Consider the following 134013-nt stretch of genomic DNA (forward strand, 5'->3'; position numbering starts at 1 on the left):
ATATATATATATATATATATATATATATATATATATATATATATATATATATATATATATATATATATATATATATATATCAAATGCTATCATTATGAAATTGTAAAGGTAGCCTATTATTATTTATTTTAGCCATTTTAGACTTAGACTTTAGACTTTATTTGTCCCCATAGGGCAATTGGTTTTGCTGCAGGATAAACACAGAACAGTTCACAGACGCACAAATACAAGACAAGAACACATAAAAAATAATTAATATGACTGGCCGTTGTTAGAGTAAAATCTGATAATTTCATAATACAGCAACAATTCCATTGTTCCAATTTTATTGTCATTGTTAAATGTAGATCCTGCCATCTAGTGACAAATATTTGTCACATTTTCTCCAATAGCTTTCTATCGTTCTTCTTGTCTTTACTTTGAAATCATTCTGCACACACTGTGTGTGTGTGTGTGTGTGTGTGTGTGTGTGTGTGTGTGTGTGTGTGTGTGTGTGTGTGTGTGTGTGTGTGTGTGTGTGTGTGTGTGTGTGTGTGTGTGTGTGTGTTACACTATCATTCAGAAGCTAAGTTAATCATGATGATGTTACTTTATTTTTTTTACATTTTGTCCAACAGATTGAGAAGGATTCCTTAAGGATCATGTTTTTGAGTATACGAGTAGGCTAGTTTCTAATGAAAGTATAATTTTTAAATATATAAAATAGAACATTATTTTAAATAATAATAAAAATACATAAAGTCTTAACTTTCTGATTAATGCTGCATTATCTGAAGAATGAAATTCCTCAAAGAGATAAAGAAATGTTATAATGTAAAGTCTAACTTTGTTAATTCTGTCACAGAATTTTTTTTTTTTTTTTTTTTTTTACTGAGATGTGTCCTTTGGTGTGACATAGAAATAATTAATAACATAGGGGTATCACACCAAAAGATAACAGAAATTAATATTTTTGTAGTCTTTCCAAAAAAGTTTCATATTTAAACAATTCTAAGACTATAATCACTATGCACATGTCATGGGCTTCACATAGGCTAACGACCTTGAATGGGGTCCTTCAACTAATTAAACTTGTCAGTGGAAAATTATGCCAGTGAAAAGTTATATAAAAATAATATAAGCAGGCGATTTATTGACATTCGTATGCTTCTTTTAAAAACGTATTATTATTTATAAAAGCTGTAATTTATTCATTTATAAAACCATACAAAATATTTGAGGTTTGGCTCAAAAAAAGAGAGAAAAACTTAACTATTTACTGCATTTAAATTAGATAGATAGATAGATAGATAGATAGATAGATAGATAGATAGATAGATAGATAGATAGATAGATAGATAGATAGATAGATAGATAGATAGATAGATAGATAGATAGATAGATAGATAGATAGATAGATAGATAGATAGATAGATAGATAGATCCCTTTGCAGTATGTTAGGGGTTTTCGTTCTCGTACAGATGACTTGTTGTTGCGATGAGAGTGTTAGGTACAGTAGGGGGTGGTCCTGGTACACTACAGTTAAACACTTGTCCTGTAGGTGTAGCCTGTCTGGTTAGACGTTCTTACGGGCAACTTCTTGTGGAGTTATTGCCAGCACAGATATCTACAGGCCAGAAACCAAACCCCGGAGACGAGCGAGAAGAAGTTGCGTTAGATTCGAGGAAACTACAGCGGACATATGAGAGTGCTCGCGTGAATCCAGGCGCGAGACCTTACAGCCGCCGACATGTTCACGCGCGGATCAAAGAAGCGACGCTCCAACCGCTCGGTAAGTTGCTCTCATGTCGTGGCATCCCGCTTTTAACACATTTTAAAGGCATTTGATGTTTTACTACAGTCTGTCCTCGGGCATTTGAACGAACGCAGCGTGGTTTGACGTTTTAAAGGTCGTTTTAAACCCATCGTGTTGGTTTGATGGTCGAAAGTTACTTTTGTGTAGCCTACCTGAGGAGACTGTTTTCATTGCAAAACACAGAGAATATGCTACATATTCTAACTCACACTCCTATATTTTTGTTTTTAGTTTTATTAGCAGCAAGTTTTGCCTGACACATGTATAGTTATCAATTATTATTTCCCCCTTAACATTAATGTAGCATTTTTCGTGATCTTGTTAACTATTGCATTGAGGAGGCGTGGCTTATTTGTGTCTACGTCACCGTTACCTGTTCAGGTGACGACAACAGTTGATGTATCATTTCATAACAATAAATAAATTAGATGTTTTAGTATTCAAATTCAGGATACATTTACCCACAGTAACGTGTGTTTAGCGCATGTGTAAATAACAAATGAGGGCTAATACAAAATTATTCTTGAAATGTTATTTTTAAGTCTACAAGAATAGAACAAATTATAGCACAGATTCATTTAGATTAATAATTTGCATACATCATATTCTACAGTTTTAAGAATATTACAAAACGTATAGCCTGTTACGTTTTTTCATGTGTTTTCCTTTCTGAAGGTCGTGCTTTCCGTTGAGGAAATGTTCCTCAAATATCTGGAAAGGGAAGACAGGGAGGCATGTGGACAAAAAGTAAACATAACCTAAAAACATCAGGACACGCTTAGGCCTATATTCATTGAAGATGCTAATTGGATTAGAATATTTTGAATGGATTAGAACAGGAAACTCTTTGTTTTCTGAAGCTGCTCTCTGTAATGTGTCGATTCAGATCCGTACCAGATGGTCTTAGCGGTTAAATAAATCTTACAGTTATGTATATTAAAATGAAATGAATGGAGATCAGAAGCTGATATCATTCCTTTTTAAATTTGACCAGGAGTCACAAGCAAGCATCTTACCATACAGACCTGTGACCCCCCTTGTAAATGGCATAGTTATTATTTAGAATGTCCTACTCAGGACAGACCATGAGGAAGCAATGATGGTGGGCCTCATAAAACTAAAAAAAAGTGATTTTAAACTCTTTTGACCTCTTGTAACTGTTGCCATGGTCACAATCGAGAGGAAATTTCCCCTGAGGGTGTGGACAGGAAGACACCCGGAGGGCATCCTGTCTCACCGTGAAGAGACGGGACACCAGTTTTCGACATAAAACCTTCAGGTCATATTATATTCCCCGCATACACTGTACGCATCATAATTTCTTTTGATTTGTGCTTTTTCACATGATCTTTTCTCTGCAAATGTCTACACAGTTATTTGCACAATAACATTTGAGAGATAAATCTTAAGTCATTGTTTTGTCTTTATGAAAGTAGTTTTTTGTACTTTTGTGGCTTTCCTTGCGTACTTTATTATTTGTTACATTCCATGCTTGCATTTTTATTCACACTGCGCTCTCTGCACTTTTGTAACTTTTTGTTATTTACCGTACTTACGTCACCTTACACTTCTTTTCTTTCTCTGGTTACTTTCACAATTTCACTTTATTGCTGGAATTTCTTCCAAAATTCTCTTGCATCTCACAGCGTTTACGGTCTCGCATGAATTCACATCACTACACATCTGCATCAAATTATAAGACACTAACAAACACCCAGTTTTAGTGCAACACTTGAGTCTTTTCAGAATCCTGAGGCCTGCTTAGACCCCCAATTCTGGTTTATTAATTTTACTGACTGATGATCAAAAGATTTCTGTAATCTGTTCATGGTACTCTTAATCTTCTATTTGAAAGATTTATATTCCCCATATATATTATATATATATATATATATATATAATACACTTCTTTTTTTTAAAAACAACTCATGGAAACTTGGCTTAAGCATTTGGTCCACAATCTTAGAACATATAGATATCAGTCTAGCCAGTCTAGCTTTGAGTTCAGATAGACAGCTATATGCACACACATTTACTTTACTTGTGTTATTTTTAGCACTTTTACTACCAAAGCCCTATTCAGACGGTAATTGTTTCTCACATGGAAGTCTGTAAAAATAAATTTTCATACCACGGCAGTGCTCAAACTCGTGCATTCGGATGGTGATTTATTTACAGTGGAGTTCTGTGATCCTGCACACCTGGGAACGCGCTGCTCACTTGGTCAATAACATGATTGAATGCTGTAAATGAAATGTCAATATGCTTGATAGAATGAAGGCATATTTAATTTAATAATAGGAAAATAATATCCTAATTACTGTTTAATTATTTAAATCTGTTTAAAGATAGATAGATAGATAGATAGATAGATAGATAGATAGATAGATAGATAGATAGATAGATAGATAGATAGATAGATAGATAGATAGATAGATAGATAGATAGATAGATAGATAGTTAAAATATTTTCTTTTTTGTGGTCCGAGTTGCGGGCGGGTTAGCTGAAAAACGTCAGTCGGGTGCGGGTTGTTTATACATTGACCACTGTATAAGCATCACTGGTATCAATGTCTGGCGGCCATTTTGAAAGCTGTCTGAAAACTTACAGTCGCTGCATAAGCTTCCTTCGGATCATAATATTAGGAATGTGTGATACTTCATTTATTTTTAATGAAGTTCCAGCTCACGTGGGGAAGACCATATACGTGTGTTAACTTCATTTCACGGCAGAATCGTTTGTAAACAAGTCTCAGGTTCTGGATTTGCAGACACATTGTGCCTTCTATATTGGATCCGATAGGAATGGTGCAACAAACTTATGTGAGTAAAACTTAATTTTTATATGTAGTAATAGTAGTCCGGGGGTGTGTGCTTTCCAGACGGGCTACCAAAACGTACGCCCGTCGGCAGAAATTCTTTCTAGATCTGGTTGCGCGCGTGTGTGTTCGCGCTTATATCGACCGATTGTGCAGGCCATGTAATACAGAAATAATATCCCAATCAATCGCGGGTGGATGAGAAATAAATCATTGTATATGTTTGATAAAACCGTTTACGAGCCCTGTGATCGAGAGAATCTTTGCAGTTGCCACTTCAATAATCTCTCCCTCATGTGAACTGACATAGATATGACAGGGGAGCTGAAGCTCATTAAATATGCAAATCTTATCCAATCCTAGCCGTGGGCGTTTACTTCAAGTCTCCAGTGCCCATCAAAACCCAGCGTTCAGGAGAGAGCCTCAAAACCAGTGTAGAAAATAGCCTATTACTTATTAGTTATGATGTTTTTGAATGTAAAAACCACACAAATGTCATTAATTGACCTCAGACAACAGTAAAAAAAAAGAAAGAAAAAAAGCCAGTTCGTGACACCTTTAAATCCATTATATTTACATTTACAGTTTATTGATGTTCTGTGGTTTTACAGTGCTGTAATTTGTAAAGATTTATATTATTGTAAGGTGCGCTTAAAGGGTGCACTACTATGAAAATCACAGCTTCAGTGTGACATCCAAAAGAAAAAGAATAATTTTTTAGATATTTTCTATTATAGCCATTTATATTAAAATAAGTATGCACTTAATAAATGACCTAGATTATTTATTTAGCAAAATTGTCCATTTAAATGTATAAGGTCAATATTTATTAATTCACATTTTTTGCTGTTCCACTAAAGCTCAGTGTGCTCACTTTAAGCTCATCCACATCTGTGTAAATTCTTCATAAACAGACTTTAAAGCAGCACTGGGTAACTTTTGCTCTCGGGGTCCCCCTACAGTTGGGAAAAATAATGTCCTCAACTACTGTCGTAAGCTCTGTCAACCTACAACAGGGGATGCCATCGCGCGTGCATTTGTTGACATGACAGCCCTGATAGCCCTGAACAAGTAATGAGCGGGTCGTCTCATAACCCGCGGACCCCGTATGTCTACTTAATGGGTGCGGGCCGATTTCGTTGTGTTGAGCCGATTTCGTTGTGTTGAGCCGATTTCGTTGTGTTGTGGCTCGCTTCCGTTGTGTTGTGGCGATTTCGTTGTGTTGTGGCGATTTCGTTGTGTTGTGGCGATTTCGTTGTGTTGTGCCGATTTCGTTGTGTTGAGCCGATTTCGTTGTGTTGTGGCTCGCTTCCGTTGTGTTGTGCCGATTTCGTTGTGTTGTGCCGATTTTGTTGTGTTGTGCCGATTTCGTTGTGTTGTGGCTCGCTTCCGTTGTGTTGTGCCAATTTCGTTGTGTTGTGCCGATTTCGTTGTGTTGTGCCGATTTCGTTGTGTTGAGCCGATTTCGTTGTGTTGTGGCTCGCTTCCGTTGTGTTGAGCCGATTTCGTTGTGTTGTGCCGATTTCGTTGTGTTGTGGCTCGCTTCCGTTGTGTTGAGCCGATTTCGTTGTGTTGTGGCTCGCTTCCGTTGTGTTGAGCCGATTTCGTTGTGTTGTGCCGATTTCGTTGTGTTGTGCCGATTTCGTTGTGTTGTGCCGATTTCGTTGTGTTGTGCCTCGCTTCCGTTGTGTTGTGCCAATTTCGTTGTGTTGTGCCGATTTCGTTGTGTTGAGCCGATTTCGGCTCAACACAACGAAATAACTTTATAAAAGCGTCCCCGCGGGTTGGTGCAGCACTAACAGTTCCCCTGAACACTGCAGGAGGAGTTCACATGCAGGTGTTCTTCTGGCGGCGCGTGTGAAATGTCTTCATCCCAGGTACAGTCAGTGGTGTATGTTTCAGCATGTCATATGAATATAATTTCATGGGTTTTATTTTTTTCAAACGCCAAATAATCGCGATGCTCACGTTTACAAGCCAGCGTCATTATAGTAGTCTATTGGTTAGCGTTTTAAAGAATCTATATGATACTTCAGTTCAATGTTTGAGTGGTAGGTAATCACCATAAGCAGGACAGCATCGGTCGGGCACGCCTCCTTCAGCTCACGCCGACGAGCAAACGCTGGTCACATGTTGATCCTCGTCCTGCCTTTAATCCCATCACTTTTTCGTTTCCTCTTATTGCTTTCCTCCAACAAAACCTTTTCTTTCTTATCTGTCTGTGCTGCTTCGGACATGACTATATTATCCGATGAACAAAGTTGGGCTCGCACGTCCGAATGCAAGGAAGTGTGGGTGTTGGTGGAAGTGACGTATATGCTGTAAAGCAGTCGAATTTTGTAGTTCTTTTTGTTCTCGGGTTACTAACCCGAAACCCGAAGTTTAAAAGTACGATTAAAAACGATACAGACCCCATCAAGCTATAGCAGACGTGTCATTCAACCTATTGGAAGTCGATGTATCATCACAAGAGTCTTGAAAATATATTATAAAGGTTGAAAAGTTACCTAGTGTTGCTTTAATATTAACAGATGGTTGTTCAAGTTAATCTTTATAAAATTAATTTTTTTAAAGGGGGGGTGAAAACACTCAGTTTCAGTCAGTGTCATGTCAATCTTGAGTACCTATAGAGTATTATTGCATCCTGCATATCTCCGAAAAGTCTTTATTTATTTTATAATTATATATGAAAGATGCGCTGTTCTGAGTCTTTCCGAAAAAAGCCGAGCGGGTGGGGGCGTATCGTGTGAGCGGAGCTTAATAATGAAGTGTGCGCGCCGCTGTTATTGTGTTGAGTGCGTCGTAAAGCTGTGTCATCCCTAACAGCGGGAAAAAACTTTATTCAAAATAAAAATATGGCTTTTAATCAGATACAGCCATACATCTATGATCCGGAATCAGACCCAGAGGCTGCAGTTGAACAGGAGCAGCAGCAAAAACGACTAGAGCAGGACGTCTCTATGTGGTACAAGTTATACACTAACTATATAATATGCTAAGCGGCTTGTGTTATTTACATATTTATACTTGAATTATATCGTCGTATTTTTGTCTTTGAAGGTGTACATGTGGGAAGTGCAGTTGTGCACGTGTGTGTGTGTGTTTACCCGTGGTTTGTGTAGACAGTAAGCGGACTGGTTTTGCACGGCAGGCTAAGTTAGTGTTTACATAGAAAGACACGGAATAGTAGCGCATTTGAATGAAGAAGCGTGCTTATTTAGTTCAACATATTTCCCCACTCTTTGTGTATTGTTGTTTGGAGTGCTTTTACAATACACAAACATAAAGTTACACATATAGTGGCCAGCTAAACAAATGTACACGCACTACACATCGCATGCTCCATTGATCAATTTCTATATATAGTAATATATATAGTAACTATACGTGATCATGTTTGGGCTACTTGATGAGCATAGGCAAAAACACAGACATTTGAAGCAGTCTTACTCACCGCCTGCGGTTCTAACGTTGGGACCTTTATCGTTGGGACTGCTCCATCCTTCAGCATTAGGCGATTGGAAAATCCGGCGTGAAGCTGGGCCTTGTTTATGAAACAGTCGGCACCGAAATGCAGTGAACAGACATAAACCTTTGCGCAACTCAGTTGCTGATCCGGAAAAGCAAAATACATCCACTGTTGCCTTAACGCTGGGTTTTTTGGCAATCTGTACAGGACTGTCTTGGTCTGGCAACCAAAAACGCACTTTTTTGGTGACATTGTTAATTTCTTGAAGTCACATCACCTGTGCAGCGCAGCCTACGAGCCTGATGGGCGTAGCCTGTTGCTTTCGCTCTCTCTCTCTCACGTTCTTCCGGTAGAATTGCCCGTACGGCCCATACAAGGAAATTCCGAAATTTTAACGTCAAGTGAAAAAAAAATTTCTTAGGCGAAACTTATGACTAACCGGAAGTAGTATTTTTGACAAAGAAATACTCCCATCAAACGTCCACCTTAACTTTTGAAACTTTGTCTATGTTTAGTATGGGATTCCAAGTCTTTAACAGTGTAAAAAGATCAGTATGCATGGAACAGCATTTCACCCCCCCTTTAAATGTTTTTTTAAATAAAACAAGAGTTTTTAAAAATATAGTGGCTAGAGTGGCCTTAATGCTAAATCACTGAAGTACCTTTAACCACAGCCAGACATTTTGCATTTTATTATATATATATATATATATATATATATATATATATATATATATATATATATATATATATATATATATATATATATATATATGTTGATTTAAATGCTTTTGTCATTTAAAATAAAATATGATTGTTTGAGAGATTAATATTTTATTTTAACTCAACTTCTTGCACTCAAAGCAATACCTTGTGCACTGAATGTCTCAATGTAGATTTTGGTGAGCTTAATAGGTACGTTTACCCCTATAATATCTCAAAATAAAGGATGTAATTTTATTCCATATGGAAATGAGCGGAAATAAGTTAAAGGGATAGTTCACCCAAAAAGTTCACCTTCTTTTTATTTTATGAGCAGTGATGAAATATATTGCACTGGTAAATACTTGCCAGTATTTCAGTAATAAAGGTCTAGATCTTTAAAATGCCTCTAAATTACAGAAAAGTGCAACTGTACAGTGCTCTGCAGGGGTCAAAAAGGATAAACAGCAAATTTTGAAGTGAGTACTCGTGAACACTCAGAGATGTGGATTCAGACGGCACTTAAATCACCACACGACCTTGGTGTTTGCCAAAAAGCAGTAGATAATTCGGCTGGGGATTTTTACGTGGGTGGTGGGAGAAACACACTGACATTCTGGATTCGGTCGGCAATAAAATCACAGACTAGCCCACGAGAAACAATAACCGTCTGAATAGGGCTTTTGGTTACTTTCCTTTCATTACTTTACATACTTGCTTTAGGGACCAAATCATTTTTTTTTCAAACCCACATTTGTGACACTGGACCACAAAACCAGCCATAAAGGTCAATTTATATATAAAATTTTGAGATTTATACATCTGCTGAAAGCATAATAAAGCAATGAATATGTAAGCTTTCCATTGATGTATGGTTTGTTAGGATAGGACAATATTTTGCTGAGATACAACTATTGACAATCTGGAATCTGAGGGTGGAAAAAAGTCTAAATGTTGAGAGAAGGCCTAAGCAATGCATACTGTTAATAATACATTTTTTGATATATTTACAGTAGGAAATTTACTAAATATCTTCATGGAACATGATCTTTACTTATTTTTGGCATAAAAGAAAAATACAACATTTTTACCCATACAATGTATTGTTGGCTTTTGCCACAAATATACATGTGTGACTTATGAGTGGTTTTATGGTTCAGGGTCACATTTATGCATTGATTATTCTCTTATATACTGTGATACATTGCAGCCTTAAGTTCATAATAATACATTAATAATACAAAATAATTAATATACAAAATAATGCATACCCTTGAGCATTGCCAGCTTTGGACCTGAATGGCAGGTTTTTTCTGTTTATAACCATCTTAATTTGTGAACATGGCAATTTTGTTTTTCTCAGACCTCTTGGACTATCTACAGTTTTGTCTGTACAAAGCAACACACACAAAAACTTTGTGAGATATTTTTTCTCCTCATACCTCCCCCTTCCTTCTCTCCTATTCATTCTCTTAAACAGGCTAATGCAATTAACTATTCAGCAAAGGAAAAAAAACACTCAAGGCTCCTGTCCACTCTCTCTCTCAGCAGTGAATAGCAATGCTCTGGTCTCGGTTCAGTGAAGTGTTAGAGTTCACTGATCTTACAGGCGGTGTTTGTTTTAGCACGCGTGTTTCCATAGATCTCTCGTTCCTGGCGATGAGAGGCCGCCGTCCGGCTGTAGTTTCTCCCTCACACTCGCTCACCCGACCGGGCTTTCGTAGTTTACAAAGCTTATTAGTGTTGCTTGTCTGCATTAATTATGACTAAGAAATTCAAATTATATTCAACAAAAATAAATCATAAGGTATTCACAAACTTGTTATGTCAAATTAAGTGCATTGTCTATTTTTGTACTAACCCACATGTGTAACAGGTTTCATTTCTTGCTTATACTTTGTTCTCAACAAGCTGTACCATTGTACAGTGCTGGTGTGCTATACTATAATAGAAGTTTTTCTTGATATATAAAATACCAATTTCTGTACTTATCTGAAGAACAAAAAGCAGCTAGCATGTTAAGAGTCTGGGTTCAGCTTCAGTATGTGTAAGAAAGCAAACCAGGTGTTTTAGTTTTACGGCTGTTGTCTTGCCGTATATAGGCACGACAAAGATTTCAAACACCCACACGTCACTTGTAGGTTTTGAAGAACAAGTTCTCCGTTTTATGGCTTTATTTGTTCCCACAAACAAGCAGAAGACCTTGAGGCTACCGAGCCTGCAGTAGAGTTTTACAGTGGATAAATCTGCTTGTGCTTCATTTCAACATTTTGGTACTGCGTGTTTTGTTGGAGAAATTAGGCTACGTTCACACTCAGTCCATATCTGATTATTTGTGTGTCTGATTGGAATCTGATCTAAAATGATTGACTGTCCACACTGTGTATCGCAATTCGCAGCTGTTCAGATCCGATTTGTCTGCCCAAGCCATTCTTTCGGTTTCCAGAATCAATTCCGGTTTCCAAAATGGTCATAAGTTAGAAATAAAGGGCATTTTTCCTCCCTTGATTTCAGCCCTCTGATTTGAACGCTTTGTTACGGGTGTGTCTCCTGTTAGACTTTAGTGTAAACGCCCACTGATAAACTCAAACAGTTTGATTGACAGCTTTAGCTATTAATCACAGTTTAAATGACAGATTATTTTAATCCAACTAAAAGAGAGTGTGAACAGTGTGAAGTTGACCATTTAGTCAATGGTTTGATTTACTGACACATAGACAAAGAATATCTGACTGTACATGAATCATTATATCAGAAATCACTGGTCACAGATCAGGCATTAGAAATAACATGGTTACAAAGAAACGGTTATAAGAAATGATGACTTTTAAAATCTAAATTATGAGTTTAGATTTTTGGATGAACTATCCCTTTAACAACATCTGAGTGCAACAACATCCTAGCCTAGAAATCTAGACGCATCCTAGCAGCAGCAAATCTAATCTGCCCGCGAGTGTCGTCTAGCAACTCTCAAAACACTTCTGAGCTGTAATCGCCTAACTCTTGCCGGGCCAATCACATCGTGTATAGAGTCGGTGGGCGGGGCCATAATGACGACGGCCGAGTTGCGTTTGCATGCTTCTAGCAAACACAGAAACTGGCGAACGGCGGTCTTTCGAATCAGCTTAGACCGCGACTCTGGAAGACTTGGAGTTAAGCTTTTCTCTGAGAAAAGAACAAAGAATGGCACTGAAGTCATTCTTAAAAAGGGAAGATGTGTTCGGAGTTTAGCTGACCGGATACGGCGAATGTTTAATCTGTCAACAAGCTCTGTTTCACCTTCGTTGCTCTGGTTGGTTGTAGCGCTATCCTATCGCGTGCAGAGGGAGTTTGAAAGACAACCGTTTATCCCGCCCCTCGGATTGAGCTGTCAATGGTGAGTTTCCAGACCAAACATCTTGATGTGGGTCTGGCTTGTCAGGCTAACAGCATCCCATAAACTCAACATTATGCACCTGGCTGTTTTAGTATATAGTATGTCAGAAAATGTATGTATACCCCACACCTGCATACACTGCCCAAAGAACATATTTAAACATTTCATTTTTTAACTTAATCTTATTCTGTACATTCTCCGAAAGTACGCATTTGCACAATTTTTTGTTTGTAAAATTGTTCCACCTTGCACTGTAAAATTTTATATGGCGTCATTATTTTTGTTTTTCAATTTTTGTGATTTAGTTAAGATCCTATTTTTATGTAGCCTGACAAGCCAGACCCACATCAAGATGTTTGGTCTGGAAACTCACCATTGATAGTTCAATCCGAGGTGCAGATAAACGGTTGTCTTTCAAACTCCCTCTGCACGCGATAGGATAGCGCTACAACCAACCAGAGCAACGAAGGTGAAACAGAGCTTGTTGATAGATTAAACATTCACCGTATCCGGTCGGCTAAACTCCGAACACATCTTCCCTTTTTAAGAATGACTTCAGTGCCGTTCTTTGTTCTTTTCTCAGAGAAAAGCTTAACTCCAAGTCTTCCAGAGTCGCGGTCAAAGCTGATTCGAAAGACCGCCGTTCGCCAGTTTCTGTGTTTGCTAGAAGCACGCAAACGCAACTCCGCCGTCGTCATTATGGCCCCGCCCACTGACTCTATACACGATGTGATTGGCCCGGCAAGAGTTAGGCGAATACAGCTCAGAAGGGTATTGAGAGTTGCTAGACGACACTCGCGGGCAGATTAGATTTGCTGCCACTAGGGTGCGTCTAGATTTCTAGGCTAATTTTTATGACCAGTGTATGCAGAAATCCATGTAAATCCATACCTACTTTAAATAGGAGGTTATAAATTATAAAATAAAAGATACTGAAAATATCTGTAATTCTCTCTCCCAGACAGAGGATGAGGATCCGGACAGGGGGCAGCCGTGTATGCGCTGTGGTGAACAGTGTCCTGGCTTCCGCATGCACGGATGGAGGTAAGATACTAGATACTAGGGCTGTGTATTGCCAAGACTCTGGCGATACAATACGTATCACGATACATGGGTTACAATACGGTATATTGCAATATATTGCGATATTGTAAGAGAGGCAATATATTTTGATATTTCTTTTTTGTGTGGTTTTTTTTTTTTTATATAATTTAAAAGAATAAAGAACACAACCATAAGCCTAAAACACGAGACAAAGTATTTTATTTAATTAATACAGTATAATTTATATCACTAATCATATGCAATGTGCAATCTAAGTTGAGGGAAATGTAAAGTTACTGCAGGATTCTTTATGTGTAAATGTTTTAAAGGTTCACAGTATAGCAGTGGCTATTTAACAACAGAAAGTGCAGTCCATTTCATGACTGAATGACTGTTTGTTTTATATTTAACACAGTAGCCCCGATCACACAGAACGCATTTTTGCAGTGAGAGGCGCCTTTTTTGAATGGATTTTGTTTGGCAGAGAGCGTTATGCGCCTCGCGTTTTTGAAGGAGCGCTGCGAGCGCATGAAGTTGAAAAAAAGTCAACTCTGAGTGGAAAAGCGTGCAACATCATCGCGCTTATTTTCTGTTGTCCAATCGAATGAATGAAGCGGCAGGCCTTCCGTTGTGTTGACCGTTACATTGATTTGACTGACAGTACAGGTGATTCGGGGGTTGCCTAGAAACATTAAAGCGCACTGCTCATTTTTGAATGAGAAAACGCCGACCAAAAAAGGCAGTGCAGTGCGCGTTTTCGAACCTGAAAAACGCGTTCTGTGTGATCGGACCCTAAAGCTGTTTTCTATAAAGCAGTCTATTGTATAAAGTGCTATTTCAAGTAACATTACTGAACTACTGAGCTGGTGCATCCATATCCACATTGCAATTATCTTTCGTTCTCCTGCCACCGCTGTCAGTTTTTGAGTGTGTTTATTTTGTTACTGAGAGGAAAACGTGCAGGACATTCAATCGAAACACTTCTCAGCAGCGCGGGTGACGTCAGGATGTTAAGCGAGCTCTCTGTTTCAATGTGTTTCCCGAGTATTAGATTATAACTTGGCCTATTTTGCAAACAAAATCATTCTTGTCGATTTTCTTAGTGGCTTCTTTTTAGCTGAAGCCAAAATGAGTTCACACTTCAGCTCTGTATACTGCAAGAGCGGAATAATGCTATCGTCTTGAGAGCTGGGTTTGCTAATGTAAACACTAGTGATGCGCGCACTTTTACCTTGCGCTTCTGTGTCCGTTATACGTTCTGAGATAACACTGCCATCTAGCGGTTGGGTGTTATACAGTCTGTGGTTTAAACCGAACACAAAGCCACGAATCTTGGATGTAAATAAATAAATATATAAATATCGATACAGCGTTTTTGAGAATCGATACAGTATCGCCAAACATAATATCGCTATATTCACGTGTATCGATATTTTCTTACACCCCTAGATACCATACTAGTTAAGGAAAAATGTCCTTGTTCTTCTTTTTTACTGTGACTTTTATTGACATGAAAATGATGAGAACCAGATTCAAAAAAACACATTTGGTTTGAGAACCACGGTTCAATGTGTCAAGTCGTGTACTAGACGCTAGGCAACGGATCCCACCCTTAACTTACTTTTGAAGGACATTCATCCCAGGCCTGACAATGTGCAGACGGAAACATAACAGCCTCAGACATAACATTTTGGATTATTGTTTTTGTTATGCATTTGTTTTGAAATTAAGTTCCTAGAGGAAAAGGAAAGCATGGAAGACGGTGCTGATTAACTGCAGTCTGTCAGGAAAAGATACGCGTGTGTGTTGTGTGAGACCTGGGATTCTTGTGTGTAACGCGAGACGTCTAATCATATTTCCAGAGCAGGTAATGAGAGACGCACAGTGTTTACACTAACCACACTTCACTGTACGCCTTGAGACAAGCCATCAGCTAAAGAGAACGATGAGCTTTAGTGTAGCTGTAGTGTGTGTTTGCGTTCTCTGCTCTCATGCTGTAATATGCTCTCTCCTCTTTAATTTCATTAGTACTCTGGCAGCTGCATTTTTTATCAGTTGGAGCTTTGCAACTGATTGAAATCACAACACAACGAAATCGGCACAACACAACGAAATCGGCACAACACAACGGAAGCGAGCCACAACACAACGAAATCGGCACAACACAACGGAAGCGAGCCACAACACAACAAAATCGGCTCAACACAACGAAATCGGCACAACACAACGAAATCGGCACAACACAACGGAAGCGAGCCACAACACAACGGAATCGAGCCACAACACAACGAAATCGGCACAACACAACGGAAGCAAGCCACAACACAACGAAATCGGCTCAACACAACGGAAGCGAGCCACAACACAACGAAATCGGCTCAACACAACGAAATCGGCACAACACAACGAAATCAGCACAACAACGAAATCGGCACAACACAACGGAAGCGAGCCACAACACAACGAAATCGGCTCAACACAACGAAATCGGCACAACACAACGAAATCAGCACAACACAACGAAATCGGCACAACACAACGGAAGCGAGCCACAACACAACGAAATCGGCACAACACAACGAAATCGGCACAACACAACGAAATCGGCACAACACAACGAAATTGGCACAACACAACGGAAGCGAGCCACAACACAACGAAATCGGCTCAACACAACGGAAGCGAGCCACAACACAACGAAATCACCACAACGGAAACGAGTCACAACACAACGAAGTGGCTCGTTTCCGTTGTGGCAATAACACAACGAAATCGCCACAACAGAAACGTGCCACAACACAACGAAATCGCCACAACGGAAACAAGCCACAACACAACGAAATCGCCACAACGGAAACGAGCCACAACTCAACGAAATCGCCACAACGGAAACGAGCCACAACACAACGAAATCGCCACAACACAACGGAAACGAGCCACAACACAACGGAAACGAGCCACAACACAACGGAAACAAGCCACAACACAATGGAAACGAGCCACAACACAACGGAAACGAGCCATAACACAACGGAAACGAGTCACAACACAACGAAATCGCCACAACGGAAACAAGCCACAACACAACGAAATCGCCACAACACAACGGAAACGAGCCATAACACAACGGAAACGAGTCACAACACAACGAAATCGCCACAACGGAAACGAGCCACAACACAACGAAATCGCCACAACACAACGGAAACGAGCCACAACACAACGGAAACGAGCCACAACACAACGGAAACAAGCCACAACACAATGGAAACGAGCCACAACACAACGGAAACGAGCCATAACACAACGGAAACGAGTCACAACACAACGAAATCGCCACAACGGAAACGTGTCACAATACAACGAAATCGCCACCAAGGGAAACGAGCCACAATACAATGAAATCACCACAACGGAAACGAGCCACAACACAACGAAATCGCCACAACGGAAACGTGTCACAATACAACAAAATCGCCACCAAGGGAAACGAGCCACAATACAACGAAATGACCACAACGGAAACGAGCCACAACACAACGAAATCACCACAACGGAAACGAGTCACAACACTCTATAGATTGCTCTATAGATTGGAAGTTAGCCACAACACAACGAAATCGCCACAACACAACGGAATCGGCACAACACAACGGAATCGGCACAACACAACGGAATTAAACGGAATTAAACCACAACACAACGGAAATGCTCCCGACCACGAGGGGGCTCTCGGAGTGCAATAAAGTTTGTTTTCCCTGCCGTTGCTCTATAGATTGGCCAGTCTTACAAAGTTATAAACACTACAATCAGTTTTAAGAGTTTAACCATTGTATATCGACATGAAATATCAATTTAAACTCACCTACATGCATTATAGCTGCATATTTATACTCGTGAACGTTTTTACTCGCGATCATGCCAATGTTGTGGCGATTTCGTTGTGTTGTGGCTCGTTTCCGTTGTGTCGTGGCGATTTCGTAATGTTGTGGCTCATTTACGTTGTGTTGTGGCGATTTCATTATGTTGTGGCTCGTTTCCGTTGTGTTGTGGTTTAATTCCATTGTGTTGTGGTGATTTCGTTGTGTTGTGACTCGTTTCCGTTGTGGTCATTTCATTGTGTCGTGGCTCGTTTCCGTTGTGGTGATTTCGTTGTATTGTGGCTCGTTTCCGTTGTGGTGATTTCGTTGTATTGTGACACGTTTTCGTTGTGGCGATTTCGTTGTGTTGTGACTCGTTTCCGTTGTGTTGTGACTCGTTTCCGTTGTGTTGTGGCTCGTTTCCGTTGTGTTGTGGCTCGTTTCCGTTGTGTTGTGTCTTGTTTCCGTTGTGGCGATTTCGTTGTGTTGTGGCTCGTTTCCGTTGTGTTGTGGCTCGTTTCCATTGGGTTGTGGCTCGTTTCCATTGTGTTGTGGCTTGTTTCCGTTGTGTTGTGGCTTGTTTCCGTTGTGTTGTGGCTTGTTTCCGTTGTGTTGTGGCTCGTTTCCGTTGTGTTGTGGCTCGTTTCCGTTGTGGCGATTTCGTTGTGTTGTGGCTCGTTTCCGTTGTGTTGTGCCTCGTTTCCGTTGTGTTGTGGCTCGTTTCCGTTGTGTTGTGGCTCATTTCCGTTGTGTTGTGGCTCGTTTCCGTTGTGTTGTGGCTCGTTTCCGTTGTGGCGATTTCGTTGTGTTGTGGCTCGTTTCCGTTGTGGCGATTTCGTTGAGTTGTGGCTCGTTTCCGTTGTGTTGTGGCTCGTTTCCGTTGTGTTGTGGCTCGTTTCCGTTGTGTTGTGGCTCGTTTCCGTTGTGTTGTGGCTCATTTCCGTTGTGTTGTGGCTCATTTCCGTTGTGTTGTGGCTCGTTTCCGTTGTGTTGTGGCACGTTTCTGTTGTGGCGATTTCGTTGTGTTATTGCCACAACGGAAACGAGCCACTTCGTTGTGTTGTGACTCGTTTCCGTTGTGGTGATTTCGTTGTGTTGTGGCTCGTTTCCGTTGTGGTGATTTTGTTGTATTGTGGCTCGTTTCCCTTGGTGGCGATTTCGTTGTATTGTGACACGTTTCCGTTGTGGCGATTTCGTTGTGTTGTGGCTCGTTTCCGTTGTGGTGATTTCGTTGTATTGTGGCTCGTTTCCCTTGGTGGCGATTTCGTTGTATTGTGACACGTTTCCGTTGTGGCGATTTCGTTGTGTTGTGGCTCGTTTCCGTTGTGTTGTGGCTCGATTCCATTGTGTTGTGGCTAGTTTCCATTGTGTTGTGGCTCGATTCCATTGTGTTGTGGCTCGTTTCCGTTGTGTTGTGGCTCGTTTCCGTTGTCTTGTGGCGATTTCGTTGTGTTGTGGCTCGTTTCCGTTTTGGCGATTTCGTTGAGTTGTGGCTCGTTTCCGTTGTGGCGATTTCGTCGTGTTGTGGCTCGTTTCCGTTGTGGCGATTTCGTTGTGTTGTGGCTCGTTTCCGTTGTGGCGATTTCGTTGTGTTGTGGCACGTTTCTGTTGTGGCGATTTCGTTGTGTTATTGCCACAACAGAAACAAGCCACTTCGTTGTGTTGTGACTCGTTTCCGTTGTGGTGATTTCGTTGTGTTGTGGCTCGTTTCCGTTGTGGTGATTTCGTTGTATTGTGACTCGTTTCCGTTGTGTTATGGCTCGTTTCCATTGTGTTGTGGCTTGTTTCCGTTGTGTTGTGGCTCGTTTCCGTTGTGTTGTGGCTTGTTTCCGTTGTGGCGAATTCGTTGTGTTGTGGCTCGTTTCGGTTGTGTTGTGGCTCGCTTCCGTTGTGGCAATTTCGTTGTGTTGTGGCTCATTTCCGTTGTGGCTCGTTTCCGTTGTGTTGTGGCTCGTTTCCGTTGTGTTGTGGCTTGTTTCCGTTGTGGTGATTTCGTTGTGTTGTGACTCGTTTCCATTTTGTTGTGGCTCGTTTCCGTTGTGTTGTGGCTTGTTTCCGTTGTGTTGTGGCTCGTTTCCGTTGTGTTGTGGCTTGTTTCCGTTGTGGTGATTTCGTTGTGTTGTGGCTCGTTTCCATTGTGTTGTGGCTCGTTTGTGTTGTGGCTTGTTTCCGTTGTGGTGATTTCGTTGTGTTGTGGCTCGTTTCCGTTGTGTTGTGGCTTGTTTCCGTTGTGGCGATTTCGTTGTCTTGTGGCTCGTTTCCGTTGTGTTGTGGCTCGTTTCCGTTGTGTTGTGGCTCGTTTCCGTTGTGGCGATTTCGTTGTGTTGTGGCTCGTTTCCGTTGTGTTGTGGCTCGTTTCCGTTGTGTTGTGGCTCGTTTCCGTTGTGTTGTGGTTTAATTTAGTATGGCTGCACTACTGGGCCACCGTACTTTTGGACCATGCGCGGGACGTACCGACCGAAGTGCACCTGCGCCATGCGCTTCAGACCATTCTCTAAGATCGTTAAAATAGTGCACAATATTTCTGAAGTCATGGCCACCAGCACACTGAAATATAGATCTAGAAATATTTATATATTTCAGAGCTAGGTCAGTGCTGTAGATTATGTTTCCATCATATTCATTTTAGATGTCAGAAAGCCAAAGGGCATTATGTGACATTTATGCATGCCAGCTGTTGATCCTTTTTTCTTAACAAGCAAACAAACATCACCAATAAATCATATGACTGCTGTAGTTTAGCTGACTTTGATGTCTTCCTTTTTCAGAAAGCAGTAGAATTGTCTGATTGATATTTTCATTAGTCACATGGCAATTACTTCTCGTTGTGAACCAATTTACCACTGTAAAAATTGTTTAAACTTTAGACAACACATTTAAAGACTGTAGTCATGGAGTCTAAAAAAGCTGTTTTATTCTATTCATATTGATCACATGACCAAGTGTATACCAGATGCTTTGTCTCAGAAACCCTCTATTATAAGTTTTGAATGCAGCATAAATAGGTGGCAAATACACATGTCAATAGGGCATCGGAAAATGCCATCTGTTTTTGAAAGCTTTTGCTTGTTTGTGTGATGCTACATCCACACCAGTAGGTGTCAGTATGCAGTCCAAGACTGTATCGCCCAACACAACAAAAAGTTTAATAAAATATTACTTACACATCTTATATATGTATTTGACTGAAAGTACAAACATTTGACTCATAGTCAGGTCACATTTGGCCTACGTTTCAACACACACACACACAAATGCCTCAGAAACACTTACCTTCAACTGCCAGTGGGTGTGTGTGAAGAAGCCAGACAATGACCTGGAACAAATGCTAAAGGACATGAGGCATTCCAGTGAGTTCAAAGGTGTGTGTGCGTGTGTGTGCTTGTGTGTGTGTGTGTGTTGTGTGTGTGTGTGTGTGTTTTGTTGTGTGTGTGTTTACAGAAATTAACAGAGCAGAAAGCAGCCATAAATCTTCTTACTGCGCTCTTCACTCTCATGCCTGCGCTTCTGTCCAGAGTCATCCATCAGTCGAAATCTAATCTGTTGCCCATTGAAGCAACATACTATTCATATGCTACAATATAATCCCTAGAACAGAAACAATCACATCTAGATCTGCACTACATCATTTCAATTTGACAATGTGTTGCTTTAATCCAGTTTTTCCCAACCTTTTTCGTTGCTACGGCACAGTTTTGATAAATAAAAAATCCCACAGCATACCACTAACCACTAGAGTAACAAAATTGCACAAACATGCATTTCTCAAAAATGGATATTATATTAAAAGTCACCACATTTAATGTGAAAAGTCAGGTATGAACACATTAGGGTCATATATAGATAGTTTTACACTCTAAAAAATAAAGGTTCTTAGCTGGTTCTTTGGCAGGGTGTATGGTTCTATGAAGATCCTTTAATATCCAAAGAATCTTTCTATTGCACAAAAGGTTCGTTAAACTAAAAAATGGCTAGAAAAAAAATGTTTATTTAATGGTGGGGTGGGGTGGGGGGTTCTGTGGTGTTTTTCTAGGCTTGGTTGTGTTTATGGGTCACAGCATAACATGTCTTAATGCTTCTTCTTTTTTTTACGCTGTATTTTTTAGGGCTGTACTAGAATATTCGAATATTCGTTCGGTGAGGTGGCATTCGATTTTCAGTTTTGAGATTCGAATATTCTTTTTTTTTTTTCAACACGTGACTTCCGTCACGGACTCATTCTCACTCATGCTTGAAATAATAATAATAAATTATAAAAAACACCGCAACATGCTTTCAATAAAAGCATTGCACATTTTAAAGATTTAAATTAACAAAAAGTCAGAATAAGACAAAATAAATCCCTTATATAGAATAAAACAAATTGTAATAGATATTACATTTTGTGTCATTTGAAAAACAATTCATTTATTCTTATTCAACTGTTTATAAGCATGCTACTGTGTTCTTTATTTATTACAGTTCGTTGAAATCACTGTGTGTTACTAATTTAATTTCTGTTTTGGGATTCATTTGTTTTAAAGAAAGGTTCCTTATTAAAGTTCTTGCTCTCAACAGACTTTGTGTTTTGTATCACTTGTGCACTGTCCGTTTTCGGAGCATAAACCTGCCCGTATAATGCGTACTGGACTATTTAAAAGATTATTAAATGTTTATTAATATTTAAAGAATGTGTGCCACCTGATCATATTGCACCAAATGCAACACTGCACTCCACTGGGTCTGCGGCAACACATTTACGATGCCGAAGAGTGAAACGTGAAGTCGTGAAAGATGATACAAATGCAAACCGACACTATTATTATATATTTAGCCCCACCCACCGAAGCTTCGAATATTCAATATTGATTGCCACCTAAGCTTCGAAGCTCAAAAAATGGCATTCGAAACAGCCCTAGTATTTTTCTTATATTTGACCTTTATTCCACACCGCTGTCTCCACTGTCCTTTGAACGGCTCGTTTGCTTCCTGCTTCTATGAAGCCCATCCCTTCGAAAAACGCAATAGTCTTAGATTGGTTAGATGGCCAAATGTAGGTTCCTGTATTTTTATTGGCTGAAGTGCCAAGCACAGGTTGTCTGGAAATGCCTCGCCCCTTACCATTACGGTCAGAAAGAAGTCACATCTGCTGTGACTAGCAAGGGTTTATGATGTCACTAACCCGGGAAGAAGCTTGTTGTTCTCCAAACCGGCTGTTTTTGTAGGCAATAAACTGCCATAACTTTAAAAGACAATATCTCTTTTTGCATTGAACTTTCACCGCTGTAATTTTGCAGATACTGTTTATGCTCAAGCAGCAACATTACACACTAACTAAAGTTAAAAAAGTGAAATTGCATGCAACTACCCCTTTAAAGGGGGGATGAAATGCTGTTTCATGCATACTGAGCTTTTTACACTGTTAAAGACTTGGATTCCCATCCTAAACAGACAAAGTTTCAAAAACTAATGTTGGACGTTTGATGGAGTATTTCTGTGTTAAAAATACTAGACTTGACGTCGATAGAGTGGAAGGTCCTTGTATGGGCCGTACGGGCTCTTCTCCCGGTAGGGTGCGCGCGCGTGACTAGAGCAAGAGGGGAAATGCACGGCCGTACACTCTCTCAGCTGCAGATCCAGTCGTCCGTGAACACTTGTCGGTTATAGTCCGCGCCGCGCTCCACTTCATTCCTCCACTTTGACATTAAGCGACTTCAACGCTTCAGCACAGCATTCCGGGAAGGCAGCGCTGCATTTGACCCGATTTGAACGCAGAAATGCTTCAGTCGCATCGCAAAGTGGATCTCCACACTCCAAGAAGTGTGTTTTTGACGGAGCCCTCCCAGCGATAAAGGTTCGGTCCTGCTTTGGAAGCAGCGCGTGAGTAAAACTCCTTCAAATGTCTGTGCTGTTGCTGTATGTAAACATCAGTAAAAGACACGATCGCGTGCTTCGTCATTCAAATGCACTAACGGACTTCATTGCTGTTCTATATAACATTATAACGTTACACTAGTCTGACGTGCAAAACCGTTTTGCTTGCTACTAAGGTTTGGTCACATACAATAGTCCATAAACCGAATCATGTCCTCATAAACTGAGAGTAAAGACAAATGTTGACAGGCCACTAAATACAGTACATACCACAGAGACGGAAGTCCTGCTGTTGCTGTTTCTATTGTTTCTATTGCTGTTGCCCCCCCCCCCCCCCCTTTAAAGAACCTTGCACAAAACAGTTCTTTGGGGAACCAAAAATGGTTCTTCTATGGCATCACTGTGAAAACCATAGAAGAAAAGAAATTTTAGTTCTTCCTGGCACCTTTATTTTTAAAGGAAGTGTATGTAAGATTGTGGCCAAAACTGGTACTGCAATCACTTTCAAATGACTGTAGAGCGGTGTATCCCCTCTTCCCCTCCCCCTGACTCGAGGTTGCCAGATAGGCTGCAGGATCTGCCGGAACGTTTGTATCTGCAGCTGTGGTAACTAGAGCAGATCTGGCAACCCGGGATGCCGAAACACTACTGACTTCGTGATTGGTCGATAGGTGGAGGGCGGAGCTTCAGGCCAAAACACAACATATCAACATCAGTTGAGGGCTGCAACAACAACTTTTAAATGACAATATCCTGGCCGGACTACTGTTGTCAGTGATAGAAGTATTTGAAATTAACATTATTTCATATTAGGGCCATTTTAGGATGAATTGAAATACATTTCTTACATACAGTTCCTTTAAGGGTGTATGATGATGTTGTTGTTGGTGGTGGTGACGATGATGATGATGATGATGATGTTGATGATAAAAACATAGTTAATATTGTGGCTTTATATATGGTCAGACATGCATGTGTCATTATAATATTAACATTTTATGAAAATCAATTTCGGATGGAGTAACGAGGTCTCTGACCAGCGTATGACCGAGATTTATATGTTTTGTCTGTCACTGTAACAGCTGCATCTGAGACAGCCAGTGTGCATTACATTTTCATCAACTTAAAGGGTTAGTTCACCCAAAAATGAAATTGATGTCATTAATGATGACCAATGTCGTTCCACACCCGTACCTCTGTTCATCTTCAGACACAGTTTAAGATATTTTATATTTAATCCAAGAGCACACTATACTGTCCATGTCCAGAAAGGGAATAAAAACATCATCAAAGTAGTCCACATGTGACATCAGTGGGTTAATTACAATCTCTTAAAGCATCGAAAATACATTTTGGTCCAAAAATAACAAAAACTATGACTTTATTCAGCATTGTCTTTTCTTCCGGGTTTGTTTCCAATCCACAAACAAAGGTAATTTTTGGGTGAACTAACCCTTTAACTTTCATAGGAATTAATTGAAAGTAACGTTACTCGCTAGGGCTGCACGATTAATCAAAATTAAACCGCAATCGCGATTTGGCTTGTGTGCGATTATGAAAGCTCAAAGGCTGCGATTTAAATTAAATAAATAAATGCCCAGTGTGTTAGAAAAGAGCGGCTCTGTGATAAACGCTGCTCTGTCCGAAAGACTGCGAGTTTGAGTCGCTTATATCGTGCGTTTGAAAAAGCAACAGGAGTCAAACATCTTTACAAACTAGTGAAGCGTTCATAAACCTGTTCAACAAAAGACAACGTTTAATAACATGTTTTACCTCACTTCATATCGTCAGTTGAGTGTGTGTGAGCTGATGTGGCTTCTCATCACAGAGTGAGTTAGACAATGCATTATTTTATAGTAACTTACTCTATACAGTGATGAAATCTATGTCAGTCAGCACTGCATTATAATATACTTTATTATTATGAAAATACGCTTGACGGCTTGAAGAACTCAAATACACCATATATTGCTGCAGTCGTGTTTATTGTCGTCATGTTTAATCAAAGCGTCTCTATCTTCTGTTTACACCGCATTAGCTTCACATCATGGATTTCCTGAAAACTAACGTCAATTACTTCTCTGAGGCAAATGTGGCGTTTTCCGCTCGAGGGCGCCCTCTGGCTTTCAGTATGAATTTATGAATTTATTTAAATGAACTTTTGGGTAATCAATAATAAGAAAATAATACTTAAAACATTTTTAAACTTAATAAACTTAAAAAATTATACATTTATTGGACAATCCATGTTTTTTCTTCAGTGTACAGGAGTTTTTTCCCCCACAGTGGATGCACAAGAGGTTCATATTTCATATTAAAGACAGACTTTAAGAAATCAAGAAATCATATCACAGATAATAAAACATCTTTTATTTTTTTATATATTTTTTTACAATAACTCCTTATGCTTAGACCTTTCTAATGTGTTTTAGTCATAGGCTGTCTGCATATTAATAGGTAACCCAGCAGGGTTTTTTTTTTTTTTTGTAAAATAAGTTTTCTGTAAAATATTACAAAAATAATAATAATTAGTAATAATAATAATAATTCACTACATTTATATAGCGCTTTTCTAGGCACCCAAAGCGCTTAACATAGTATTAGTATTATATTGTTATATTTGTTCTGACATACTCTTTTTTTATTTGTAATTATGAAAATTTTATTTTAATGGTGATATTTCTTATTTTTAAAAATATCTTTAGCAGTAATAATAATCCTAATAATTATTATTAGTCACCTTAATATATAAACACTAGATGTTATATACACCAACTTTTCATTTGTAAAAAATAATAATAACAATAATCGCATTTTAAATCGCAATTGCAATTTTACCCAGAATAATCGCAATTATATATTTTCACCAAATCGTGCAGCCCTAGTACTCGCTTTGCTCTGCTCCATTGTTAATGCACGAGCGGCCGTGTGCATGTTACTTTCGGTTAAATAGAATTGGTGATTTAAAAGCCAGTCGGTGACATTGATCACGGTCACACATTGATTAACCGGTCGGAAAATTTCCACACCGTCACATCCATAGCTACAACTAGATGGCAAATAACAGACTAAGACACCCGGTGCAAAGCTTGACACAAAGCTTGACGCAAATGTTTTTTGCTAGTTTCAGCTCGACGCAGTTATCATTTTCTCATCCAGCACCGCGTTGTTTAAATAGTACATGCACCTGCATCCATCTGTTCACCCACACTCTAAAAAATAATTCAGTGGCTTAGTAAATATCACAGTAATAATTAACTTTATTAACTTAATAAAATCTCTCAATATCATTTACTTGATGGTTTTAGTTAAACATACCAAAATAATTGACTAAAAATCCAACAGTTAATTTTGTATAAAATGTATAGTTATTTTTAAGTTTTTTTCACTAAAATAATTTAGTATTCAAATAACCAATTATTTATTTTAAATATGCTTAATACATTTGTGAAATTTATTTTAAAATATTTGAGAATGGAGAATTAAACCGATCTGTTTTAAGAACCACAAATATTACTTAATTAAAATCAAGATTATTAATATTTAACTCACACTGAGGAAATTGAGTAAATTTACTCGATTAAAACAATGCACCCCTCCCCCACCCTCTGATGTGACGACAGCTCGACGGTTGAGTGAGGTCGGATATTTGAATTCTCCTCAGTCACCAGAGCAGTTTCTTCTTCTCAGCGTCGCAGAATTGGGGCATTTCCTCTGTGAAATTCAGGTTTGTATGTTTTGTTTTATCTATATAATTATTACTGTGCTAAAAGGCATTTTATTTCATTCAAAACAACATACAGGGACAGTGTGAGTCACCTTAAGTTAACGTGTGGCGTTGGTCTTTGAAACGCCTGCTGTGTTGCTCAAAACACACAACTTTATTCGTAAAGATAATGAATATAATGAATTTGGATGATAAAATCTTATTTAAACTGGGCACTGTTTGTTTATTGTCAGGTTATGGAGTCTGGCGCCTCGCAGCATCTTTCAGCTACGAATGAAACCGGTCTCAAGTTCAAAGTCCACCCGCAGACCGTAACGTTAGTCCATCTCAGGCTCGAGAAACAGCGCTGATACGGTGGAAATGGGATAACTGACCGGTTGATTACACTTGAATTACTTTTAAATGTTTAATTTTTACATCTAAAATGTTTGTTACATGAGTTTAAATGTTGTGAAATAACTGTTATTCTTTACATGTCAAAACAGTAGCCTAATAACTGTTATATGCTGTAACGTTATTGCTGTAACTTACTCGTCGACAATAAAGGCCATGTCATGTATGTGTTTGTGTGGACTGTGGAGTATTTTACAAAGGTTTAGAGGAAATTAAAGTTATACTATACAAGTTAGTAATACTCATAAGTAAAAACAGTTCATATTAGTCATAAATATTGTTTTTTAAATGCTTTTTATCCAATTTTTTCTACTCAATTGAATTTGTTAATGTAACAAATGCAGTTACTCAGATCTACTTAATTTTTTTACTTACATTTACTCAGTTCATATGGTGTCTATAATTGATTTCACTGCTTTAAAATTTACTCAATTTTTTTAGTGTAAAAATGTTTCACCAAAAAAATTTAGTAAATCATAGTATTAGTTTTTAGAGTGCATGTGTGTGCTGGTCTGAAAACCAGGTGTGTTCAGCCACATTGTTATTGTTGCTATTTTGAGTCAACTGAAAACAACTGCACCATTTACCATCAAAAACCTGCTCTACAGTCAATAGTGCAGTATTTTTGGTGTTATTTAAAGGTCGTGTTAGCTATGTGTCTATAGGCAGGTACATAACGGACACACACTCTGCTTATTACACACACGGATGCACTGATTACAAACATTTTTAAATATTAAAAATAAGGATTCCTTTCTGGAGAATCGTTCAGTATTTCTGTTCGCAAAGGCCGCCATGTAAATAGTAAATCCACCATGGTTCAAGCGCAACTGGTATTTAAAGAGATTCATTGCACGTCGTGCCCAAAAACACACCCATGGCTCATTAAGAGACCCGGTACAACCCTTTTGGACCATGCGCCTGGTGATGTAATATGTGTATATATATGTATTTATTTATAATATATATATATTTTTTTTGCCATTCGATCATTTTCCATGGCACACCTGATAACCTGCCATGGCACACTGGTTTGGGAAGCACTGCTTTAATCTCTGTAAAGTATTCAGATTGGTGGTCGTTGAGCGCGGTGTAAAAAAATCAATGTTCGCTGCAGTGACATTATTGTGCATGTGGTAACATTTATTTTTCTCTGATTCTACCCATTCTGCTTCGTTACTTTTCTTCATATAGACTCTTTCCCCCATGTCCACCCGTCTGGCCCCCTATTTTGTGTCCTAATCCCTCCTGTCCGACTAATAAGATTAGTCCTTTCAGGTCCTTCTGCTGCCAAGAGTGCAGGAATAGAGCCACCAGACTCCCACACGTACCCTCCTCCTCTCTGCATTTCCCCATTCTGTCTCACTTCTTAATTTAGTCATTGACTTGCTCTCTTTCACTCATTCTCTTTCCCCTTCATTATGTCACACATCTTTCTTCAGGTTCAAATCAGTGTTGGAAAGTGACTAAACGTAGCAAAGCTACTTACTATATTTAACAACATTTATGAATTCCAAATATTTATTTATATACTGTCACATGTATAGTTGGTTTCCTTTGTGTTTGCACTGGTCACATGTTCCTTTGTTAGTTTCCCGCCACTTATCTGTCTCCTTGGTTACCCTCATTAGTTAATTCTGTTCCAGGTGTGTCTTGTTTATTAACTCGTTTTGGTTCCCTATTTAAGTTCCTCTTGTGTAGTCACTCCTTGTTCCAGTCTTAAGTCTGATTTGTGGTGTTTGGTGTTCTGTTCAGTCATTCTTAAATAATAAAGTTCTGGATCTCTTCATCTGTGCTGCACTATACACCATGACATATACATTTGGGGGCGGTAATATTTGTTAATTTTTTTGGAAGAAGTCTTTAATGCACACTGAATTTACAAGTCCTTCTCAAAAAAAATAGCATATTGTGATAAAGTTCATTATTTTCCATAATGTAATGATAAAAATTAAACTTTCATATATTTTAGATTCATTGCACACCAACTGAAATATTTCAGGTCTTTTATTGTTTTAATACTGATGATTTTGGCATACAGCTCATGAAAACCCAAAATTCCTATCTCAAAAAATTAGCATATTTCATCCGACCAATAAAAGAAAAGTGTTTTTAATACAAAAAATTCAACCTTCAAATAATTATGTTCAGTTATGCACTCAATACTTGGTCGGGAATCCTTTTGCAGAAATGACTGCTTCAGTGCGGCGTGGCATGGAGGCGATCAGCCTGTGGCACTGCTGAGGTGTTATGGAGGCCCAGGATGCTTCGATAGCGGCCTTAAGCTCATCCAGAGTGTTGGGTCTTGCGTCTCTCAACTTTCTCTTCACAATATCCCACAGATTCTCTATGGGGTTCAGGTCAGGAGAGTTGGCAGGCCAATTGAGCACAGTAATACCATGGTCAGTAAACCATTTACCAGTGGTTTTGGCACTGTGAGCAGGTGCCAGGTTGTGCTGAAAAACCAAATCTTCATCTCCATAAAGCTTTTCAGGAGATGGAAGCATAAAGTGCCCCAAAATCTCCTGATAGCTAACTGCATTGACCCTGCCCTTGATAAAACACAGTGGACCAACACCAGCAGCTGACATGGCACCCCAGACCATCACTGACTGTGGGTACTTGACACTGGACTTCAGGCATTTTGGCATTTCCTTCTCCCCAGTCTTCCTCCAGACTCTGGCACCTTGATTTCCGAATGACATGCAAAATTTGCTTTCATCCAAAAAAAAAGTACTTTGGACCACTGAGCAACAGTCCAGTGCTGCTTCTCTGTAGCCCAAAGTGTCTTGACCTGGGGAATGCGGCACCTGTAGCCCATTTCCTGCACACGCCTGTGCACGGTGGCTCTGGATGTTTCTACTCCAGACTCAGTCCACTGCTTCCGCAGGTCCCCCAAGGTCTGGAATCGGTCCTTCTCCACAATCTTCCTCAGGGTCCGGTCACCTCATCTCGTTGTGCAGCGTTTTTTGCCACACTTTTTCCTTCCCACAGACTTCCCACTGAGGTGCCTTGATACAGCCCTAGGGAACAGCCTATTCGTTCAGAAATTTCTTTCTGTGTCTTACCCTCTCGCTTGAGGGTGTCAATGATGGCCTTCTGGACAGCAGTCGGGTCGGCAGTCTTCCGAGTCTATGATTGCGGTTTTGAGTAATGAACCAGGCTGTGAGTTTTTAAAAGCCTCAGGAGTCTTTTGCAGGTGTTTAGAGTTTATTAGTTGATTCAGATGATTAGGTTAATAGCTCGATTAGAGAACCTTTTCATGATATGCTAATTTTTTGTGGAATTTGGGGTAATCATGAGCTGAATGCCAAAATCATCAGTATTAAAACAATAAAAGACCTGAAATATTTCAGGTGGTGTGCAATGAATCTAAAATATATGAAAGTTTAATTTTTATCATTACATTATGGAAAATAATGAACTTTTATTACATATGCTAATTTTTTGAGAAGGACCTGTATTTGATTACAAATACAGTTAAAACAGTATTGTTAAATACTATTACAATTTAAAAGAACTGTTTTCTATTTAAATATATTTTATAATGTATAAAATATGTATGTAATATTTTTTTTCCTGATGGTGAAGCTGAATTTTCAGCATCATTACTTGCTAGAAATCATTCTAGAAATCATTCATATGATGGTTTTATATGATTAATAGCTTGTAAGTCTACAAGTTTAGTTTCAAAGTAGCTCCTCAACACAGATATTTGTTTATAAAATATCATGTTTAAAGAGTTAGTTCACCCAAAAATGAATCTAATGTCATTAATTACTCGCTCTCATATCGTTCCGAACCTGTAAGACCTTCGTTCTTCTTTGGAATATATGGAAGATATTTTGTTAGGAAATCTAAAGCCAGGTGCACACTGTGCGATTTTGGCCACAATTTGTCCGTCTGAGACAAATTTAGCAAATCCTAAAAGATTCCCCTGAACCTAGGCTAAAATCTGACTTCTTTGATCGTTAGTTTGACATGTTCACCGGCAGCCGACTAATGACCGCTGCGATCAAATTTTACCTCAGACAAAATTCTGGGTGTGTGTGGTGTGACAGGCAGCGGGGCGAGGGACCGCGAGAGTGGGCCGGTGATTAACGTTCACGAGTGCCAGCTGCGTGGCACACCGGTCTCGTCTCGCGGCCATGTGACGGGAGCATATAAGGAGGAGCAAGAGCTGCGGAAGAAGAGAGAGGACCAGGCCTGGAATTTTATGTTATGTTATGTTGTGTTTTGTTTATGTGTTTGCGGGCAGTCGTCCGTGAGGGGCTGTCCGCGGTTTTACTTTCATTTTGTTTATTTATTTTGAATAAATGTGTTTGAAACGTTCGCCGGTTCCCGCCTCCTTCCTTCCCATCTACAAACCGTATTACATTGGTGCCGAAACCCGGGAGGAAGGAGGGACGCGCTGTCGGAGAGCCCTCGCTGCTGAGGGGGATTGCGGTGCTGAGGAGTTCGGGCAGCGCGGATGATGAAAGACCGCGAGGGCTGCCCGAGGCGATGGTGCTGGAGCGAGAAAGGTGGGACAGAGACCTCGCTCCAGCACCATCGCCTCGGGCAGCCTTCGCGGTCTTTCATCATCCGCGCTGCCCGAACTCCTCAGCACCGCGATCCCCCTCAGCAGCGAGGGCTCTCCGACAGCGCGTCCCTCCTTCCTCCCGGGTTTCGGCACCAATGTAATACGGTTTGTAGATGGGAAGGAAGGAGGCGGGAACCGGTGAACGTTTCAAACACATTTATTCAAAATAAATAAACAAAATGAAAGTAAAACCGCGGACAGCCCCTCACGGACGACTGCCCGCAAACACACACAAAATAAAACGTGGGCAGCCCCTCACGGACGATTGCCCACAAACACATAAACAAAACTAAACATAAAATTCCAGGCCTGGTCCTCTCTCGTCTTCCGCAGCTCTTGCTCCTCCTTATATGCTCCCGTCACATGGCCGCGAGACGAGACCGGTGTGCCACGCAGCTGGCACTCGTGAACGTTAATCACCGGCCCACTCTCGCGGTCCCTCGCCCCGCTGCCTGTCACACCACAGTGTGTCAGAAGATTTGACGCACAATCTTGCAGTGTGACTTCTCCTACGACCACGTCAAATATCGCGGTTTTTTAAGACAAACTATGACCAAACCGAGAGGTAGGGATTTCTTTGTAACCACCATTTCAGTCCCACGTTTAATGAAGCTCACTGTCACCGAACGCGTCATTAATTGACGATATAAACTCCAGACGTGTTTTCTTGCGTGCGTCCGTTTTTAACGCGCCTTGACTAGCGTACAGTCTGACATTAATGACAACTGAGATCTTACAGTGTGACATGGCTTACATCGGGGATCATGTTCGTACAGTCGACAAGCAACATTCGCAAATCGTATAGTGTGCAGGACCCATTTGGGATTTTTGTCACATTGACAGCTACACTACCACTTTGAGGCTTCAAAAAGTTCATAAAGACATCATAAAACTAATCTATATGAATTGAGTAGTTTAGTCCAAATGTTCTGTAGAGACTCGATCACTTTGCATGATAAGAATAGGTTTAATTTAGGATTTATTTACATATGATATATTCAAATACATGAATTTGAATGTTTTGCGGAGACAAGTTTATGTTTTCCAAGTGTATATGGAACAGTTTTAAAAATAGGAATAGCTATCCGATCAGTAAAAACGCATGAATGACCAGGTGTAAATGGGTCCGTTTGACATCTGTTCTTCAGTCTTATTTTAACCTAAAACTAACAAACTAAAGAAAAAATGTCACTTTGTGACAAAAAGGTTGCTGACCTTCGCATTAACTGAAATTACCTTATTCATTTTTGTCTTCACTAGATTATTATTGGGTCAAATTTAATTTACAAACACACCAAAACACCAACAATGTTTGTGTCTTAATTAGGTCTGATTTAGCTAGAGGTGATTTTGCATGCCAGGGTGATGAAATGCCTGTGAATGATAGATAGGTCCCAGAATCTGTGCCAGCTGAGCACAAGCAGACAGCCAGAGCGCCGGAGAGAACGGCGATCTTGTCATGCGTGTCTGCTGTAGTACAAATGAAGAGGTTGTCCAAGGCAGCTGTCATGGAGGTTGTCAAGCTCTTGTGAACATTTGATTGAGTTATCAGTGAGCTCCTGGCCGAGATAAAGAGAGTCTGGCAGGATGGTACTAGTTGAATTACCAGTGAAGAGCCAAGCAGTTATTACTCAACCGCTAATTGCTGCCACCATGAAACTCTTACCAAAGTGTGTCCATCTGTTCTTTAAACTGTATCCCTTAATTACTCAATTTAGTTTGCAACTTTTTAGCACAGCACTAAGGAAGCTTGTTTCCACCACAGAATAAAATACGAGGACATCTCACAAATCGACTTTTTTTTGTTGCGATTCCGAATTAAAAGATTTTTTTTTTGTGCCTTAAGCTTATGAATAAGCTGGTGTGACCCAAAACAATGACAACATTTGCAATAAGGCGATTTAAGCCTTCAAATCTAATGGTGCTTGCACACCAGATGCAAATTAAGCATTAAGCGTGTGTGATGTTCATGTTAAGTCAATACAAAGACGCAAATAGACATTCTGCAGTGCAAATTGAGCACTTTGGGCGTTTGAGGTGTGCAACGTTTGATTTGCGCAAGTTGATAAATCTGAACTTTTACGGTACCTGTTCGTACTTTATAGAAACAGGAATATAAAAAGGATACTTTCATTCTTGGAAGAAAGTAAGTAGGGAGGTCGGACAATCTGGCAAGTTGTGAAAAAAAAAAAGCTCTTTACTCAATTTAAGCTATACATATTGGCCCTCATTTATCAATCTTGCGTAGAAACGGGTGTATATGTTGGCGTAAGATTATGCTTACACTCCTCTCACCGCCTGATTTATGAAACTGTGCGCACCTCTGCAATTCAGGTGTACGCAATACTTGCCCTTGATAAATCCCGCGGCTGAAAACGATCGTCATTAGAATAACACGCCCCTATATATTCAAGTCTCCGCCTCTCCCACGCCCTCATTTTACGCCATGGACACACAGAAGACGGCAAAGAAACGAAACTTCTCAGACGTGGAGATCGGGCGCGCTCAATCATCTCTTTAGTCCACTTAGTCAGGGCACTGATTAGGACATAAGTCAACGGGCTGACTCCCTGATCAGTGCTCTGACTACTGAACTATTGAGATGATTGAGACGCGCCCATCGAGACCATCACCAGGGAAGTGGAAAAAAACCCGAAATTGTTTTATTTGGGAGTTTAAAGAGTGGGATTAAAGGCGCTCACAAAAACAAAATATGGACCCAAATTACGAGTAGCTACTGTTAGTGTGGGGGTTGAGAAGCGCACTCCAGCAGTTTAAATAGCTGTTTGGATGATAAATGACCATCACAATGCATTATTTTACAGCACGTTTTGAAACAATTAGCATTTAATTTCGTATCACGGCATGTATTGTGGTGTACGACAGTGATGATGATGTGATGTGGAGTAAGATTCATTCACATTAATAATTACATGACAATTTGTAAGATTCTTCTTCTTATTATTATGATTATTATTCTTAATGACGCTTGTTATTTAGAAGAAAATGCCGTTTTTATTGATTTTATTATTATTTAAAAGAAGAAGGCCATTTTTATTATTTTGTCAGTCTGAATTATTTTAGTCCCAGTCCGTGCGCAGCTGCTGGGCCAGGCGGGCCTGAAACGTCAGATAAAGCGCACAGGCTCGCGACTGGAGGAATACATATGCCTACAGATCAAACATTTTGGTAAAGTCACACAAATTAAACATTGACGTTCATGTTACACAAAAATAAACACTAAATGTTGTTGTTGTGGTTTTTAACAGTGGGTCATATAGCATATCTTGTCAGTGCGTTTTGTGGTGTTAGGAATTGCTTTTCTGCGCATTTTCCCACTAACTCAAACGTGCGTACACCACCTCCTGAGCTGGCGTAGGATTTGAGCGTGCCGTACGCCAACGTCCATATTGATAAATCTCGAAGTCACCGTGGGTTTGGGTGTACGCAAGGTGTACGCTGGAAATTTGGTGTACGCACTTTTGATAAATGAGGGCCATTGAGACCACACATTAGCTTAAGCCGGAAAATTGAGTTTATTAACCGTGTTTTAAAACAATCCATGTCGGCCATTTCGCAATGAGAAAAGTGAAGTGAATGTCACGTGCGAATGAAGCGAGTAAACTCAAAATGTTCAAATGTCCAACTATGCGCGAATAGCACTTTATAATTGTGCCAGCCATGTCTGGTATGAATGCACAGTTAGTCTCTCACTTCCGCTAAAATATATCATAGATGACATCACTGCGGACTTCAGCTTCTCTGCAGATTTTCTGTCCAATCAAATGCTTTCTAGAATTTGAAGCCATAAAGTTCCCATATATTATAAATAGACGAGGAAGCTACGGTTGCAATCAGTCACTTGTTCACACATTTACTATTTTCATCATGGTGAATGGCACACGGTGCACTATATAGGGGAAAGGGAACGATTCAGACTGTAAATATGCTTTCAGTTGAGGCGAATTAAGTCTGGTTTCACGCGCACCACCCCAACACACACACACAAACACAGTCAACTCTGGTCCAGAGATATGATAGCACAGAGCGGATCACGTGCGAGTCAGTTCAGACAATAAAACATATCGGTACCATTTAAATTCTGCACAGAAGGCTGTATTTCAAAGCAGTATGGAGGAGATTATGATGAGAAATGGTTAGAGATTAGGAAACTGCAGCTTTACTGAGCTGAAAGGCGATTTAAATTAAACGCTATTGGCTTTTTTTTATGGGAGGAGCTACTTTTTATGTTCCGCCCCATCTTCCTGTTTTCAGGAATGAAATCCCAATGACCATTTTTTTAATTCTGTGTCTAGTTATTAGGGGAGGGGGGAAAATGCGCATCATGTGGAGCATTCACATGAACACAGTCTGTTGTATACTACATGAACGTAAACAGTCGGATGTGTAACAGTATATTAGATCCGTGCATCTGTTCTTCAAAATAAGAAAAGTAACACAAAACGGGAAACTACAATCAAATCTATGCATATAAGGAATCAAAATTAGATTTTTAATTGGATCGCGACCTCTAGAATCAAATCAAATCGTGAGGTTCCAAAAGATTCCCTCCCTACTAGTTATGCTGGATTAAAAATTTCTTCCAATGACTCATTATCCTGATTGCAGATTGGAAATATTTGTCAGATAACGCGAGGTAACAAATTTTGCATTTCAGTATAGATACTATAATGTTTAGTCCACTTGAAATTTGTCACGGTTTCTGTTGTTTGAGATATTAGCTTTTCTGTGGTTCCTGTGTTTAGTTCCCGTTTTCTTTAGTTGCTGTAGTTTCTAATTATCTCATTTAGTTCACCTGTGTCTTGTTAACCACTTGTTAACGTGGGCATCTTGTTGTTGCAGTCTTGGGGACTTTGAGCACGTTTACATGCACACCAGTAAGATGATAACTCACAAATATCAGATTATTGAAATTGAAATATTAGACAGAGCACATGCTGGGATTTTACCATTAATGGATTTGCTATTCTGGGTTATTCTTGTTGGGTTGTTCTTAAAATGTATCCTGTGCATTAGCTGTAAAAGTAGACAATCATGAAAGAACAAATGAAGAATGCATGTTTAGACTGTTAAAAATAATCATTTTTGTTTCTTGACAAATTGTACAACACACAAATCTGTTAAAATTGGCAACAATGACAACTACAAACCTAATATATTCTTTCAATTTATTCACGTTTAAATCAAACTTTTATTTTGACGGTCTGGTGTGGCAAGCAGCGTGGCAAGGGACCGTGAGACGAGACCGGTGTGTCACGCACATAGACTGTAAAAAAATATGGACGTAGTGTCCGTGACGTCACCCATAGGATTCTGATAAGCCGTTCTGAAGCTTAAAGTATGGGCGAGCTGGGCGTTGCCATCTTGTGAGCGAGTCAACGCGTGTCACTCCCGGATAACAGAAAATGGGCAAAAAGGCGGGATGTGCGCGGAGCTGAGGTGACGCAATAACTATAGACGGCGGATAAATGGCTATCCACTTGTAACCACGCCCTTAATTATGCAGAACCTTAAGGCTTTATATAACGGAAACGAATGAGTTATAAAAAAATTCACCCCCCTCAGAGTTGTCATGAAGATCAAAATTAGCCTTATAAGCCAAAACCACAATTTGTACCAGGCTGTAAACATATTTTTTTCTGCTTTAAAGTTGAGAATTTTAACATGGGGCTCAATGAGATTCTGCTCCCTTCTGGAGCCTGTCCCTAGTGGCCAGTTGAGGAATTGCAGTTTACATTACTTCCGTATTGGCTTCAAGAGAGATGGCGGGAGGTTGCCGCTTGGTCACGCAGCTGGTACTCATTACCACTCGTCACCGGCCGCTCTCGCGGTCCCTCGCCACGCTGCTTGCCACACCACAGACGGGTTGCCATGACTTTTGAGTGTCTGTGTTCACAGTATGACACGCGCCCCCGTTATTCACACAGAGACGCAAAACATGGAAGAGTAATATTTAAATAGTATTTAATATACACAGACACTCGTATATATTCGGCTATTCTGGAGCCCTGCATGACGCGACTGAACGCAGCTGCGGGACCAAATATAGTTTACTTGTGAGTCAATACTATACAGATACTATCGTCACATTTTTAAAATTTTAGCAACGCAAGTAAACAGCGTTTACATGACTTTATTAATAAACCGGGTTATTTCCTTGTAGTGACGTCAAAAATAATAATGTCCGTATCTGACTCAGAGTACTCCAAATGTTATGTCAGTTGTGATGTTAAATAAAACATGCACTGTGTGAGCGGGAGATTTACGGCTCATATTATCCCTCATGCTATATGCAGCATTCAGACTGAACCTCTTCTACTTCTGATGCATGAGATGAGAATATATCTTTACAATTTTCTGGGTCTTAAAAGAGTCTGCATTTGTGACGCATGTCCTTATTTCATGCCAAACGCTCGCTCGCTTTGTCTGGATGAGTTTAAATGTGTGCTAAGTTTGCGTTTTTGTCACCTATCACAGATGTGCACTTCAATAAGCCGACAGAAAGCGGGTTAATGCGTTTAAATGAAGTGCGAAATTGGGGTAAAAGAAAAAAAACTACCTGTTCCAACCGGTTTATGCTTACTCCGATGAAATAAAACGGGTTACTGCGTTGACCATAATCGGCTTAAGAACGTGCATGTAAGTGCACCCTTTGTTATAGTTCCGTCTCTTTTTCAATTCTTTTTCTAATGTGAAAGCACACTGGGTCACCACCTTGTTGACAAACTAGTTGGTGAAAAAAAAATCAAGAGTACTCACGGTTATAAAAATGTATCTGTGCGTGTACACTGTGCTACACGATATGCTGATAACAAAATGTCATGTCACATGCGCTGTACGTATACCCTATTGTACCAACAGTTTTACCTCGCAGTTGCAAGTTTATAACTTGCTTATCTTGCAGTTTTGATTTTTTTTCTTACAATTGTGTTTATATCTTGCAAATTGGTCTCTTACAGTTGTTTATCTCGCAAATCTGACTTCTTTTTCTGCCATTTTTTTTTCGCACAAATTGTTCTCACAATTCTGACTTTTTCTTGCAATTCTTTATATCTTGCATTTCTGACATTTTTCAGTTGTGTTTATAATCTCTCAAATCTGACTTTTTTTTCTCTCACAATTGTGAGTTTATATCTTGCAATTCTGAAAGAAAAAAGTATAAATTGGGAGATAAAAAGTCACTTACCTTTTTTATTTTTTATTCTGTTTGGGCTACTATAGTTATTTAAACTCTAAAGTTGTTTAAATTATAATATTAACAGTAATTTCAGGGTTTATAGCGGTATGTTGTCATGGCAACAGAGGTGTAAAATTAAATGTAACTTTACACAGAAAAGGTTAAGTGAATTTTTTTCACATGGAAATGATGTAGTTAGTAGTTAATGCATAGCCTGTAGTTTACATCTTGTGGCTCTACGTTTGAGTGTTTTAACGTTTACAAATAGCCTCACTGTAAACCAGATTTTTGCTTTTTTTATATAAAGAAAAGGAGGGACAAGTGGGAATATATTTTTGTAGTAATCACCATGATGTCCAGTGAGCTTAATTTGTATTAAACCCAGAATATTATTTTAAGATGAAAGCCTAAAAAGAGACCGCTTCTGTATATCCTTCCTATCACATGAGCTGTTACAGATGAGAACATGTTTGAAAGGGGAAATCTGAAACATGTTCTTGGTGAAGGAGGAGACAGAGGGGAGGGCTTGTGAAGGGAGCACGTATTGTTTGTGCTCAGTGTCGGCTTCAGCGGCCTGAGGGGGTAGAATCAAGCAATAGAGACGACTGTCATTTGACTCGGTTCAAGCAGGATGACGTTTTGTTCCCTACGAGGTCATTGAAGAATGGCTAACTTGCTTAAACCACCTTAGGTTTGAACAATTCTACATATTACAACTCTTAAAACGGGTTTTGCAGTGTCAGGTCTACGCTGTGTGATCAAGGTAATATACTCAGCGCTGGGTACTGATCTTGTGAAGCGTTTCAATTAAGTTTTGTGTTTGAACTAGTCTGACAGGGAGTTTGTTCAGACTGACAATCAATTAGGCTGGCAATAGCAGTAATGGTGACAGTGATGATGTTAATGGGGCTAGTTTGGCAAAAGTGTGTTTATGTGCCTGTAGGAACTTTCTTTTGGTGAATGACAGTGTTTATCCAGTTTTAAAGAATGTCTCAAATTTTGCAAATATTTAGACAAGTAGCTTTTAATACAGCTTATACGAGCATCAATATTTTTCTTTTTTAATGAGTTACATGATTATTGTACTGTGGTGAGCAAAATTGTCTGAAAGTGGGATACATTATCAATCAAATTCAAATTTCCTCATTCCAATGTCTTTTTGACAGTTAAGTTGCATGATTTATTTTTTTACTTTGGGGGGAAAAGCATCATCATTCTGTCAAACTGAAAAAGGAAAAAAAATGGAGTCAGCATTTAATTATAGTTCGAAAGATTTGCCGGTAATTCTGTGCATGATTTGTAATCTTAATAAACTCCATTATTAGTCTCTAGCATTGGTTCTGATACAATACTTAACCTTAATTCCTTAATAGTCTTGTGTAATGGTCTTAAATCTATTTCTCAATAGTTGTATGGTTTGGGTTTTAGGATTTTTGATTTATTTTTTCAATCAGAGGAACCAAGCCGCTGTTGTGCCCTATATTCAAATTGTTTAAAGCAAACAGTAAAATAAATATAGCTGCAAGCAGCAATTCTGGGGCCAAGCACAAAGAAGAAAAGGAGACAAGCTAGCATGGCTGGAAGGGATCAGCTGCAACAATTAACCATTAAAGGCCTATTAACATAAGCTGAGACAACATAGATATACAATTATACATAGAAACATAGGGGTAAAAAAAAAAAAAAAGGATTTAATAATGTATAACTTTTGACCAACAGGTGGCACTGTGACCAAATGAATGTGGTGTGGTCAGAGTGAGGTGACAATGACACATGCACAATTTAGTGTCAATATGTCAAAACATTGCAGAGATACAACCTTAAGAGTCATTTGGCATCATGCCTCAGGTTCGTCGCTGTGTTAAACAAAAACGATTTCATCTGTTGATGTGAAATCAATAACTTTTTGTCGGGATGGTCTGAAGATGATACGATTCAATTTTGGTGAAAATCGGAACAAACGGCCTGGGAGGAGTTTGAAAAAGTAGGTTTTTAACAAGATGGAGGAGAGGAAGTTTTACCAAATAAATTATGGCAAAATTGGCATCTATGTTCTCAGCAGTAGCCAAGAATGTATTATGACCAGTTTCATTATAATAGGCTAATTTATTCAAAAGTTTAAGTACCTTCAGGGCATGGTGCAGCAGAGGCATAACGAGTTTCGTAACGATCTGTTAATGCATTCGTAAAATACAGCATTTTTAGAGACAATTCAAATGGCAGACGCCCAAAATGGCCAATATGGGATAATTGAATATCTGTTGACTCGGCATGACATCCCGAATCTAACAAGAGCACTTTTATGATTTTTGGACAAACCTATCAGAAGTTATAAGCCAAAATAGCCCTTTTTTGGATCTCCGGACCAGTAGGTGGCATTGCGCCGAAACGCTGCTGGTCAATTTAAGTCATGCTTGTGATGGCATGCACCAAGTTTGGTTTGAATACGATAAAGCATTGTAGAGATACAGCCTTGATTGTCAACGGAGTAAGTGAAGCTAAGTTTGGCTGGCATCCAGGCTAACACAATATAAGAAAACTATTTAAAGTATATATTTAACATGCAATGGGATCTTTTTCTGACCGTTTGAAATAACTCATTTGCATAGATATATAACAATTTTTGCTTCAGACAGTGTCTGAATTAATGCGCGCTTATTTGTCGCTGTGAGATGTGAGACACGGATCGTGAAAGCCTACTTTCCTACTGCCAAGATTAACTTGCCAAATAAAATCATGATTAAAATAAACACAATTTGTTGGTTAATTCAGTATTGATTTGCTCTGTGCCAATGCATTGAAAAAGATAACATTTAGCCATAGAGCATTGGAAAAGTTGGACATTGTATAGCCATCCTTTTTGATTTATCATAGAACACTTTGTAATATGTGCCGTACACTCTGTGTAAATACGTGTGCATAGGATGAATGAATGGTTTGGCAGATGTGTGTGACATCATGTGCAGATTTCATGTTGATCTTGGGTCAGGATGGCTTTTTCCGGCAGAGCTTAACCAGCATTGGTTAACCTGTTGACTCAGTGCTTATGCCTGAGCCTTAACGTTTCCACAATGTTTTTGTTGTTAATCTTTGTTTGTCCCTCTGGGAACAATAGGACAGAATATCCCATTTATGTAAGCTTTCCTGTTAGCTCTCATCCAGAGATTGAGTGGGGTTGTATGAATATTAGTTATTATTTTAAATATTTGTGTGTGTACTTATTGGTTTTCAACATGAATACATAACTTTTGAAAGAAAGAAAAAACCCTTTAGAATTAGATTTAGCGGTCTTCCATTTAAAATATCTTGATGTTAGCCTACGTCGACTCAGCTTTCATCACATAAATGTCTGAAGAAAAAAAATCTGAATTCGTTCAACCCAATGTACAGGTCCTTCTAAAAAAATTTGCATATCATGAAAAGGTTCTCTAAATGAGCTATTAACCTAATCATCTGAATCAACTAATGAACTCTAAACGCCTGCAAAAGATTCCTGAGGCTGTATCAAGGCACCTCAGTGGGAAGTCTGTGGGAAGGAAAAAGTGTGGCAAAAAACGCTGCACAACGAGAAGAGGTGACCGGACCCTGAGGAAGATTGTGGAGAAGGACCGATTCCAGACCTTGGGGGACCTGCGGAGGCAGTGGACTGAGTCTGGAGTAGAAACATCCAGAGCCACCGTGCACAGGCGTGTGCAGGAAATGGGCTACAGGTGCCGCATTCCCCAGGTCAAGACACTTTGGGCTACAGAGAAGCAGCACTGGACTGGAAATCAAGGTGCCAGAGTCTGGAGGAAGACTGGGGAGAAGGAAATGCCAAAATGCCTGAAGTCCAGTGTCAAGTACCCACAGTCAGTGATGGTCTGGGGTGCCATGTCAGCTGCTGGTGTTGGTCCACTGTGTTTTATCAAGGGCAGGGTCAATGCAGCTAGCTATCAGGAGATTTTGGGGCACTTTATGCTTCCATCTGATGAAAAGCTTTATGGAGATGAAGATTTGGTTTTTCAGCATGACCTGGCCCCTGCTCACAGTGCCCAAACCACTGGCAAATGGTTTACTGACCATGGTATTACTGTGCTCGATTGGCCTGCCAACTCTCCTGACCTGAACCCCATAGAGAATCTGTGGGATATTGTGAAGAGAAAGTTGAGAGACGCAAGACCCAACACTCTGGATGAGCTTAAGGCCGCTATCGAAGCATCCTGGGCCTCCATAACACCTCAGCAGTGCCACAGGCTGATCGCCTCCATGCCACGCCCCATTGAAGCAGTCATTTCTGCAAAAGAATTCCCGACCAAGTATTGAGTGCATAACTGAACATAATTGTTTGAAGGTTGATTTTTTTTTTTTTTTTGTATTAAAAACACTTTTCTTTTGTTGGTCGGATGAAATATGCACATTTTTTGAGGTTTTGGGTTTTCATGAGCTGTATGCCAAAATCATCAGTATTGAGACAATAAAAGACCTGAAATATTTCAGTTGGTGTGCAATGAATCTAAAATATATGAAAGTTTAATTTTTATTATTACATTATGGAAAATAATGAACTTTATCACAATATGCAATTTTTTTTAGAAAGACTCTTAATAGCACCTAATTTGTATGTGCAAACTGGGTGCCGGTGTGATGAGACGCCATGCTCGGCTAGATTCGCAGAGAACTCGTTCATCTTGGGGTCTTGCCCGTGGGCACGACCGCCCACTCCGCGTTGGCGTCACTTTTGCCGCACGCACCCTCGCGCTCATGCAGACGCGTCAAGTATAAACAAGGCTTAAGGCGTCTCACAACATCAAGTGTGTTGTTGGAACGATTCAGCGTTTGAATGAATCGTTTGAATGAACGACGCAATGACTCACTCATTAAGACGGTCACCTGCTGCCACCTACTGGAAGTTTAGTTTCATCTTTAAACATACTTTCCAACATTTATTGTGTATTCAGTACTTCAAATCTCAAAACAATATTTAATGCAGTTGTAATTTTTCAGTGTAAATTATTGAATTTGATTGGTAACAGCCCTTATTGTGTCTTATTTTAATTTAATGTATTGATCAAATTTAACAATATAAAATTAAACCTAAAGCATAGCCTATATTTAATAAGATTAGGGGGGAAAATTGCCCTTTATAAAAAGTAAAAATATCACAAATATGCAGATTTAAATATGTCAACGCTGATTGAACACTAGTGAGAATGTTGCTTCAGAATAACTTATATTTACAACACGCACACAAATATATATTGTCCAGTTGAGTTCATACAATACCCCAAATGTTTTTCGAAAACTATTTGTAAATTGTGAGAAAATTGCTATTTTAACCAAGGAGCCGGGACGTCTGAGCATAGTGTCTAAATGGATAAACAGAGCTGCTTTACCTCATACTGATGACTGGAAAATCGGAAATGGCGCCTGCGATACAATCACATGGATGGGCGGGAGTGTGTGCGTTGCTTACCTGGGGAACACATGGCACCAGGATACACTATGGGAAGAAGGCAAGCCGGCGGAGGCAGTGTGATGCTTTGGAAAATGTTCTGCTGGGAAAACTTGGGTCCTGCCATCCATGTGGCTTTTACTTTGATGTGTATCACCTACCTAAGCACTGTTGCAGGCCATGTGTACCCTTTCATGGAAACGGTATTCCCTGGTGGCTGTGGCTCTTTCAGCGGGATAATGCTCCTGCCACAAAGCAAAAACGGTTCAGTAATAATTTGAGGAGCACAAAAACGAGTTTGAGGTGTTGATTTGGCCTCCAGATTCCCTAGATCTCAATCCAATCAAGTTCGATCCATGGAGGGCCCACCTCGCAACTTTCAGGACTTAAAGGATCAGCTGCTAACATCTTGGTGCCAGATACCACAGCACACCTGCAGGGGTCTAGTGGAGTCCATGCCTCGACGGATCAGGGCTGTTTTGTCATGAAAACGGAGACCAACACAATATTAGGAAGGTGGTCATAATTTTATGCCTGGTCAGTGTATATTTGCTTATATGCAAGCAAGGTCGGATGAGGACATGAAGTGGCAGCTTATCCAGAGAAAAAGGGATTGGTAGAATTGAGTGATGGATAGGTGGAGGAAGAGAATAAAATCAGTGAAAAGCAGCTTTTGTCTTCCATCTGTGCTTGTGAGCGTCCATTCCGCCCGGCCGCCCAAACCGTCTGAGGTGTTATACAACAGCGAGAAATACACACAGACATACAGATATAGTCACGTTTTTTATTTAGTATGCACTCATCTGCTTACTTTTTCTCTATTTGAAATTGCGACTGTATTAAAATGAACGGATGTCTGACTTGAAGAGAACAGCAGCGCTTATCCCATAACTGTACTTAGAAGGATTAAACCCCCATCGCTTCCACCACCACAATATTCCCAGTTCACCTCCGTGTGGACGTGAAGACCGGACGTTGACCTCATTTTCAGCATGAGATGGAGAGAAAACTGAGATCAGGGCTGATCACACAAGTGGTGTGATATCATCAGTGCCGCCCAATGAGCGGCCCTTCAGGCTGTGACACGCGCTTCTGCCTCTCATCAGTCTCTAGCTGTGCTCGGTCCGAGTAGGATGTTTGTTTTGTTGTGTTGTGGGTCAACGTCAGGGCAAAGGATTAGAAATAAGTGCGTCGCACCTGGACATTCTCAGGCTGATTCTTGAACTGTATTCAGTACGTATTAGTTCATTCTCTTTTAATTTGATGTTTTAGAGATTATTGTTCATTTATTGAAGCAGTAAGGTAGGAGAGATTTGATATATTGTATATGGCTCTATAAAGCACTTACTGCATATTAAAAATAGCAAAAAATACATATTATAACTTTATTAAACAAGTTTGTTTAGTATTATTTCATCAAGCAAATTCAAAAAGTGATATTTAAACATCTCAAACTGTAAACATATAACTGTATCTTGTCATTGGAAGAATAACTTTGAAATCATAACATAATATTTCAATATGCTTTGATCATAAAATGAAACATGTAAATATCATCTGACATGTTATTGGGAATTTAAGAATTTAATTTTACTTTTGGCCATATAAATACCAGTAATTTCACCAGATTGCATATTCCTGCTTCATCTGGGCACCTTTTTATGAGCTCCATATTCTCATTATGTCATACTAACTATATGAGTCATACAATCCTGACATATAAAATAAGATACTCTACAAAAAAAAAGTATGTAGTTTATTTTATTTTTTAGATTTAGTCTGTTCCTTTTCAAAATATTCAATTTTTCTGACTATTATTTCATATGCCATGCATTACAAAGATAAGGGTTCATTCACCCAAAAACCTGTATGAATGTCTTTATCATCAAAATAAGATATTTTGAAGAATGCGTCTCATGTTTCTCCTTACAATGAAAGTCAATGGGGTCCAAAACAACATTGGCCCCTACTGACTTTCTTTTTTCAAGGTTTCACAGGTTTAGATAGTGAATTATGACAAAATATACATCTTTTCCTCACATTGATTCTATACAAATGATATGAAGGTTGGTTATGATTTTGAACGGTTCCAGTTGAAGGCTTTTGTTGGCATGGGTTTTCCTGTGTAGTGAAGTGTAAGATCCGATCGTGCTGCGGTGACTCTAGCCATTGTTCCAGTAGTTGCCATGGATTAACCTGCTGTGCTTGTCTTCATCAGAAACATTAGATCACGTCATCATTAATAGATATCCTAGATGCCATTAATTAAATTGCTGTGACAACAGCAGGTTGGTAGGTGTGAAACCAATGCAACGGGACAGGCCTGTCTGCATGCACAAAAAATGACACACTGCTTCCCTTTTTTTCTTTCAAGTAATATTATATGTGATTACATGTGTGAATAGAAAATTCTCTATATGGCAGAGGGGAGGTCCTGAAAAATAAGTGCTTGGCACCCTCAGCCGGGGGAAAAAAAGGTCATAGCAAAGGTGGAGAGAGTTGTAAAATTGATGACAAACATTTTCTTCGGTGTGATGTTCTGAATGAGCCTGTGTGCCAGCTGAACTTAGCCCCACCCACAACAATTGAGGTCTGGAAGTTCGGTCTGGACTTGATCCGTTGTGGAGCAACTATGCTCGAACCAGAGAACCAGAGCTGTTTGGACCAATCAAATTGTCAGGGCGGCCGTTACACGATGATGGACAGATAATAAACAGTAACATAATCATCCACGTCATCAAAGAGCGCTTGGGTTGAATTCATTTACAACAAAGATGGCTGCCGTTGGAGAGTTGAGATGTGTGGATTCCGCCATCACGTCTGTTATAGAAGATATCGACAGCACATTAATGTTAAAAGAGGAACAGAACCGCAAGTGCAGTTGAGTTCTGTGGACAACTATGCATCGCTCAACATACGTCACTTACTCCATTGCTCTGATTGGTTGTAAGTCTGTCCAATTGAGTGCAGAGGCATTTTGTTTCCTGGTTCGGTTCAAACCCGCACCATAATCAAAGCTCAATAGAGCGGTATCAGACTCTATTCTGACTAGAATCTGAGTATGACGATGTCAGGCTAGTTCTGAATGATAAATTGTTCACAATAAGACCAGTAACGTGACCAGTAACGTTTATTTGATGAGTATTTATTTTTTGATTGCTAATGTCAACATCTTTGATAATTTAATTAATTTAATTTATTGAGTTCAATAAATTAGCAATACATCATTTGAAAATAAATTGAATGATCATGATTAATTGCATCAAACAGAAATGTTTGTAAATATATATTGCATGGGTGTGTGGGTGTGGGTGTGTATATAAAAAATGAAATTATTATAACATTTGCCTTTTCTTACTAATAATAGAAAAGCAAACACTATGAATACTTTTCCATATACAATTTACTTTCTTTGTTTAACAGCTCTGTCTAATAAATTCTTAGCTAATGAACTAATGAAGATGGAGAATAGAAGCTTGGATGCTCAGGCGCTGGTGTTTTCAGATAAATATATAATATATTTATTATATATAATACATATATATATACATACACACACACACACACAGGTGTAATATATATATATATATATATATATATATATATATATAAAATTCGGCTCTAACAATATTTATTTCGTAAAACCATTCAGAAGAAAAGTTATTTTTCAGCTTTTTTTTTAGATTCAGAATCTCTCCCCCAAAAAATCCACCCAAATCATTCTAGAATGATTTGCTCTTTCCAAATAGAGCTATTCAAGTCATCTGGTGAAACGTCCTGTATTTTTCATGTCACCATAGCCAATATATCACAGAAAAGCGAAATATTGCAATGTGAGAATTTTTTTTTTTTCCCAGTATGGTACAGCACAATATCATTCCCTTATTTTTTCCCCTAAATTGCATTGAAAGTGGCAAATTTGAGTTTGTTGGATTGGCTGTGTCGACTCAACACCCCACTGCTGACCTGTTTCCACAGGAAGATCTGTGTGCACTGTAAGTGTGTGCGGGAAGAGCATGTGGTGCGCTCGGTGCCCGGCCAGCTGGAGAGAATGATGATGAAGCTGGTGTCCGACTTCCAGAGGCACTCCATATCCGATGACGACTCGGGCTGCGCTTCGGAAGAATACGCCTGGGTGCCGCCCGGAATCAAGCCTGAACAGGTGAGGAGACGGTATTCAGGAGAGCCTGTAGATACAATGACATTAAAGTAGGGTAAAGTAAGTGTTTGGTCTGAATAAGCCAATCACAGCCTCGCTTACATTAACTCAAGCAGAGCGGCTGCTCTTTAACTTACAATGAAACCAGAATGTTAAGCTCCAAGATGAAAAAAAAAAAATCACCTCAGAAGTCCTGTGTAGCACCCGTTTTGACGTTCTGTTCTGCATTTCAATTATTCTGGCCAATAACTGCCTGTTCAATCCATTAGAGAGTTAGACTGTACCTACATGTAGAGCAACTAATCACAGTTTATGTTTGTTTTTTGCTTTTTTATGCAAATTATTTTCTTGGTGAGGCAAACACTGATGGAATGGAGGAATCGAGTCATAACGAATATACAGCATAACATGAAATGTCATGGATTTTGGCAATTTTTTTATCAATAAGTCAAAACTAGGGCTGTATATTAATCACTGATTTAATGCACTAGGGCCAGTGAATATTAAACCTCAAAAGACTTAAATGGGAAGTGTGAATGTTCAGCACATAGGCTGAGTGTGTTTAAAGGCCTAATTATACTTTGGCCGCCCACGTTCCACGACGGTCCATGCTCTGTCCTTGGGCGTCCACATGCTGTCCAATGTTTGTGGCAGCACGGTCAAAACAAAGTCCACTAAATAGTCTTCATGTGCCTAACAGGTCTTTCAATGCTCACAGCAAAAGGAGTATACTCTTTGCGTGAGATAGAGTGGAATGCGGAAAATTAAATATACCCAGGCCTTAAAGCTGAGAAATGTGCAGCCTACCCCTGGCCATTTTAGACTAGCCTGGAATAGTCTCACTCACACCACTGACTGACTGCTGCTGCATCTGATTGCTTTTAGAGGTAAAAGCTGCCCATAACGGCTGGACTAGGGTCAGTTTTCTCTGCAATGATAGCATATCGGAGAAACGGATTTGGTGTTTGCATTCTTGAGAGCTTCGAAAGTTTCTATTTACAATGCGTTTCTGAAGCATTGAGCAATTTAGCCAATCACAAACATATCTGTTGATTTCTTGAACGCAATGGCCAGTCAGATGTGTTAGAATCCACTCACCACGCAAAACTTCTGCTTTTTTTGTCCACTTTCCAGTGCAAATCCTCCTGTTATTTATAACCAACAAAGTGTAGATATTGTGTTAGTTTTGTCACGAATCACGATACCAAAATTATGACTTCGATACGATACCAGACTAAAATACCTCGATACCGATACTAAATCGATACCACGGTAAAAAAACAAAACAAACAGATAATATGACAACAGAACTTATTAATCATTGTTTTATTTTTTATTTTTTGCTAATAATTCACTTGGCCAGCATGTCCCTGCCCTGGTTTTTGACCATTCCCTCCTTTTATTGCTCTAATAACTGCATGCAAGTCTGAACATCCTGACAGAGGTCGCATTATCAATCATGTTATCAATCACTAACCTTTCACTTCTGAACAGGTTGGGATGATCAAAATCTTATTTCATGATACGAGTAATTTAATATTTTTTAAATGTAATTGTATAATTATAATGTAGATTTTTAATTGTATCTTTTTGTTTTTAAAAATAAGCAAAAAAGGCAAATTACAAACAATATGACAAAAGCAGTGCTTTATTTTTCAGCTACATTAGGTCTATTTAACAGTAGCAAGTCAAGGAAGAAATTAAATAATCAAATATAAAACTGCTTACTTAGCCTTCACTCTATAATTTAACTATTAACTGATTCTTATTAAAAATATTTTAGTTATTTAGCCAAGCATGTGGTGGTTTTCTATTTTTCATTGTTTGATTAACATTAATCATCACACAGAATATTAGGTCTGGCTTAAGACCTGCACTCATTACCTCAACTGTACACGTTCACTCAAGACATATCTGACTGTGTTTACCTGAATACTCGCCAGACCGTGCATTTTTACATATTTTTGACCATTTAACCCAAACAATAATCCGCGGAAAGAACTGAATCGCAATCACAGAGTCCGGCAGCGCAAGCTCGTCCCGCGGCAAGCTTTTTCTTCTCATGCACGCATCATTTTGTTGCTTTCTTTGTCATGTGCTGCGCGTATATTTAACTCTTCCACTTCCAATGTTTAGTGAACAGCTGAAGCAGAGCTCTGCACACACGTCCTGACACCTGCCGCCACAAATCGACACAAATTAAGAAATACAGCTCATGTTAGCGCTGTCCTCCTTAAAGTAGTGGTAGGTCTACTAATAAAATTCCATATCACCGTTTGTAATAGCAGGGTATCGCAATACTTTTCTAGTACCGGGATATCGTCCAACACTACATTGCGTAGGCTAAATAAGAGATTTATTGTGCAATCAGCTTCATTGATTATAGTGGAACTTTGTGAGATCGTGATGAATTGAGACAATAGCTTTTTAGTGATTTGTAAAGGGAAGTGCTTTATCTTGCTTTCTAGGCAGTGTATAATATGTTCAGAATTGGAATACTTTTGTTTTGCTGCATTAGGGAAGGCACTGGTTATTTATTATTTGAATTGGCTGCCATGCCAAATCACACATTATGCTTGCTTTTCTGCTCAAATTATAGTGTTTTGTGAATGTAGCCGCTTTAATAACAAGTAATTTATTTGGAGTGTTTATGCTGGGATGTTTAGGTTGTTGCTAGGCGACACATAACATGAATAGGCATACTATAAGGTTTTGCGAGAAAAAAAATCGTATTATTCAGTCAAAATACTGAGATGTGTACAAGTCCTTTTGTGACTGCGTACAAGCCTTCAGCAGTCCCTCACGCAATGCTGTCGTGTGTGTGCTTATCCTGGGTGCCATGACAACAGTGCGAGTAATAGTAAGCATGAGCGCCGGCAGTGTGAGCACATCCTGAGAGTCAATTCACCAGCATTTCATCATTTACTTGGATAAAACTATCATCAGATACAGACAGAAACTCAAAGGTCTTCACTATAACCCCACCAAAATAAGTCTGGTTTAACTTTAAGAAATATATTACTATTGTACAGTAGAGTGTATTTCTCTAAGTAATAAAAATTAATTAATTTATACATTTTCATTTGATGGAAAAAACTAAACGGATTTCATAAGGCCCCAGACATAATCTGTCACCCTATTATTAAATGCGTGTTTCTGTGTTCTTGTATGTACAGGTTTATCAATACTTCAGCTGTATTCCAGAGGACAAGGTTCCATATGTGAACAGTCCAGGAGAACGATACCGTATTAAACAGCTCTTACACCAGCTGCCAGCCCATGACAGCGAGGTAAAACCCTTACATCCTCACACTCGTCTCATGTCAAATTTCATAATTTAATTATTCATATTGGATACATGAATGACGTTGATAATGTCATGTATGTGGGAGCTATAACAGTATTGTGTGTGTGTGTGTGTGTGTGTGTGTGTGTGTGTGTGTGTGTGTGTGTGTGTGTGTGTGTGTGTGTGTGTGTGTGTGTGTGTGCGTGCAGCCTCAGTACTGTAACTCTCTGGATGATGAAGAGAAGAAAGAACTGAGGTTATTCAGCCAGCAGAGGAAGAGAGAGAATCTGGGCCGCGGCATCGTACGACTTTTTCCGGTCACCATGACAGGAGCCATCTGTCAACAGGTATAGAAAGAGAGAGACAAACATGGCACAGTCTGCTGATGAGATCAGTCCAGATGCATCTTTTTAACTTAAACATCACCTTGAAATGACATCTGACTGCCTTCTTCCAACGGAAATAATGCATACTTAGCTGAGTATCACTTCAGCTCAAGTATAGAGTGTGCGTATAACTACTTGAGCTGAAGAGCCACTCGTCTGGCATGTGGCTTCTGGAAACTTTTTGATATGCTGTGATAAATTCAGACTCCAGCCCAACCAGTGCCAAGATAGATACCATATGCACTATATAAAACCGCATACTTTCCATACACCCCCTGCTATATTTTATGTGTTTTGCCAAATTTCAACACCCATAATGCACTCCAGATGATGAGTAGCTGCCAGCAGGGTGTGACTGTGTTGAGAAGAGGCAGATTATGTCTTGTTCTGTTGATTTGTGTGAATATCCATGTCATCAAACACAGCAGTAAAATAGTTAGTATGTAATCTTTCTTTCACATCTAAACTTGTGAAGTTTTTAATTTTGAGGTTATTGTAGCTTCTTATTATAGAGGTTTTACTCTGCTAAAGAAGGACATGCTGCTAAAGCAAAGGTAAAGGGTGCTAGACATATAGAGCAGATTTACCTCATTACTCATGGTAAAATCTCTGTAAAAACCTTGATTTACTTTTTATTTTAAATGTTTAATGAACGGTTTTATTTATTAATGATAAAACCTGTTATTTAGTCTAGTAATGTCCACCTAGTTTTACTAAATTCTGTCAAAAAAAATTACACTATATTGATGACTCATCCAGCACTATAGTTTTTTGTCCAATCAGATGCCCTCTAAAATTAAAATGTCTCCTGGAGAACTGGGGGCATGAAGAAGAAATAATAATAATAATAATAATATACAAATAATAATAATAATATATAAATAATAATAATTAGTATTTCAATATTATTGTATTAAATCATAAAATTAAATAGACATACTTTTATTGTATTGTAAAATAAAATATATGTATTATATAAAAATATTTACCAGTACAAATGAAATAACAACACTAATATTTATATTTATCGTAATTTATTTGCTTTCAAATTTTAAATCATAGGGCTTTTTGTTATTATAATATATTATTGTTATATTATCTTCACAGAAAGTGGTAAGCTTTTATCCCTGAAGCAGAAAATCATGATTGTTTTTATGATATAAACAAAGTGACAGTCTCTTCCTGTTTCATGAGGAAACGCATTAATACAGGAAAGAGAGGTGCACGGGATCTTTGGGATCTTTAACTGTCACTGCTCCTGCTATCTTGGTTGTTTTATATGACATCACAGCGGTCATGTGGGAGCGGTCAGGGCTTCCATAAAATGCTGAAATTGTAATTATGAGTTTGGAAACTTTCTAAACCTCTCTTCCCATCCAACTTTTTTCCTCTTTCCTTTCCTTTATGTCTGTGGATCAGTGTGGAAGGCAGATTTGTGGCGGTGACATAGCGGTGTTTGCGTCACGGGCGGGGCACGGCTCCTGCTGGCATCCTCAGTGCTTCCAGTGCGCTTCCTGTAACGAGCTGCTGGTAGATCTCATTTACTTCTACCAGGAAGGACACATCTACTGCGGCCGGCACCACGCTGAACGCATCAAACCCCGCTGCCAGGCCTGCGACGAGGTGAGCGCTGGACTTCAGCTCTCGTCCCTCTGTTGTTCACACAGTTCCTGTTTTTATTTGGTGACACTGATTTTGTTGTGTAGCGTTTATCACACAAACCTTGGTGCTCATGCACTGGTTCAATCCTGGCCTACAACAATCCCATTTTAATTATTTTTATTAAATTAACTAAAATAGCATTTGATCCCAGCCCTGCATCACTTACTGACTGGAGGTGGAGCCACATAACCTTCCACAATATCTTCCTCAGATCATCTTTGCGGACGAGTGTACGGAGGCTGAGGGACGGCACTGGCACATGAAGCATTTCTGCTGTTTTGAGTGTGAGACGGCACTGGGGGGTCAACGATACATCATGAGAGAGAGTCGGCCCTACTGCTGCTGCTGCTACGAGTCCCTGTACGCCGAATACTGCGACACCTGCGGAGAACACATTGGTGAGGACATACAAACTACACAACTATTAGTAGTGCACGGGTTGATCCAAAATGAGCGGGTGCCTGCGGTCACCCGCGGTTACGAGTCATCCAAAAATATTTTAATGATATTCGGGTCGTTTGAAATAGAGATGCCAATTAAACCTTTGTAATTTATATAGTATTAGACACAGTTTACTATGAAATATATTGGCAAGGAGGATCCTCTGCGTTTCAGCATGAGTGCAGCCAGTGAGCGCACATTCAGCTCCGCAGGTCGTGTCATAGAGGCGAGAAGAAACCAGCTCAACCCAGGGACGGCTGATTCAATATTATTTCTACACAGCCCGAGCAAAGCTAAAAATAAGTAGGCTAATCTTCTGTTTTAGGGCACCAACAGCTCTTTTTGCCCCTTTCTTGACGCGGGACAAAATGCCCGATCGGCGATTTTCCAACACGTTGAAGTGAACAATGCCATTGTACCATTGTGTAATAGGCTACTTTTAAACGCATATAGCTCAGTAATGTCAGTTTTATGTATTTTCTGAGAGGGAGCGTGATTTTTGTTGGGAAAGTCGGGGGAGAGACGCACACTTTGATTAGACTTGATAAACACATGCAGCATCTTAATTGTTTAGAAAATGAAATGAAATAAATGAATCATTTGAAGCTACAATGGCATTTACTACTTTAAAAATGCGGGTCAGGAGGCGGGTGGGGGTTGTTTATACATTGACCCGTGCATCACTGATGACTATGTATTCTTACTATATATATATATATATATATTCTATGACTTAAGACCTGCAATGTTGCCAGAATAATAATCATACACTGTTTGTTTCTCGGCCAGAGGAGAACTGGCACCCAAGGTTTTTGTTCTCCATTCTGGCCCTAAAGGAGTTTTGGTTCCTTGCCACCGTCACCTTTGGCTTTTGGCTTGCTCCGTTGGGGACACCTAAATTTCAAATATATTACCCATCTGCCCGCATTGACACTATATGATAATTTAAATGATCTGGATAACATCACTGTTTTCTCCAGAACAACTGTACAGCCAAATCAAATTCTGTTGCATTACCTTCCTGTTAACACTGTGAAGCTGCTTTGAAACAATTGGACTTGTAAAAGCGCTATATAAATAAAGGTGACTTGATTTGATATTCTTGGTTAAATAGAGCTGTGTCAGACACACCAGCGACCCAGGGCGTTTAAGTGTCAAAATTGTATAACTAAAGGTATGCAATCTTCTACAGTAATATCCTGATTGTTGTTTTAAAGTGCCCCTATTATGCTATTTTCAAGTTTCTTAATTTTGTTTTGGAGTGTCCTTAAACAGGTTTACATGCATCAAAGCTCAAAAAACACTTTTGTCACAATTGTCTCACAATGTACATTGCACATCACCACAATGTTTAACGATTCTCAAATGACTCGTTTGAGGATTCAGTCGCTCTAAACCCCTCCTTTCCTCGAGCCAGCTCTGCTCTGATTGGGCAGAAGGCCCAGTCTAATGTGATTGGTCTATTGCTTACAGTGCGTGTTTCGGAAGCTAAATGTCCATTACCCTAATGAACTTCAGCTCTGGAGGATTTCTAAAGCTCAGTAAAGACAGTAAAGATGGCTTCGATTTTACCATATCAATCCGAGAGCAAGTCTGATGGTGAAGCATTGGTAGAACTAGTTATTCAACATGATCCTCCATTACAAGAAAGACTTGAGCAAGATGTTTCTCAGTGATACACTACAGTATGAGGTACATTATGGGATGCTGCAGCTGTAATTCCTCAATATCAGAATTAACAGGTGTACGTCCATCAACAAACTGATATAATATATAATATATTTCTGATTTGTATCAATAACGGCACATACGTTAGTTGAGCACTAACATGAATGACTGATGTAACATTAAAGTTTGCAAAACAAATCTTGCTCCATCCTTTATCTTTACTCAAAGAAGTATGAATGACAGACAGTCTGTATTAATAGACACAGTTTTAGGTAATAGTCGCCCACAGCTGATGAGCAGAAGTATTTCAGTAAGAGTAATAACGCAAGTTAACCGATAACAAAGAAAATATTTGAAAAGGGGAAATAAAGCATCTAAAGGTGTTTATAAAATACTGTGTGTGTGTGTGTGTGTGTGTGTGTGTGTGTGTGTGTGTGTGTGTGTGTGTGTGTGTGTGTGTGTGTGTGTGTGTGTGTGTGTGTGTGTGTAAAATAATATAAAATTATTCTTTTTTAATATTATAAAATTATTTTTTTATATAATTGTGGAAAATAAATGTATATATATATGTACACTCACCTAAAGGATTATTAGGAACACCATACTATTACTGTGTTTAACCCCCTTTCGTCTTCAGAACTTCCTTAATTCTACGTGGCATTGATTCAACAAGGTGCTGAAAGCATTCTTTAGAAATGTTGGCCCATATTGATAGGATAGCATCTTGCAGTTGATGGAGATTTGTGGGATGCACATCCAGGGCACGAAGCTCCCGTTCCACCACATCCCAAAGATGCTCTATTGGGTTGAGATCTGGTAACTGTGGGGCCATTTTAGTACAGTCAGCTCATTGTCATGTTCAAGAAAACAATTTGAAATGATTTGAGCTTTGTGACATGGTGCATTATCCTGCTGGAAGTAGCCATCAGAGGATGGGTACATGGTGGTCATAAAGGGATGGACATGGTCAGAAAAAATGCTTGGGTTGGCCGTGGCATTTAAACAATGCCCAATTGGCACTAATGGGCCTAAAGTATGCCAAGAAAACATCCCCCACACCATTACACCACCAGCCTGCACAGCAGTAACAAGGCATAATGGATCCATGTTCTCATTCTGTTTATGCCAAATTCTGACTCTACATCTGAATATCTCAACAGAAATCGAGACTCATCAGACCGGGCAACATTTTTCCAGTCTTCAACTGTCCAATTTTGGTGAGCTCATGCAAACTGTAGCCTCTTTTTCCTATTTGTAGTGGAGATGAGTGGTACCCGGTGGGGTCTTCTGCTGTTGTAGCCCATCCGCCTCAAGGTTGTGCGTGATGTGGCTTCACAAATGCTTTGCTGCATACCTCGGTTGTAATGAGTGGTTATTTCAGTCAAAGTTGCTCTTCTATCAGCTTGAATCAGTCGTCCCATTCTCCTCTGACCTCTAGCATCATCAAGGCATTTTCGCCCGCAGGACTGCTGCATACTGGATGTTTTTCCCTTTTCACACCATTCTTTGTAAACCTTAGAAATGGTTGTGCGTGAAAATCCCACTAACTGAGCAGATTGTGAAATACTCAGATCGGCCCGTCTGGCATCAACAATCATGCCACGCTCAAAATTGCTTAAATCACCTTTCTTTCCTATTCTGACATTCAGTTTGGAGTTCAGGAGATTGTCTTGACCAGGACCACACCCCTAAATGCATTGAAGCAACTGCCATGTGATTGGTAGATTAGATAATTGCATAAATGAGAAATTGAACAGGTGTTCCTAATAATCCTTTAAGTTAGTTTATATGTATGTATAGTGTATTTTCCCCCCTCTAAATAGCATAATACAAATGTTAAATTAATTTTACACTACAGCATTTTAGACACAATACTGTATTGGCTGTTTTTGCTCTATTTCACCAATGAAAATTGTTCCAAATAAAGCAACAGGACATTTTTTCATCTCTTTTATTGAATGAATTAATCATTTGAATGAATCAGTGACTCACTCATTAACAGCTGACTTGCTAGCGGTTTTGAATTCATATTTAAAGCATCTTTTACATTTTTTGTTTAAATAATTTCAAAACATCAATACTCAACATGTTATGTTTTAAACATCAAAACTTGTTTATGCATTTGTAACAGCAGGTTAAATGCATTCATGCTGCATTAGACGGAGCTTCAGACGGGCACTGGTAACGGCCATATGGTATCTTGTTATTCCAATTGCATTGGATTAAATATAAGAATTTGACACACAAGTTGATGCAAGCATTTAATTAGGTTAAAAAATAGCTTTATTAAGGTAAGCATGAGAAAACTAAGCTAAGTTATGGCTTTATATGGCGCTGTCGTGTTATACTTTTAAAATAATGAGCTAGTTGCATTTATAAAACATTTCTTCGCTTGCCTGCTAGACCTTTGTTAAACACATTTCTGAAGTTATTTTGTGTAATTGACAGCATTGCTAAAGATGTGGTACATACCTTTCAATTATGTCAGTAAAACGCTGAGTAATTACAGAAAAATGCTGTGGTTCCTGATTGAGGCGTTACATGATTGAAGTATTGGATAAAGTGCTGTGATGTTTGATTTACCTCTCTCTTTCGCTCTGTCTGTCTGTAGGTATAGATCAGGGCCAGATGACATATGAGGGCCAGCACTGGCACGCCTCTGAAGCGTGTTTCAGCTGTGCCTGCTGTCGGCTCCCCCTGCTGGGCAGACCCTTCCTGCCTCGCGGGGGACTCATCTTCTGCTCCCGTTCCTGCTCGCTCGGGGATGACCCAGACAACTCGGACTCCTGCGATTCTGCCCTACAGAGCAAATCAGTGTCACACAAGCCAATTCATAATCCACTGAGTAGTTCCACACCACGGCCACAGGGGGGCACCAATGTCACTGCCGCCACCTCTAAAGTTAGCACAAGGAAGAATACAGTCATAGCCACTTCTACAACAGCAGAGAATGGGGGCCATTTTGCACAGGAGAGCAAAGGTACTGATGTTATTATGTGTTATTTTTTTTACTTTGCTTTTTTTTACAATGCCTCACATTTTTTATTTATTTCAACACAACTTGGAAATAATCAAAACGTAGCTGTCAAATGACACATTCATATTTTACTACCAAATTATATTTTGAGAGAATTGAGCCTAAGTGTAGTAATAATCTTCTTCTTCTTTTTTTTTGCATTGTGACTAATGAGTAACCACATTTTTTTATTTTTAATGTTAAAATATTTTTATTTTATTCCCAGTGATGATTGAAAAGTTTTCTCCATGAATTTTCATTCTTTCATTAAAAAACTATTTTAGTAATTCTCATTATCTGACTGGTGATTTAAACACAATTTAGGCACTTTTCTTCCAAAATTAGTTTTTTTTTAAATCTGAAATCTAAATTCTAAGTATACATTATTTATTATCTTTAATTTATGGTAATTTAAAAAAATAATCCTGACAGATGATTAGTGTTTAGCTACTAATATAGGCTACCGTTCAAAAATAAGGGCAAATCAGCATGTTGACTTGAAAATTCAGCTTTGCCATCACAGGTGTAAATTACATATCAAAATATATTAAAATACACAGTCTTACATTTAAAATTGTAATCATATTTCATACGTTTTTACTGTTTTTAATTAAAGGGTAATAACACACTCAGTTTTTAGAACCTGTAGAGTTGTTGTGTCCTTTACACCTCAGAAGAGTCTTTAGTTTTATCATATTTATAACAAGATAGGTACACCGTACACTGTTCTGATTCTTTCTGAAAACTTGTGCAGGTGTCCAGTGGGTGGAGCTAAAGAGACGTTCATACACACGTTTGTTTTTTTTGACATATGGGGACATTCCATAAGCGTAATGGTTTTTATACTGTATTAACCATATGTCCCTGTCCCTGCCCCTAAACCTACCCATCACAGGAAACATTCTGCATTCTCAAAAAAAAAATTCATCCTGTATGATTTATAAGCATTTTGAAAAGTAGGGACATGGCCAATATCCTCTTATTTCACCCTCTCCTTGTAATACCTGTGTCATACCCATGTCATTATACACAATTGTGTGCTCATAAGTCACAAAACATGCCTGCACACACACACAAATACATCATGGTATTGTCTCTGGATAACTTTCTATGCACTATAAATTCGTGTTGTTGACATTATATGCACTTACATGGCGATTGCCAACAAAACACAGACATTAGATACAGTTTCATTCACCGCCTACGGTTTCCACTCTTGACCGAGAACAAACAAACACACTTGCAAAACTCTGAGAAAAAAAGCTGCATCCACTGTTTCCTTAACTCTGGGTTATTTGGAAAGCTGACCAAGGTTATCTTTCCCACACAACCAGAAACAAACTTCTTTAATAACATGTTAATTTCGTGGTCTAAAAACAAAATGCCAGAGCTGCCGACTGCTCCCGTAACAGGAACATCGCTCTGGTTGATGGGCATCCGGGAGAAGTGCCAATACAAGGAATTCCACCCTATATGACGTCATATAGTAGCCTGGCTCTGCCCTCCTACGTACTTCCGCTCAATTTTCATTTTCCTTCAGTACTACGTCTGGGGCTGCTGTGTAGTCTTAGGTTTTCTCCGAACAATTTTTTACCGGTCCAATCAGCGAACAGAGGGAGTGGCTGAGAACGATGACGTCGATGTCGAGCGCTAGTTTGAGATGTAGTTCAGTAATGGCGGTGGAGAAAGATGCAAACTAAACCATTCATTGCATTGTGGCACCGCTGCCGAATATCCAGAAGTTAAAGCCGGAGCAATAACAGTCTTTGCTGGGGTTTGTTGGTGGCCATGATGTTGTGGCCCTCCAACAGGGTAAATTCGGGAAAAGTTTGATTTTCCAGATCGCTTCGTTAGTGATGAAGGAGTTGGCTGAAGCTATTCGGACGGTAACTGTTTCTCGTGGGGTCGGAAGGTATTGCCATCATTTACGTTACATGGACTGGTCAGTGATTTTATTGCCGTCCGTCTCTCACCACCCGCGGAAAAATCCCAGGCCGTGTTGATGTAATAGCTGTCCGAATCCACATCTCTGAGTTTTCAACAATATATCACTTCAAAATTCACAGTTTGTAATCATTTTTGACCACTGCAGAACACCATATGGTTGCTTTGCTGTTATTAGGATGCATTTATAGACTTGTATTTCCTTAAAATGCTGGCAAGTATTTAGAAGAGCAATATATTTCATCACCGCTCAAACAAATTAAAATAAAAGCACTTAAACATTTGAATTGGTCCGTTATTTATAGCAGCATTTATTATCATACCAAGCATATGACATTTTATTTACAGCATACATGATGTTACGGACCACGTGAGCGCTGCGTTCTCTCCACCGTGGCGTGAATGAATGCACGAGTTTTAGGTTTTATCCTATAGTTTTATTACTGAGGTGGCACTTCATGTGCACTTTTATTTTGTCGGATTTCCATGAGTGAAACAGGCGAAGGGCGCACGACATACGTCACGACCAAACGTTAGCGATTGATTGGTTATGGCAGATCCAGAGTGGCTCAGGGCAGATCCAATAGTTTTAAACCTCAACAGGGTGCCCGCCTTCGCGGAAATAAACCCTTGTCAATGGAGAGTGGCCAGACTCTATGTACAAATGAAATATACGAGAGTCTGGTAAAACCAGGCTAGTCATATAGGGCCATACTTGAAGGAAGCTTTCCGAAAGCACATGAATGTTTAGCAAGAGAATCCAACTTTTCAATAACGTAAATAAGTCAGAATGCATGAAATAGCATTAATACCCTACTTTAAATAAAATCAGCCTTGGTGAGCATAAGAGACTTCTTTCAAAATGTACAAAACAGCATTGCATGTTTACATTTTGTCTTTTGAGTTTGTGGTGAACTATAACTTTTACATTGATGTCCTCAGCACATATTTTTGCCACTGTTTGTAGTTAGAAGCATCTCTAATTATACGTTGGTCATTTTGCAGGTGTTCACACATCATTCCCTCCTATACCGAATGGAGATTCTCCACCATATGGACAAACTCACACACAACACTCACATCTTTCCTCTAAGCTCTGTCCAGTTACCAATGACAGGGCAGCGTTACATTGCAAGGACCAATCGAGCATCAGCACACACCATGTGAAGCGCCAGTCCGACAGTTCTTACAGCGCTCTGGAGTTTACAGTGGAGCTGAATGGATATGCAGAATTTGGCCCTTTCCCACCAAACTGCACATCTAGGGGGACTTCCACTGCAAAGGACTGTGGGAGCATCGTCGATAGCAGTTGTACAGGTATGCTTGGTTTCAAAGTCAAATAAATTAAAGCAATAAATCATTTGTCATGTCTGAATCTGTATTTCTTACTCTGCTTCCTCATAGGAATTTCCTCTCAACTTGAGTCATCAGATGCATTTGATGAGCTAAATGATTCTGACTCCTTTCCGCCCCCTCCGCCCCCAGTTTTCTGCGATCCGTCTGATTCGCCATCCCCTTCAGATTCCCTGCCTGTTGTCACTGAAGCCGAAGACCTCCCTACAACACCTGTCCGCAGCAGCACCGCCAGGGTCAGCTTCAGAGAACCAATCAGCTGTAGTTATTCAGTGGAAGAGGAAGACTGGGAGGAAGAGGAAGGAGCGGATATGGAGAGGCGAGAGGGAGAGGACGAGGATGAGGAGCAGGAGGAAGATGAAGAAGAGGCTGAGGGAAGTTTGGGACACAGGTTGCGCTTTTGCACTGAAGTTCCATCTCAAATGGACCTGCTGGGTAAGATCATAATGCTCAATAAAACAATGTGCCATTATTATAGGATATTTAAAGGGATATTTCAACCAAAAATGTACATCATTTACTCACCCTCATCTTGTTCCAAACCTGAGTTTCTTTCTTCTGCTGAACACAAAAGAAGATATGTTCAAGAATGTTGGTAATCAAGCAGTTGACGGCACACACAGACTTCCATAGTAGGACAAAAAAGGGCTACGTCAAATGTCTGGTTGCCAACATTCTTTAACATACCTTCTTTTGTGTTTGGCAGAAGAAAGAAACTCATCCAGGTTTGGAACAATTTGAAAGTGAGTAAGTGATAACAATACATTTTTGGGGTGAACTTCCCTTTAACTCTTTCCCCGCCAGCGTTTATAAAAAAGTTTCCAGCCACCGCCAGGGTTTTTGACCATTTTCATAAAATTGAATATCCCAAAGAATATTTAGCTTTATGAATATCTGAGCATGCATATGCAAATCACGTTTTTGTGAAAGACTACATCCAGATTAGATTCATAGTGATGATCAAACACAGATGATCGTGTTTAGATTGAGTAGATTGAGTCCATCAACACTCCCAATGCTTGCACAGTCCCATAGCTCGTCCTGGGTCCACATTTCATTCAGTAACATTAGATTGTTTTGATGTTTAATGTTGATGGTCACGTTATTTTGCATATGCATCTGCTTACATATGATCGCTTGTTTTACTGCGTCTTCCTCATGTGTGTTTTGATCAGGAGATTCAGTACTCATTCAGAAGATGCGTAATAGCGCCCCCTAGCGTCTGACAGTGAAAACACAGAAACCCGGAAAAATCTGTTTTTGGCTGGGAGGCGTTTTCTCACAAATAACGGGACATTTTTTGTTTGGTGGGAAAATAGTTAATTATGAAGCCCATTTACGCCACAAAAAAAGAAAAGAAATTGCAACTTTTTATCACAATTTGCGAGTTATAAAGTCAGAGTTCTGAGATATAAAGTCGCTATTGCAAGTTATAAATTCATTGATCTGCCACGTCCCGACACATGAGTTGTGAACACATTATAATAAGTATTTTAACTGTAGTTTTAGCTGCTAATGATGGAATGATTGTCTCATTATCTGAGCGGCATTAATATCTCTGAGCAAACGTGCTCTTGAGGGGATTTTAAGTGCAAGCTTTGGTACTGAAATAGAACGGATGTGAGGTGGCAACGTTCATATTCTGATGTGTTATTATGGAAATATAATCCCCAGAACTAGCCTGACCTGGTCATACTCAATTCTAGTCAGAATATGAGTCTAAAACTGCTCCATTGGGCTGTGATTATGGGGCGTGTTTCAACCGAACCAGGAAAGACATCAATTGGATAGACCTACAACCAATCAGAGCAACGAAGTGACTGTAACGGATTCACAGAGGCAGGATTCAATTGCAAGTAACTCTGTTTAATGACAGAAGTGTCACAGAAGCCAAAACTCAGAACACAAAAGAAGTCCGGATAAGACGGAGCAGTGAGAGAGACTCTGTTGGCGACACAGGCAGGCTGTGAGCAGCAGTGACTCGGGAGCGCGGTTGAGGTAATCCGGGAAGGGATCCAGCGTTTCACGGAAGGGGGAAACGACAACCAACACGGAGACACAAGGGGAACATCCAACAACGCTCTGACAAAGACAAGAGAGAAACAGAGAGACTAAATAGGGTGAAGGTGATGAGTTGCAGCTGGTGCAGGTGATCAGCCACAGGTGCGTGATGAGCCAATCCCAGGCTCCGCCCTCACCTACATTCAACACGCACCCAAGAGTGAGACAGGGAATCCATGAACCGTGACAGTGACGCATTGTCAAATGTCAACAGAGCTCAACTGCACTGTGTTGCCAAGTATGCGTTTTTTTCCGCGGGTTGTTTTCTATGTTTGCGGGTTGAAGCGACTATGATGTGATATATAGACCCATGAGTGCGAATTTAGCAGGCAACCTTGCCAAAATAACACACATTTTACCCCCGAAACACCATTTTTTTCCCGGAGAACCCCCCGAGAAGCTATTGTTTAGGGCTAGTAGTTGGTGGGTTTTGTTGTAAAAACTTGGCAACCCTATCTGCACGTGCGCTGGAATAAACAATCTTTGGCGGTGTTGTAAAAAAATAAAAGAATTTAATGATACACGGAGTACTAACCCAACATGATGATCATCTTTGAGAGAAATTGGGAAGGTGAATGCATATACAAACAAGCTCTTTAGGTTTAGGATTCGAACAAATATAATCCAAGCCCCTTTGATGACGTTACTGTTTATCATCTGTCCGTCATTGTCTAAATCATGCGTGGTGATTTCATTGGTCTGAACAGTTTCTGTTCGGAGATAATTACTCCTCTATGGATCGAGTCCAGACCGAACCGCCCGACCTAAAAAATTTGTGGGTGGGGCTAAGTTCGGCTGGCATCCAGGCTACCCCAGAACACCCCCACCCTCAGAATGTGCTGTAATTCACGATTTCAGTAATGACACGTCCAGTTGGGCCTATGACATGTCGCTATACATACAGTCACCTGAGCGTGATGCTGTTCTGGGATCATATTTCATAAATAACGAATCATTAATAACATATTTTATAATAACACATCAGAATATGCTATAATGCAAGATTACGTTCGAGAATGAATTTTATTGACCTCCATATGCTCGGTTTTGATAATATTTGAAATCATAAATGAATTGACAGACATAAGTCTGAACAAGGCTTATGTTGCTGTCTGTGGACTTTCTGGTCTGTCCGAGGCTCTGAATGCTCTGGACATGCTCTAGACTAGGTTCTTATTAAAGATATCTCTATATTTTTCGACATTGACCTTTCCTTTTACCCTGACGAGTCCCTGCCGCTGAGAAACACCCCCACAGCTGATGCTGCTCCACCACTGCAGTGGCTGGTTTCATCCAGAGTTGATGCTTGGAACTAGTGCTGCACGATATTGGAAAAAAATTACATTGCGATATTTTTTTCCCCAATGATATATATTGCGATATTGAAAGCCATCAATCCAGGCTAAAGTCAATAATTGACTTTCCGTGATATTAATAATTTCACTAATAAGCAAGCTTCATTACAAGTGACAAAAAGAATTGTTGGAAAGTATGTGTAAACATGAAACTAAACCTCCAGTAGGTGGCAGCAGGTGACCGTCTTAATGAGTGAGTCACTGAGTCGTTCATTCAAACGATTCATTCGAACGCTGAATCGTTCACGCTTGTTGTTATGAGTGAGACGTGTCACGGGTCTGCTGTGAACGATTTTCACTGCTGAAATAGAACAAAAACACTAAATATTGCATCTAAAATGTAAGTGACTACGTGAATGTTAGTTGTTTATGGAACTGTCTTATGAAATCAGTGTCATTTACAGTCGTGATTATATTAAGGAAAACGCTCTAGTGTTGTGATTTCTCCTCGAGAGGCTGCACGAGCGTGAACAGCGCTTATTATCATCATCAGTTCATTATATATTATCCACAATCGATCGCCACTTACACTAAATAAATGCACAAACATTCTTGCATTTTGGTGATTTGCTAGTTATTTTTTGTTTTAATCCGCCTCTTGTCCGTCAGTCAAGTAAAATTCTCTTACTCTTGTCCCTTCAAAACACCCACGTGTCCTGGACAAGCGTTCATGTCGAGCCCTGCTTTGTATTTGTCGTAAAGATCTTTTTAAGTGAAAAAATCACCAATTTTAAGTGATCAGACAAATTGGTGGTGTTTTCTTGTTTAGTGACCTCAAGACACTCCATGCAAAGTACCTCTTTTTGTTCAACATCCTCCTTTATGTAGCCAAAATAGTCCCAAAAAGATGATTTCTGGTACGAACCTTTTCTTTTTTTTACCTCTTCGGATCCTCTTCGTCGCGCATTTTAGCAGTGAATGTTTGGCCCATGGTTTGGCCGTGAGCGGTGAGCAGCGAACCAATCACTGTGCAGGCATGAGGAACGTGCGTGTCACTCCAGCAAAACACTCGTGTTTACTGTGTGCTTCCGTTCTCTTAATACACCATGGGCTACTACCATAGACCGTATAAAAATACTACTACCCTTCACATCGCATGTTCCGGCGATGTGACTATCGCACACGCGCACATCGCGATGTCGATGTTAAAACAGAATATCGTTCAGCCCTACTTGGAACCAAGGTTCATCGGGCGGTATTCCGGAAAGCAAGGTTAACTTACCATCACATATACCCTGAACACTCGGTTGATTAACCCAAACCTTGCTTACTCGAGGTATGCTGATTCAAAACGCATCTGTGAGTAAGTTCAGACTACTCAGTATGTTCTCAGTTAACACACAAGACTTTCTCAACAGAGCAATGAATTGATGGTTCACCATGGAAGCAGATGCTAAAGCCTAGTTCAGACTGCACGATTTTCAAACTCGTCGGGTCACTGCTCTTTTCACACTGCATGACTATCTGGGGTAATATTCAGTCACTGCTGTGTTCACACTGCACGATGGTTTGGCGACAGATGGGTTCACACTGCATGACTGTACAAGAGGAACAATCGGCAACTCTCTCTCTCCGGTGCGCAAACTACGTTTCCCAACGATGTAATTTTCAGTCAGAACTCATTTCACACAGCAGGAGTTTGAATCGCCGAATCGATTCTCTCTGATCACGTCTTTGATCATTCACACTGTGTGATTGTCACTCGCTTGCACGAGCACCGATTTGCCTAGGATTTCGGGCATTTGTCTGCGATTTTGCAAAACCTGTCAATGAGTCAAAAAAACGGGGCTTAAATCGGGCAGTGTGAACTCTGCTTAAGTGTGCAACGTTCTACTTCCTCTTCTTCTTTTGTTTAATGGCGATTTACATAACCTACTTAATGCACATCGCCACCTATTTAGTAGTGGTGCAATAATTTTTTCAACCTTTCTGTAGTAAATTTTATTTAATAATTAATTTTTATTCACTGAGAATAATGAATATATTTTTTGTTTGATGCTAATTAATTGAATGCGGAGATGACAATAAAATAAATAATAAATATTAAGTATTAAACATTAGCTTGTTATAATTGTATATTATATCACTTTAACTATATAACCATTTAATTATATTAATATAACTATTTTAATTATATAACACACGTCTGAATCCCTCTTCAGCAAACTAACCCTGGATCATGAGCTGCTCCGGAGCAAGTTATGTTCAGAGAGTGAGTTGCTATGGCTTACATACCCTGAAAGTTAACCCTGGTTCCCACTTACTTACCCTCAAACATACCCAGATATGTCACATAACTTGCTTTCTGGAATACCCCCAGACCAGATTAACTTGTTTCTCATAGTCTGAAAGTTCTTAAGGTCCTTTTTTTTGCAAATTGCAATTGGGTTTTCATGTGTCCTCACTGAGGAGAGGCTTGAGTCTGGCCACATTGCTGTAAAGCCCAGATCAGTGGAGTAAGTTTCTGTAAGTTTCTACCATCTCTCCAGATCATGGAGCTCAACCAGAGTGACCATCAGCTTTTGGTCATCACTCTAACCAAGGCTGTTCTCCATCGATTGCTCAGTTTGGCCAGAAGGCCAGCTCTAGGTCCTGGTTGTTCCGATCTTCTTCCATTAAGGATTATGAAGGCTACATGCTTCTGTGTACCTTCAGTGCAGCATCATTTTTGTAGTAGTCTTCCCGGATTGGTGTTTACAGGCAGTTCTTTTGACCTCATGGCTTGGTTTTTGCTCTGATATGCATTTCCAGCTGATATACCTCAGCCTTTCCAAATCATAGCCATTCAATTGAATTTGAACATTTTAACTCCACTCGAAGTGTAGTAACCTCTACAAGCACAACTAAAATGCTCCTTAGCTAAATTCCCAAAGAAGGGTATGAATACTTATGAATTTCTATGTTGTTTATTTTTAATACAGTTGCAAAGGTATCACAAATCTGTGTTCCTTGGTAATTAAGGTGTATGGAGTGAAGTTTGATGTAAAAAAAAAAAAAAAAAGGCTGGAATAAAACAATATGTGAGGAAAAAATGGTACAAATACTTTTGCAAGGTGCTGTATCTTATCAAACCATTATTATCAAATCAAAGGATTCAATTTAATATGTTTAGTCAGTTAATTTAATAAGTATAAATAGTGGTTCTGCATGTTTCAGAGTGAGACATTGACAGTAGGCAGTGATTCAGCCGTACGTTATTTAAGACACTTTAGTCAAGCCATTTTTAAAAAAACTGACACAACTTTTTCATCATCACTTGACCCTTTAACTATATATCCATAAAAAAATCATAATAAATAAAGCGTTGCTTCATTTACTGTACTAGGCTAACTAAGACTAGTCACAGAACTTATGTATTGTTGCCCTGATGGTTTGATTTGCTTCGATTGTGCTCCTAATTTGTAAGTTGTTTTGGATAAAAGTGTCTGCTAAATGATTAAATGTAAATGTAGTGTTATTACCTAGTCCACTTTTAGTCACAAATGTTAGTGTTTCCTGTTGTTTTATCCAATTTTGGTTTGGACAGATGGATTTAGTAGTGATGAGGAGAGACTGAAACTAGGGAGCCAAAACACGAAATTCAAGAAGTTTATCATGATTCCTTCAGGTTATAGTTTAGCAGGGTTGGGGACCAAACAAAGTACTTGTAACTTAATTACATATTTAAAATACACAATTTGAGTAACTGTATTTCATTACAGCTACATTTTAAATGCATAGTACTCAAAATACAGTTTCAAAGTACAGTCCGAAATGTATTTTAGACTACCAAAGTGATTATTTTGATTTTTAATGTCATTGTTTCATTTAAACATTGATATAAACAGTGACTGGTGATTCTCAGACTCTGACACTGCAAGAAGCATCCTGATCTTCAGAAACATTTCTGCTCATGAGATTCATACCCCTTGCAGAATATACTTCTTTATTTTAACAACATAGGAGGGATCAGGGATCATAAAAAACTGCATGTTTTTTTTTATTTAGCTCTGTGCTGAATGAGCTATTCAACATATTAGATGATTGCATAAACTCCACGAGACAAAATGACTTTTAGAAAGAATTTATACAAATTGCACCATACAAAATGCCCTTGAATTCTGTCATTACCTGGATGAAACTAACACTGTTTTCATGTTTTGTGACAGTTGTTGGTTTTAGTAATTAACAGCAAATTCTGTCAGCATTCACTCACCCTACAAACATGTATGACTTTCTTCTGTTGAACATAAAAAGTGAATTTTTAGTAAAATATCCTCGCTACTTTTCAATAAAATGAGTTAATCATGACTCTTGTTGTCAAGTAAAAAAAAAAAAAAACTATTCAAAAGCGGCATATTTAAGTTATTCACTGATGATCTGTAAAACCAGCTAGCTAGAGAACTGGATCAGCCCGTTTCATGAGCACTCCTACTGGTTTTGTCAACTGGATCAGTAGATCCACTGAAAAGATTAGACTCAAAAGAATGACTTTGTTCATGAATCAAACATTGCTAGCTCTCTCATGAAAGACAATTCTGAGACTTGTAGAAAAGATGAGTAAATAACTTTCATTTACATTGACACTTTCATTTTTGGGTAAACTCTTCATTTACACTAACCAGGGCTTGACATCTACTTTTTACTGGTTTTACTAGCTAAGTTATAAGCCACTCAGCATTTACTCTGGCCACAATTCTGACATCGATACCATGGGGAAAAACTGCCATAAAGATTTTTTAAACATTATCTCATAATTTGTAAGGAGGTATAAGGCTGCTGTCACTTTAAGACCTGAAGCACATATCCATTATACTGTCACATGCGTTTTCTTTCTCAACTGTTTACGTTCAATTAAAACAGAACGGTGTTTTTGATTACTCGCCAAGATCTACATTTTGATATTATTTTGTGTATTTGACTGTTCAAGCGCAAAAAGCAGCAAAAAATTTACTCAATTTAGTTCTGAGAGGCGCTTTATGTGCGTACACTTTGGGTTTGAGCACAAAATCTGCAGGAATAAGTACAATTATTACCAGACTGATATTCAAGCCCTTGTAACACCACCAATATTCATCCAGAGTGAGTGAGTGAGTGAGTGAGTGAGTGAGTGAGTGAGTGAGTGAGTGAGTGAGTGAGTGAGTGAGAGAGTGAGAGAGTGAGAGAGTGAGAGAGTGAGAGAGTGAGAGAGTGAGAGAGTGAGAGAGAGTGAGTGAGTGAGTGAGTGAGTGAGTGAGAGAGTGAGAGAGTGAGAGAGTGAGAGAGTGAGAGAGTGAGAGAGTGAGAGAGTGAGTGAGTGAGTGAGTGAGTGAGTGAGTGAGTGAGTGGAGGCGGGTTTGTGTGTCCCTCGCTGTCAGAGAGAGAGAGAGAGAGAGAGAGACACGCTGGTATCGTGGATCTGTTCTGCAGAAAATTAGTATTGGAAGTGTTTCAGATATTTCAGTATCGATATGTACTGAAAAATCTATATTGCATTTTGTTATTTCAGATGCCTTTTTAAGACGACTAAAATTGAAAAATGTATATAGAATTCAACCTGCCATTTTGGCTATAGGAGTGACTGTGTTACACGCCACTGCTGAAATCCACTGGCATTTGGTGTTTGGGTGGTGTTTATGTCCAGCCCTGACACTAAGTCATAGTCATAGATGTTGTTACGACTGTTATCACATCAATCACAATCTCACTCAACCACCTTCCCTTCAGATGGGTCGTATCAGCGCAGTGTCCATCGGGGAAGCGGTGGCCACCTTCCCATGGAGAAGCGTGTCAGACGTTGCAGAGGTCCGCGAAGCGACAGACCTCGTCTGGAAACTCTGGAATGGCGGGAAAGGGACTGCAGCCGGTCCAGCAGCACGCTGGACAGAAGTCGAAATGGCAGCCTTACCCTGCACTCCACCCGCTCTAGACACGAAGACTCCTGCTCCACCTGCTCCTCTTCCTCAGACTCAGAAGAGGAAGGCTACTTTCTAGGACAGCGCATTCCTCTGCCGCCACAGCTGACAGGTGGAGAGAGAGCAGGAGAAGGACAGAAAGAGGACGAGGACAAGAGCCGAAGAGGAAGTTTCAGGAGAAGGACACGGAGTCTCAGCAGAAAAGACAAGGACAAGAACTGCATACTGTCCTGAGACTGGAAACTAAAGAGCGGTGAAAACCCGTATCACGTTACAACTCTCTGAACCAACAAGCTGCTCAGTCAAGAACAAAGTTTATGAGACACATTTTGTATGATAAAAATAGAAAGTATCTTACAGACTGTGCATCAGTATTTTTATAGAGGTGATGTAATATTATTCAGTATATCAGTATCAGGATGCTTAGTCAAGTTTACTGTCATTATTATTCTGGCCGAAGAACATTTCTAATCAAACTGTTGTTTATTTTAGGTAAAGTAGGACTACAGTTTCTAAATGTATGCAAAAGAACTAATAATCTCAAAAAGGACCTTATTATCCTGTTTACTAAAATATCTCCTTATTAAATAATTCCATAGAATTGAAGAATGTTTGTGTCCGGCCGAACAGATGCATTAAAGGAACACGCCGACTTTTTGGGACTATAGCTCATTCACTATATCCCCCAGAGTTAGATTCAGGCACTGCGTAATATTATTGCACTGCTGCACCCATGGTACGGCAGCAAAGCTCCTTGATTATATACGCAGGAATGAGAGTATAGTTCCTAGCCATATCAGTCTAGAAAATTGAAACTTTTCATTTTCCGTCGGTCTTAGTACGATGTAATTACACACATCACAACATGTAAATAGGAAAATGTTGGCGTTATTTTGTCACTTATTTAGCAGTAGGCTAAATGGAGCCGTTTACCTCCAGTCTTTGTGCTAAGCTAGGCTAGCGGTGTGTGTGTCAGACAGAGTTATGGCTCACATGGAGATGAGAATGGTATGTATGAACTTATCTAACTCTGGGGGATACAGTGAATAAGCTAACGTCCCCAAAAGTCGATGTGTTCCTTTAACAAGCGCATTCAAAATGTAATTATTGAAGGGTTAGTTTGCCCCCCCCAAAAAATATAAATAAATAATTCCTCACCCTCATGTCATTCCAAACCTGAAGACGTTCGTTCATCTTCAGAACACAAATGAAGATCTTTTTGATGAAATCTGAGTCTTCTGTCCCTCTATTGATAGCTACGCAACTACCAATTTGACACTTCAAACAGTTCATGAAGAGATCGTAAAACTAATCCTTGAATTAAGCAGTTGAGTTTAAATTGTCTGAAGAGACTCGATCACTTTATATGATAAACAGTTTTAAAGCAGCACTAGGTAACTTTTCAACCTTTATAATGTATTTTCAAGACTCTTGTGATGATACATCGACTTACAATAGGTTGAATGACACGTCTGCCATAGCTTGATGGGGTCTGTATCGTTTTTAATCGTACTTTTAAACTTCGGGTTTCGGGTAGTAACCCGAGATCAAAAAGAACTACAAAATTCGACTGCTTTACAGCATATACGTCACTTCCACCAACACCCACACTTCCTTACATTCGGACGTGCGAGCCCAACTTTGTTCGTCGGATAATATAGTCATGCCCGAAACAGCACAGACAAATAAGAAAGAAAAGGTTTTGTTGGAGGAAAGCAATAAGAGGAAACGAAAAAGTGATGGAATTAAAGGCAGGACGAGAATCAGCATTTGACCAGCGTTTGCTCGTCGGCGTGAGCTGAAGGAGGCGTGCCGATGCTGATGCTGTCATGCTTGTTATGGTGATTACCTACCACTCAAACACTGAACTGAAGTATCATATAGATTCTGTAAAACGCTAACCAATAGACTATTATACTGACGCTGGCTTGTAAACGTGAGCATCGCGATTATTTGGCGTTTGAAAAAAATAAAACCCATGAAATTATATTCATATGACATGCTGAAACATACACCACTGACTGTACCTGGGATGAAGACATTTCACACGCGCCGCCAGAAGAACACCTGCATGTGAACTCCTCCTGCAGTGTTCAGGGGAACTGTTAGTGCTGCACCAACCCGCGGGGACGCTTTTATGAAATTATTTGGCCCGCCCCGCACCACTGTGTATATTTTTACAACCCGCCCCGCACCCGCGACCATTAAATAGACATACGGGGTCCGCGGGTTATGAGACGACCCGCGCATCACTAGTTCAGGGCTATCAGGGTTGTCATGTCAACAAATGCACGTGCGATGGCATCGCCTGTTGTAGGATGACAGCTTACGACAGTAGTTGAGGACATTATTTTTTCCCAACTGTAGGGGGACTCCGAGAGTGGGGCCAAGTGCTGCTTTAATTTAGGCTTTTATTCAGATTTTATTCAGAACCTACTTGATGCACGAGAACAAACCTCATTGGTTCTTGCTGAAGTTCAAACGTGCTGCTTAAGACGAGAATGCATCATTGGCTCTCGCACATCAAGTGAACATGCTTGAGTTTTTTGTTTTTTTTGTTTACCACCAGCTGATGTGTGCGTCGTTGATCAATGTTTGTGAACGTTCAACATGTTGATGAAAGTTCAATCTGTTCATCATATAAAGTGAACATGTCTGAAAATAAACTAAAGTCTTGCGGGTTCTGGGCGACATGAGGGTGTGTAATTAATGACAGAATTTTTATTTTTGGGCACTGAATTTGCCTTGAATCAGAGCCAAATAACTATGTTCAGAATGTAATATAATGTACTGCACAATATACTGTGTCCTGCCTAATATTTTAAATAATAATATGGAAAACAGTATTCATTATGAAAAAATAAACACATTTGCATACACATGCTCGCATTACCTAAGTTACCTCTTACATTTTTAAATCTAATTTTGTGTTCAAATATTATTTGGCGACCAACAAGATGTGACTTAAAGTTCCTTTGTGACACTGAAAATGTGAGGTCAAGTAAAGCACACTGCACATATATATTCATTTCTATGCACAGATCGTTCAATTCTTTTAGCAGAAGCACACAGAAAGTTATGTTTGTTGTTATAGTTATAAAATATGTTTAGTCCTTAAAGCTCCACATCTGCAAAAGCCATAGTACAAGTGAACATTTGAAGTGCTAAATCTAAAACATACTGCTTAGGCAGGCCAGTAGTTGTTGCTTGTTTGACAGGTTTTCAAAGGGCTGTGTGGTTTGCGCTTGCTTAAGGTTTAATAAGTGAAACTTATTGAAATGCAAACACAGTGTTGTTGCGTTATTGTATTGGAGCATATACTGTAAAAAAACTAAAGTCAACATGGCCGTATCATAACAATGTGGGAAATATCATCTTTGTCTCTTCATCAACTGTATTATATGTACATATTGACACTTCAAACCTCTCCGCGTGTAAATGAGAGTTTAAATAAAGACACGGGACTTTCAATTTCTCAAGATCAAAGGACTATGTTAAAATTGTATTTTTATAAACAACGTGGTGATGGTTTTAGATTTGTGTCAAGATGCTTTCTGGCTTAATATAATTTTTAGAAACTTTTTAAAAAGTTATGTTTCTGAATTGAGAAGAAATAAAACACTTGAAACTAAACAATATGCCCTTTTTTTATATTGTACCTTTTGCTACATTGTCTGTCACTCCGAAATACAGTACCTGTATTGTTTTTCTGCTTTTTTATAAATAAATATGAAAATAAATATACCCTGGCTGGACCACAAAACCAGTCATAAGTCTCACAGGTATATTTGTGGCAGTAGCCAACAATACATTGTATGGGTCAACATTCATCATTATTATATCAAAAATGTGTTATTAGTAGTAATATGCATTGCTAAAAACTTCATTTGGACAACTTTAAAAAGGAGATTCTCTCAATATTTAGACTTTATTTGCACCCTCAGGTTGCAGATTGTTAATAGTTGCATCTCAGCAAAATATTGTCCTATCCTATCAAACCATACATCAATGTTGTATACATCTCAATTTTTTTAAATGAATCTTACGACTGGATTTGTGGTCCTAAATAGTCACAAATGATGTGTCATCAAAGAGAATTGACTAGCAACTAATTTGATTTCACACAGCTTTGAGTGATCTTTTCTATTAATAGAACAACGCTTGGAGATCACAGACAAAAGGTGGCATGAGATTATTTTCAAGGAAAAGGCTGGTCTTTCCTTTTCTAATCAGGTGACTCAAAGGGCATATGGCACATACTTCCTGGTGTGGGAATGAGTTTCTGATTGGATAGGACCGGAAAAAGGGCGGGAGGAATGTTTGGGGAGAGAATCAAACCGGTCTGGCAAGTTTTACTTTCTCCTCAAAGCAAACACACGCGTGCACCATCTGCCCTGCTTGCTTTCAGCTCCCTGACACACTCAAAAGACATTGCTGACTGAATTCTGACTCCTACCGGGCTCGAAATCTAGAATTAAAGAGGAATCCATTGCTGTCGAGTTTACTGAGGCAACCACAGGTATGTGTTTGGACGGGTGAGTGTGTTTTGTCTGTGTGTGTGTCAATGCTATCTATACCTTTAAACAATGAGGCTAACAGACACTTTACTGTTTCGTTCTGTCATCTACTTGCTAATTCTCGGTAACTGTTGTTTTGGCTTGTTTAGACACAATCCTGGATCATGTAGAGACATGCCGTGTCCTGTCCCTGGAATCTGTAAGTGGATCTTGTGTTCCATTTATTCTTGTTGACCTTGTTTTTTCTTGCCTTAAGGGATCCTATTTACTTTATAAATTATAACCAATTGTGTGTGAAACTGGTAGAAATGTAGGGAGAGTGAGGTCAGAAAGATTGACTGATTGATGGTGACAGAGGGACAGCATGAAAGGATGGAATATTCTGCAGATCGTAAAAGACGGGAAAGGATATGGAGCATGCAGTGCACTTTAACCTAAGGTGGAGCACTGTCTGTTATGTTAAAGGAGTGATCAACATTTACTCAATGAGCTGTCGAAAGTATCTTCAGCCCTTTGATTAAAGCAGCACTGCCATCATTTATTAACAAAGAATCCAGTCTGAAAAAAAAAGTCCCTTGAGTTAACCAGTGGCTTCAGTGTCACATTTCTCCCTGAGGTCACATTCCTAGTGGCCATGTAAGCATCACAATCTTGGATAGATGTTGTCATATCAGTCATGATGGTGTGCTAAATGGAGTCACACTGAAATAGATCTTTAGTGTGATTTACGGTTATTTTAGGAAGTATTCAATCAAAAAAATCAATGAAGTTAATGTTAGTTGCATCAATATTCAAGAAGTGGTAGCCTTTTAGCCAGTGCTAATGGAGTCTGGGAATGGCTTCATAATGGTTTCAACTCATCCTGGAAGTAGCATCAGCAGCATAAAGAGCTCATTAGTTTTGGCATTAGCATCGTTATTATTTATTGCTTCATATTTTGGATGAGATCTGATCAAACCCCTAACCCCAAGTATTTCATTCTGAAGCAAATCTCGCCCTGCACTGTTTGTTCTACGACCATGAATGACAACTGAAATAGTGCTGTAAATTGTTTTAATTTTTAAAAGCAATTCAATGCATTTTGCATAATAATAAAACATGTGAAAAAAATTCCCATAGACTTAAAGGGATTGTTCACCCAATAAATAAAAATTACCCCATGATTTACTCACCCTCAAGCCATCCTAGGTGTATATGACATTCTTCTTCCAGACGAATACAGTTGGAGTTATATTAAAAATGTCCTGGCTAATCCAAGCTTTATAATGGCAATGAATGGCAGCCTAAAATTTGATGCCTAAAAAAAGTGCATCCATCCATTATAAAAGTACTCCACATGGCTCTGGGGGTTAATAAAGGCTTTCTGAAGCAAATCTTCGATACCTTTGTGTAAAAAAGATATCCATATTTAAAACTTTATTAAGTAAAATATCTAGCTTCCTGCAAACTGCCTTCCGTATTTAACTTGCGGAAAAAGCGTAACTGTTGCGACGATGATGTCAAGTCAAGTCATCTTTATTTATATAGCGCTTTTATAATGGCGATTGTTTGAACAGGAAAATATTGGAACAAATTTTGATTCAGCTGTACAGTTGTTCTGGAGAAAACGGTGACCAAGTCTTGAGTTATCAGCTCATTTCAGTTTATCATATAGCGACAAAGTGAGCAGATCAGTGATTTGATCAGATCAGTCTCCAACTGAGCAAGTCAAGCCAAAGGCAACAGTGGCAAGGAACCAAAACTCCATCAGGGCATGATGGAGAAAAATAAACCTTAGGAGAAACCAGACTCAACGTAGCATAAGCATTTTGAATTCCGAGAGGCGTTACACTTTTTTTCATAAGTTGAATACGAAAGACAGTCTGGCGGAAGCTAGATATTTTACTTTATAAAGTTTTAAATATGGTTATTTTTCTCACACAAACCCATTGATTCGCTTCAGAAGGCCTTGATTAGCCCCCGGAGCCGTGTGGAGCAATTTTTGGGGATTTACCATTAACCATTTTAAAGCGTGGATTAGCTAGGACTTGTTTTTAATATAACTGATTGTTCACATCTGAAAGAAAAATGTCATATACACCTAGGATGGCTTTTGGGTGAGTAAATTATGGGATCATTTTTATTTTTGGGTGCACTTTCCCTTTAAGGATGAACTGGAGCCATGTGTAGAGACCAGAATTTCAAGTCAAGTCACCTTTATTTATTTAGCGCTTTTTACAAAGCAGATTGTTTCAAAGCAGCTTTACAGTGTTAACAGGAAATTAACGCAACAAGATTGTTTTTGCTGTATACTGTTCTGAAAAAGTCATTTTCCAGTTTAAGTAAGTTCAGCGTTGATTTATTTCTGTTGTAAGACTCATTAGTTATTAATTTAGGGGCCATTTACACGACACTATTTTCAACTGAAATCAGAAACGTTTTTATGCCTTCCTTATGGCCGTTCATTTACATGACAACAGCGTTTTTTAACTTTGACTTTGACTTTGACTTGGATCGAAACATTCAAAATAATCATATATCACTTTTCAACACATTGAATGCCATTGAATCAAACCGTCTATTCTCATCTGGGCTTGTTGATTTGACCATAAGTTACTAATGCTTGGTACACATTGTACAATTTTAGGCTGTCCCAGATTAAATCTATGTCCAATCGTGGCTATTTCTGTGATCATGTGTCCTAAACGGTGATCCTACATCATACAATGAGAGGTTCAAAGACGGCCATTGTCACAGTCTGCGACCAAAGACGGTGCCAGAAATCCAGCATGATCATCTCGACAGTGTGTCTGCTGCTACGACCTGCATCTACGGACTAGCCAAAAAAAATCCAACATGAAAGGGTGCATTCACTGATCAAGACATCCCACTAAAACTTTAAAAATACTTACTTCAAGCTCCTTTCGCAAAATTGGCATGCCAAGTTGGCCTCTCTTCCCTAGCCATAATTGCAAAAAACGTGATTCATGTTGCTCTGTTTGTTCACCACTTGCTCATGCTGATGACCTTTTATTCTACTATACTAACTTGTGCCGTAGCCTACGATTCAATAGGCGTCATCAGATCACGTTATTAGATTCATGTCATACAGAGTGATTTGTAATAATCTTATATGATTGCTGAAATCACAGTCTGTTGCAGGCAAACAAACAGTTCTCAACTTGAACAGTTCTCTTGTCCTGAGGTTGCAATACAAGAATCCATGATTAGAAATCTGTGTGAGCGTCATACCATACTGAATCATGTTCTGATGGAAATGATAGTGGTGCCATTACTCATGTCTAGAACCGCTCGGCCTGATGATGGAAAAGCACTTGCATATCTGCTTATCTGCAATTATCAAATAAGGGTTGCATGATTTGGAGTAAAGATGTTATTATGATTTTGTTTATAGAAAAAATTGGCTGTGCTTCGTTTGTAGGGCTGTACAATTTGGCCAACATTTTATGATTATTTATCAATATGACTCCATGCATATCAATATTCTCCTACTTAAATGACTGCTGAGATCATATTCTCAATTTAAATAATGAACACTTTATATATAGCACACCTTTAAATTAAGTTTGTAAAAACTGCACTGTGTACACTACCTTCTCTGGGCTTAGAGCGAGTGAGTGTATATTACTGTGAGTGTGTATTAGCAACGTTTATTGTTTGCGGTTGGGCTCTGAGGAAACATTGCTTCATGATGTCAGACTTAACAACTGAGTAGAGATTTGGTGGTTGGCTTGGGCCGGTAAGCAACAACCCAAAACACTTAGCAACAATCTTGCCACTCTTTAGCAAATGCATAGCAATGCCCTGGCAACCAACCAGGCAAGCACCTTGTTGACTTGTGCAGGCAAGCACCACTCCCACTATCCACAGCAAATGTACTTCTACTTTATAAAACCATTACAATGTTGTTAAAAGTGTGTTCATAAAAGAGAAGGCTATCTAGCCTATCTTTGCAATTGTCTGTTTGTCATAATCATCTCTCTTTCCGCAGGTATCCAATGCGTTAATGTGGAAGTATACTGGCAATAAGTCCATTCATCTACTTCTGAGCAAACCAGTGCAGAAAAAAAGAGAACAAAGTAAAACAGCTGAAGTGTTTCCTTTCCAAGGATGTCAACTGATGCTGTACAGCCCTCTCCACGGAGAATAACAAGGCTGACTGGAACTCCTGGCACACCAAGCCGCAACCCAGAGTTCAGTTGTCCAGTCAAATCATCTCCGGGGATACGCAAACCAAGTGCGGTGGAACGTTTGGAAGCAGACAAGGCCAAGTACGTCAAGAGTCAACAGGTGGCTTTGAAAAAGCAGCAGCCAGTCACTTGTTCCTCCAACAACAGCCAGAGTGGACAAGGTCCTCAACAGCCATCGAGGAAGATCCCTGCAAAACCCACCAAGTCTGAAACGCCACCCCTTAACCTAGAACATCTTTGCAAATTGATCGATGGAGTCAGCATTTCCTCCGCTCCAGTCGTTTCTACACAAAACAACAGCACTGGAAAAGCTCAAGATGCTACAGATCTATGCAAGCCCATCTCTCCAACACTTGCATTGGATGAACCTTCTGTTGGGTCAACTTCAAGTCAAGGGAAAGCTGCAGTAGAAGCTTCAGCAGTTAATGGATGTCCTACCATGACGGTGCGGAGAGTCGATGTCAGACCGCAGTTACCTCAAATGAGGATGGCGAGTAGACAGCAGCTACAGAACCGCTCACAGGTCCAAATGGCCACGCGGCAGGTCCCGATAAAACTTCTGCATTTGCTTAGACCGTACACACAGCCAAACCAGCAACCAATTGATTTCAAAAGACTCTACAATGCCACAAACATCACCCGAGGACCTATGAAACCACCGAACAGTGCTCCACAAACCTCCCCTTCTTCTAAATCCCCATCTAGCCCTCTCCCTATAAAACCAAACACAGAACAATTATCGTGTACCTCTCCGACCCCACTTACGCCAACCTCGTCGGCAAACCTGGCCATTACTTCGTTCCTAGCCAAAAATGACTGCCAGTCGCCACCCTCTCCAGCCATCACTCGGCTCTCCTCAACAAGCTCCAGGAAGCGTCCTTCACTGACGCGCTCAAAATCTGATGTCAGCGACTGCTTTTCGCGAGCCGGGGTAGAGCTTGAGCGCTTCTTTAATTATTGTGGCCTTGACCCATCGGATTTAGAGGAGCTAGCAACACCGGGTTCTGACATTGTGTCCGTTTCACGTCTTCGTAGCGCCAGTGCCCCAGCATCCGAGCGTACAGCTGAGGGTGAAGATGAGGAAGAAGAAGCAGCGAAAGATGAACGTCCTGTTTATGGTGTTTCCGTCATTGAGAGAAATGCTCGAGTGATCAAGTGGCTTTATGGAATGCGCCAGGCCAAAGAGAGTCCCAAAGTGGCAGATATGTAACAGACAACAAGGGACTACCAACCACAATTAAGACTGAAATCAAATCAAGGTGCTTACTGTGCTTTTCCCATTCAGTATTGTGTCTGTTTCCATATACTTTAGAGATGAATCTACTGTGTTTGTCATTTGTATTGGCTTAAGCTTGGTGGTCATTAGCATGACTTTCATAGTTATTGTGAACGCCAATAAACCTTTGAACATAATGCGTTTTTTGCATTGTCTTTTTCAACAATAAGCTGTACTTGACAAGCTGAATCAAATGATGGCAGGGTTTTTGGAAGATGTATCCAAAACTAATGTATACAAAGTTATTTGTCATCCCATTTTCAATGTGGACTAATGCTTGTTTATATCTTGTAATATATTTTGTATTTTTTGTCATGTGATGATAAATAATATGTGAATATTTGTTTAGTTTGTCACTGTTAAACTCATTGGTTTACTCAGACACCTGAGATCTTTATAGTATATATATATATATATGTTCCTCCTATCTCTATAAGATAGGAGGAAAATGTTGCTTTGGTACACAACATTTGGTACACTAAATGCAATGGTACACAACATATTCCAAGTAAGCAATCCTGCACAAGTGAGCAGATTTGATCTGTTAAGAGGTTAAAACCAATCGTATTTGACAAATAGACTGTTTTAGCAAAATTATCTATTTGAGATCTGTATGAGCAAAAAGAATAAAGAATTTACCCCGAGCATTTCTGGATTGTCATTGTATCCTATATAACATATATGTCGTTTTTTAAACTGGGGTGGTGTCAAAACTGGTGTTTCCTCTGGTATAAAAATAGCATTTAAAAGAATACAGCTTTTGAAGGTCACAATGTTTTTCTATTATATATTCACTTTATCATCATTTCCTGTTATTATAGCCAGGGAAACTGGGGGTGGGGTGTAGTTACTTTTTTAGACCATAGTTTTGAATTCACTATATTTCCATCAAAGTTCTGTAAACATTTGCCTTGTGCCCAACCTGTGTATCTCTTAATAGTTTGTGGATGACAAAAGCATCATTGAGGACAGTCCGCCAGGAACAACAACACGATGAAAACAGTTCTCAGTTCACAAATTACTCTTTATTGTCCAGATTCACAACACATGGACCTGACTGTAGCTGAATTACTTTATAGCTTGAGGACTACATTACTTTAAATGAGTCCATCCCCAAGATTATTGTTATAAACACAAACCATGTCTAAAAGGTAAAGGGGGAGGGGTTGCGATAATTTATAATAATATCTTCAGTATTACACAGAAATCTAGTTTAAAATCGAATTCCTTTGAAGTCTTGGTGCTTTATGTAATGTTATGTAGTGAAATTAATAAATCCCATTTGACAATTTTCTGTTGGCTACTTTATACAGGCCACCAATGCAGACTTTATCAAATAATTTGCTGGTTTTCTATCAGAGTTAGTACTGGCTGCAGAAAAAGTACTAATTGTTGGTACTAAAGCTGCAAAGCCATCCCCTCGCTTCAAATATGGCAGGACTATCACCGCTGCGACTAAAGGTTGCTTTGTAAATAATCTTCCTCATCAGTTTCATCTCCTCAGCATCCCAGATACCCTAGAGGAACTCGATGTTGCAACAGAAACTATTGACTCTCTCTTTTCCAGCACTTTAGACATAGTTGCTCCCTGGCGCTTAAAGAAGATTAAAGAATATAGTCCAATGCCGTGGTACAACGAGCACACTCGGGCCCTTAAAACAGCAGCCAGAAAAATGAAGCACAGCTGGAAGAAAATGATAAATTACGCTCATTCACTGCTATAGGAGGAGAAGAATTGGCTAAACTTGTTAAATCATCAAAATCAACAACATGTATGCTTGACCCTATACCGACTAGACTACTAAAAGAGATACTTCCAGAGGTCATAGATCCTCTGTTTATTATTATTAATTCATCTTTAACATTAGGATATGTACCGAAGACTTAAGTTGACTATTATTAAACCACTTATTTAAAAAACGCAGCTTGATCCTACAAAATTAGTCAAATACAGGCCAATCTCAAATCTACCCTTTCTGTCAACAATACTAGAAAAGGCTGTGTCTTCACAATTATGTTACTTTAAAAAAAAAAAAAATGTTATCGGTGAGGATTTCCAGTCAGGATTTAGACCGTATCATAGTACTGAGACTGCTCTCATCAGAATTACAAATGATTTACTCTTATCATCAAATCGTGGTTCTATCTCTCTCTCTCTATTAGTGTTACTTGTTACCACAACATTCTTTTGAATAGACTCGAAAATTATGTTGCATTAGGGAAATTGCATTGACCGTTATCAGTTTGTAGCGGTAAATAAAGTCACACCAAACACAACAAGTTCAGTATGGAGTACCGCAAGGCTCAGTGTTAGGACCGTTGCTCTTCACCCTGTATATGCTACCACTGGGAGATATCATTAGGAAGCATGACGTTAGTTTTCATTGTTATGCTGACGATACTCAGCTCTATATTTCTTCACAGCCTGACGAAACTTACCAATTTCACAAGATTAACGGAATATAAATTGATATAAAACTGATATAAAATATTGGATGACAAGTAATTTCCTGCAATTTAGTTCAGAAAAAAAATAAATTAAAAAAAAATATTACTTGACAAAAAAAACTCCACAAGTAGTAACCTAGAATACTGTCTAACACTTGATGACTGCTCTGTCGTCAGTGAGGAACCTGGGTGTGCTCTTTGATACCAATCTTTCATTTGAAAGCCACGTTTCTAGCATCTGTAAAACTGCATTCTACCATCTTAAAAATATATCTAAATTACAGCACATGCTTTCAATGCAAAATGCTAAAGAGTTAGTTCAAGTGTTCATAAGCTCAAGGCTAGATTATTGTAATGCTCTACTGGGTGGTTGCCCTGCTCGCTTAATAAACAAACTCCAGCTAGTCCAAAACGCAGCAGCTCGAGTTCTTACTAGAACCAGGAAGTATGATCATATTAGTCCAGTTCTGTCAACACTGCACTGGCTCCCTATTAAACATCGCATACATTTTAAAATCCTGCTTATTACTTACAAAGCACTAAATAGTTTAACTCCCCGGTACTTAAGCGAGCTCTTAACACATTATACTCCATAACGTCTATTACGGTCTCAAAACTCTGGCCAGTTGATAATACCTAGAATATCTAAATCAACTGCAGGCGGTCGATCATTTTCCTATTTAGCACCTAAACTCTGGAATAGTCTTCCTAGCATTGTTTAGGAAGCTGACACACTCTGTCAGATTAAATCTAGACTAAAAACACACCTCTTTACTACGACATAGACATAAAATAGTTTTAACCTTTTATTATTCAAATCAATTGAATTGTTAGGCTGCATTAATTAGGTCAGCTGGAACCGGGAACACTTCCCATAACACCCAATCTACACATTACATAAAAAGAGTGGCATCTACGCTAATGTTAGTCTCTCTGTTTATCCCAAGGTTTACTCTAGTTAGCCGGACCCGGGCCGTATCCAGATCAGATGGTGGACCTGCACCCAGACATGACCAGCACACCCCTAAGTGTCTGCAGTGACCGTCTCAATTGGTGTCTCCTCTGATTTTGCCTCATCGACACGTCATTCTCAATAAATCCGTCTCTGGCGAGATGACTCCGATCCTTCAAATAGTCATATTTTTGTGTAATCGACGCGTCATCCTCAATAAACCCGTCTCTGGCGTGATACCTCAAACTTTCGAATATTCCGATCTAATATGATTTCTGACCTGTAAGGTTGCCAGAGTAATAATCATACACGGTGTGTTAATAGGCCAGAGGAGAACTGGCACCCCCATTGAGTTTGGTTTCTCCCAAGGTTTATTTTTCTCCATCATGTCCTGATGGAGTTTTGGTTCCTTGCCACTGGAGCCTTTGGCTTGGCTTGCTCAGTTGGGGACACTAAAATTATGATCCAAGTTATTCAACTAAATATTAAAATAAAATTAATTACTAGATTAACTATATAAACTATATTACTGATCTGCCCACATTGTCGCTGTATGATAAATTAAAATTAGCTGATAAGATCACCGCTTCTCTTCAGAAGGCCTTTATTAACCCCTGGAGCCTTAGGGATTATTTTTATGATGGATGGATGGATGCACTTTCTTGGGCTTCAAAATCTATGGTCAATCAGATTATAAAGCTTGGAAGAATCAGGATATTTTTTATATAACTCTGATTGTGTTTGGCTGAAAAAAGAAAGTCATATACACCTAGGATAGCTTGAGGGCGATTAAATTATGGGATACTTTTCATTTTTGGTTAAACTATCCCTTTAACTTCCCACAAGTTTTTTGTCTTTAATTGAAACAATTTATTTGACTTAAACAATTTAATCAAATTTAACAACAAAATCAAACACTAAGATTATTCTATTACTCTCTAGAGGTAGATGACATATACAGTACCTAACAAATGAAAGTTGATCATGAAAAGTGGACGGAAAAATTCTACTTCATACACTTCGATATTCAACAAATCTTTGTAAAAGTGGTCGTTAAGGTACTGACGGCGTCTCTTGTTACATTATGCTGTTCCTGTGGGAGGATCAATGAAGTCCTTGAACTTCCACTTCAGGATTCAGATGGACTAGTTTCTCTGGTTTCACTCCTCTTAGGAATAAGCACTAGTGAAACCAGCAGAATGAGTATATGATCTGTAATGATTAAAGACTAAAAACAGCAGACCACCAAAGACCAATCAGGCTGAAAGAGTGTACAATCAACACAACGCTGAGCGCAGTATGCTGGCTGCTACAACACGGCCGGATAAAGAACAGAGTGCTTTTATCTGTATCACTGATGATCATGGTGACAGAAAAAGAGAAGAGAGTCAAGAGACCCCAGTAAGTTCTTTTTAACAAAGTATGTCGTGGAAACAGAGAATACCTCCTGTAAACATTTGCATTATTTTTCATTTTTAAGAGGCCAGTGTCTCTCTCTTTGTCGCTCTTTCTGTGTCTCCACAATAAGGCGAGGCTTCCCCTTTCCAGAAAGCTGTGTTATGCAGTCGGTGGTGTACCATATCAGATGACCAACATTGCTATGGGTTTTTCTCTACAGATCTTTCTGTTGGATGTAGTGCAGGTATGAATGACATTGCATTTTCTCACATTTGGCTGAATTATGGCCCAAAGATTAATGATGATTTACAAACCCGATTCCAAAAAAGTTGGGACACTGAACAAATTGTGAATAAAAACAGAATACAATGATGTGGAAGTTTCAATGTGGAAATTGCTATATTTTATTCAGAATACAACATAGATGACATATCAAATGTTTAAACTGAGAAAGTTTTTCAATTTTAAATTTCAATATACAGGCTTCTGAACTGAGCGCTGATAACAAGTCTGGAGAAATGGCGTCCCAGTTTTCCAAAAAGAACTTCAAATTTTGATTGGTCTGACCACAGGACAGTTTTCCACTTTGCCACAGTCAATTTTAAATGAGCCTTGGCTCAGAGAAAACACCTGCCCTTCTGGATCATGTTTAGATATGGCTTCCTTTTTTACCTATAGAGTTTTAGCTGGCAACGGCGAATGGCACAGTGGATTGTGTTCACCGACAATGTTTTCTGGAAGTATTCCTGAGCCCATGTTGTGATTTCCATTACAGTAGCATTGCTGTATGTGATGCAGTGCCGTCTAAGGGCGAAAGATCACGGGCATCCAGTATGGTTTTCTGGCTTTGACCCTTACGCACAGAGATTGTTCCAGATTCTCTGAATCTTTGGATGATATTATGCACTGTCGATGAATATAACTTCAAACTCTTTGCAATTTTTCTCTGAGAAACTCCTTTCTGATATTGCTCCACTATTTTTCGCCGCAGCATTGGGGGAATTGGTGATCCTCTGCCCATCTTGACTTCTGAGAGACACTGAAACTCCGAGAGGCTCTTTTTATACCCAATCATGTTGCCAATTGACCCAATAAGTTGCAAGTTTGTCCTCCAGCTGTTCCTCATATGTACATTTAACTTTTCGGCCTCTTATTGCTACCTGTCCCAACTTTTTTGGAATGTGTAGCTCTCATGAAATCCAAAATGAGCCAATATTTGGCATGAAATTTCAAAATGTTTCACGTACAATAGTTGATATGTTATCTATATTCTATTGTGAATAAAATATAAGTTCATGGGATTTGTAAATTATTGTATTCCTTTTTTATTCACAATTTGTACAGTGTCACAACTTTTCACAACAATCAGATTTGTATATTGTCAAATTATTCTTTATTGCAGTCCATCACCATCCTCTGCATATTCATTTGTATTTACCTAATAACACTAGGGCTGCGTCTGAATTCCCATAATCTTGAGTAGGTCCTTATTTTGAATATAATTACTTCATGGCCGCTAAAAAAAAGTACGTTCTAATTGTGTTGTAATGTAATCTGAATGTACTACATTCACCTTGTTGTCACATGACCTACAAACGTCGCTTCAACTGCCTTTTTTCCAAAAATCTCCTCCTGTGGCCTCGTGGGTTGCGTGGCATCCATCGTATGCACACTTCAGAATCTCTCTGGAAGTATTAGGTCATCTGGGTAATTTTTGCCTGCTCTTTTATGAGTGCTGTCAATTCGGAAATACTTATTTTGTCACATACTGTTTTTCGCCTTCATATTGGAAGAATTAAGTCTCATCCTACATTTGAAGCCGTTTCGTTTCGATTTATGACACAATAGGGAAGAAAAGACTAGCGCACTGAAAGTAAAGTCAACATGAAACAGCATTCACAAACAACTGTTCTCCTATAATGTGAGGTATTTCTATGTGAAAAAGGATATTCAATGGGGGAAACAAGTGTAGGGTATGACTTGATTTTATTCATCTGGAATTATTTGGATTGTATAAGTGGTCAATACCAGAATGCCTAAAACAATACCTAAAAAGTTACTTGGTTATTTGTTTAAATTATTGAAAAATTAAATGTTAAATGTTCCTAATAATCTTGACCTATGCACAACAACACCAGGAAACAGCTAGTAAAATAGTCTACCTTAAAGTTACATCTAAAGATTTAATCTCAGCAATCTTATCTCTGACATGGAAAATAAGCATTCCTGTATTTACCCTCATTTCTCTGTTTTGCTCTTGTTTGTTGTTCAGATGGAGGCGTTTTCTGTCTCTTTGATTCTGTTCATCAGTCATGCCTGGGATGCCGTGACTGACCCCCTCGTCGGCTATCTAGTGAGCAGGAGTAGATGGACCCAAATCGGCAAGCTCCTCCCCTGGTGGGTGGTAAGATAAGATTTGTGACATGAGTGGTACTGTATTATTTCATCAAATATTATCTAGTTTTACATAAAGAAATATATTTTTTTAGTGTATTCCATTGCAATAAATTCACAGTACTTAATAATGTAGTTGCAGAGGAGAGTATAAAAGCACTCCTAGGGTGCTTTCACACTTGTTTCAATTGCCTGGTCCAAAACATAGACTGTAAAAGGGTCTCATCTTCCTTCCACTAGAAAAAATAGGCCAAAATATCCCAGTAATGGTCGTTGCCGATTATGTAGTCCAGAGCCTGTGCCTGTACAGAAGTGGAGCCACGGTATCAAGGTCCCGCCCACATCCTGCTCCGGCAGACTCAAATACAGCTGTCAATCATGTCGTTACACCCCGTTTTTATAGCATCAAATAACTAACTAAAACCAAACTCATTGGAAAAATGAACACTTGAACATATGTCTGTGTTATAAGAACTACCTTAAATGACAAAAATGATCTTTGGAGAAAAATTATTTTAAGTGTAAGGATTTTTAGTTTGGATCACATCCCATATAAAGCTGCACTATGTCACTTTTCCGTCAACTAGAGGGCGCCTATTCAAAACAAAGGTGTAGTTTGATGATGCCAAGTTTGAGCGCAGAATCTTGGGACATGTGGTCTTCAGCCGGTGGAAAAAAATCAGGATACGACTAGAAATCATGTTCATGAATTTGATTATTAACATTACTGTAGTATGAAGCAGAGCAGGACCAAGTGTTGAGGAGCTGAGCAAGGCTGCTGGAGCGATTGTTAATAAGATTAAATAACAGTCTCCTCGCGAGCAGCGGGACTTTTATTATGACGGGACACAGTCGCCTGCAGATTTCCGCTTTTCCGGTGATGAGTATGAGTTAACGTATCATATTATATACTTTTGACTGTTTAAAATGATGTTATGACGTTACTCTGTGCGTTCACTCAGCGGCTGCTGTGAAACTTGTTCACACTGCTAAGAGAAAAGCGCTTCTGCAGAATAAAACCGGAAACCGAGGATAACGCAGATATGACGCGATTGACAGACGACTCCCTCAGACACTATGCTGACATGTCTCGGCTCCTTGGTTAAAATAGCAATTTTCTCACAATTTACAAATAGTTGGAAACATTTAAGATATTGTAAAACCTTAACGGAACAAAATATATAACACTGGCCTGGTGGTTTTTGGATATTTTACTGCAAAAATACTACATGGTGCACCTTTAATTACATGGAGAGTATAGAATTTATGAGCTATACTGCAGCCAGCCACCAGGGCGGCATGGGCTGGATTTGTCCGAATTTTAGCCCTAGTCCAGCCCTACTTGCTATAATTTACTTCTGTGTTCCAAATGTCCAAATAAAAAATAAATTAAAAAGTAAACTACACTGTAAACCCTAATAAGTTGAGAATACTCAAATGATTTGAGGAAAGTGATTCCCTCAATTCAATTGAGTAATGGAGTCTCCTAAAACTTGAATATTTAAGTTTACTTAACTTGGTGCTCACTTTCACTGAACTTAAATTGTTAAGTTCACCAAACTTGCTACACCAGTTCAGTACACCATGCTGGGTACAACCAATCAAAACTTCCCCATTGGTCCCAACATGCATTGCAGCATGAATAAATTATGCGTCTGAATTGTGACAAATTTTCTTTGAATTCTTACTATTTGCTGTTACTTTTGCTGTTTTGTTCTGATGTTTTTGTAGCTTGTTTTATGTTCAGAGTTGATCTGTTTATCAGATTTTTTCACCATTGTAAAAAGTTTTGTCACCATTGTAGAGATTCATACGCAGATTAGTGATGTGTGTATGTGTCTAACTAATGCCATAGATGTAAACATTTTGTGCACATAAAAAATTATATTAGCACAATAGTGAAGATTCTAGTATTATTAATATTTCAAAACTATTAATAACTGCTTTGACATCCGAAGCATTGGACTCTGCACAAGATCAGGAATTCTGCCTATACATGATGATGTTATTATCATCATCAATGTATAAACAACACCACTTGATGATATTTTCTCTTGGCTTTTTGTTACTTAACATATGTGTCTCACAAACACAAAGCAGCCAGAGAAACACTAATATCACATTATCATTTGTCAAGAGCCCAACTAAAGCAAACACTTATCTCCATCATGGTGACTTCCAACAAAACTATTATTTTCATTAAAACAGAAATAAAGTCAATCTGGTTATAAGTTAGTTCACGTATTATTGTTAGGTTTAGTAACTTACAAATTTTTACTTACCGAATTTAAGATTGCACACAATGAAAAAGTCTCCATCTTAATTTGAATCAGCAACAAGCAACAGGTGAGGCGAAAAGGACCGCCTTTTGGAAATGTCCTCCAATCAGTGAATTCGTTCTCTTGTTGCTAGACAGAACTCCTTGCATGGCCAATCACATCAAAGCAAGACCAGAGTGAGCTATTTTAATTACTTATGATTTTGAGTTCATACAACTTGAAATCTTAAGTTTATGCATTTTGTAGGTTAATAAGTTATACTAACTTATATGACTGAGTTTTTAGACTAAACTAGTAATATTTAGTCAAGTTTACTTGATTTGTTTAAGTAAAGACAACATTAGGGTTTACAGTGTACTGAATCATTCATGTAAATGGCTTAACAAAATAGCTTGACATTTATGCTTTTAAAACCCTCTGGCCTGCTTGCCTGCAAAGCTTCCAGTGTAAGTGCACTATACGTGCATTTCCTGTTTGTTTTTACACTGAAGTATGTCATAATTACTGGCTTTGATAATGGAGAGTATAAGCAGTTCATATGTTGTTCAAAGACTCTTCTATTAACTCTTTCCCCGCCACTAACGGAAATTTCCATTCTGTAATATGGTTGGTGCTTGGTGCTATGACACATCATCTGAGAGAGTACTGAAACTCCAGATCAAAAGACATGTGAAGAAGATAGCACAAGATGCATGAGTAAAATAACATGATCACCAATATTAAACAGCATATAAATCAAAACTGTCTAATGTTACTGAATGAAATGTCAACCCAGGATGAGCTATGGGACTGTGAAGCTTTGGGTTGGTGAAGGACTTGATCTACTCTGATCATCGTTCTGAATCCAAACCAGATGCAGTCTTTAACAAAAATGTGATTTTATCAGCTTTTTCTTAAAATGTTGCTTTTTTAAAGAAACTTACATTCAATAAAAAAGAATGCAGAAAAAAGAATGAAGCTGGCAACTTATAATAAAAAATGCTGGAAAGAGTTAAAGTGTTGAGAATAGACTTGTGGTAAAGATCATGTTATTTAAGTTGCACATGGTTTATAAGACTGCTTCACCTTGCTTGATATGAGTCATCTGCTTCTTCCTGTCTCAGGGCAGTGCTGTCAATGCCATTGGCCATTCTCGCTTACATCTTCCTGTGGCTCATACCTCACAATGCAGTGAGCTCAACGTTCACAGTGCCCTGGTACCTAACCATCAGCTGTCTTTTTGAGACCTTCATGAGTGTATGACTTCCTTCCTTATTCCATCAATCACTAACATATGCCCTGCCCTTTCCCCATGTGATGATAACTGGCTCAGCTAAAGCTTTTTATGTAATAGGCAAATTAGCACCACCATTCTTGTGTTCATTTTTGAGGTCGAACGGCTGTTACATCACACAGCTACCCCCGCATGTCTTTCATGTGCTGTGCGCTTTCCTGACTTCTTCAAAGTGAATGCTATGCTTCCTGCAGTGCTACAGTGTTCCATATACATCCCTCAACATGTTTCTGGGAGGAGATCAACAAGACAGAGACTCTGCCACGGCTTACAGTGAGAACATTTCAAACACTCACTGTTCATCAACTCTGTCATCATTACTCACCCTCATGTTGTTTCAAACTCGATGCTGGTTTACCATGCCACACAAAAGAAGAAATTCTGAAGAAATGTTGTGTAAAAGAAGGCATTCATATTTTGTGTTCCACTTAAAAATAAAAGACACTCAGACAGGTTGAAACAACATGAGGGTGTGTTTTCCTTTTATCAAATGTGAGAATGAGTTATGAAATTTGGAGATGATTTTAAGCAAAAAGGCTGAAAACACATAAATACAATGAGTTGTATAGAGCCAGTGGTGCAGTCCCACCACTATTTTGACTGCCCCCGTACAAAAGTGTGACAAATTTGGTGAAAATAGCTCATTTCGTTTAGGAGTAAGAGACATTTGTATTCATAAGCATATAAAACATGCCCCACATCAACTTTGATTGCATTTTTTTTGCTACTACTTACTATTAAAATGCTTTGGCCAACCTGCTTTGATTCCGATTTTCGAATGGTGGTTTTGTCTCAATCAGACTTACGGTTTCGAAGATATTGGCAAAAGATGTTTTAAAGCTCGATAACCACATTACACAATCTGTAGAAATAATGTGAAAAAATAACGTGAAATCTAGCATGTGTGGCATCGTTGGACTCAGCAAGGATTCAGGAGTCTAAGGAGATGAAATCCCATGAAAATAAGTTGATCACACCCAAAGTTATAAGCATTTAAAAATGGCTGATATGGTAAAATTGGATATCATTCAACTCAGCCCTGAATCTAGTCTCGGAAGGAAAGCCAGACCTTCAGACTGGCCGGCAGAAGTTGTCACTCTATCGCAGCTTTAATTGGTCAAGGACCGCCTAAGAGACGGTTGACTGACGTGTAAGGCAACCAATCACAGTTTGTTTTGTTCAGTGTCATGTTTAGGGGCGTGAAAATGTAAAGTCGATGTCCCTGCAATAACAGACTGGCGTGCATCTATAAATTATTTATTCAATAACGTTGTGTAAGTTTGTTGTAACAATGGAGCCGCGAACCTCACATATTTTGGAAAATCCAGCGTTCAGTGTATCCTGGTAAGCATTTACTGTCACAGTTGTAAACACGGTAGCAGTCTTCTTTCACAAGGGAGTTTGGCATCACAGCATTTTTTTCTAGACGGATCATTAAAGAACCCAACACACACATCTTGCAGACATCCTGTAGAATTCAACCAATCAGCTGTTGACTTTGAAACTCCTGAAGTGTTTCCAGATAAGCGTGCCATATGCATCAGAGGTTTAGCCAGCGATCCGTGGGCGTGACGTCTGAAGCTGAGCCTACCATGAATTTAACAGACCAGTTTTATAATTTTGACCAAAACGTTTGGAAGTTATGAGCAAAAATAGTCATTTTTACTATCTCCGCACCGGTAGGTGGTGCTGTGCCGAAACAGCATGTAGCCTCAGGTCATGTAGCCTCATGTACCAAGTTAAGTCAAAACACGCTTAAGCGTTGTGGAGATATAAGTGCGCATCCAATTTGGAATGCTCATCGAATTTTTTTACGTGTGATTAGAGAATGGTTGGGACGGTCAAAACGTTTTTAATAACTTTTTGAAAATGATCTAACACCATAGTGCAATTGAAAAGTATTGAGCCGACTAATCAGAGGAAACAGTCATTTTATTTCAAAAGTTTTTAGCGTAAACCATGAGTGAAACTTTGGACTAGTGGTGGCACTAGAGAGTTTGATCTAAAGACACCAAATTGTCAGTAATTAATTTAAATTTTAAATAACTAATCAAATTTTATAACTTTCCTACAAGTGGTTCTAGGGGCTGCTATAGACTTCCAGAGTGGAAGAAACGGAAGAAGAAGAAGAATAGGAAAGCCAACTGATACATTAGGAGCCATCGCACCTTCAGTGCTTGGCCCCTAATTCAATATATTAATAAATACTATATAATTTTATATAATTACCATGAAAGTAACGCTGCAAAGTTTAAACGATGCATTATATTGATCAAAAGTGACAGTAAAAACAATGTCTTCAAAAAAGTTTTCAGCTGATAATAATAAGAAATGTTTCTGAAGCAGCAAATCAGCATATTAAAATGATTTCTGAAGGATCATGTGACACTGAAGACTGGAGTAATGATGCTGAAAATTCAGATTTTATCACAGGAATAAATTACTTTTTTAATATTCAAATAGAAAACAAAAAAGTTTTATTATTTAAAAATAAATCACAATATTACTGTTTTTTTTTTTTTTTTTTTTTTTTTTTTGTATTTAAAAATATATATATGCAACCTTGGTGAGCATAATAGAATTTAAAATGCAATAAGAGTAACACTGTAGAGAACTGATGCCATACATGCTACAATTATAAACAGCACTCAATCATTTGCACCAGATTTGTGTGGGGCACAAAGTTATGACCTACATAGATTATTCCAAATCAGCCACTTACTGATTACAATACTTCATTTTGGTTAGTATGCTGCCTTATAAGTCAGCTGCCCATTTAGGCAGTAGCAGTAGGCAGTTCACTAAGTTCTGGAGCAGGGCCATTATAACCTATTATTACACTGCCAAGACTGAAAAAAAAGAAGCCAGACCTAATTCTAAGCAGGATGGTAGTGTTTCACCGAGCTATAGTTTGTATTGTCAGTTGTTGTATGGTTGTGTGCACATCTGTCTCACTCTATTTCTGTCTCTCTATCAGGGATGAGTGTGGAGGCGTTAGCTATGCTGATGGCGGCTGTGATTCAGGGTCAGGTGCTGTGGGTGTATAACAAAGACAGAGATCAAGCCTGTCTGAACGTGGACCAAGCACCAGATCTCCCACACAGCACAGCGCTGCACGAAACCGTAACACAACACCACCTACACACACATACCACACAACACGGTGTAAAATACTGTATAGGGCAAATGTGCAGACGTTACTCAGGTGTTTTAACATTTATAATTAGTGGCATTTACTAAGGAAAGCTTAGCTTGAAATACTACCAAGGGATTTGAATAAAGCCCTAAGTGATTTAACTTTGGGGTCTGTTTAGTATGCAATTACACAATTACTTTCAATCTTTTTAACAGAGTTTATAGGTAATTTGCAGCCTTTGAGACAGTCTATGGGATCATGTGAAAATACACATTCTGACTGACATGTAATCCAAGTTTCAGCTTTTGTAATCTAGCTAAAACATTGTTTGGGAACGCGGTTGAAAAGTTCTATATATGTGTAGAGTTTAGTGTCACACTTTCATTGAGGAGGTTTTATTAATGCCCCTGTAATTTTCCCCCTGAGACTGTTTGCATATACACTTACATGTATGTCTGTGTTTCCCACCAGAGAAGAGCCTTCATGATATCAGCGCTAGTCACGGCTGCAATCTTCTTTGTTTGTTGTATGGTGCTGCTCCTGGGGGTCAAAGAACAAAAAGGTGTGCCGTACATTTGTGTACAAATTACTTTTTTAAAGAGTAAAGCCGTGGTCACACTAGACTTTTTAAAAACATTATTCAACATATAATTTTAATCATTTATAATAATGAATTTAATGATTATGACTTTAAAACATTATTCAACATATATCACATAAATAATTTAAAAATATGCAAGTCTACTTACATTATCAAACAGTTGCAATTACATTATTTTAAAAGGCACAATGTCATATTTTAAATATGCCGTCACCCCACAATTTTAATTCATCCAATAAAGTGACCTGTATGAGTAGTAATTCAGCACTTGCAGTTTCATTAGAATGAAATAAAACAATGTGGTTTAAGTGACGTAACTGAAAAAAAGTTCCAGTTTAGGGAAGGAGACAAATAAACAAACAATAAAACGAAAGGAGCGGCAATGGTCAACTGCAGTACAAAACATAATAAAACAGTAAAATGTCCCTGTCTTTCTGCCGCGCCCTGCTGCGTACCACAGTTAAGTTAATAAAACTTAAATACATAAACAAGATTTCTGCCTGAGTCCCGTCAGATTGCTTTCCATTGGCTGGCTGTGGAGGTGAAGACAACAACTCCCATGATTCCACACTCATTCACGGCATCATCAAGCTGTACCTTTCTTATTGTTTTAAATAATCTCTAGCGGCAAACCTTACATACTATGCTTTTAATGCAAGTCAATGGAACAAAGTGTTAGCCCCCCCCCCCCCCCCCCCCCAAAAAAAACCCATAAGATCTCCGTTCATCTTCGGAGCACAAATGAAGATATTTTAGTTGAATTCCAATGTCTCAGAAAGGCCTTCATTGACACCAACGTCATTTCCTCTCTCAAGACTAAACTAAAGTTAAAAAAAACAAAACAAAAAAAACATTCTCATTGTGTCATAAAATGATTGTAGAGCCGCTGTAGTGAGATGGGCTCTGTATTGACGTCTTTAGTGCCTTTATGGGTCTTGAGAGAGGAAATGACACTGGTGTCAATGAAAGCCTTTCTGAGCCATCGGATTTCAACAAAAATATCTTCATTTGTGTCTGACAGAGGTGGACAAAGTACACAACTCTATTACTTGAGCAAAAGTAAAAGTACTACTGGTCAAATATCACTCCGTTACAAGTGAAAGTTGTAAAAACAGATTTTTACTGAAGTAAAAGTACAGAAGTATTTGTTTTCCAAAGTACTTACGTATCAAAGTAAATTTCCTTTTTTATGCCAAATGCATTATTGTATTATTGTTGTATAAATGCACACTGTCTTCATGGTTTAAGCCAGTCAGTAATAATCCATCTGACGTACTAGCATACGACTAACTTAAACTAATTTATATACTTGAATATAAGTTAGAAAGCTCTTTATAAAGCTGCTGTCACTTTAAGGCCAAATGCGCAGATCCAATACACTGATACACTTCTGATATTCTCCCAACTTTACTCTTCTCTTTCCCAGACGTTTATATTTTTTATATTTTATAAGACAGTGTATGCCAACCAAACTTATCTTTTTTGTTAAAACTGATACATACTTTCAAAGTATGTCTATGGGTGCACACACTTGTGCCTAAGAACCATCTTCTTCCATTTTGCTATGAACAGATCAGTGTTCAAAAAAAGTTGGGGAAATGTATATAAGAGTGATTTCTGATAGACTGTCTGAAACAACAACAACAAAAAACCTTTTAAAGAAGGAAAAAATCATCCACCGACTTTCAGAGCTGCAACAGAAACAACTTTCGACCTAGATAGAAATGTAGTGGAGTAAAAAGTACGATATTTGTCTTTTAAATGTAGTTAAGTAAAAGTCATAAGTTTCCAGAAAAAATAATACTCCAGTAAAGTACAGATACTCAAAAAGTGTACTTAAGTACAGTACTCAAGTAAATGTACTTAGTTACTCTCCACCTCTGGTGTCTGTAGATGAACGGAGGTCTTACAGGTGTGGAACGACATTAGGGTGAGTCATTAATGAGAGAACTTTCATTTTTGGGAGAACTAACCCTTTAATGTTATGAAGCGTGGAGAGCACTGTTATGAAGCGTGGAGTTAAGTTAGAACTCTGAACTGGCACAGATGAGAGGAGATTGTTGAATGAAGTCATTATTTTTGGGGCACATTAAAAGTATTCTCCTCTGGAGTCACATGGGCTATTTTAAAGATGTCTTTATACCTTTCTAGGTCTTGAAAGTGGTAATTAAATAGCTGTGTATGGAGGGGACAGAGAGCTCTCAGATTTAATCAGAAATATCTTCATTTGTGTTCTGAAGAAGGGTTGGGAAACACATGAGGGTTAGGGATTAATGACAGAATTTTTTATTTTTGGGTGAACTATCCCTTTTAATTTCGAAACATTTAGTTTTTTTGTTTTGTTTTGTTCTGTTTGCCAGATTCCCTGATCATATTATTGAGCATGAGGGTTTATTGAGCATAATTTAATAATGGTAACTTTATGGCCGACTTTTTTTTTCAACATGTTTGTGAATTGTAGTGAATTAATTGTTTATGAATAAAATCCCACCAAACTAGATCTTAACTCTATACCAGTTCGGTGTCAAATGTCCTAGTCTTTGTTGTGATGTATTGTTGTGTCTTGCTCTGACTCCTGTAGGGCCTCACAGTTGTCACATGCACACTACATACCTGAATGCTGTAAAGAAGCTCATTGGCCATGTCTCATACCAGTGTCTGGTCCTTGGCTTCCTCTTCTCCACTTTAGCTTTCCAGGTTGGATCTCTATTAAACCTATAAAGTACAAGGAAAATCAAAAATTGATTGAAATTGTATGTGGCAAACAATAAAACCTTCTGTATTGTATAAATCTTAGCTCAGTTTCACAGAAAATGCTTAGATTAAGCCATTAGATGTTAGATTAAAGTGGCTTCTACAAACAGAAAAAAGCATTACTGGTGTGCGCCTTGAGACAACAATGGCACTGACATGTTTAAAGGAAGTGTATGTAAGATTGTGGACAAAGCTGGTACTGCAATCACTTTCAAATGACTGTAGAGAGGTGTATCCCCTCTCCCCCTCTCCCTGACTCGAGGTTGCCAGATAGGCTGCAGGATCTGCCGGAACGTTTGTATCTGCAGCTGTGGTAACTACAGCAGATCTGGCAACCCGGATGCCCAAACACTACTGACTTTGTGATTGGTCGATAGGTGGAAGGGGGAGCTTCAGGCCAAAACACAACATGTCAACATCAACATCAGTTGAGGGCAGCTACAAAAACTTTTAAATGACAATATCCTGGCTACTGTTGTCAGTGATAGAAGTTTTTGAAATGAACATGATTTCTTAATGTAACATATCAGGGACATTTTATGATTCATTGAAATACATTTCTTACATACAGATCCTTTAAAGATATGCCAGTGCAAATGTATTTCTATCGAACCATTTCAAACATGTATTTTAGTCTGGGACTAGTCTTAAGCCTTGTCTTTGAAACCGGAGTTTAATGTTTAATTTTAAGCTATTGGGAAAATGCATCAAATAATTTCCATTTTCATATAAGATTACTCCATTAATTCTTCCTGAAATTTGCAGATGTCTTTGGGGAACTTCACACTGTTTTGCACTCATGTTGCTGGTTTAGGAGCTCAATTCCAGTATCTCATGTTAGCTATACTGGTAAGTCTGAACTACAAATGAAGCATGACATTGTACTAATGGAAGCATAGGTTTTAGCATTACTTTACATGGTTCATGCGATCTTTAACTCCATGGATGCCCTAATGTGCACACAGGTGGCCACAACCATATCAGTGCCAATATGGCAGATGACACTGGTGAAGCTGGGCAAGAAAACTGCACTTTTTATAGGTCTACCTGTAAGTTCCTTCTGATGGTGTTGGTGAGGAGACCATACACAATGAATAAGTGGTTATCAATTTTTACTAGAAGTTGGAACTCAATGTGCACATTTGAGCTATCAGTTTTCTTCTCACTGTAAAACAACTTCAGATTTTTAAAGTGTTCTATCTATATGCCTGTGTTTCTCCATAGCTCCTCATACCAGCTCTGGTGATCTTAGTTGCCGTGTCTGGGAACTTTCCGGTGTACATGGTCATGTGTGTTTTGGTGGGAGCTAGTTTAGCTGCACTGTTCTTGTTACCATGGTGAGTAACCATAAGACCTAGATCAATTCACTTTATGCTGTTCATCGCTGAGAATCAGGCCAGCATTCCCACCATGGAGAGTTTAGCACTTGCTGATCTATCAACAAAACTTACTCAGATTTTATGCTGGACATTGCCTTCACTTTTGCTAATATCAATATTTTAAAATGTGCACTTGTTTTGATATGTTGTTGAATGTCAGTTAAATTACTCTCAATCATTCATTGAATCCAATGGAGATGTCATATACAGGTGCTGGTCATATAATTAGAATATCATCAAAAAGTTGATTTATTTCACTAATTCCATTAAAAAAGTGAAACTTGTATATTATACACTCACCTAAAGGATTATTAGGAACACCATACTAATACTGTGTTTGACCCCCCTTTCACCTTCAGAACTGCCTTAATTCTACGTGGCATTGATTCAACAAGGTGCTGAAAGCATTCTTTAGAAATGTTGGCCCGTATTGATAGGATAGCATCTTGCAGTTGATGGAGATTTGTGGGATGCATATCCAGGGCACGAAGCTTCCGTTCCACCACATCCCAAAGATGCTCTATTGGGTTGAGATCTGGTGACTGTCATGTTCAAGAAACCAATTTGAAATGATTCGACCTTTGTGACATGGTGCATTATCCTGCTGGATGTAGCCATCAGAGGATGGGTACATGGTGGTCATAAAGGGATGGACATGGTCAGAAACAATGCTCAGGAAGGCCGTGGTTATTTAAACGTCGCCCAATTGGCACCAAGGGGCCTAAAGTGTGCCAAGAAAACATCCCCACACCATTACACCACCACCAAATTCTGACTCTACCATCTGAATGTCTCAACACAAATCGAGACTCATCAGACCAGGCAACATTTTTCCAGTCTTCAACTGTCCAAGTTTGGTGAGCTTGTGCAAACTGTTGCCTCTTTTTCCTATTTGTAGTGGAGATTAGTTGTACCCGGTGGGGTCTTCTGCTGTTGTAGCCCATCCGCCTCAAGGTTGTGCGTGTTGTGGCTTCACAAATGCTTTGCTGCATACCTCAGTTGTAATGAGTGGTTATTTCAGTCAAAGTTGCTCTTCTATCAGCTTGAATCAGTCGGCCCATTCTCCTCTGACCTCTAGCATCAACAAGGCATTGCCCACAGGACTGCTGCATACTGGATGCTCTTCCCTTTTCACACCATTCTTTGTAAATCCTAGAAATGGTTGTGCGTGAAAATCCCAGTAACTGAGCAGAATCTGAAATACTCAGACCGGCCCGTCTGGCACCAACAACCATGCCACGCTCAAAATTGCTTAAATCACCTTTCTTTCCCATTCTGACATTCAGTTTGGAGTTCAGGAGATTGTCTTGACCAGGACCACACCCCTAAATGCATTGAAGCAACTGCCATGTGATTGGTTGATTAGATGATTGCATTAATGAGAAATTGAACAGGTGTTCCTAATAATCCTTTAGGTGAGTGTAGCCATTTATTACATAAAGAGTGATATATTTAAAATGTTTATTTCTTTTAATTTTGATGATTATAACTGACAAACTAAGGAAAATCCCAAATTCAGTATCTCAGTATCAGAAAATTACATATTATTTTTTGTTGCATGGGGAAAGTTCGAATTGTCAAGGTGATCAACAACTGTCCTCCATAATGAAGCCTCAAATTAGCCTTAAATTAAAAGTAAAATATTTTATTATTATTTAAAAATAACAAAACCTATTTAATGCTTATAAAAAAACTTTAAAACTTTGACCATCAAATACAAATCTACAAAGTCACATGGTTCATCCAATTTTAACGACATGGTTAGTTCATGTTTTACAATGTAATGCAATGCAGCCAACCAAAAACGTAATCTTTGTGGAAAATGTGGTGCAACCAACAGTCATGTGAAACCAACATGATTAACATGTCTAAAAAAAATTATGTTAAAATTCTGCACATAACTATAGTCCTGCACTGCTATGGATAAATCAATGATAACTCAAATCTTACTTGAGAAAGGTGTGCTATTTCTTTAATAAGCAAACAGACATACAATGATAGGAATGGGTGACAAAATCTCATTGACAGAAGTAGAGATCAGAATATTGTATAGACTAGTTTAAATGCCTAAAATGCTTTGTTTTGCTCAGGTCAATGCTGCCAGATGTAGTGGATGAGTTTGCTGTTCAGAACCCTTCCTGCAAGGGCCTAGAGCCCTTGTTTTTTTCCTGCTCGAGGTTTTGCAACAAGCTTGGAGGAGGTCTGTCTGCTGGCATCTCCACTATGACACTGCAGTGAGTCAGCACTCGCTCTCTCCCAGCTAATGTAAAACCTGATTTAATGTGGCAGTCTGTCAGTTTTTAAAAATATTGTGAACTCTTGCCCTACATTCAAGTACAATTGTTCACACTCTTATGTTCTGCAAGTTTTTAAATACTGTCAGGCAAGAATGTTTGAACAAAACAAAATAGAAGTAGTTCAGCCCTTTTTATGGAAGTCTAAAATGCTCATATTGAAATGTTTACACTGAGCAATGTGTTTTGTTGAAGCTTCACAGGATATAAAGCAGGTACATGCGGTCGTGTGGATGGAGTCATCTTGGCACTGAAACTGCTTGTGGCCCCCATACCCATCACCTTTTTACTGGTGGGTTTAGTGTTTTTCTATCTGTACCCAATTAATGAAGCACGTCAGAAGCAGATTCAACAAGATCTCGGACACACAAGGTAAACTGTACTAGTGTCACAATGTCTACCCAGAATGTTTTGTGTTTTGTTTTGATAGTTCACCCAGAAATTCTGTCATTAATTACTCACTCTCATGTCATTCCAAACCTGTTCCGAGACTGTCGTTCATCTTCAGAACACAAATTAAGAGTTTTTGATTAAATTTATCACTTTCTGTCCCTTCATTGACAGCTACACAACTACCATTTGATGCTTAAAAAAATTCATAAAGAGATTGTAAATCTAATCCAAATGAATTTGAGCAGTTTAGTCCGCATTTTCTGAAGATAAGTGATTGTTTCATATGATGAACAGATTGAATTTAGGCTTTTATTCACATTTGAATATTGATCAGCAAACATAAACAGAAGCTCAGCCGGACCTGTGTGATGCACAAGAACAAACCTCACTAGTTCTCGCTGAAGCTCAAACTGGCTGCGTAACGCAAGGATGAACCTTATTGGTTCTCGCTGAAGCTCAAACGGGCTGTGTAACGCAAGAATGAACCTCACTGGTTCTCGCTGAAGCTCAGACGTGATGCGTAACACAAGGATGAACCTCACTGGTTCTCACTGAAGCTCAAACGTGCTGCGTAACACAAGGATGAACCTCACTGGTTCTCGCTGAAGCTCAAACGTGCTGCGTAACACAAGGATGAACCTCACTGGTTCTCGCTGAAGCTCAGACGTGATGCGTAACACAAGGATGAACCTCACTGGTTCTCGCTGAAGCTCAAACGGGCTGCGTAACACAAGGATGAACCTCACTGGTTCTCGCTGAAGCTCAAACGGGCTGCGTAACACAAGGATGAACCTCACTGGTTCTCGCTGAAGCTCAGACGTGATGCGTAACACAAGGATGAACCTCACTGGTTCTCGCTGAAGCTCAAACCGGCTGCGTAACACAAGGATGAACCTCACTGGTTCTCGCTGAAGCTCAAACGGGCTGCGTAACACACGGATGAACCTCACTGGTTCTCGCTGAAGCTCAAACGGGCTGCGTAACACACGGATGAACCTCACTGGTTCTCGCTGAAGCTCAAACGGGCTGCGTAACACACGGATGAACTGAAGCATGAATGAAATCTGTCCACACCTGATTGGTGCTACGTAGCACATAGAAACCACAGCCTTTTCGCTCTTTAGCTAGGCGCTCTGTGTATGAATTGTTTTGTCTTTTTGGTGTGGTTTGTCCAAAGTATTTTGTGAAGATGGCAGGCTCGCAAGCCCAGTAGTTCTGCTCCACGTCTGTTGGGGCAGCGCAGCGGCGCAGATCAGTGGGCTCGCAGATGGACTGGTCAGCGGGTCTTTGGACTGTCTGGGTCTGACAGTTCAGATGTTCTTCTTCGCCGTGTAAAAGCCTGCGCTGCGGCTTCTTCCACCAGAATGCGGAAATAAGGACGCTCCGGCAGCTCTCTCGAGGCAAGCTGATGTTCTTCCCCGTGCAGAAGGCCATGCTATGGCTTCTTCCCCCGGGCTGGAGAACCAGATGCTTCAGTGATCATTAGACCATTAGCTAAAGTTCCGAGAACGTTCCATACGGGTTCCCTTTACCTCGGTCGTTAGCCGAGTAAATCTGATAGGATTCATTAATGTTTTATCTTTGATAATAGTGTATTGTTTTCTTTTTTCTAGGTCAAACAGTGCCACGCATCCCAATTTAGAAGAGGAAAGATTTCCCACAATTCAACAAAGCTATGGGTCCAGTCATAGTTACATCTTCAAATCAAAGACTAGAAAAACATTCCATCTTAATGCAAACAGATCTGTCTCTCAAGCAAAGAATTCTTCTGAATCATCTCCTCAAAAAAACTCAGACATCACAAGTGTCAGGATGACGAGTTTAAAGTCAGCAAATCAATTTCACAAATCCAGAGCTTACCCAACAACATCATCACAACAACATAATTCAAGTGTGAACCGTCATGAATCGAGGTTGAGTAAAACTCACGCCACACATGAACTTGCACTGAAGTTTCAAGACATTCCTGATGATAGGTCAAAAGTTACATGGGTGTAAATGTTTTAAAATGGAGTGTTTGCATTCAATGCAAAAATAATATAGTAAAATTACTAGCATACCTCATACCTAATTGCAGCATACTTCAATATTTACTATAGTTTAATATTGACTATATTTAAAACTACAGCATGAGTAATTTTGCTATAATATACTGTAGTATGTTTCATGTACTTCAAAAGCAAACATACCTGTATGATTCTCCCTAAATAAACATTTATGTGTTTGTGTTCCTTCTTTTTTTTTTTTACAGAACGTTAAGTAATATAGCAAACAAGAGTGCTGTTGTTCTGAATATCTATATACAGATAACAAGTAACATTGCATTGTAGACAAAATATTGCCATTAACTTTGTCTGTTGCAAAAAAAGGTAAAGCAGAACCAAGTTGTTCTCTGCGAAACAGTATATTGTCAAAGTAACAAGAACACCTTGATTGAATTGAAACTGAAGAGACCACACAGACATACCTGCTCGCTGATGGGAAAAAGAGGAACAGCGTTTATGGATGCTGCTACACAACTGTCGACAAGTAAGCTTTCTGCCATCTTGTTCAAATCTATCTGTCATATTTGTTAATGCCTAGGCAAATTTGATGATTTTACGAATTTAATTAACTTTTATTTTATTTCTGTGCAACACCTCATGAATGTGACTGACTAATTGACACATCTTGCATATGTTTTGAAGTAGCGCTTTGCCCATTTGTTAAATCAAATTTGGATTTTTGGACTCACGGTATGAATTTTCTACACTGTAAGGTGCTAGATCTCATATATATGAGGTATAACATTTTTTTTTTTTTTAAATACTACTACAAAAACCGATCATTTCGTGTCTTAAGTCATCAACGTGTCGCCACGAGCCACAGGGTTCGTATGTCTGTGTGTTTTTTACTCTCATAGTGGCTCGTTTGGAGTTAAAAATCTTTATTTGTGTTCGACTGAAGAAAAAAACACGCCTCCATCTTGGATGCCCTGGGGGTAAGCAGATAAACATCAAATTTTCATTTTTGGGTGAACTATCCCTTTAAATATTAGAAATAAATGTCAGCACTCTTGTACACTGTTGTGTAATTAAACATGTTTATATATATAAATGAAAATACACATTTGAATTTCACTACACTTTAATTTTGCGGCGTTTTACAAATTAATTCTGAACAAAGCACAAAACTACCAAATTATTAATATTGTTGTACTCCTGATGTAGTCTAGGCCTAGATAATTTTCTAAGGGTACATTCCTGGATAATATGATGATTTCGTATGATGTGACGACTTAAATGTGACCCTGGAGCACAAAACCAGTAGTCACACGGGTATATTTGTGGCAATAGCCAACAATAGTTGCACTTAATTAGGACAACTTGATATATAAATCTCATTTGCAAAAAAAATGACCCTTTATGACTTGGTGTTGTGATCCAGGGTCACAAATACTTCGTTTATGTTGGCTAATACCAAGTTGGCACTTTCATTGTAGGGTAATGGTATTTATGGTTGAAACCCGTGGTTACTATGGTAATTTGAGGTTGATGGCCGTACAGAGGTAGAGCGCCGTTCGGCCGCTGGGGGCGCTCGATGCTCGCGTGTGGCGCAGACAGGGGCTTTCTGCCCTCCTCAATCACAATTACTGAATTACTGGAGCGCATTTTGTGTGCAGAGCTTCAGGAGTCAAAACAAGCAGCCAGGATGGGAGTCGAGGTCGAAACTATTACTCCTGGAGACGGTAAATCGCATCACATATGGGATCACATCGACAAATCAAAAACCACAATACTTAATACATTAAATGAGACGCATTTTAAATCGATTCATTCTGCCTGTTTTTGGCATCACGGGCGTTAGCCTGCTAGCTAACCACTAACCTCTTCCCACAGGATTTGACGTGCGATTTTAACGGTTTTCTCTTTTTGTTTTGGATTTTTAGGAAGTACTTTCCCCAAAAAAGGACAGACTTGTGTCGTGCACTATGTGGGTAAGTTGATAAGTGATCGTGTTGTTGAATCCCTGAAGGGTGTTAGCCAGCATTAGCTGATTAGCCGCATTGACACAATAGACACTTTCGCATCCGCGATCAGATCGGCAAAGATTTAAATAATATATTTTGATTGGCCTCAATATTTACCACGTCTTTTATCGTTCCCTTTTTTCTGAAAACGCTTAAACGTGACTCTCAACAGCGCCGGGTTTGGAAACCGTGGCCTGTTTTGCGGATATAACTTACAGTAGCTTTATTGCCGTCATTTATGATGAGATGGGCTGTGTTAAAAATAGCGGGCAGTCTAGGCAGACAAACGTTTATGGAGATTCGTCTGAACATCACATTCGAACGGTCGTTTAGACCCGAGATTTTGATTAATAAAAAAAATGCAATGCTAATCCTCCGGGATATGATTTTCGAAATGCTTCGATTCAAACGCTCCTTACATTTGAATGAATTCAATGCCTATCATGAATACACATCAGCCATTTTAATTTTTGTTTACGTTCCAAAAATGAATTATTATTTGGGGTATTGAACGTTTGTTGGTAAACGTTTTTTTGTTGTTGCATGATTCATATACGTGTAAAATATTTTTCCCAGGCTCCCTGACAGATGGACGCAAGTTCGACTCTTCCCGGGACCGGGGAAAGCCTTTCAAATTCAAAATTGGCAAACAGGAAGTGATCCGTGGTTGGGATGAGGGTGTAGCCCAGGTAAATGCACAATCTTCCTGAAATCCTCTGGAAAAAACACGGATTTGACTTGCTATATAAATATGGCTGACCTACATTTAAGCTCTTTGTAAAGTAGGCCTCTGCCTCTGAAAAATTTCCCCATTTGCTTGTTCAGACAAATACTCACGCTATTAGGATTTGGAAAATCAAGCTATGTCACTTATTAAACTGCCATTAATTGTTTAATTCAAGACCGAATTTGGCTAAATTATCTTTCCCCCCTTGTACCAGATGAGTGTCGGGCAGCGTGCCAAGCTGACTTGCACTCCGGACTTTGCTTATGGGAGCAAGGGGCACCCGGGCATCATTCCTCCCAACGCCACCCTCGTATTTGACGTGGAGCTGATTGGCTTGGAATAAAGCCCCCACAATTGGACTCAGGTTATTCCCTATTCATTCTTTCAGGGTATGTGCACATTGTTCTTTTGAGCTCATTTGTTATTGTTTCTCAGTATTTAATACATTCATGTAATGCATTAAAAACAACTTGTAGATAGTTCATCCAGTTGCATGGATGGCTTTAATAACTAACAGATAATCTTTAAAGGAGATTATTCTAGTCCTGGTCTTAACTGTCCTGTAGAGTTTATTTAACAAGCTCTTTGATTAAACCCTCGTAATCGTATTTATGGCCTTTGCTGTAAACAGTTCAGTTGTTTAATAACCCTCTCTCTTTGTTTTCTTCCAGGTCAACCTTTTTAAGGAACATTGCTCCATGCATGTGATCCTCAAAAGGGGTAGTGTTAATAGCGATACCACTTAGCTTAGCTCTGTTTTGCATTTGTATATTTTGTTGCCTTTTTATTTCTTTTCTGCTTGACATAATCACTGGTATACTCTAAATCATTGGAAGTTCACTAAGACACAAGTTTCTTTTTTCCCCCCTTCTCTCTTTTTATATTTGATTTCTGTGTTGTAAACGCGATCACAGCAACAGGGTTTTGGCTGAGCTGGTAATAAGTACTCTGGTGGGGAAATCTGGTTAAGTATAAAACAAACTACTTGAAAATAAATTGTTTATAAAAAGATCAAGCTCGTCTCTGATGTGTTCATTGGGAACTGGATTGGGGTGTTTGCAGGTCCCTGACTATAAACGGCAGGACATTTTGTACGTTATTTGGTCCCTATCTCTGATTATGGGTGCTTCTCGTTCCTTATTTGTGCATCCTCGCATCTCAGCTCCATCCCCTTTGGACACCAGGGAAGGATACACCTGTGTATCCTCGCTCATGACTCTTCAGGGAGCTTCCTCGCCTCCGCAGTGCAATTAGAGATTTAAGATGGCTGAATTCGATCGGTTTCTGGGTCAAGGCCTGGAGGACGGACGAGTGATGAAGCATCAATTTGAGTATTGAGAAGCATCTAATGTGTAGTTTGTAGCCACACCCACAGTGAAATCTCATTGGTCTAAATACTACTCCACGTAACTGTTTAAAAAAAACAATTGTTTCTGCATCCTGCTTTATTTGAGGATGGACTAAGATGCTGAACATAAAGTCATTAGCACAACAGAAGCCATGTCATTTTAATGAAACGCTTTTATTTCCAAGGTGCAGTTGAACCAAACAATCATTAATGTTGATGGGCTCTAGGTACACAATCATATTTTGCTATGTTGCTTTCTTAAAATCAGCATGAGATATTTATTCAAAGGTCTACTTGATAGTTTACTGATAGTTAACTACGAGGAATTATTGTGCTAACATGCAGTCTAAGCCCTTACAATAATCTACTGGAACGCCATGTTTACCCGGGTTTTGTTCTTTTGTTTCACTTCAAATAAACAAGACTTTGTTTAACAAACGCATGAATTAGTTACCTAATTGCATTACTAAAATCTGGATGCATGCAATAGTTGGAAGCGATGCGTTAATCAACAAATCGGAAAAACAAGACTTGTATCACAGTAAATGTACATGTTCACAACCTGGTACAATGAATGACCGTTTGGCATGGGTTTTGACTAATTCCGCATTCTCTCCAGTACTATTCACCTGAGTTCCACCTGAGACTGAGTTAAAAAGAACTGAATATCTACCACCCAAAGAACAGAATAATAAAATCATCTTTAAAGGCCATCACCTTCCATTGCTTTATCCATAAAATTGGGCTTTTGTACCAAACAAGCTGTACTACAATTTAAATAATTCCATAAATATTATGCAAATGCGCAGTAAAGCTGCTTCAAAATTCCTTTTGCTCACATATGAAGAAACACAACTTGAGTAGAAAAGTCTAGAATGACATCGTAGTAGTAATCCACACATTTTCATGTCCAGTTTTAATCCTATGTAATACATGAAGCATACTTTTAGAGATCCAAAATGTTTCTGAATGCATATTGCTTCTTGTGTTAATATTTCATGAAATGAGATGGATTAGCACAATGGTTGCTTAGCTACGGGTATGTTAATGTTTAAAATGTGAAAGCCTTGCCCTGCTAAGTTGCTTGGGCTATGGCCTTGAAATTTCCTCTTCATGAGGAACAAATTGCACCCATGTCTATAAGTTACATGAAACTTTAAAGTAACAAGTTTACCTGTGAATGGGCCTCCTTCATGAAACAAGAGCCGAATGAATTAGGTACAGTACAACAGTTTACATAAGAATAATTCAAATTATTTACACATTCATGACTTAGACCTAATGTCAGTGAGTAAATGTCAATCAATCCCATAGGGGGAATGTTGCAAATTTACTGACAAATAAATTGACAGTGAGGACCCAAGGTTTCAGTAGTACAATTTTCCTTGGATGAACTGAATAAACTGAACTCTTAAGGCATTTATTTATCATTTAAATTGTGCTTAAAGGCCTAAACTCATGTGTAGCTTGGACTCTGGTCATTGCTTTTTGCAGCTACCTTTGACTGTGTACTGCTTGCTGAGCTTCAGCCAGGAAAGGGAGGAAATAACGCAGATAAGAGGACCAGAAGAAAAAGGAAAACAAATGGAGGAAATGAGCCTTGAAAGTTGTGTGTCTGTGCAAATTAGGGCCACATTCCTTCCTTCAATCTTTGTCCCAGATTTAAGCCTACCTACTAAGAGATCAAGAACAAAGAGTCTGCACAAGATCCAGTTTTTGATGGTATGGTAATGGTTAAGTTATCAGATAGGTGTCGCTCTTCCTGTTCCTGATGGGCTGCGACCACAGCCACTGCCAACCCGTCTAAGAGAGTGCAGTGCAACGGCACAGCAGCCCCGCAACAGGGAGCTCATGTTATACATGGGCATGCCTTCATTCCGTGGCCCTCGGCAAAGCCACGCCAATGTCGGAACGACGGGAACGGCCACAGCTAGGAGGTCAATCAGGAAATAGCGGCTCCAGTGGCTCCTCTGAGGAGGAGCTGATCCTTCATCCTCCTCCACTCCATCTTCATCATTGACCTTTACTATCGTCGTCTCCTGTGGTGGCAGCTCGAGAGGTGGTGACGCTCTGGGACAAGGTTGCTGAACCTGTGGATTGGTCAGCATTGTTGGTGTCACTGTTGATGATGTAAATTCAATTGTGCTGTCAAGCGGGAATGTTTCTGTGATCCAAGACATCTGAGCAGGTGAAGCAGTGGCTGAGGATGGCGAAAACACCTGTGGTTCAGCTAAAGTAAGGTCAGGTGCGCAGGTTGCTGAAGTGATGACACTCAATTCTTCTCCACCCTCTTCGGAGATCCAGGTTATGGTGGGGCTGCAGGCCTGTGACCTGTACCCAGGCCTGTCACTCACTTCGGATGCACTAGGGGGTGCTGTCGGCGGTGGTGGAGGAGGTGGAGGAGGAGGTGGCGCTTCCTCCTGTGGGAGGTGCAGAAACAGATGGTGGTGTGGGAGGTAGGTATGTGGACCGCAGCTACAGTTGTTGTTAACAGCATGGCAGGATCGGCTAACGGGCAACACCGTCTCTCCGCTGCACAATCTCTCGCAGGTGGATGATCGTGACAACGTGGAGCACAGCGTTGTGTGAGGGACTTGTTCAGAGAGTAAAGCTGCTTCCAGAAGTAGATGAGTACGTCCGTCACCTCTTGGTAACGTCATTGCCCCTCTGTTGGCGGGAATGTAGCGATCAGAACACAATTTTCCATTGCGATCTGTAGCGCCAGGTGATGTATCGCTGCTTAACCTGGTGAAGGTGGCGCTGCGACTCATGGTATGGGCTGGAGAGCAGCCACAAGACCTCGATGCCCCAAATCGTAGACCTACCCTACCAACACCTAGACCTTCAGACTTGCAGTCCTGTTGATCTTCCTCATGGACCCCCAGATTGGACCTAACTGTATCAACAGCCTGCTGAAGCTGCTGGATTTCCTTCCTGGCCTTTTTTAGAGCCAGCTGGGCCTCTACACGATGACATTCCTCCTCTATCCAGTCTTCCTGCATCCTAGTCAGCTGTATCCGTAACTCCTCGATCTCAGAGTCTCTGCATTGTACAAAAAACAAAAACAAAACAAGGGCATAGAAATAAATCTAATGCTGCATTTAAATGTGCATAGAGTTTAGTAGGTGTAAGTCTTGTTTGACTTACTTCGTCTCCATTAATAAAGTATGAACTACATCAAGCATGTTGTCACTGTCATGTGAGCTACAGTGTCAGTTGCATTGCTTCACTGCCATTCACAACTCCTCTCCTGATGTGTTCATCAGATTCAAACTTCAGAATCTCGACAGAAGTAGTTTGTTATTCAGTTACTTTCGCCAACTATTTTCTGAATACTATGAATTTGGATTTGTTTTTCATCTACAATTTAGTAGGGAAATATATTTTGGACTATTTAGTCTCTGGCGCAATAATTCCGATATTTTCATAGTCGTATTCATACTCTTGTGTAATTGACGCACCATCCTAAATAAACCCGTCTCTTCTGTGATACCCTGAAATTTTGAATATTCCGATCTAATATGATTTCTGACCTGTAAGGTTGCCAGAATAATAATCTTACACGGTGTGTTAATAGGCCAGAGGAGAACTGGCACCCCGACTAAGTCTGGTTTCTCCCAAGGTTTATTTTTCTCCATCATGTCCTGATGGAGTTTTGGTTCCTTGCCACTGTCGCCTTTGGCTTGGCTTGCTCAGTTGGGGACACTAAAATGATGATCAAAGTTATTCAACTAATTATACAAATAAAATGTATGAATTAGGTCTTATTTAATTCTATAAACTATAATACTGATCTGCCAACATTGTCGCTATATGAGAAATTAAAATAAGCTGATAACATCACTGTTTTCTCCAGAACGACTGTACAGCCAAATCTAATTTTGTTGTAGTATTGTCCTGTTTGACACTGTGAAGCTGCTTTGACACAATCGTGATTGTAAAAGCGCTATAAAAATAAAGTTGATTGATTGACTATATTTTGGCATATTCGGACACAGGTTACTTTTCCACAAGGCCACCACTATAGTGGAAGGTTCTAATAATTTTGTTCTAATTTTGTTCGTGTTCTAATAATTTTGGCCACCACTAGTTCCACTATAGTGGTGGCCAAAATTATTAGAACACTTGGTATCTGGGAGTCATCTTATTAGCCCTGGATTTATTTTCCAAGAGGACAATGACCCGAAACATTCTTCTAACTATTGCTGGAACTACCTGTGACAGAAAGAATCTGCTGGAACATTGAAAACGATGGACTGGCCCACTCAAAGTCCAGACTTCAACTACATCGAGCACATTTGGGGCAAGTTGGAAAATAAACTGGACAGATCTATTGTACATTCAAAGGAAAGCCTTTAGATCAGATAGATAGCCTAAGATAGATAGATTGATTGACCGATATATGATATACGTTTTTTTGCCCATGGACTGGCCATCATATAGGGACAGCGGACTATTGGCGTGTCATCCGAATTGACAGGCCAAAGTACCCCTCCATCATATTAGGCCCAGTTTTTTAAATCGGAGTGCATGGGAAACTACAAAATGTGAATATCGCACAACACTGCCGCTGACGAACGTGCGCTGCGTTTCTGCCGCTCTATAATGTGTGAAACAGCACAGGTCATTGGTCCATTCAGTTTTGTCACCGAATCTTGTTTTATACAGTCATGTGATATGGGAACATCACAGGCTCTGTGGTGAATCGAGCTGAAAACAGCTGCAACCATGTAAATTAATGATGGAGTAAATAGGAAAACCCCAATACACGACTATAATCATGTCAATTCAGCACCCCCACCTTTATAGTAATTTACCTTGCAGCTACTAACACTGAAGAAATATGGTGCTTTGGCAGAAATGTATTTATAATTTTTTTTGCTATTATTTAAATAAAATATTGTGGAAGATAAATCAGCTTTCCTATTTTCTACATTTACAATATTTCTATTATAAATGTTATAGTTTATTATTATTTATCTTAGAAACCCTATAGGCCTTTGGTAATGAGGAGCACGGTTTTACCTGTGTTACCCTGATCTTACAGTTAAACCATGGTCAATTTCATTACGCCATTAAAGGATCATTTAACAAAACAGCTTTAAAGCATGGATCCCATGAATTAAGGGCCACATTGATGAATTTTCATTTTATTAAATTGGTAATTCAATAAAAAAATCATAAAAGCTAAATATTACACAATAAACATTATATGTTACCACTTTAAAAATGTTATTGTTTTTAAGGGTATAGTTTAACCCAAATTGTCATCATTTACTAACCATAATGCCATTACAAACCTGAATGACTTTCTTTCTGTGGAACAGTCTGTGTTTTTGTCCATACAATAGAATTTAAGTGTAACCAAAATGGTTTGGTTGCCAACATTCTTCTAAATAACTTATTTTGTGTTTCACAGAAGAGAGAAAATCATACAGGTTCGGAACGATATTAGGGTGAGGAAATTATGACAGCATTTAATAGCAGTAAATTTACTTTATAGCATCCTAGCTCAAAATAAGTTATTTACTGTCGCATTCATTTCTATGTGACTAAAGTCCCTGTCCTATTTTATTTATTCATTTAATTTTAATTTAAGTCCCTAACCCTAGCCAAAACATTCACAGGGCCGCATGGGCTGGATTTGTCGAGGGCCGGATTTGATCCCCAGTCCAGCCCAGCATGATTTTCTTTAAAATAATTGAATACATTCATGACCAGCTGTAAGAAAAGGTATGTGAATCCTGTGCAGAATCTGTGAAAATGTGAATAATTTTATGGAGTGTCAATTCACACCAAATGTAAATAGCGTGCCTTGTTGGCAAGTGCTATTCGCAATAGCTCCGCTAAGCAATGCCTGTTTGGGAAAAACAAGATATAAAAAGGCTATATTTCAAATATTTTAGTGGTGTAGTCAGTAAAGCAAAAGGCTTTGGGATTTTTTTGCAGAGCTTGCTCTTCCTCTTTTCCCATCATATCGGAAAGGCATTTACTTTCAATAAGGAGGGCTTTTCTTGTCCCTCTACGGCTGCAACCATTTAATGGTTTTCATAAATATAATACTCGGTTATTATTGCATCCTGTTTATGTACAACAATACCGATATGCAAATAGTATGTATCTGTCAAAATAAAGTATAAAAAGCAGTTTTATTTACACATATTGCAGACAACTACTTTTACATGGTGTAAATAGCATCTATCGTTATTTGCACTTAGTGTAAATAGCATATTTTCTTAGCGATAGATGATGATATCAAGATAAATGTAAACTGGCAGCTCCAGTAGTAATGAGTAGATTTATCTTGAACTTTGCCATTGAAACTACCATGTATAAACCATAATTAAACAGTTTAATATTAACCAATTACACAAGGAATTTATAACTGTATGATATTACACTGGACCAGGACGGTTTGGAAAATGGATGGATGATTGATTCAGCTGCGGGTGCCATCTTCTGACGAGACGGAGGAATTAATTCGCCGTGACCATTACAGTGCATTATGGGTATTCTCTAGCCATTGTGCATATATCAATTGTACACTTATTGTTGCGGTGCATTGTGGGATTTAATGAGGACATGTCATCCATTGAGCATTTTTGGGATGCTCTGGATCGATATATACGAAAGCATGTTCCCGTTCCTTCCAACATCCAGCAACAGTAAGCCATTGAAGAGGAGTGGACCACAATCAAAAACCTGATCAACTCTATGCGAAGGAGATGTTACACTGCAATGGTCACACCAGATACTGACTGGTTTTCGGACCCACCCAATTCAGTAAAACTGCACATTTAAGAGTGGTCTTTTGTAGTGGCCAGTCTATGGGACACCTGTGCAATAATCCTGCTGTCTAATCAGCATCTTGATATGCCACACCTGTGAGGTGGGCGGATTATCTCGGCAAAGGAGAAGTGCTCACTAACACCGATTTAGACAGATTTGTGAACAGTATTTGAGAGAAATAGTCCTTTGTATACATAGAAAACAGAAAAGTTCATCTAATGAAAAATTGGGCCTTGCATTTATAATTTTGTTCAGTGTACATGACATGATACACTGAACATGATCTTTTACTGCTAGAATGGCAGGAAGCTATAAAACGCCACTGACACAATGACAGACTGACCGGTCCTGAAGCCTTTCCACATTTTCTTTCAGCCGAGCTCGTAAGTGACGAATACACACTTCCTTCTGCTGCAGTGGAGTGAGATACTGCTCAGGAGCTGGTGGACGGATCCCGTGATTCTCACTACAGGTTGCATACTGTGCCTGCCGTCTGGGTCAGAGAGCAAGGAATAAATCAAATTTCATTGAGATTAATGTCACCATTTTAAAATATTTAACATGTTAATGGTACAGATGAAACTAAATAACAGGTCCACGTGTAACAAATGGTGTGTGTAAATGAAGACAAAAAAATCACAGAAAAGGCAACGGATTCAATATTTCTCTGTATTTCCGCCAAAGGCAATTATAGAAGCTCTAAGAAGCTTATATATGCATTACACTTTTTTCTTACTTGTTTTCTTGTGATCTCCAAATATATTGATTTCTATCGATCACAACTCTTTTCCATGTACTCGACATAGCATGTTTTTATTGTACTAGGGGCAGCAAAAGCTTGGAACAATCCTTCAGCATCATCAGCTAACACATTGGTTTTTACTTTAATCAGGGATTCACTCGAGCTAAAATAGCTCTACATCTCTGTGTGACTGACAACTTCCACATTAGTGTTGTACATTTGAGAAGCTGTCTGGTCAGACAATATTGTGACCCTGGATATGTGGTTAGTTTTATTGCCAGTCAGTCCATCTCTACAGCAAGCAATTTGTAAAGGCAATGGTGAAGACATCAATGTGCAACACCAGTCTCATTCACAAAAATGGTTGCCCACTGCTTAGTGTGTGTTTCTACAGTTTGCAGTGTTTGTGTGTTTACTACTCACTACTCCGGATTCTGTGTATGCACTAACTCGCCTGGGTTAAATGCAGAGGATAAATTCCGAGTATGGGTAACCATACTTGGCCTTCACACGTCAATTTTCTGTGCTTTTTTTGTCCTTTTTTGAAGCATGATAGTCCCCATTCACTTTCACACAGAAAAGAGCAGCTTCTACATTCTATAAAATATCTCCTTTTATGTTCTGTGGAGAAAGTAAAACAGGTTTGAATGACATGAGGGACATTGTGAGATATAAAGTCAGAATTGTGAGATATACAATCAGAATTGTGAGATATAAAATCAGAATTGTGATATATAATGTCAGAATTGTGAGATAAAACCAGAATTGTGAGATATAAAATCAGAATTGTGATATATAATGTCAGAATTGTGAGATAAAACCAGAATTGTGAGATATAAAATCAGAATTGTGAGATATAAAGTCAGAATTGTGAGATATAAAGTCAGAATTGTGAGATATAAAGTCAGAATTGTAAGTTATAAAATCAGAATTGTGAGTTATAAAATCAGAATTGTGAGTTATAAAATCAGAATTGTGAGATATAAAGTCAGAATTGTGAGATATAAAGTCAGAATTGTGAGATATAAAATCAGAATTGTGAGATATAAAATCATAATTGTGAGTTATAAAATCAGAATTGTGAGATATAAAGTCAGAATTGTGAGATATAAAGTCAGAATTGTGAGATATAAAATCAGAATTGTGAGATATAAAGTCAGAATTGTGAGATATAAAATCAGAATTGTGAGATATAAAGTCAGAATTGCGAGTTATAAAATCAGAATTGTGAGATATAAAGTCAGAATTGTGAGATATAAAATCAGAATTGTGAGATATAAAGTCAGAATTGCGAGTTATAAAATCAGAATTATGTGATATAAACTCGCAATTACCTTTTTATTTTTATTTTTTTAATTGTGAAGAGGAAACAAGCTTCCATAACAACCACATCAGTATATCAGGCACAAGTAACCAGACTTATCAACGGATATGGTCTCATGTCTGTTCCATTAATTCTATTTTTGTACTGTACTTTTTGCCACCATACAAAATCTGGAACACGACCCTGATGGAAGACAAATCTAATCTGCCTTTAAGTGTGTGTGTTGCTCACCGTGGTGTGGCTGGGTTGGAGCGTGGTACAGTACTGCTCTCTGTGCACTTGCAGGATGCTGTTGAGTAACTGCTACGGACAGTTGAGTCCCCATGCGAGTGTCGAGTGCTGCTTGGAGCAGCAGACCTTCTATGACACACACACACAGTGACAGCTGAGTTCTGACGTCCATATCAAACATGCTGTCACAGTGAAACAAACTTTTAACACAGGATGTGGTTTAAAGGAATTCACACTACTGGTGCTGAATGAATATATCACATCATAATAATTTGAAAACTATTAATGTGTTTGATTATGCATGTTACAGAAGGCGGGTAGCATTACCTGCGGGAACCAGCAGATGTCTTTCGGTTCGCTGGGAGGGACATGGGTAAGGACACGGAACAAATTACAAGGATTCCTCAGGACAGATCACTCTAAAACAAACATACATAACAAAATATAGTCAGTACCAAACAGATATGACAGCATATTGGTCTCTTGGACAAGTCATTGTCAAGTCAAAATATGTATGCACCTCTCAATGGAAATAAATGTTGTGATGTTATTTCTATCAAGATGCAACAAGTTTTGGTCAAGATTGACAATTGAGTCCAGCACTCCTCTAAGGTCTTCTCCAGCATATCCTAAAGACTTTTAATGAATTTAAGGTATGGAGTCTATTTTTCGTACCTTGCTTAAGAGATGTGAGATGATTTGACAGATGCCAGATCTTCTAATCGTGACAACTGATCTCTGGCTAATTTGGTTCTTCAAACCAATTTGCAGATTGGATTAAAATACAAACCTGATTCCAAAAAAGTTGGTACACTGTAAAAATTGTGAATAAAAAAAGGAATGCAATAATTTAAAACTCTCATAAACTTATTATATTTTATTAACAATAGAATATAGATAACATATCAAATGTTGAAAGTGAGACATTTTGAAATTTCATGCCAAATATTGGCTCATCATTTTGGATTTCATAAGCTACACATTTCAAAAAAGTTGGGACAGGTAGCAATAAGAGGCTGTAAACGTTAAATGTACATATAAGGACCAGCTGGAGGACAAATTTCCAACTTATTAGGTCAATTGGTAACATGATTGGGTATAAAAAGAGCCTCTTAGAGTGGCAGCGTCTCTCAGAAGTCAAGATGGGCAGAGGACCAATTCCCCCAATGCTGTAGCAAAAAATAGTGGAGCAATACCAGAAAGGAGTTTCTCAGAGAACAATTGAAAAGAGTTTGAAGTTATCATCATCTACAGTGCATAATATCACACCATCTCTCTGGACTAAAGAGGACAAGGACAGCCCAAGTTGTTATCAGCACTCAGTTCAGAAGCCTGCATCTCTGATAGTATGGGGTTGCATGAGCGCGTGTGGCATGGGCAGCTTACTCATCTGGAAAGGCACCATCAATGCTGAAAGGTATATCCAAGTTCTAGAACAACATATGCTCCCATCCAGACGTCGTCTCTTTCAGGGAAGACCTTGCATTTTCCAACATGACAATGCCAGACCACAAACTGCATCAGTTACAACATCATGGCTGTGTAGAAGAATGATCCGGGTACTGAAATGGCCAGCCTGCAGTCCAGATCTTTCACCCATTGAAAACATTTGGCGCATCATAAAGAGGAAGATGCGACAAAGAAGACCTAAGACAGTTGAGCAACTAGAAGCCTGTATTAGACAAGAATGGGACAACATTCCTATTCCTAAACTTGAGTAACTTGTCTCCTCAGTCCCCAGACGTTTGCAGACTGTTATAAAAAGAAGAGATGATGCCACACAGTGGTAAACATGACCTTGTCCCAACTTTTTTGAGATGCGTTGATGCCATGAAATTTAAAATCAACTTATTTTTCCCATAAAATTGTACATTTTCTCAGTTTAAACATTTGATATGTCATCTAGGTAGTATTCTGAATAAAATATTGTAATTTGAAACTTCCACATCATTGCAATCTGTTTTTATTCACAATTTGAATACTTTTTTGGAATCGGGTTTCTATCTGGATTAAGTTGTCTGAGATCACTTCTCGTTCGTGTGTTCCCTGAAGAGGCCAGATGTATCGATACTCAAAACCACGATCAGCAATGCAGTGATTGGCTGGCAGCAAGACAGCAACGTAATTAAATCATATAATTAAAAAAGCCACCTGGCAAAAAAAAAAAAAAAAACTTGACAAATAAACAAACAAACAAACATTTCTCGACCTTTGTAAGGAAACCAAACGACCAAAACAACATAACAGTTATAATAGATAAATGAAATGTACAGTTTTTTTAAACGTGATTTTCAATTTATATTCATGATTATCACCCTTTACATTTTTATTTTAATGTTGCAATTAGCAGTTCATTTAATATTTTTTTCAATTTGAAGCAGATTTGTTATGTGAATGCATTAATTAAAGTTTCTTAAGAGTCTGCACCAAGTGCTGCATCAACCCACTCCCATAATGTCCTTTATCATTCAAATAATGCACAGCTCAGATTAACTGTACAGCAAGTGTAAGACTCCAATAAAATTATAAAGTAATTATTCCATCACAAATAAATCAAATCCAACCAAGTTAGCAAAGTTCTAAAGTCACAAAGAACGGACCCCTGGACTCAGAGGGGCCAATTCATGTGAAAATGATCCTTCATGCTTCCTCCCAACCATTCTCTCACAATCTGAGCTGATGAATTTTGACAGTGTCATCCCTGAATATGGCCATGATGTGTCTTCCTACAAGACTGTTTAAGAAATTAAGGCCCTGTCCACACGAAGCCAGAGCTTTCCGAATCAGATCTTTTTTTTCCTCGTTTCAAGAAATATCTGCGTCCACACGAGATTACAGAAACCAACTAAAAACGATGTAATTTGCATGCCAGGCCAGTGTGTGGCGCTGTAATTCTGCCACAGAAATACACTAAAAACGGAGAAGAAGAGTTGTGGCTAGCAGGGTTATAGCAGTGGTTGGAGGTGAGGCAAAATCTCACAATAAAATAACAATAAATGCATTTGCTACTTAACAGATGTGTTTTATTAATGCCTACACCAACCCCAACCCAAAACATACCCTTATAATAATGTAGATATGGTAATTAAATGACGTGATATTGATGTGCGCATGCCCAGTGCTCGTAGCTTTATCCCTTAACTCTTCACCGTGCTGGACGTAGTGTGATGACATCACGGTTTCAGAAAATATATGGATTCGCTGTACACATAAAAACAGAAGATGATCATTTTCAGATTTATCCACTTTATCCACAGAAAATATCGGATTCATGCTTCTAAAACGCCGGATCCGTGTGGACGAAACACTGATACGGTACAAAATGTATACGTATACAGCTAAACGCGTCTCCGTGTGGACGGGGCCTAAAACTACACACTCCATCAATTAGGGTTTTAAAAGATTTGTAGCCAACCATATAACATGAAACACAAATATCCCTGCAATAATAATCCAATCATTGACTCTTAAGCATTTGCCTATTTAAACCTAAACAATTACTTTTTGTGGCCGGGCTGTGTATATTAAAAAAGTGACTGACCTTGACACACATGAGGGAGCTCCTCTCTATATAAGCCATTTAAGTTATTTTTTTTTCTAATTAATGTACACACAGCACCCCATATTGACAGAAAAACACAGAATTGTAGACATTTTTACAGATTTATTAAAAAAGAACATCTGAAATATCACATGGTCCTAATGATTCAGACCCTTTGCTGTGACACTCATATATTTAACTCAGGTGCTGTCCATTTCTTCTGATCATCTTTAAGATGGTTCTACACCTTCATTTGAGTCCAGCTGTGATTGATTATACTGATTGGACTTGATTAGGAAAGCCACACACCTGTCTATATAAGACCCTACAGCTCACAGTGCATGTCAGAGCAAATGAGAATCATGAAGTCAAAAGAACTGCCTGAAGAGCTCAGAGACAGAATTGTGGCAAAGCACAGATCTGGCCAAGGTTACAAAAAATGTCTGCTGCACTTAAGGTTTCTAAGATTACAGTGGCATCCATAACCCATAAATGGAAGAGGTTTGGGATGACCAGAACCCTTCCTAGAGCTGGCCGCCTAGGAAAACTGAGCTATCGGGGGAGAAGAGCCTTGGTGAGAGAGGTAAAGAAGAACCCAAAGATGGCTGAGCTCCAGAGATGCAGTCAGGAGATGGGAGAAAGTTGTAGAAAGTCAACCATCACTGCAGCCCTCCACCAGTCGGGGCTTTATGGCAGAATGGCCCAATGGAAGTCTCTCCTCAGTGCAAGACACATGAAAGTTTGCTAAAAAAAACACCTGAAGGACTCCAAGATGGTGAGAAATGAGATTCTCTGGTCTGATGAGACCTAAATAGAACTTTGTGGCCTTAATTCTAAGCGGTATGTGTGGAGAAAATATCACCTATCCAATACAGTCCCAACAGTGAAGCATGGTGGTGGCAGCATCATGCTGTGGGGGTGTTTTTCAGCTGCAGGTACAGGATGACTGGTTGCAATCAAGGGAAAGATGAATGCGGCCAAGTACAAGGATATTCTGGTCAAAAACTTTCTCCAGAGTGCTCAAGACCTCAGACTGGGCCGAAGGTTTACCTTCCAACAAGACAATGACCCTAAGCACACAGCTAAAAAAACGAAGGAGTGGCTTCACAAAAACTTTGTGACTGTTCTTGAATGGCCCAGCCAGAGCCTTGACTTAAACCCAATTGAGCATCTCTGGAGAGACCTGAAAATGGCTGTCCACCAACGTTTACCATCCAACCTGACAGAACTGAAGAGGATCTGCAAGGAGGAATGGCAGAGGATCCCCAAATCCAGGTGTGAAAAACTTGTTGCATCTTTCCCAAAAAGACTCATGACTGTATTAGATCAAAAAGGTGCTTCTACTAAATACTGAGCAAAGGGTCTGAATACTTAGGATGTGATATCATATACTTACACCATGTGATATTTCAGTTTTTTATTTATTTATAAATCTTCAAAAATGTCAACAATTCTGTGTTTTTCTGTCAATATGGGGTGCTGTGTGTACAATAATGACTTGAGAGAGAAAAAGAACTTAAATTATTTTAGCAAATGGCTGCAATATAACAATAAGAATGAAAAATTTAAAGGGGTCTGAATACTTTCCGTACCCACTGTACATATATTCATACTGAAAAAAATGAAAAACGCAACAAAGATCTAAGATCTTTTCTATTTACACAAAGGCCTATTACTCTCAAATATTGTTCAAAAATCTGTCTAAATCGGTGTTAGTGAGCACTTCTCCTTTGCCGAGATAATCCGCCCACCTCACAGGTGTGGCATATCAAGATGCTGATTAGACAGCAGGATTATTGCACTGATGTGTCTTAGGCTGGCCACAGTAAAAGGCCACTCTAAAATGTTCAGTTTTATCACACAGCACAATGCAACAGATGTCGCAAGTTTTTAGGGAGCGTGCAATTGGCATGCTGACTGCAGGAATGTCCACCAGAACGGTTGCCCATGAATTGAATGTTCATTTCTCTACCATGTGTCGTCTCCAAAAGCATTTTAGAGAATTTAGCAGTACATCCAAACCGGCCTAACAACCGCAGACCACGTGTGTGTAACCACTAGCCCAGGTCTCCACATCCCCATCCAGCATCTTCACTTCCAAGATCATCTGAGACCAGCCATCCAGAGAGCTGCTGCAACAACCGGTTTGCATAACCAAATAATTTCTACACAAACCCCGGGAAGCTCTTCTGTATGCTCGTCATCCTCATCTGGGTCTCGTGTACATAGAAAAAGTCATAGATTAGATTTGACTTGAGTTCAACTCATAAAATATGGGGCAAAAACCAAAGTTTTGCGTTTATAATTTTGTTCAGTATACAGTCTTGTTCAAAATAATAGCAGTACAATGTGACTAACCAGAATAATCAAGGTTTTTCGTATATTTTTTTATTGCTACGTGGCAAACAAGTTACCAGTAGGTTCAGTAGATTATCAGAAAACAAATGAGACCCAGCATTCATGATATGCACGCTCTTAAGGCTGTGTAATTAGGCAATTAGTTGAATTAGTTGAAAGGGGTGTGTTCAAAAAAATAGCAGTGTGGCATTCAATCACTGAGGTCATCAATTTTGTGAAGAAACAGGTGTGAATCAGGTGGCCCCTATTTAAGGATGAAGCCAACACTTGTTGAACATGCATTTGAAAGCTGAGGAAAATGGGTCGTTCAAGACATTGTTCAGAAGAACAGCGTACTTTGATTAAAAAGTTGATTAGAGCGGGGAAAACCTATAAAGAGGTGCAAAAAATGATAGGCTGTTCAGCTAAAATGATCTCCAATGCCTTAAAATGGAGAGCAAAACCAGAGAGACGTGGAAGAAAACGGAAGACAACCATCAAAATGGATAGAAGAATAACCAGAATGGCAAAGGCTCAGCCAATGATCACCTCCAGGATGATCAAAGACAGTCTGGAGTTACCTGTAAGTACTGTGACAGTTAGAAGACGTCTGTGTGAAGCTAATCTATTTTCAAGAATCCCCCGCAAAGTCCCTCTGTTAAAAAAAAGGCATGTGCAGAAGAGGTTACAATTTGCCAAAGAACACATCAACTGGCCTAAAGAGAAATGGAGGAACATTTTGTGGACTGATGAGAGTAAAATTGTTCTTTTTGGGTCCAAGGGCCACAGGCAGTTTGTGAGACGACCCCCAAACTCTGAATTCAAGCCACAGTACACAGTGAAGACAGTGAAGCATGGAGGTGCAAGCATCATGATATGGGCATGTTTCTCCTACTATGGTGTTGGGCCTATTTATCGCATACCAGGGATCATGGATCAGTTTGCATATGTTAAAATACTTGAAGAGGTCATGTTGCCCTATGCTGAAGAGGACATGCCCTTAAAACGGTTGTTTCAACAAGACAATGACCCAAAAGACACTAGTAAACAGGCAAAGTCTTGGTTCCAAACCAAAAAAATTAATGTTATGGAGTGGCCAGCCCAATCTCCAGACCTTAATCCAATTGAGAAGTTGTGGGGTGATATCAAAAATGCTGTTTCTGAAGCAAAACCAAGAAATGTGAATGAATTGTGGAATGTTGTTAAAGAATCATGGAGTGGAATAACAGCTGAGAGGTGCCACGAGTTGGTTGACTCCATGCCACACAGATGTCAAGCAGTTTTAAAAAACTGTGGTCATACAACTAAATATTAGTTTAGTGATTCACAGGATTGCTAAATCCCAGAAAAAAAAAATGTTTGTACAAAATAGTTTTGAGTTTGTACTGTCAAAGGTAGACACTGCTATTTTTTTGAACAAGACTGTATATCAAGTAATCAAGCATAACATTGACATTAATTCCTAATATTGTGTTGGTGCCCATTTTGCTGCCAAAACCGCCCTGAGCCGTCACGGCATTGACTACACTAGACTCCTGAAGGTGTGCTGTGGTATATTGCACCAAGATGTTAGCAGCAGATCCTTTAAGTCCTGTAAGTTGTGAGGTGGGGCCTCCGTGGATCGGACTTGTTTGTTCAGCACATCCCACAGATGATTGACTGGATTGAGATCTGGGGAATTTGGAGGCCAAGTTGTTTTTGCTTTGTGGCAGGAGCATTATCCTGCTGAAAGAGGCCACAGCCACCAGGGAATACCGTTCCCATGAAATGGTGGACATGGTCTGCAACAATGCTTAGGTAGGTGATGCCTGTCAAAGTAACATCCACATGGCAGAGCCCAAAGCATCACACTGCCTCCGCCCGCTTGCCTTCTTCCCATAGTGCATCCTGGTGCCATGTGTTCCCCAGGTAAGCAACGCACATGCACCCGGCCATCCATGTGATCTAAAAGAAAACAAGATTCATCAGACCAGGCCACCTTCTTCCATTGCTCCGTGGTCCAGTTCTGATGCTCACGTGCCCACTGTTCAGCAGTGGACAGGGGTCAGCGTGGTCACCTTGACTGGTCTGTGGCTATGCAGCCCCATACACAACAAACTGTGATGCACTGTGTATTCTGACACATTTCTATCTGAACCATCATTAACTTAAGCAATTTGAGCTCCAGTAGTTCGTCTGTTTAATCAGACCACACATGCCAGCCTTCCCTTCCCACGTGCATCAATGAGCCTTGGCCGCCCATGACCCTGTCACCGGTTCTCCACTGTTCCTTCCTTGGAGCACTTTTTGATAGATACTGACCACTGCAGACCAGGAACACCCCACAAGAGCTGCAGTTTTGGAGATCCTCTGACCCAGTCATCTAGCCATCACAATTTGCCCCTTGTCAGACTAACTCAAATCCTTCTGCTTGCCCATTTTTCCTGTTTCTAGCACATCAACTTTGAGGACAAAATATTTGCTTGCCTAATATATTCTATTTATTATATTCCTTGCTGCCACCCACTAACAGGTGCAATGATGAAGAGATAATCAGTGTTATTCACTTTACTAGTCAGTGGTCATGATGTTACGGAATCAGATTTGTTTAAAGTGCACCAAATGGATATGACCATGTTTATAATCATTTTATATTTTTTTAATCTAAATATTTCTCTCCCTCTTGCAGTGATATTCTCTGTGTCGCAAGCGTGGCCTGTCACTAACCACACAAACTACAACCATCCAATCAATTCACAATGGACAAAATCAAGTCCCACTCGACATTTGTTCTTGTTCACATCATCAGTTATATTATTGTAATATGTTTTAATGTGTAATTTATGCGTGTGATCAAAGCAGAATTTTCAGGATACATTTTTTAATACATTTTTCAGGATTCTTTGATGAATACACTTTTTAAATAAGGATTTATAAAATTCATTAAAGCATTTATTAAATTGAACTTTACATGTATTTTCTGTCACTTTTGAACAAAAAGAGTATAGTGTGTGAATATTTTCCTTAGAAATCAATTAAAGATTATGCAAAACTACTTACGAGTAAAGTTTTCATAGAAAGAATTTAGTTGTTTTAATGATGCTTTTTTTCTTCATTATGATATAAGAACAGTTGTATCACCCAGACAATTTTAACTTTATTCTCCCATAAAAATTACGTATTCATAAATTAAAAAAATGTACATCATAGAAGAGGCGTATTTCATATATCGGTGAGTAAATGAAGACAACATTTTTATCTGAACTATAAGTTGCTGAGGTCATTTGATAGCCACAAATACAAGTGTTTATTATTAGGAAACACTGCAACCTTGCATCCCACTACAATACCAAATCCACAAAGACACATGTCAGACAATATTAGATTCCCAAGATGCTGAACAGAATCCAACAGAGAGCATTTCATTATGGATGCCACATGACTCGCAAGACAAAAAAAGCTTATGTAAACCAAACATTCAGAACAATACACAAAATGAACTAGACAAAGACACACACACACAGCTGACGGATTCTTTCGCACTTTGCACAGAGCTATTCACACACACTCACAGAAACGTGTTTGTCTCTTGCATATTATGGTGGCATGAGTGACAAGTGTGTGTGTGGGTGCGACTGACGTAGCACTGGCCGCCATGACAAAGCTAGTGTGAACTATGAGATACATGTGCTTCTAGATTATTTTATGCATAATTTGATGGAAGTGCTGTTCAGAATATTTAATCCTAACTATCCAAGAATCTCATCATCCATAAATATGTGATCATAGTAATGGCTCCTTTGTAAGCAGTTTTGCAATAGGTTTGGATTGGACTGATTTTGCATCCCTGAAAAATGTTTATTTCATTCTGCAATGTGCAATGACAAATACGTTGATTCGCTGAGAAGTCGGCACTGTCATCATACACAAAACTGGAAAAAAAAACGTATTGATATTTTACTCCATATCAATTCTATTGTATGAAGATAACATTTCCTGACAATGTTTTGAATAATAAAACCTTCCACAATAAATAAGCAGAATGTGTATGATATGGCTGTATATTTAGCCCCTGAGAGCATCTGTCAGACAGCAGGCTCAGTTCAGGACAGTGTGCAACATAAGGTCTGCACTACGATTAATATTAACACAGACAGACACAATATCTGGAGACCAGGAATCCATATGTTTCAAAGCCGGTCTGAACATCTTTTCCATCCTAAACAAACCCCCTCAAACTACTCCCTGTTGTTCACTTTCATTACTGTTTTAAGGCTTGTTCACACCAAGAATGATAACAATAAAGATGAAGAAAACTATATTAGCGTCCACACCGACACCAGTGGACGATATGGTTCGAGTTTGTTACAGCAGGATGGATTCTGATTGGCTGTCAGTGTTTTTATCGTTCTCCAGCTGGATAAAATAGCTTTGAAAATATTGTATCTCTGTGCCGTTATCGTTATAGCTGTGGTGTGAACTCTGCTATATATTCTTTAATATTGGACACTATTTTGTTATAACTTTTATAACATTTTTATCATTATCTTTATTTAGGCAGTCTGCACTAAATAAAGTCTGCACTTCTTTGAATAATCTTGGAACTTTGTTTTGCAGCATTTCTTACGTTTATGTTATAACTCTTATGTTTATGTAAATTGCATTCCTTGTAATTTTTTAACTTGTAAGTTGTAATTTTGAATTCAACTGTCTGCTGAAATAATAAATGTACATTAAAATATATAATACAGTTGGAGTCTGACTACGCTGAAAATCAAGGACTTTTCTCCTTTAAACCTGGAGATTTTTACATTTTTAAATTTTGAAAAAATAACATGTTATAATGTAATATTATTATAAAATATTTCAGCAGTATTTATAAACGAGTAAACTAAATAAATCTGTGGCGTTATTGAATGAGACACTAATTGTGACTACTAGCTTACAATAAAATGTGAATGATGATCAAACCATTGTTTTCCAAGGTTATTTCATAATTGACAAATTTTGCAAACATTGCCGCTGTTATTCAACTGAACTGAATTGAGCTGAATAATGACACTATTGACTTTGGTAGAAAGAATTCTCTTATATTTGATGCTTTTCCTCAATGAGCATTATTTTCTGTTATCACTGTAAAGCTGCTTTGAGACAATCTACAGTGGGGCAAAAAGTATTTATTCAGCCACCAACAGTGCAAGTTCTCCCACTTAAAAAGATGACAGGTCTGTGATTTTCATCATAGGTCCACTTCAACTGTGAGAGACATAATGAGAAAAAAAATCCAGAAAATCTGATTTTTAAATGTTTTTAAGTAAAATAAGTATTTGGTCACTAACAAAAGTTAATCTCAATACTTTGTTTTAAACCCTTTGTTGGCAATGACAGAAGTCAAAAGTTTTCTGAAAGTCGCCACAAGGTTTTTACACACAGTTGCTGGTAGTTTGGCCCATTCCTCTCTGCAGATCTCCTCTAGAGCAGTGATGTTTTGGGGCAACACGGATTTTCAACTCCCTCCAAAGATTTTCTATGGGGTTAAGATCTGGAGACTCCAGGACCTTGAAATGCTTCTTACGAAGCCACTCCTTCAATGCTCCGGCGGTGTGTTTGGGATCATTGTGATGGTGAAAGACCCAGCCATGTGCCATCATCAATTTGAGTTCTGCGATTTATGCTCACCATTCTTGTGATCATTTGACCCCACGGGGACATCTTGTGTGGACCCCCAGATTGAGGGAGATTATCAGTGGTCTTGTATGTCTTCTATTTTCTAATAACTGCTCCCACAGTTGATTTCTTCACACCAAGCTGCTTACCTATTGCAGATTCAGTCTTCCCAGCCTGGTGCAGGTCTACTATTGTGTTTCTGGTGTCCTTTGTCAGCTCTTTGGTCTTGGTCATAGTGGAGTTTGGAGTCTGACTGTTTGAGGTTGTGTGTGCCGGTGTCTTTTATACTGATAACAAGTTTAAACAGGTGCCATTAATACAGGTAACGAGTGGAGGACAGAGGAGCCTTTTAAAGAAGAAGTTACAGGTCTGTGAGAGTCAGAAATCTTTTTTTTTTTTTTTTGTAGGTGACCAAATAGTTATTTTCCACCATAATTTGCAAATAAATTCTTTAAAAATCAGAAAATGTGATTTTCTGATTTTTTTTTCTCATTCTGTCTCTCATAGTTGAAGTGTACCTATGATGAAAATTACAGGCCTCTCTCATCTTTTTAAGTTGGAGAACTTGCACTACTGGTGGCTGATCAAACACTTTTTTGCCCCACTTTATATTGTATAAATCACTACAGAAATAAAGGTGACTTGACTTGGCAGTGATTGTACACAGGCAGATGTTTTTCGGGACGTCTTAAAGCTAAATTCATGCTGAACTGTTTAGATGACAATATAGGGCCATATCATACATAATTTTCACGCCCTGCACCGCGTTGTTTAAATAACAAATGCACTCGCCCCCATCTGTTCACCTATGAGCGGGCTTGTCTGAAAACGAGGTGTGTTTAGACGCATTGTTGGTGTGTTGCTATTTTAACAACACAAACATGTCAAATATTAAAAATAAAAGGATGTAAATAGCGAATAGGCCACAGCGCGAGCGCAACTGCATGGCTTTTAAAGGGAATGGGAGATGAGATTCGGATTAGTTTATTGCATGTTACGCCCAAAACACACCCATGACTCATTAAAGGTGCAGTGTGTACATTTTAGCACCATCTAGCATTGAGGTTGTGAATTGCAATCCCCTAACACTCACCCCTCCCTTTCAAAGCATGTAGATAAGCTATGTATAATAATTTGTAAGTTGTTTATGATAAAAGTGTCTGCTAAATGAATACATTTAAAATTAAATGTTATACTTCAATTGAATCAATCAATTGAATAATAATAATACACTGCAAAAAAAGATTTTCTTACTTAGTATTTTTGACTTGTTTCTAGTGAAAATTTATAAAAATTGTTACATTAAGAAACATTTACTAGACAAGTACAAATTATTGTTTTGGGGGGAAAATACCTCAAAATTAAGAGTTTTTGCTTAAAATAAGAAAAATACTCTTGTTTTGAGATTATTTTGCTTATTTTAAGCAAAACCTCTTAATTTTGAGTTATTTTTTCACAAAACAAGACAATTACTTTTGCTTGTCTAAATACTTCTTGCTATAAGATTTTTTTGATGTTTGGACTAGAAACAAGACACAAATACTAAGTAAGAAAAGCATTTTTATTTTTTATTTTTTTTGCTGTGTAATAATTTTAAACAACTATATATGTTGCTAAATCAACATCAAATACAAAAGTCCTTGTAAATAATACCCAAGATCAGAATAAATGCTTGGCTAAAATACATTTTAATCAACTGTCCTGTCTTTCTTTTTGATCACAGTAATATTTAAATGCAGTCAGCCAAGTTTTGGAGCTTCATGCAATGCTTTTAGGGCTGATTTTACTTTCATTTGACACTATAACATCTAGCCCCTAAACAATATCTGACAGCCACAGGTCACTTTGGTGTCTGCAGAGACTCTAAGCCTTTAGCAAGATAGGACTACAATAGCCTACAATATATAAATATTAATATAAATAACATTTAAAAATTGAACAATACAGGGATTTTTGCTCCCAAATTTTAAATATCTGAGACATATGTTAAGTTCTGCCCCAGGATTATACAGCAATATGACACAAAGACATATTTGTAAAAAAATATATATATATATTTTGTTAGTGATGCACATCTCCCATGATTTCAGGACCCATGGTGGGAGCGGGGCATGACGTCAGCTCCCTCCATATGTTGCAGGTAAATCGTCCCTAAAGTAAAGGGCACAAGCGCTCGGTCTTATGTAACAGTGTAAGATCAGCAGATACTATTCGCCTGTCTGAGACTGAAACGGGCTGCTGCAACAGTGCGTCGTTGATAATCTTGGGCATAAAACTATATTAGGCTAAACAAGAAGCTTAGTCCAAACTGTTATATGCAGAGAAACGCACTTACATATGATACACTAATCATTATGATGGTGATGAACACCAAGCTTCTATCATAACATTACAGTCGAGTTTATGAAAAGTCGAGAGAATCATTGACAGAAGAGCAGACCGGGTTGAACGTCACTTACATCCTCTGCTTTTCCGTCGTCGTTGCTCTGCAGTATCCCGGTGAAGTTTGTCCATGGATGTTGTTGGCTGTGCCCTGCGCGCGGGCCGGTGTTGCGCGCCGCGTCATTTCGCTCGGGTCGGTTGATGATGGATGGATGCTGCTGCTGATGAGAGCGCGCACGAGACCTGCGAACGCAGAAACGACGCATTTGCGTGACGCTGCGATGGCGTTTCTTAAAGGGGCAGCGAATGTTTAAAAGAAGAAGAAATGAATTGAGAATCGGGGTATCTTCTGATGTGGACTTTTTTTTGTACGGTTACAATATAAAGTATGCGCACATATCGCTATTTAGTGGCTTAGAACCTTTAACATGTTAGTTTTCTCCAGTGGCTATAGCCAAGACATCAAATGTAATTAGCCTAATGCTTCATGATTAGATTGTATGCTTGTACCACTGATTTTTTTTAGGATCAAGTTCAAAACAACGCATCAAAACTACACCTAGCCTATGTACTGTAAACATACTGTACTACATACTGTAAACAGAACACTGTAATATATATAAAATCAAATAAATGCAGGCTTGATAAGAAGAAGAAACTTATTTCAAAGAGATTACAGATAGTAATGTATAATATATATATATATATATATATATATATATATATATATATATATATATATATATATATATATATATATATAATTTTTATTTTTATGGAAGTTTAAAGAGGCTTTAATTTTGGAACAAAAAAAAACTTAAAACAAAAGTTTGAATATGCCTGTGTTTTTTTGTGTATTATATTTTATACATCAGGCACATGTATGGCTCGAATGGTATATGGAATTGAAAACAAAAATTACATTTTATTCAGTAACAGTATGGTACTGGTATTTTTCAAGGCCAAAAAGTAAGAGGAAATTATTATAGCTTGTAATGCAATGTTAGATCTTTATAACAGTATACATGCATATAAATATCAGTTGTCACAATTTATCTTAGGATCAAGCTCTGTAGTTTTTTTTTTCTTTTTTCATGTCAGAACATGATTATTGAAATCATAAAAACACTACCCTTTTAACTAGCACTGTAGCACCTAATGGGACATTTTAGGAGCACAAGCAGAAAATTTAGGAGCACCTAAAATCATTACATTTTCCCCATTACTTTATTACTGACAAATGCCTTAAATAAATTACAAAGTGTAGTTTTATTTTAGGTTTGCAGGGCTCAAAATTAAAAATGTAAAGGAAAGCATTAATATTCATAATGTCAAAATAATAATTCAAAAGCAAAACGTTTGAAAATTAGGAAGTGGAACTGGCAGCCACCTAGTGGTTACAATGGTAATTTAATGTTTTTTATTTTTAAGTAAGTCTGAGTTTCCTACACCCTGAAACTTTTAGTTTTATAAATGGGTATAATCTTTGAAGGATGATTTTTTATTTATTTTGGTCGTCACTTTAAAAATAACATATAATATTAGTGTTTTGAATTGAAGTGTGAAGTAGCATTTTACTATTCTTACCAAACTTCTACGGTTAGTTATTGTTACTGCATTAAATCCATGACGAGTGTTAATTTGTGGGCTGAAAGCTCTATAACTTGTTCATTATGGTTAATTACGGACAAACTCTGCACTGAATCTGAATGCTTCTCGAAGCGATGCTCTTAATTCTGTGACTAATTCAAAGGCTTTCTTTCCTGGATCTCCCAGTGGCGTGAAGTAACAGTGTTAATTATTAACAATTAATAAACACTGTAACAAATGTATTGCTCATTGTTAGTTCACAATTGTTACCAAGATATTCTTACAATTACTTTATAAAAATCAGTAAGACTCCAACAGCAAAAAGACATGTGAACCCCAACCTGATACTGTTTAGTATAATTGCACAAGGTCTTTTACTTTCTAAAAAGTATAAACAATCAAAAAGATGACAGAAGGCATGTAGGAGATTGTGTGAAACAGGTTTCAGCAAGTTTTAATCATGTTGATAATTTAGAGGCCTAAGAAATTAATTGATCAAATATGACAGTTGGCTTTATAGGGTTAAGTGTGCATACTGTGAACACTGCTAACCAGCAATGGAGAGACAGATTAGAGATCAGAAATGGTTGAGTCTTATTTATTTTGTAA

General features: G+C 38.9%; 5 protein-coding genes across 9 annotated transcripts; 4 read left to right on the plus strand and 1 right to left on the minus strand.

Moving 5' to 3' along the window:
- The first annotated feature begins 1552 nt into the window (after positions 1 to 1552).
- prickle3 (prickle homolog 3) lies at positions 1553 to 73179 on the plus strand. Of its 2 annotated transcripts, XM_067413080.1 has the most exons (11): positions 1553 to 1772; positions 13124 to 13206; positions 48229 to 48412; positions 51586 to 51699; positions 51905 to 52042; positions 53501 to 53704; positions 53955 to 54141; positions 58464 to 58832; positions 61818 to 62129; positions 62217 to 62600; positions 71267 to 73179. In XM_067413080.1, the coding sequence occupies exons 1-11, from the start codon at positions 1731 to 1733 to the stop codon at positions 71686 to 71688; spliced, it is 2439 nt and encodes an 812-aa protein (XP_067269181.1). In that variant the 5' UTR covers positions 1553 to 1730; the 3' UTR covers positions 71689 to 73179. The 2 variants fall into 2 exon arrangements, with proteins under 2 accessions (XP_067269181.1, XP_067269182.1); XM_067413081.1 differs by lacking the exons at positions 1553 to 1772; positions 13124 to 13206 and adding an exon at positions 45366 to 45483.
- A 2556-nt stretch (positions 73180 to 75735) lies between these two features.
- Positions 75736 to 82076, plus strand: fam110a (family with sequence similarity 110 member A). Of its 2 annotated transcripts, none has more exons than XM_067412482.1 (3): positions 75736 to 75989; positions 76121 to 76170; positions 79963 to 82076. In XM_067412482.1, the coding sequence occupies exon 3, from the start codon at positions 80082 to 80084 to the stop codon at positions 81369 to 81371; it is 1290 nt and encodes a 429-aa protein (XP_067268583.1). In that variant the 5' UTR covers positions 75736 to 75989; positions 76121 to 76170; positions 79963 to 80081; the 3' UTR covers positions 81372 to 82076. The 2 variants fall into 2 exon arrangements, with proteins under 2 accessions (XP_067268583.1, XP_067268582.1); XM_067412481.1 differs by having other exon boundaries at positions 75736 to 75973.
- Positions 82077 to 85961: 3885 nt separating this feature from the next.
- On the plus strand, positions 85962 to 104809 carry mfsd2al2 (major facilitator superfamily domain containing 2a-like 2). Its single transcript, XM_067413082.1, has 14 exons — positions 85962 to 86238; positions 86366 to 86479; positions 88508 to 88632; positions 92012 to 92144; positions 92376 to 92454; positions 95159 to 95304; positions 95789 to 95879; positions 98500 to 98615; positions 99438 to 99521; positions 99638 to 99721; positions 99897 to 100009; positions 102142 to 102285; positions 102541 to 102717; positions 104352 to 104809. The coding sequence occupies exons 1-14, from the start codon at positions 86137 to 86139 to the stop codon at positions 104734 to 104736; spliced, it is 1893 nt and encodes a 630-aa protein (XP_067269183.1). The 5' UTR covers positions 85962 to 86136; the 3' UTR covers positions 104737 to 104809.
- A 1522-nt stretch (positions 104810 to 106331) lies between these two features.
- Positions 106332 to 108485, plus strand: fkbp1aa (FKBP prolyl isomerase 1Aa). 2 transcript variants are annotated; one of them, XM_067413079.1, is made up of 5 exons: positions 106332 to 106465; positions 106667 to 106714; positions 107324 to 107436; positions 107689 to 107838; positions 108146 to 108485. In XM_067413079.1, exons 1-4 carry the CDS (start codon positions 106429 to 106431, stop codon positions 107815 to 107817), a joined length of 327 nt encoding a protein of 108 aa, XP_067269180.1. In that variant the 5' UTR covers positions 106332 to 106428; the 3' UTR covers positions 107818 to 107838; positions 108146 to 108485. The 2 variants fall into 2 exon arrangements, with proteins under 2 accessions (XP_067269180.1, XP_067269179.1); XM_067413078.1 differs by having other exon boundaries at positions 106336 to 106465; positions 107689 to 107863.
- A 492-nt stretch (positions 108486 to 108977) lies between these two features.
- Positions 108978 to 132081, minus strand: LOC137038490 (syntaphilin). 2 transcript variants are annotated; one of them, XM_067413077.1, is made up of 5 exons: positions 131892 to 132081; positions 118236 to 118327; positions 117909 to 118034; positions 115955 to 116104; positions 108978 to 111864 (listed from the first exon to the last, which is right to left on the minus strand). In XM_067413077.1, exons 2-5 carry the CDS (start codon positions 118277 to 118279, stop codon positions 110565 to 110567), a joined length of 1620 nt encoding a protein of 539 aa, XP_067269178.1. In that variant the 5' UTR covers positions 118280 to 118327; positions 131892 to 132081; the 3' UTR covers positions 108978 to 110564. The 2 variants fall into 2 exon arrangements, with proteins under 2 accessions (XP_067269178.1, XP_067269177.1); XM_067413076.1 differs by having other exon boundaries at positions 117909 to 118037; positions 131892 to 132080.
- Between the last annotated feature and the right edge of the window lie 1932 nt (positions 132082 to 134013).

The sequence above is a fragment of the Pseudorasbora parva genome, chromosome 13 (assembly GCF_024679245.1).
Source record: "Pseudorasbora parva isolate DD20220531a chromosome 13, ASM2467924v1, whole genome shotgun sequence".
NCBI lineage: Eukaryota > Metazoa > Chordata > Actinopteri > Cypriniformes > Gobionidae > Pseudorasbora > Pseudorasbora parva.

Bases quoted from the DNA above. Each gene is read 5' to 3' on its own strand.
- fkbp1aa (XM_067413079.1), top strand. From the start codon at position 106,429: ATGGGAGTCGAGGTCGAAACTATTACTCCTGGAGACG. The intron at 106,466-106,666 runs GTAAATCGCATC...TTGGATTTTTAG, and splicing joins AACTATTACTCCTGGAGACG to GAAGTACTTTCCCCAAAAAA. The intron at 106,715-107,323 runs GTAAGTTGATAA...TATTTTTCCCAG, and splicing joins TTGTGTCGTGCACTATGTGG to GCTCCCTGACAGATGGACGC.
- fam110a (XM_067412482.1), top strand. From the start codon at position 80,082: ATGTCAACTGATGCTGTACAGCCCTCTCCACGGAGAATAACAAGGCTG.
- LOC137038490 (XM_067413076.1), bottom strand. From the start codon at position 118,279: ATGTCCCTCCCAGCGAACCGAAAGACATCTGCTGGTTCCCGCAG. The intron at 118,038-118,235 runs GTAATGCTACCC...TGTGTGTCATAG, and splicing joins ACATCTGCTGGTTCCCGCAG to AAGGTCTGCTGCTCCAAGCA. The intron at 116,105-117,908 runs GTGAGCAACACA...TCTCTGACCCAG, and splicing joins TCCAACCCAGCCACACCACG to ACGGCAGGCACAGTATGCAA.
- mfsd2al2 (XM_067413082.1), top strand. From the start codon at position 86,137: ATGCTGGCTGCTACAACACGGCCGGATAAAGAACAGAGTGCTTTTATC. The intron at 86,480-88,507 runs GTATGAATGACA...TTTGTTGTTCAG, and splicing joins TTCTGTTGGATGTAGTGCAG to ATGGAGGCGTTTTCTGTCTC. The intron at 92,145-92,375 runs GTATGACTTCCT...TGCTTCCTGCAG, and splicing joins TTTTTGAGACCTTCATGAGT to TGCTACAGTGTTCCATATAC.
- prickle3 (XM_067413080.1), top strand. From the start codon at position 1,731: ATGTTCACGCGCGGATCAAAGAAGCGACGCTCCAACCGCTCG. The intron at 1,773-13,123 runs GTAAGTTGCTCT...TCTCTCTCCCAG, and splicing joins AGCGACGCTCCAACCGCTCG to ACAGAGGATGAGGATCCGGA. The intron at 48,413-51,585 runs GTGAGGAGACGG...TTGTATGTACAG, and splicing joins CCGGAATCAAGCCTGAACAG to GTTTATCAATACTTCAGCTG.